This window comes from Delphinapterus leucas, chromosome 12 (assembly GCF_059928025.1).
Source record: "Delphinapterus leucas isolate spDelLeu-1000000601 "Yukka" chromosome 12, BTC_Dleu_Yukka2, whole genome shotgun sequence".
Lineage (NCBI taxonomy): Eukaryota > Metazoa > Chordata > Mammalia > Artiodactyla > Monodontidae > Delphinapterus > Delphinapterus leucas.
This window is the reverse complement of record NC_143140.1, coordinates 27,350,225-27,494,403: the sequence shown is the minus strand read 5'-3', so window position 1 is coordinate 27,494,403 and position 144,179 is coordinate 27,350,225. Positions and strand designations below refer to the sequence as shown.

General features: G+C 39.8%; 1 pseudogene; it reads left to right on the top strand.

Moving 5' to 3' along the window:
- Positions 1 to 38,536: 38,536 nt before the first annotated feature.
- LOC111163384 (small ribosomal subunit protein eS6 pseudogene) lies at positions 38,537 to 140,444 on the top strand (annotated as a pseudogene).
- The last annotated feature ends 3,735 nt before the right edge of the window (positions 140,445 to 144,179 follow it).

The following is a 144,179-nucleotide window of genomic DNA, read 5'->3' as shown; positions in this document are numbered from 1 at the left end:
TGGTACCTGAAAAATCATAGTGACAATTTTGGAAGCAGCTTGGTTCTGTAGAGCAGCTCACATTAACCCCTCCCAATAGTTGGGGCCTGTCTGTTCTGTGCTGCTATTCTTTTATCACATCTAAGCTCCAAAAGATGGATACAAGCTTAAATTCATACTACTTAAAAAAACAACACACTACTAGTGAAAATCAATTACTTCACTTTGTTTCCTTCATGTTGTGCTATATCAAACATCTATTCTTCTTCTAGAATAATTCATTTCTTTACTACTTCAGGCAAGGTGACAGAGAGACTTTAAGCCCAATTCTGGATTCTTTTGAATAGTACCACTGCTTCACTACAAAGCTGTGATGGGAGTCACAATCTGATATGGGACCATCTCTCTCTACATATGAGGGTGGCTGTGGTTATTCTTTTGTGCTGTTCCCTGATGGAAAAAAAACATTCACTTTTTACATTTTTACAGAATAAACAGATATAATGTGTGTTTAAAAAAATACGTGTATAGAGCGAGCGAGCCAGAGAGATACACACATTCTGTTGGTTCTGCTTCTCTGGAGAACCCTGAGTAACACACTGCCTCATACTGTTTGGGAGCCAGGCCAACATCAGGTTGGTAGACACTTCTGTATCACAAATCTGTGACTGCTGGGATCCTTCATGGGGCAAATTTTCTCTGAATCTCTTGACACAAGTGTCTCTAACAAAGAAGAGAGGGGTATTTTGGAAGCAGATACAGAACTTGGGAAAGCTGCTACTTTCCCTTGCAGCTCCTGCCCCTCGGGAGTTGTGCACCTGAGAACACAGGGTAAATGGGCACCTGTCTCATTCATTCCAGTATTTATTCAAATATTCACTGACCATCTACTCTATGCCCAGCTCTCTTCCAGATTCTCATTGGAGAATCAAAGTTGAACAAGATTGATGAGACTTCCACCATCACAAAACCTGCATTCTTGTTGGGAGAGAGGCGAATAAACATCGATACAATTTAATTTTGGATTGTGGCAAGTGTTTTGAGGGAGATGAGGGAAGCAGGGACAGAGTGAAGGAAGAAAGGGTCCTTTAGATAGAATGATCAAGGAAGGTGATTTTGAGGGGCTGACATTTAAACATAGGCTTGTCAATGACAAGTGCCTCTACTGATCAAGCGCTGCATGTGCTTTTTCAATTGAAAACAATTTAAGAAATGAAACAATGAGTCAATAGAGCCTAAATGTAAAAAATTTAAATAATACAGAAATAGACATAACTAAAGGCAACAGGCCCCCTGACCCCTCCCCACTCCACTCCCTTTCCATGGGTGCCCAGTGTAACCACCACGCACCCTGCAGACTTTTGTCCATGCTTTTCCATGCTTGTGGGATCTGGTTTTGCATATTAGTCTTCATTCCATCACATGCTTTTATTCCATTTAACAATATGTCTTCGAAATCTTTCCATGCGAATGCCTGTAAGTCTTTCTTTTTTTTTTCCCCCACTGGGAAAATAATTTGTTTTATAAGAAATTGTAAAACAAATGGAAAGAGCTAAACCTTCAGATCAACTGATGTGAGACAGACCACACTGTGCTTTTTCTCCAGTGTCACAGGCCTGAGAAGCTGGGGCTGAGGTATCCATGGAGAGTCCCTGAAGAGTCAAGAGGTAGGAAGAAAAGTGACAGTAAGGGAAAGCTCATCTTGAATTTGGGGATTTAATTCTAACAATGTTTCACAGAAACACAGATGGTCTTGGCCAGCATCTATCATAAAAAGAAACTTCCAAATACCCTAATCATTAGAGGTTGTTCTACATAACTATAAAGAGTAAAAGACATTTTTTTCTTGCTTTTTTTCAAAGGTTCAAGTGAAAAATTCTTAGATCAGGATTATTTGAAATACATTGCTCAAGTAATCGCCTCAGAGGCAGGAAATAATCATCTTTGAACAATGGTGGACTGCTTATTGTTTTTGAAAAAATCCCACAATGCCAGCTCTACTTGAACAAAAATTCCCCCTGGACTGGTGCCTAAAGTTGTTTTAAAATGCCCCCAAACATCTGCTCCCAAGCCTTCTCAATTCTGTTGGATAGATTTTACTAAGCTGTCTCAGAGCCTCAGCCTTGTTGTTGGGTATCTGGAGACTGGCGGTTTCAACAATGGTTGTTTTATATGCTTAACAACAAGGCTGGCATGTGATGGAACTCAGCCATGGAACCCCGTGAATACCAATAAAGAGTCAAACAAACAAATAAGCACAAATCTAACATTATAGTCTTCCAGCCTGGCTAAATAAGCATATGCATATACCAGCCTGGCCAAATAAGAGTTGCATATGCAACTCTCATAAAACTCTAAGGTTGGTGGTGGTGGTCTTTTTTTCACAGAAAAAGAAAATAAAGCTCAAAAAAGGTAAATAACATGTAATAAGACCATAGGCTAAGCAAGCAGCACCTGAGGTCTCTCTGACTCTAAAAAAACATGTTTTTATAGATTCTTCCACTCTGTCACAGGCATAGCTGGAAAACCATAGACTTTTCCTGAATCGGCAGGTCCATTTTGTGTTGGAAGGTTGTATTTTATATATCATTGGTCTTAAAACCGGGTAGGAAAATATCCTAATAGTAGGGTACTTTTAAAGGAATCATATTTTAAAAATCATATTTTTAAAAAAACACACATTTTAAAAGGAATCAATATTCAGACTTTGTCATCCACATATACTCTTATAATGTCGATTTGTGTGTAAAATTGTGTCTCCCAGAAGAAAACAGCTATATTACTGTGGTGCTTTGCACCCAGATGTAAAAATATTCAGGGCACCAAAAAAATGGAGCAATTCAAAAATTTGATGTCAGTAAAATTACTTTTCACAAAGGTACAAAGCTCTCACATCTATTTTATTAAGATTTGCTGTTATAATTATTGTTTCATGTTTAGTAACTACCAATACTTACAATGAGTTCAAATTGTTTTGAGAATTACATAATATCCATAATATCCAATTGTAATGACAATCCAATGAAAAATAAATTTTAAACACTAAAAAAACCCCATGTTTTTAAAACCATATTTAATTTTTAAATGTGTTTCATTCTTCACACACACACTTTCTCTTACTGAAGCCTACACACACTCATACACACTTAGGATTGTATTACTTAAAATACTATTTTAGATTTAAGAGTGAACACTGTATTATTAGTTGTTCCTTCCCACGTAATAAACTACCACACATTTAGCAGCCTAAAGCCACACATGTTTATTATCTCAGTTTCTGTGATCAGAAGTCTGAGCATGACTTAGCTGAGTCCTTGGCTTAAGGTCTTACAAGTCTGCAATCAGGGTGTCCACCAGGACTCGGTTCTCATCACAGACCCGAATGCAGAAAGATTCACGTTCAAGCTTCCTTGGATTATTGGCAAAATTAATTTCCTTATGGCTGTAGGATTCATGGCAGCTTGCCTCTTTAAAGCCCACAATGGAGAGAGAGAGAGAGATTCTAGAGCTTCAGGTTTGTTTTTGTTTTTTGCTGGTTGTTGGTCAGAGGCTGCCTTTAGTTCCCAGAGGCCACCCACAGTTCTTTGTCACGTGCTCTGCTCCACAGTTCACAACAGAGCCCTCTGCTTCTTCAAGGCCAGCGGAAGAGTAAGAGTACATCTGCTAGCAAGACAGTCTTAGGTAATGTAAGCGAATGACATCCCATCAACTTTGCTGTATTTCATTGGTTAGAAGCAAGTCACAGGTCTCACTCACATTCAAGGGGAGGAGAATCTATAAAATTGTGAATACCAGAGGGCAGAATCACTGGGATCACGTTAGGGTCTGTCCACCACAAACACTTTTCCAAGTCTTTAGACTGTGAGATACTGGGCCTGATGGTACTCCCTCCCTGCACCCCTTCCAAGAACCAATGGCAGAAGGAGTAGCTGTTGTGTGAACCCAGCTGAAAAGGTATCACATTTATATTAGTGCATGAATAGACAGATAGATCAATGGGACAGAACAGAAACTCCCCAAGTAGATTCAAGTGCAAGTGGAAATTGTGATTATGATAAAAGTGGCCTGCCTCTAACATTACTGGAATAACGATGACTTGTAAATTAAATGGTGTTGGGGCAACTGGATAGCAATTTGAAAAAAGATAAAATTAGATCCATACCAAAGTTCCCAATTAATTACAGTTCTAAATGTAAAAATACTATACAAGAATAGAAGAAAATATAGGTCAATTTCTTTATAGGCCAGGGAAAAGCCTTTATAGTGTTGATTCAAAATCCAGATATAGGTCTAAGGCCAGAGGAGGGAGATCAAGATGATGGAGTAAGAGGATGTGGAGTTCACCTTCCCCCATGAACACATCAGAAATACATCTACATGTGGAACAGTTTTCATGGAAAACTAACTGGAAACTGGGAGATGGACTCCTATATAATCAGGGCTGTAAGAAAGATACACATGTAATCAGGTAGGATGGGAAGGAAACCATCTGGTTGAGACCTGTGCCCCTGGGAGGGAACTAAGAGGAAAAGGGAGATCACACAGGCAGGCATTCACCCTGGGGAGTGAGGGGGTTGAGCCACACACTGGGCATCCCAGTCCTGGGGTACTACATGTAGAAGACCAGACCCCTTGGCTGCTTGGAGAATTGCCGGGACAGGTAGAAAGGCTGAAGCTTAGCCTCCACTCATAAGGAGTGCACTAGTGCTGGTTGCCTCTAGGCTGGGTGAAGAGAGGTCTGCCCTAGCAGCTGCCACCTCGCTGTGCTCCCTAGTCCGAGCTGAGTGAACAACCCATCCCTGCTACTCCATACTGGTGGATCTAGGGCTGCCAGGACCTGGGAAAAGACTCAACCTACAACCTAGGAATGCAGAAGCAACCTGGGGTCCCTGGGTGTAGTCCAGGTGGGGCAGTGGTGGCCATTGTTGGTGCTTACTCAAAAAGCATCCCAGAAACAGCCCAGACTTTTGATGGCAGCGTGGCTGCTGGAATCCCCACCACTGCCTCACTGTGTGCCCCAGCCCAGGCTGAGCAAAAGCTCCAGCCCCACCCACTCCATGCCACTGCCTAGCACTAGATCTGGGGCGACCACAACAGTGCAAAAGATGCAACTGTGGGCTGCATCTGAGCAGAGCCACAGACACCTACACAGGCAGTACATCGGACCTCTGTAAGCACATGAGCCCCACTTCCTTTAGCACTCCCCTCTTTTTGGGCAAAGGTCTCAGTGCGGGGAGAAAGAAAAACACACCATTAAAGAGAACAGAGCCAGCTTGAGCTGGACCCTCAGGGCTTCTGCTCCAGTAACTTGGGAGTAGACCCCACCCAGGACAGGGCAGTGATGGCCACTGAACAGAGAGGAAGTCCTGCCTCACGCCTAGAGCCAGCTCTAGCTCCTCCATCACCAGCTACAGCCCCTACCAAGGTGAGAGTGGTTACCACACCCTGAGGAAAAATGTGACTGGTGTCCATATCAAATCCAGCACTCCCACCAAAGGGACTGGGCAAATGCAGTCTACATAGTCCACATAAGAACACCGCTTCAAGACCACAATTCATATGTTTCATCTAAATTCATAGAGACAGAGAAAGTTAAGTAAAATGAAAAGGAAGAGGAACTACTGTTAATTGAAAGAGCAAGAGAAAACCCCTGAAAAAATAATGAAACAGAAATAAGCAATGTCAGACAAAGAATTCAAAACATTGGTAATAAAAATGCTAAGTGAATTAGTCTAAACACAGATCATTTTAACAAGGAACTAGGAAATATAAAGAAGACCCAATCAAAAATAGATAATTCAGGGCTTCCCTGGTGGCGCAGTGGTTGAAAGTCTGCCTGCCGATGCAGGGGACACAGGTTCGTGCCCCAGTCCGGGAAGATCCCACATGCCGCGGAGCGGCTGGGCCCATGAGCCATGGCCGTTGAGCCTGTGCGTCCGGAGCCTGTGCTCTGCAGCAGGAGAGGCCACAGCAGTGAGAGGCCCTCGAACCAGAAAAAAAAAAAAAAAAGATAATTCAATATGTGAGATAAAAAGCACTCTAGAAGCAATGAATAGTAGACTAAATGACACAGAAGAATTCATAAGTGATCTGAAAGATAGAATAATGGAAATCACCCAAACAGAACAGCAGACAGAAAGATAAAAAAAAAAAAAAATGAAAGCAGCATACAAGACCTATGGGATAACATTAAACGTGCCAAATTCACATTATAGAGGTTCCAGAAGGAGAAGAGACAGAGAAGAGGATTGAAAATGTATTTGAAGAAATTATGGCTGAAAACTTCCCCAACCCAAAGAAGGAAATAAATATCCAATTACAGGAAACACGGAGGGTCCCAAACAAGATGAACCCAAACAGACCCATGCCAAGACATATAATTAAAATGTCAAAAGTTAAACAGAGAATTCTAAAGGCAGCAAGAGAAAAACAAAGAGTCATTTACAAAGAAATCCCCATAAGGCTATCAGCTGATTTCTCCACAGAAACTTCACAGGCCAGAAGGGAGTGACATGATGTATTTAAAGTCCTGAAAGGGAAAAATGTGCAACCTAGGGTACTCTACCCGGCAAGATTATCATTTAGAACACAAGGAGAGATAAACAAGTTTTCAGACAAGTAAGAACTAAAAGAATTTATCAACACTAAACCTACTCTAAAAGAAATTTGAAGGGTCTTCTCTAAATGGAAAAGAAATAAAGATCTATAGGAGGGGGAAAATCCCAATAGGAAAGGCAATGTAAAGACTGAAGATCACGTAAATAAGCACTTTATCACTTCAATAGATTAAAAGACAAAAAAATTGTAAAGCAGCTATAACTACAATTAACCATAAAGGGATAAGTATGAAGATGTAAAATAAGACATCAAAAACATGAAATGTGGCAAGGGGGAGTAAAATATGTAAGTCTTTTAGAATGTGTTTGAACTTAAATGACTATCAGTTTAAATCAAGTAGATGTAATTATGTGTCAATATGTGTGAACTCCATGGTAACCACAAATCAAAACCTACAACAGATACACAAAAACCAAAAGGAACCCAAGCATACTACAAAACAAAATCATCAAACTGCAGAGGGAGAAACAAAAAGAAGGACTACAAAAAACAACTGGAAAACAAGGAATAAAATGGCAATAAGTACATACCCATCAATAATTATTAGAAATGTTAATTGACTAAAGGCTCTGATCAAAAGACAAAGAGTGTCTGATTGGATAAAAAAAACAAGACCCTTCAATATGTTGCCTATAAGAAACTCACTTTAGGGCAAAAGACACACACAGAGTGAAAGTGAGGAGATGGACTTTTGAACTTTGTAAATATTTTATGTGTTCAAAAATAATTGAAGAGCAATGGAAAAAGAAAATTGTAGAATTGAATGTAAATATAAACGCAGGTACATAATCAAACTGATAATATAGTGACACATACTCTATAATATTAAGGAACTTTTTTGCAGTTTTTTTTTTTTCCTAAGGAAAGAAAGAACTGCAAAGAAATCTTGACCTTTACTTAGAAGTTTTATTGCTAGCAGTAGTATGGATACAGTAATTCTGAAACTATTTTGTGTGTATGGCAGGATAGAACACATGATTAAACACACTGATGTAGGTGGAAACAAGAGTTCTCATTTGTAGAAGAAGGAAGATACAAATATGAAATAAGAGATGGTGAGAAAGAACTCAGGGGTGCTGGATTTGAGTTGGAAACATCAACGATAGGAACTCTTAAAACTGTTTTCTTAGTTTTGTTCACTAAAAAGGCCTAGAAGCAATGACACCTTAGTGTCAAGTAAACCTAGAGCCCAGACTGTGGTTTCTAAGTACAATTCTCCATTAAAAGTAACCAGTACTCCTTGGAGAAATGGATGATTCCAAATTGGTTGTAGAGAAAGCCCAAGATGAGCCCAGAACATCTTGTAACTTCAAATAGTTCAACGTATACATATGTGTGTGTATATATGCACACATACATACACGAATATGCATACTCGAGCGGAGGGGGAGAGAGATTTTGAGACAGAGTCAGAAGGCAAATAAATGTGGGACAATGTTAACAGTTGAAGAATCCAGAAGGATATACTCATGCTCATTGTACTAGTCTTTTAATTTTTCTGTAGATTTGACATTTATCAAAACAAAATATTGAAGTAATGGAAAATTTTCAAGTATAATAATTGAAAATTAGGGCAAAAGTTACTACATCCAGAACATAATTTGAAGATTGGCTGTTTGGGCATTTTGTAAGAGTCCTCTTGACATTTGGGAGTAATTTCAAGCATAGGAATGCATGATCTGTTAAAAAAAAAATTCAAAGGAAATCAGAGAAGACAGTAATGATAAACTTAGGAGAAAATTATGGAAGGGATATCAGAAAGTGGGTGAGCCAAAGGACTTCTAAACCAGACCAGTGTGACAAATCATCTTTGAACCCACTGGCAAGCTTTCTGGAGGCTTTTTCTGGGAGAACCAAACTTGGTTAAGTTCTCATACCTTCCACCTCCTTCTGACGGACTTATTCAAGTGTTTGTATGTAAAGAGGAAGGCTGAGAGGAAAAGCCTCCGGGATACTGCAAGGGGCAGCAGCAGGCTGGGGTAGCAGAGGAACAATTCTCCACAGGCTCATCTACATTTACAGGGTGGGGTTTTACTTCTGTACTACGACACTGGGCATAAAATAACCTATTCCAATTGATCTCACTACCAAGCATCTGTGAGAGAAGTTCCTTTTCTTTTCATGTACAGAACATTCCACTGTTTTCAAGGTGCTACCACATGTAGACCTGGACTCATTTGATCTTGATAACCAACATATCGAGTACCAGCAAGAGCAGATATTTTACATCTAGATTTTGTAGGTGACAAGCTGACAGAGAGGAGGCTTTGCTTAAGGTTCCATGATGGGTAAGTGCAGGTGGGAAAATAATCTGCATGGGGTGTATAGTCCCTCTCAATCGCTCTGTAGAAAATAAGCAGCGGTGCCAGCAAGAGATATTGTTTGCCCCAACAAGACTGCCAGGGAGGGGCTTCCCTGGTGGCACAGTGGTTGAGGGCCCGCCTGCCGATGCAGGGGACACGGGTTCGTGCCCCGGTCCGGGAAGATCCCACATGCCACAGAGCAGCTGGGCCCATGAGCCATGGCTGCTGAGCCTGCGCGTCCGGAGCCTGTGCTCCACAACGGGAGAGGCCACAACAGTGAGAGGCCCGCGTACCGCAAAAAAAAAAAAAAGACTGCCAGGGAAAACTGACTCTTTGCTGGACCTCCAGAAAGTGTAGGAAAATGTGGTGAAGTCGTAAGACACGGGCTCAGAGAAACTCCTGAAATCATACTTGCTATCAGAAAGCAGATAGTCTATTTGCTCTGGTTTATGTTGTGCCCATTTCCCAGATGGATGGAAAGGATGCTGTGCTGGCGCAATGGAATAGGGGATGTTCATTAGGGGATGCTCCCAAGATAATGGGGAAAAATTGAATGAACGAAATATGCTGCAGACCAAATTTGACTTCCATTAAATATCATTTATAAACCTTCTAAAAGAACAGAAAGTATTTACAGGAGCTTCAGATTCAGAAGAAATAAAAGAAAGTGACAAGCTTGTTTTCAATTTTTGTTGCACTTGCCTGCTACTGACTTGGCCATAGGGTACATATTTCATTTGGAGAGTTGTCTTTTTTATAGCACACAGGCTTTGTCACTACTTATGGTGACAGAAAGTGCCTCCTGGGTCTCTCTCATCCTCTGAGAAGGATCCCCAAACTTCCCCTTCCACAGGGTGGGCTCCCAGCTACCATGTGTCTATTCTGTGGCTCTCCCCTCAGACACGGTGGATGGGCTGGGTGAACAGCTGTCTATTGGTCACTTGAACTGAAGACCTGTGCACTGGTGAACTGTGGGGCCATCCTCTTGGTCTTGTACACACACACAAGAGAAGAAAGTCACAGAATAAAGTCAGTTGTCTTACTGAGGGGAGCAGAGCTAGCTATGATGAGAGGCAGACAATAGCCTGAATGAAAATGGAAATCTCCCAGGCTCTGCAAGCTTTACAATTCCCAGTTCTAGCCACTGTGGTGTCTGGCTATTCACATTATCTTGGACCTCCTTGAAATATCACTTGCTGGAGATTGCAGAAATGCCCATACTATTTTGCAGCTCCTCCCATCGGGAGGTGGATCTTTTCCCCATTTCTTGAATCCGGCTGAACTTATGAATTACTTTGACCAGTAGAACATGGCAGAAATGGAATTGTATGAGTTTTGATTCTGGGTCTCAAGAGCTGCTCTTTTAGGAACCCTGTGGCCACCAAGTGAGGACACCTTGTCTAGTATCCTGAATGGCCCACTTCAGTGCACTAGACGGCAGCCTGCCAATCCCCGTAAGTGTGTGAACACACTAGATCAGGCTTATAACTGACATGCCAGCTGTGTGCAGATACACAAGCTATCTCAGCAGAGACCAGCTGAGCTGGACCACACCAGAAAAATTACCCAGTCTCCAAAACTGAGTTAAATAAAGGGTGCTGTTTTATGTCATTAAGTTTTGAGGTTGTTATCCGGTAGTAGCTAACTGGTACACCCCTGTACCCTTCCAATAAACTCCTAACCTATTTTTCCCCCTCAGCTGTGTGCTTTTACATCTGTGTATGTTTTCACTTGCAAACCAAAGAATCTTGACCAAGAGAGAAATTGTATCAATAGAGAAGGCTACAGAACTACAGAGAGACTGTGGAACTGATTGGCTAAGGTACTCAGCGCAGCATGCAGAAAGAATTCCCTCATTTGCATTATGTTTTACTGAAGCAGTTAATTAAGCAAGGAACCCACCACAACACCAATGGAGGCCCATAAAATATTTTTATCCTTCCCTTTAATCCTTGTCCTCCTGTGAGATGCAATATATTCTGTGGTCTGGTAACCAATGCATGGTGTTGCCTTGAAGACTTTTGCTTCTTGTATCTTTTTCTAAGTTGGGGTGGTTTGTGGTTCTGACAGCTTTTTAATTTTTCCATCTAACCATTGAATTGCAGGATGGAAAAGAGCATTGTCCGACAAAATGGAGTCTGGTCTAGAGGGAAAATGGGCTAAGCTGGAAATCATTCATTTTGAGGATAGGGGCCCATTGATGACATTTTTGGTTTCAGTTGCTAGATATGACTGATTGGATTATCTCCCTTTAGGAGGAGAATGGGTGAGAGTGTGTAGTTCAATGTAAGCTGTGTTAATCACGTATGGCTGGGAGACCTCATATACGGAGACAGGTAGAGGTGTGTGTGTGTGTGTGTGTGTGTGTGTGTGTGTGTGTGTGTGTGTTTATGCATGCTAGCCAAAAGGAAGAACAGACAACTTTCGGGGGGAGTATCTCTACAACTTATATCCTCTTTTTTCCTGCATACTGTTCCCCTCCCAGTAAGACTAGATTCCCAGCAACAATGTTTGCAATTCCAGAACCTCACCGCCTGGCCATTGTTCATTGGACCAAGGGTACATACCTAACTACAGCTGGGCCAATCACTTTCTTCTAAAAATTTGGACCTGTGAGTGAGAGATGTTTACTGGTTTTCTTAGTTTTCTGAACCTGGACATCTGAGCTAGGGAGCTGCAGAATACCTACATTTCCCTACGTGCATGCAGAACACTGAGAGCCAATCTGGAGAGAGGAGAGGAGAGGAGGGAAGGAGAGAAAAGAGAGACATATACATACTGGGTTCTGGATAACTTCCTAGCAGCTAGCTGTGGCTCTGGGGTTCCACCATATATCCTAGCAACTTTTAATAAATTCCCTTCATGATTAAGCTAATTTGAAATGGGAATCTGTTATTTGTAATCAAGAAAGGCTCAAATAAGGAAAATTCACACCATGAAGAGGCAGTTATTTTAATTTCTTAACAATAATATGGAAGGATATTTGCCAATGCCTGGCTGTATCTAGTTTCTATTTTATTTTCTGGTAGTTATGCCAGTAGTCAATCTGGGGTCCAAAAATACAGCGTGCCACTTAGGTGACATTTTTATTTGCATTATTCCATTTATATTATTAGAAGAAAAACATTTTTCAATTTCACAGCGTATATTTATATCTATTGTTTTTTCTTCCAGTGAATTGAGTTTTGAATACATCCTTCATCAATCTATAATTCATTTTTGGAAAATGAGTATAAATATCAGTTAACACATAAACACATGTAAATGTAAACACAGTTTAAAATGTTATATCTGCTTCACAACTAGTGCTCCTCTAGCCTGTCTTTTTCCCTAGCGGTAATTCTTCCTGGAGTTCATAAATCAATATAGCTATAGTTATTCACACAGGAAATATACCACTAGTTTTACAAGTTGCATCATTTAAAGAAAAAATACTTATCAATTTAGATTTAATGTTGATGTGTGGAGGCTTTCAGAAGTCTACTTTGAAAGTAATGCTTTTTAAATTAATTTCTTACTTTGGAGCCTAGGCAAAAAAAAAATTAAAAGCTCTTCATGAGAAGAAAAACATAAATACTTCAAAGGCTGTGTTGGTGAAGTACGAAGTTAAGGGCTGATAAAGAGATTTTCAGGTTGGCTTAATCAGTGAAGACGATTAGTGCCCTCAGCACCCACCCCAGCAAAACAATTGGGAAGGAATAACCTATATTAGTGATCCTCAGTAACCAAGTTAATCCTTGAATTGGTTACTTTTGTCTGTGCTATCAACATCATGCAGCCCTTTAATTATGACAAAGATTCATTATGGAATTGGAAAGAAAGTTGATAATACTATTAAAGTTGTCATGATGAGGAAAGTTCTGCAATGAGCCATTAACTCTTCTCCCCAAACAAGTGCTGAAAAATCTGAGCACTGGATGGAGAAAAAGTCATGAATGGAGGAACCTTGCTGAGAATGGGTGCAGCTTGATTTCACCGTGGAAGAATAGGTTTGAAAAAATTCCCCCAACATCAACACTGTTATAGATTTGGGGTTTACCTTACACCTATGGGCACTTCATAGCATTCTAAACCTGAAAGGCATTTTATATTGAATCTGATCCAATTTACTTGTAAAGATGACAAAACTGAGGCCCAGAAAGGTTTGCTAATTGTCCCGTGGTTACAAAGATAATTCTGCAAACTTTGGAATCAATAACAAAGCAGCTCTCATTGTTTTTGAGGGCTTGCTATGCAGCAGGTACTGTGCTAAGAGCATTGTATACATTTTCTCATTTTGATTCTGACAATTTTGTTATCCCAATTTTGATTCTGATAATAGTTGTATTATCATTAGGGCATGATATTATTACTATCATTTTACAGATGAGGAAACTAAGGCGGAGGGTAGTAAGTACCTTGCTCAATGGCAGGCAGCCAAGAAGTGTCAGGGCTGTGTTGGAACTGCGATCGGACCCTTCCAAAGCCCCAGGCCCAGCACCTCCAATCACACCATCATTCTTCCATGCTCTCCATCTCTATCAGAATTTTATGAGGCCTTTATGGAGCAGTTCTACACTCACAGAAGAGCTTCTATTTTAATAACAGGCAATGTAGCTGTCTGAAAAAAGTTTTAATAATAAAATTTAAAAGGCAGCCTGGACTTGAATAGTATGACAATAAATACTAAGTAATGTGGACTTTTTCAAACAGGAGAGTGGGATTTTGTTATAATTCAAGGGAATGACCTGGCTCTTAATATTTGACAGTGACAAGGAATGTGAACATAATATTCTTATTTAGAAAGTGTTTTATTCACTGTACATTTAGGTATTAGACTAATCTCGGTGAAAAAATTCACGAGGCAGCTGTGTATTCATTGGCCATATGCCACGTTCTCTCCGAGCCAGACTTGATGAAATCTGATTCACATTTGGGAGAGACCAGCTGCCTGCCCAGCGCTCAGTAGTAACGGGAGCCCACTACCTGAGGGCATTCTGCAGGGGCATCTGGTTTAGTGGGAAGGTATATTTTACTTAAGAAAAGGAAAGCTGGGAAAGGGACCAAGTATTTCCTTTCCAATCACTTGTAATAATAGAAATTACAATAAAATGTATTTTAATTTTAATTGAATAAATACATTTAACAATACAGTTAATTAAATTTCTTATAATAAAAGATATTCAGTTACAAGTTATAACCTACAGTCCTAGCGGTAGGGGCTGGTCACTGCTAGCAACATAAAGCTATTTTGTGGGCCTCAGATCCCCCTCCAATGCTTTTGACAGAAATATTCAAATATGCGGACAGAAACCCTCTCAAAGCCTAATGCTTAAATCTGTGTCATTAAGGTGATGATATCGTTAACTGAGCACAGAAAAGAGAAGACCTAAGTTTGAATTTTTGGTTGGCAAACAAAGCCCTGAGTGAAAAAGGTCACTTACCTCTCCTGTGTTTCACTTTCCACCTTCAAACAACAGCGGCAGCAGGGGCACAATTAGCTAGCAGTTAGGAGGTGCCAGGCACTGTTCTAAGCACTTTTCACATATTAATGTATTTAACCCTTCATTTTCCTCATTGTAGAAGTAGGGAAGCTGAGGCGGAGGGAAGGTCATGTTAACTTTCCCGCAGTTACACAGTGAGTGATGGATACAAGATTCAGCTCCAGAATCTTCTTAACCACAACTCATAAAGTTATAAAGTATGAATTTATACTATCTTAATCACAACTCCTCTTCATCAGTTGAGGGTGTAAGATCTCTGGATTAGTGAGAATCCTTTCAAACACAAATGACAGAAATCCTCTTAAATTGGTTTATGCAAAAAAGGGAATGTTCGTGAGACTTTAATGTCCAGGGTAGATCCAGGAACAGCTGGATCCAGGAAGTCAAAGAGTTAAATCAAGACGCTTTCTCCATCTCTTCTTTTCACCATGTAAGGTGTTATCTTTAGGGGGCTTTCCCCTTAGGTCAGGTCCCAGCATTTCCAGGCATCGATCCTCACATCTACCCAGCCGATACAGATAAAAGGCTTTGGCGGCACCTGTAAACCTCTGAACTGAGTTTCACTGGTTCTGATTGGTTTGTTCTGGACCACGGGACATCCCTGAACCAATCACAGCAGCTAGAAGAGCAAGATGTTGCGATTGGTCTGGGTCACGTGTAACTCTTGGGAGTCAAGGGTGCATTCAGTTTGACCTGAGTGGGTCATGCAGACTGAGGAAAAAGAGGTGTGGTTCTTCAAGAAAAATCAGGGCACTATTACCAGAGAAAGGGGATGGATGCTGGGTAGGGAAAAAAGGACAGATGCCACTCCAATTAGATTGTTGCTTTGACAATTTCCAGCACTAAAAGCCTATAGATTGCTGCCAAAAGAGGGAAGGAAGGGAAAGAAAAGGCTGTGGTGTGTATGTAAGTCCTATCACAATTAAATTACCAAAACTCATTTCCCCTCTAGTGACGTCAAGAACTCCTTTGCTACAAACCGCTTACCAAAAGAGCTAGAATAACGACAAGATTTAAGTAAAAAATTTCATGCTATGTTATAGTATTAAATGTATATAATTTCACACTCTAATTTTATAGTATTAAAAAAGTGACAATCTAAAAATCCAGTGGTAATGATTGGTTAAATGTTATGATATATCCATACAATATATACTTATGAGAAGTGATGTTTTGTTTTGTTTTGTTTTTTGCGGTACGTGGGCCTCTCACAGCTGTGGCCTCTCCCGTTGCGGAGCGCACGCTCCGGACGCGCAGGCTCAGCGGCCATGGCTCACGGGCCCAGCCGCTCCGCGGCATGTGGGATCCTGCCGGACCGGGGCACGAACCCGTGTCCCCTGCATTGGCAGGTGGACTCTCAACCACTGAGCCACCAGGGAAGCCCAGAAGTGATGTTTTAAAAGAATATTTAGTTATATGTGAAACTATTAAAGATATAACGTCAATTGGAAAAAAGTTAATGGATACAAAAAACACATAGTATGCTTCTAATATTATTAAAAAAGAAACATCTGTTTTCTGTTTATATAGAGTAAAAGCACTGGGAGCAAAAATACATCAAAGTATCAACAGTGGCTATCTCTTGGTGGTGGGGTTTTGAATAATTTTAATTCTCTTCTGTACACTTTTCTGTATTTACATATTTTCTACAATGAACATGTAATACATTTATAAGCAGGGAGAAAAAACCACATAAGGTGGTTGAACAGGAGATTTTGAACTTGTACCTGCTAAATTGGAGTCAGTGTACAGTGAGAGATGAAGTGTACATAGCACAAGAGTTAAACATAAAGCACTCTTGGAGATAACTAGAAGTTCGTTATATTTGCCTACTTCAAAAGGCTCTTTTGCAAGTTCTTTCTCTAATAACTTTAAGGCTTGATCATATACTAGAAGAATATTTATCCAGGTGTGCCCAATTCTAAAGCACTTGATATAATGTCAGAAACCTCAGGTTAATTAGATAAAGATAATTCTTTCTATTACAAAAATACTAATTATGTTACACATGCATTGTGAACTTCCACTAGATATATGGAAACCCTTTCTGTGCATTTGAATTGTGGGTCAGCTTCCAAAAGTTCTATTTGCATCCACTTTTCAGGGCAGCATATCTAATATGCAAAGCCAGATAAGATTAAGCCATATAAAAGTGTAAAAATTGGGAGTAGCTGGATTTTATGCATAGATTTCAAATATAACTGATAAAAAAAAATCACATCTGTTTACTTGAACTGTCAACAAAGGACCAAGAAGCAGTAGCTGAAATATATAATCATTTTTATCATTGTCACCATCAGCATCACCATCAGCATCTCATTTCTTTAGGTTTCAGCATAGTTTTATGTACGCTATTACATTTTATCCTGGCAAGGCTGTTATTAGTATTGCTCTTATAAGAGAACTAAGGCATGAGACAAATAAATGGTTATTACAAGGGCATTCGCAGAGCAAGGTGTAGAATTCAGGTCACTTACTCCTTGATTTGCTGTTTTTATATCACCACCTATAATTTGGAAGTAGATTTTGAATGTTATAAAACTAATAAAACCTTTATTTTGCAAGGCTCTTTACATTTTACAAATTCCTTTTACATGTATTCTGATAGATTACATAGCTTCTAATTTCAGACTAAGAACAGTACTGTGAGGTAGTAATAGCAGCTGATACTGGCTTGAGTCTTTATCAAACAACTTTTCATATATCATCATATTGTGGTAGACAGCCTTAAAGGGGACCTCAGTGATCTGTTCCTCCTGGTACTCATGCCTCTGTGTAACTCCCTCCCCTGAGTATGGGCTGGAACTAGTGTCTTGTCTCTAACGAACAGAGTACAGCCCAAGTGATGGGATGTCACTTCTGAGATTAGGTTATAAAAAGACTGTGGCTTCCATCTTGGAATCTCTCCCTCTCAGCCCTAGCTCTGGGGAAAGCAAGCTGCAACACCTGGGAGAAGCAAGCTGTGTTGATAATAGCTCTATAGAGAGGTCCATGTGACAGTGAACCTAAGTCTCTGGCCAGCCAGTATCTGAGGCTTGTCAATAGCTACATGAGTGAGTCTGAAAGCTTATCTTCCCTCAGTTGCCCCTTGAGATGCCTGCACTCCTGGTTGACCCTTTGATTGCAGCCTTGTGAGAAATCTGAGCCAGAGGACCCAGCTAAACCATGCCCAGATTCCCGACCCACATAAACCCTGAAATAATGAAAATCTGTTGTTTTAAGCCATTAGGCTTTGGGGTAATTTGTTATGCAGCAATGGATAACTAATACATATTTTAAATTCCCATAGTAGCCCTATGAGGTAGTACTATTATGCCAGCCCTGTCTAACAAATGAAGACATTAAGGTTTAGAGAGGTAAGTAATTTTCCCCAAAGCAAGCAGTTAACAAGTGGCTGAGCTGGGATTTGAACCTGGCTCGCTGAACTCCAGAGCTTGAGTTCCATGCTGAATTGTCCCCTTGGAGGGAGACAAGATGCAGTTTGACTTAACACAGGTGATCATGTAAAGGATGAATTCCTACAGCACACACTGATTTGAGAAACTTCTCTAGAGGTGGCAGGGCAGGTATTATTGTCCAACGGTAATGATGACAAACCATGCAGCTCACAAGCCAGGAGGCTGGGATGTTAATCCAGGTTCTCTGACCTTAAGTCTTTGCTCCATGCATCCTCACCCTCAGATTCATGCTCATTTTTATTAAACCGGCAAACCATATGCTACTAATACCACATGTTTTAATATAATAACAGTAATGTGTAGCAATTGTATTAACAATAGTATGAACCATAAATTATTAATTAAATGCATGTCAGTGTTAAATGTGTCTGAGAAAGAGGCACTCAGTACACTAAGGCAATATGAGAGATTATCCAAAAATCAGTGGGACCTGGCTGGCCACCTTTTTGGTAAAGGTATAAATCACCATGGATGTGCTGGAGAATACCGCTCTATCTGTATCACAAGAGCACTGCCTCTGCTACCAAGCTGAAAACCAAGCAAGACTCGTGAGCTTGGAGATTTTTGTTTCCTCTAAAGTCATTTTCATGCCTTCTTGATAAGATGCTTCACTTATATGTAAGTTGCCAAATCCTGGGGTCAGCACATTTTGGCCCTCCAATGCCTTGGACATCAGGTGAGGCCTCAGGTGGCCTTAGAAACAGGCTTATCATGTCACAGAAAGGGTGAGGAGATTACACTGCTTTACTAGTTTAGAACCTATGAAATATGCTTGCCAATATGAATGTATCCTGTAAATTTATTTGCTAATTGCCAACTACTAATAAAATGTCATATTTAATACTTGATTTTTTTTAGACCATCTTTGTAAGGAACTAAATTAGGTTCAGAGGGACAGAATGATCAGAAAGTTAAAACAGTTCAAATGAAAACATAATGAAAGAGGAAACTCTGCTTCTTTCCTTGAATGTTTACTTAAATTATGCTGGACTATATGGTAGGGGAGTATTTATGGATTACTAAATGTCCACTTCTTCTGCCAGGTGACAAAAATTTCTTTGAGAAGCGCAGAGTTCAACATTAAAATCTGCACAATGAAATAAAGTTTTAAGAGGTAAGCTGCTTATCATCAAAAAGAGCACAAATAACAAATGTTGGCAAGGATATGAAGAAAAGGGAACCCTCATACATAATAAGTAGGAATGTAAATTGGTGCAGCCACTGTGGAAAACAGTATGAAGGTTTCTCAAAATACTGAAAATAGAACTACCTTATGACCCAGCAATTCCACTCCTGGGTATATATTTGAAAAATCAAAAACACTAATTTGAAAAGATACAGGTACCCCAATGTTCATAGCAGTATTATTTACAATTGCTAAGATATGGAAGCAACCTAACTGTTCGTCGGTAGATGAATGGATAAAGAAGACATGGTATAGGGACTTCCCTGGTGGTCCAGTGGTTAAGACTCTGCCTTCTAATGCAGAAGGCGTGGGTTTGATCCCTGGTCAGGGAACTAAGATCCCACATGTCGTGGGGTGTGGCCAAAAACTAAAAAAAAAAAAAAAAGAAGAAGATGTGGTGTGTGTGTGTGTGTGTACACACACACACACACACACACACACACACACACACACTGGAATACTACTCAGCCATAAAAAAGAACAAAATGTTGCCATTTGCAGCAACATAGATGGACTTGGAGGGCATTATGCTAAGTGAAATAAGTCAGACAGAGAAAGACAAATACTGTATGATATCATTTACATGTGGAATCTAAAAAATACAACAGACTAGTAAATATAACAAAAAAGAAGCAGATTCACAGATATAGAGAACAAACTAGTGGTTACCAGTGGGAGGGGCAGGGGCAGTATAAGAGTGGGGGAGTAGGAGGTACAAACTTTTGGGTATAATATAGGCTACAAGGATGTATTGTACAGCATGGAGAATATACCCAATATTTTGTAATAACTGTAAATGGAGTGTAACCTTTAAAAATTGTATAAAAATTTTAAAAGGGGGAAAACCAAAAAAGATGTAAGCTACTTAAGTAAGGATACTGTTCTTGTTCATTTATGGTAATACAGGAGAGAATTAGTTAGAGTGCCACATGGTGTGGTCAGAAACCATGGAGTGATAAATATTACAGAATTCGTGGAGATGAGTTTTGGAATGTGAAGTCCCTTCCGGTAGGGTCCTTTCCTTCAGCTTCTTCAGGTGAGGTGGGCTTTCATTTCCCATTCTTCTGGGACTCTGACAGAATCTTTTGACATTTCTCAGGCCTGTTTTCTCCCCAGTGATTTGCAAGCTTTGTAGATATCCCTACAATAATATTGTTGCCAATCAGGCAAGCTATTGGCTTTTGTATATTTTTGTATACTCATCTTCGTGAGTTCCTCCATTCTTTTTAATGGCACTTTTCATTTATTCACTTGAGTTTTCCTAGTAGATAATCACATCATCTATAAATAATAATACAGCTACCGCCTGACCAGTATTTATAACACCTCTTTTCTAGTCTTTTTTTTTTCTTTTTCTCTTTTCTTTTTTCTTTGCTCCCCTTCCTTCCTTCCACATTGATTAGAACATTTAGATGAAAGTTAAATAATGGTAGTATTAGCAGGCATCCTTGTCTTATTGTTATAGTGTTTTACCAGTAAGCATGATGTTGGCTATTGTTTGAGAAAGATGTTCTTACTGTGAAAAACTGTTCCTTACTGTTTCTAGTTTATTAATAAATTTATTTCTTCTACTTCCGGTTTACTAGTTTTTAAAAAAATTAGGAATATATATTGAATTTTGTAAACTTTTGGTAGCCTTTGAGATGAACACTGGCTCACTGATGTGATATTTTTGCTCATTTTAAAAGGAAGTTTGCTTTCCCCACAAAGAAGACTGTGGTAATAAAGTATTTGCAACATGACAGCAAAATGTTTTCTTGCTTAAAGATGACACACCTCTAATCTGGGTTGTAGTTCTTTGAGTTCCCTTATACGTTTTCTGTTTCTTTCGCTGTGACAAAAACATTTTCTTTTGTATGGCATGCTGACCCCGTGGCCACCCCCCTCACCCCCACCACCCACCCAGATCCGTGCTACCCAAAGTGTGGTGTGCAGACAAGCAGCACCAGCATCACTGGGAGATTGTGAGAAATGAAAATTCTTGCCCTCCCCACCCTACTGATTAGTAGCTTTGCAGGTGGGGCCCAGGCACCTGAGGTTTAACGTGCTTCCCAGGTGGTTCTTCTGCACACTGAGGTTTAAGAGGCATCACTACAGAGCATGCAGAAACCATGTGACTTTCTAGGTGCAGAGCAATGACAAATGCAATTCCACAATTCCGCCCTGGGACCCGTCTCTCTTCCTGCATGTACAGAGGGGGGATTTGTGAGTGGATCCAGAGTGTGGAGATGGAGTGGCTGGAGAAAGCAGCCCACAAGAGCATGCTCTGGGGCTGATCTGAGGCAAAGTTTAGTAATTAAAAGAGGAAAAATTCTTGCCGACAGGGTTCAGGGCAGTGGAACTCAGCCTGGATCCATCGCTGTTTATTTTGTACAAGACCAGCGCCACATCCTTCAACTAAACTTAGGTCAGGATTATTTCTACAACACCCCACACAGGAATAATAATGAAGATAGTGATTGTAATAATACCTCAGCTTCTTCACAGCCTATGTTACACTACCCTTTCTTTACTCCTCACAGTAGGTCTAGAAGGCAGGAATTGTCATTCTCATGTTAGAGATGGGACAACCAAGGCCCAGAGCGATCAAAGAACTTACTTTAGGTAATAAGGGAGGGGGAGGCGTCAGATTGCAATCAAGAAAAGCAAACTGGAGAACTGCAGTAAGAATGTTGGAGAAAATTAACACAGCGAAGGCCAAAAACTAATGACATTTTCTTAACAGACCGTGTTTCTTTCGTAATGATGCTTTTGCAGACACTAAAACCATTTTTGAAAGGAGACCAAACAGTGGGAGGAAAAGCAAATAGGACCCAGGAATGGAGCTCGGATGGATGCAGAGTATAATTCTGCCCTTTCTGGGTCACAGAAGTGTTGGGGAGAGGCCCTTGGTAGAAATTCACTAAATACAGTCGTGGGAAAGCTGGGAGCAGCAGCCCAGCATTAAAGGCAAAATGGAATGAATCATCAGGTCAGAGGCAGAGTTCCCAGCTCAGGGGCTGCTGCGTGTGGTGTGTGAGCAGGGGTTTCCCCAGCAGAATCTGCTCCAAGAGGTTCTTCAAACTGATAAGTATCATCCAGTCCCTTGTCAAAGATGTACAGCAAAAACCCCTTTACAGGATAGCATGTTACTGAGTTGAATAGGCAGAGATAGTAAGGAGAGGTTTTCATGAGCAGTTTTTCTATTATATTTCAGTCTTCATGCAGGTCCAGTTATAAAGGAGCAGTTACAGCAAAGTCTTTCTCAAGCGTTAAATACAGGCATCACCATTACAGGCATGCGCATGCACACACACACACACACACACAGTCCCTTTAGGATCATCTAAAAGGTTACTACTGAAGACAGTTGGCAGTATACCCTCCCCACCTTCTTAAGAGAAGTTCTGCATCAAGGGGTCACGTGTGTTTATAGGGGGTCTTGCCGCCCTTCTTCTTTGAGTGGTTTAAGTGATGTATTTACTTGCTGAAATGGTAGGGAGGAGAGATGAAAGGCAAATTGGCAAATTAGTTACAACACTTTGGAAGCTCTTCAGTGGCTTAGAAACCTGGGTATAATGAAAAAAGTCAATGCAGATCTCACAGTTAGAAGGAGCAGCCTGGAAAGTTATCTAGTTTAACCCTCTCTAGTTGGAGTCCATATAAAAAAATGTCCTGAGATGGACACAGAGACACGCTGCCCAGATCTCTCCTTCAAGAAAGGGCTTGTACATTTGCAGCAACATGGATGGACGTAGAGATCGTCATACTGAGTGAAGTAAGTCAGACAGAGAAAGACAAATATCATATGATATCGCTTATATGTGGAATCTAAAAAAAAAGGGTACAAATGAACTTATCTATGAAACAGAAATAGAGTCACAGATGTAGGAAACAAACTTATGGTTACCAGGGGGGAAAAGGGGGTAGGGATAAATTGGGAGATTGGGATTGACATATACACACTATGATATATGAAATAGGTGACTAATAAGGACCTACTGTACAGCACAGGGAACCCTTTTCAGTACTCTGTAATGGCCTATATGGGAAAAGAATCTAAAATAGAGGGGATATATGTACTTGTATAACTGATTCACTTCGCTGTACACCTGAAACTAACACAACATTATAAATCAACTATACGCCAATAAAATTTTTTTTTTAATTAAAAAAAAAAAAAAAGAAAGGGCTTGTAGCCAGGCCGCTGGGTTTGGGTCAGGACAGCCCTTTCAGGAATGTCCTCAGCTGCAGAGAGCTGGGTTGTGCCCTTCTCAGGGCAGCCACTTTCAGTTCCTGCCGGAGGAAAGGTTGGGAAGCCTGACCCTGTGGCCCAGCTTGGGACAACTCTGGTGGATCATTCTAGAATGCTCAGGCGCCCCCCGGAGGCCCACACTGCAGCTCAACTTCTCCCTCTGCCCAATCCTGCTTCCTCCCCTTCCTCTGGTGTGGTTCCCCTGGGCATTCCCTAATACACATCCGGTACCATAAATCCCATCTCAGAGTGTGTTTCTTGGAGAGCCTGACCTGTGACAGGTCCCCAGCAAAGCCAAGTACACAGCTCATTGGCGGTCTAACTGCATTTTCAGATAGTGCTTGTCTTTCGTGCAGTGCTGGCATCTGCCGCTCTGCACATTTTAACTGGGTCAGTCCCCCTGAACCAACCAGAACAAGACTAGGCTCTCTACATTCTACTTCCTTTATTTCCATCCTCTTGCCCTGAATTCTGTCTTGTAGTCTAAAAGGTAAAAAAAAAAGTTTTAGTTGATTCCTCATCATCTCCTTCTTTGTTTGGAATTGTGCCGCTGAAAGGAGGTAAAACTGAAGGGAAAGCAAATGATTCACAGGTCACCAGCTCAGGAAATACGAAGTAGTTCATGTTCCCTTTGAGGTTCCCATTATAATTTGGGGTGTGAGGGCTGCTGGGGCAGGAGGAAGGGTCATGGGGGGAGCCAGGGGACAGAGTGTTTGTGGCAGAAGCACAGATTGGGGCAATTCTTTTTTTTTTTTGGCCGTACCCCGCGTCACGTGGGAGTTCCCCAACCAGGGATCGCACCCACGCCCCCTGCATTGGAAGCGTGGAGTCTTAACCACTGGACCGCCAGGGAAGTCCCCAGTTTGGCAATTCTTTTAACCTTCTGAGAGCCAACAAATGCGTTTTTACTCATTCTCCTGTGTCCTCAGTCTTGGTGAAAGGAAACATTAGTCACCAGGTTTAGAAAGCTGGAAACAACCCAAATGCCCATCAACAGTAGAATAATTCATTAAACTGTGGCGCATTCATACAATGCAATGCGATTTCAACCACAGCAACAAATTACCAAGCTACTGGTATCACCATCCACAAGAATAAATCTCATGAATGTAAGATTGAGCCAAATCACAAAAGAGACCATTCTATGTGATTTATGTGTATATAAAGCTTAAAATAATCAGGGCTTCCCCGGTGGCACAGTGGCTGAGAGTCCGCCTGCCGATGCAGGGGACACAGGTTCGTGCCCCGGTCCGGGAGGATCCCACATGCCGCGGAGCGGCTGGGCCCGTGAGCCATGGCCGCTGAGCCTGCGCGTCCGGAGCCTGTGTTCCGCAACGGGAGAGGCCACAACAGTGAGAGGCCCGCGTACCGCAACAACAACAAAAAAAAAAATCTATGATGTTGGAAGGCAGGGAGTGGTTACATTTAGGGAGGAGGGTGAAGGAGTGATGGGGTGGGGACAGAAGAGATTTGTGTAGTGAAGAGGTTCTATTTCTCATCTTGGTGGTGGTTAGTTACCTGGTATGTTCACTTTGAGAAAGCTCACTGAGCTTAACACTTATGATTTGTACACTTTTTGTATGTATATTATTCTTAATAAATACATTTAAATACATTTACAAATTCTGTAATGATTCCCCCAGGCCTACAGAGTAAAGTCCCAAGTCATAGGATCCCCTCCATGACCAACATTCTTTTCAAACCTTCTCTCTAGCTATTCCCCTTGTGTGTGTCCACATGACTCACTCTGGATTTTTTGCAGCTTCCTGAAAAGGACAGCAGGTCCAGCAGCTGGATGACAAATGTAATTTTTAAATGAATGAATGAATTTTAGGGGTTGATAATACTTACCCTGCAGTGCTTCTGTGAGCATTAAATAAAAGAATACGTGTGCAGTTCTTAGCACAATTCCTGAAGCATTGCAGACACTCATCATACATTAGTTCCCTCCTCTTTTCCCCATTCCACCATATATGAATGCGCTTATGAAAACTCTGCACATTATTATAATACTATAGCTGAAGTCATTTTCTGGGAGGTATTGCCTATCAATCTCACTATTAGGCAGAGTTTACTCCCAAAAGACACTTTGGCTTGTCTTTGATTCCCAAGAATACAGATCTTGACACAAATTTGACTTTCTTGGGCAAGCTGTCCCAGCCAAACCCATACTTTCAAGTTTAAGTCAGATCCTTCCCAGATCCCTTGGAAACATCACCATATACCCATTATTTGATAAAGGGATAAAGAACGGCTGCAGATAAGGAAAGACATTTCTCAGGGTCTGGTTTTACTTTACTTGGGCATTTTCGGTAGATGGGGTTGTTAGAAGGATCTGAGAGCTTTAGAACTGCAAGCTGCTGCTGCTACTGGCTGCTATCTTTCAAAATATTACCTTCTTACTCCAAAAATGCTTTCTTTCTCAAGCCAGATTTCACAAAGACCTTCCATCTGGTCTGTACTGATAACTAGAATCTTGAGATGCTCATTCCTTACAACTTAAAATGATCCATATGTAGAAGGATTGGGTTTTACAGCTTCCTCCAAAGGATTTTGTCTTCCGAATCCTACAACGCACGTGTTGAGAACTGGTGACCAGGAGACAGCTCTAACAACAAACCTATTACAAGTGTTCTGGTTATGTGCATTTTTCAGAACTAAAAGCACTGAAATCTATTAGGACAAAGACCACAGTGATCAGGTAATCCACAGGGGATGAAACAAACAAACAAACAATAAACTAAAAATGAAAAATAAAATCAGAATCAAACTGTATCAGAAACAGAATTCTCAAAGATTTTGCCAATTTGTTGTGATTCAGGAATATGCCAACTGACTGAACGATCTCTGTAAATTCTGGTTCTCAGTTTCTTAATCCACAAAATGTGGAAACAAATACCAAATTATAAAAAGGTGATGGGATATTGATGAAAGTCCTTTCATTCCTAGGAAGATAGACTTTGGAAGGATGACTGGCCCCAAGCTTTAGAGGCCTCAGTACTAGTTTTAGAAAATGACTCAGGGAGGAGAAAACAGGAGAAGTCAGATGCTGTAAAGAGCCACTGCCCCATTTCCCCCCCTTTTCTCTTCCCTCTCCAGCCATCTACCCCTCTCCTCACCCATACAGCATACTTATCTTCAGTGTTTCCCTGCAATTAATGTTCATATAATTTCCCATGCGTAAAAATGTGGGAGGTGGAGCATAAAGAAGCATAAAGCATAAGATGCCCAGATTCACCTCTGCCATGAGATGGCCTTGATAAAATGTGGTATGAACAGTAAATCCTTATTTGGTTGAAATTCACCACTTGAGCAGCCTCGAGCTTATTTTCTCATGTAAATAAGCCTACGGAAACAGAGGGGAAGCCCTCTCTATATTAAAATATTAGACTTAAATCTTGTACTTTTAAAGGACAGTATAGAAATAAAGTTCCAAGAAAGACTACAGAAACATGAAAAAAATGACACGTGTATACGGGTGAGGCGTGGAAATCAGATGCTTGATTAGTGCGAAGATAACCTAGCAGGTCAGGGCCTGAGGTTTTCTGCAAAGGGATCTACTTTCGATTTGAAGCCTTGAGATCCTGGTGGTGGTGGTGATTGGAGGGTGGTTTTGTTTTTTTTTTTTTTTGCGGTACGCGGGCCTCTCACTGTTGTGGCCTCTCCCGTTGCGGAGCACAGGCTCCGGACGCGCAGGCTCCGCGGCCATGGCTCACGGGCCCAGCCGCTCCGCGGCATGTGGGATCTTCCCGGACCGGGGCACGAACCCGTGTCCCCTGCATCTGTAGGCGGACTCTCAACCACTGCGCCACCAGGGAAGCCCCTGGGGGGTGGTTTAATACGTCCATGGGGAGGTACTTGAGCCAGCTGGGGACAAGGTGCCACTAGAGACATGTTTCACTTCACTCTCCAGTAAGAATCTCATCAAACAGCAGGGAATGGAAACATATTGCAGTGTCATCTGGGCTAAAGATGTGTCCTGGATTTTTGTCTCTTCCTAGGTCCCATCTCTGAGAACCTTGGCTATTTTCCTCCAAAGAATAGAAATTTATTTACATGATTGATGCTGACCAGGCATCAATAAGAAGAAATGGGGAGCAGATGTTTCTGAATAGATACCAGAAAGGCTAACAAAAGTGATATCAGGGAGGGCTTCCCTGGTGGTGCAGTGGTTAAGAATCTGCCTGCCAATGCAGGGGACATGGGTTCCAGCTCTGGTCTGGGAAGATCCCACATGCCACGGAGGACCTAAGCCCATGTGCCACAACTACTGAGCCTGTGCTCTAGAGCCCGTGAGCCACAACTACTGAAGCCCATGCGCCACAACTACTGAAGCCCACGCCTCTAGAGCCCATGCTCCACAACAAGAGAAGCCACCACAATGAGAAGCCCGCACACCACAATGAAGAGTAGCCCCTGCTCACCGCAACTAGAGAAAGCCCGTGTGCAGCAGCGAAGACCCAGTGCAGCCAAAAATTAAATAAATGAATAAAATAAAATAAATTTAAAAAGTGATAGCAGGGAGAGTTGCAAAGGAGGTGATGGCTCATGTCTCAACATGTGCCTAAGGGCACGGTGTGCCAGGAGCACTGCTCTGGGAATATGCCCTGTGTAAAGTCACCATGGGCAGGAGAAGAGAAGAGAAGAAAACTTGAGTTTACTATGTTGATTTCCATGGAATTTTAAATTTGTCAGCTGGTGGACATAAATGGCCAATTTGAATACTTTTTACTATGAAAATAATCTATGAAGTCTTCATCCCTGGAAATCTTCCCGAAAGGAACAATGACCACCTAAAGGAATGTTTGGGCATGCATAAACCATGATTCTGAGAATCTGAGTCTCAGCTACATTATTTTTTTGAACTCTTTTCCAGCTCTTTCCAGCTCATCATGAGATCTGCAGCAACCCTTGGGCTTTGACAGCCCATATCGGGTGATGATGACATGATATTAAGTTGTATCAACAACGATGAATCAGGATGTGAATGAGCTTCTCTGTATAGCTCTCTAGTGATGAAATACCTAGCAGAAGTACTTCTCCCACTTCTATGCAGCAAAACGGTTAGTAGTGGAGGTACTATGCAATTTTAGAAATAAGCAACATACTTTGCTTTAAACATGATTACAGAAATTGAGCTGAGCCCCATTTAGGAGGCCTGCTTCATTTTCACAGTTCTGTGGTCTGGGGGCTAAATTTCTGAAGGGAGGAAAAAGGCAGGCAGGCAGGCATATTTTCTGCATTTGCTAAGCTGCCCTCAGACACTTCTACTCAGTTATTTGTTGAAGACAGGATCATCTCATTGAATTCAGCAGGTAAACAAGTACACCAGCAAGAGAAGAAAGGCTGGCTCCTAATCTCCTCTGTATTTCAAATATGTATTTCTAATATGTTCCCCATCGAAGAGACTGCACAGGCAACCAGACCCAGGCCCCTGCTTCCTGCCCCTTGAACAGGGTTAATTCAGGGAAGTCCCGGATTCACAAGACCACCCTGGGTGTTTAAGGTCATGCACATTGCACCTGAGTGTATAATTATGGCAAACATACATTGTGGAGCAATGTCAAGTTCAGATCTGAGCATATACTGCTTGGAGCTGGGAGTGAGAGAAAAATGGTAAGAGAACCCTGAATTATTTGGGGAAAAAAACCCTCCCCCAATCCATTTGACCATCTATTAGTCCCTCCCAGACTCTGGGAGATTTGGTGCAGGAAGCACGGAAGGACAATAAGGAAGGTTAGGAAGAAGCACCCTGGGAGGCTGACACCCTCTGCTTTATCCTTCTAACTCAAGGACAAGCAGGGTTAGGTTGAATACAAGGTCTTACCCCAAACTGGACGCAGATGGAAACACATAAAACTATATGATATTTTAATAACGCACAACCTTGATAGCCTGAGATAGAAGCAGGAACCACTTCCATTTAGCTTCAATTCCCTTTCATTTTCACTACGTAGGGGGCCAGTCTCTCACCTTGCAGTACTGGGTGGAAAATAGCTTAAGACTAAACTTCCCGTCTTCACTCGCATTTCCAAGCTTTATTTGGTAATTTAAGAAAACGAGTCAGCCCCGTCACCTCCCCACCTGGGTATTTTCTTTCTCAGGAGCGCATCACTGTTTTCTGACCGCTGGAGCAACCGTGCATTCCTTTCTAATCAAAGGTTTTTTCATCAGCGTTGGCTCTGCATTCCCCCTCGTCCTCCCGCGGTCCCCGCAGCATACCCGTCTCCTCCGGACTGCCACCCAAATTCCTTCCTCCAAGCACCCCTTTTCTACCTTTACTTAATTTTTACGCCGCCTCAAATCCTTCTGCAAGGAAGCCGTATAAAATTCTCAAAGCACAGTTCTACACAATGTCGACAGTTAGGTTCACACATCTGGGAGGCTGTTTGATCGAGAACCGTGTCCCGTGCTAAGAAGTCCAGAGGCAGGCACGGTGCCTGGGCGACCCCCGTAGTCGCCCTCCCCAGGCCCTAATCCCCGTCGCCTTTGAGCCTCAGACCGGGCAGAAATCCGCCAGCCCGAGCCCGAGCCTCTGCCTCGGGACGGGGTCAAGGGGAGGCCGAGGCCGTACCGGAAGGCGTGCGCTCCTCACCTGGTGGACGGTGCGCGCAGCCGCCGCGCACTGGGCAAACCCGGGCGTCCGGTGGTTCCAGAAGTCTCACTCCGAACCGCTCCTTTTCCTCTCGGGCTTTACCAAAGCGCCGCTTCTCACGGCACCCGGCTTCGCGGCGCTTCGAGCCCGGGCGCTGGCCCCTCGGGCGCCCTTTGCCCGCGCGGTGACCACGGGCTGCGGCGAGAAGGGGCCGGGAGCGCGGCGCGCAGGGCGGCAGGCGCTGCGTTCCGCCACGTCTGGGCGCCCCGACAGGAAGAGGAGGCGAGAGCGAGAGCGGGGAGGAGGAGACGGACCAGGAGAAGAGCGGGAGCGCGGGGCCGTCTGTTAAATCGACCGGTAGGTTGCAGCCGTCCAGGACACCCTTGAAAGGAGAAGGGGGTGGGTGGGATGAAGAGGTGGGGCGGGGTGCAGTGCGGGGGTGGTGGTGGACGAGAACAGGGGGCCGGAGCTCCGAGGTGCTTCAGGTCTTGCTTAGGCTGTAAAAGGGAAATTCTGGAGCTGACTGCGCCCCAGGGCTCCCAGTTGCCAACGCTAGAGGGCAGCGCTGCCCGCAATATAAACTTGGCCTAAGGGGAGGGGGGAGGAGTGGACGAGGGCCCTTCGCTGGCGGCGGGCCAGTGGCTGCTGGGAGAAGCAGACCCCGTTCCCCTCTCCTGTGGCCAACCTGGCTACGGGGGAGAGTGGGGCAGATTTGGACTTTGTCTCCTGCGGTTCCTCCAGGCAAACCCTCTGGAGGTGAATTATTCCTCAGCTTTCCTCAAGGGGAAAATTCCAGTCAACATCCACAGGATGTTTTATGGAGAGGGATGGGAAGAAGAGGGTAGGGAAGAAGCGGGGGGGGGGGGGGGGGCAAATTGGGGTGGAGAAAAGTTGGCAGGAGCTTCCGTGCTCTTCCGAGTGTTCTGAGTATCCACCTGTCGCGAGGCCAGAGAATTTAACTTGGGAGGGACTTTATAGAATCCTGGCCCGGCTGAAGGAGGCTTCCCGAGGGCTAGTGGATTACCAACTGTCTGGAACCTGGGTAGCTCTGAAACCTTGAGGCTTTATGTAGATTTATTCCATGATATTTCAGGGAAAAAATCAGATTATTTGAACCACAGCCCTGGCAGATGGGAGAGGAGACATGGGAGCCATAAAATGAAAGAGAAAATTTTACATAGACAATGTGATTTGCAGACAGCTTGATATAATCTTTGAGTTGAAAGGTCATTGGAACTTCTGCAGACAAACCATGTGGTTCCCCAAATACCTGCCTCACGCTTGCCTTTACTGTGTGTAGCCTCATGGCTAAATTGACGTGATTTTCTTCTAGTAGCTTGGCAATTCTAAAGCAAACAAAATCCTTCTTCAATTCAGAAAGCAAGCATGTGTACCCTTCTTCCTGCTTTCTGGAGTGCCTCTCAGGATCAGCAGGGACTGGGTGATGGGTATGAAGGAGAATTTCACTGAACCAGAGAAAGTTGGAAAAACAAAGTCCTGAATTGTACTTTGCTTCTGCTAATCCTTTGAAACTAAGAGAAAAGGCTTAAGCTGACTGACGCCTAACAGGAGGATGGAATGGAAGGATTTTTTTTTTCCACCAAAGAAAGGTGGTGTTTCCAAGTCATTGGAATTTTTTAAAAATTTTAAATTTTTTCCTCTATTTAAAATTTTTTATTGAATGAAATACTCTTTTTTAAAAATCTGATTTCATTTTATTTGTATTAAAATTTTTTATTTTAATACAATTTTAAAGGTTTACTTTCCATTTACAGTTATTATAAAATTATTGGCTATATTCCCTGTGTTGTACAATACGTCCTTGAGCCTATCTTACACCTAATAGTTTGTACTTCCTATTTCCCTACCCCAATATTGCCCCCTGCCATCACTGGTAACCACTAGTTTGTTCTCTATATTTGTGAGTCTGCTTTTTCTTTTGTTATATTCACTAGTTTTTTGTATTTTCAAGATTCCACATGTAAGTGATATCATATAGTATTTAGAAGGATTCTTTAAATTCTATAGTGCTTTACAATTTTCAGAAGTTTCACACATGTGATTTCATATAATCCCGTAATAACCCCCCTTTTCCATCTACCCTTATATTGCCCCTCCCCCTTCCCTCTCCCCACTGGTAACCACTAGTTTGTTCTCTTTATCTGTGATTCTGCTTCTTTTTTGTATTATTCATTAGTTTGTTGTATTTTTTAGATTCCACATATAAGTGATATCATACAGTATTTTCCTTTCTCTGTCTGACTTATTTCACTTAACATAATGTCCTCCAAATCCATCCGTGCAAATGACAAAATTTCATTCTTTTTTATGGCTGAGTGGTATTCCATTGTATATATATGCACCACATCTTCTTTATCCATTCATCTGTTGACACTTAGGTTGCTTCCATATCTTGGCAATTTTAAATAATGCTACTATGAACATTGGGGTGCATGTATCTTTTTGAATTAGTGTTTTTGTTTTTTTCAGATATACCCAGGAATGGCATTGCTGGGTCACATGGTAGTCCTGTTTTAAGTTTTTTTTGAGAAGACTCCATGCTGTTTTCCACAGTGGCTGTACCAATCCAAATCATCATTTTGAAATATGTTTGATGATAGAGGTGTTATGTAAAAATAAACAGAACAAGAATCATTCCTCATCATTAAAAAGAAACTCACAGAATCAAAGTTTTGTAGATATCCCAGGAGCAAGGACATGGTCATACTCTGGCAACTCTGGAGTCCTTCCAAGAGATGAAGGAGATTCTATTCTTTCCATTCTATTCTATTCTTTTTTAGGAAATTAGCTTATCTATTCTTTGGTTATTACAGTGTAGGCAACTATGGAAACATGTATCATACACTTGGGAACTCTGCTGAACATACCTCAGAACACCCCTGCTTTAGCAGATTTCAGCTTCTTGAAGTTCATGGTTATTCTCAAGCTATGAATGAACTTCTGGGATATATTTTACCAGTTTTAATGAAAGCCAACATCTGCTTAATTAGGAGCTGATAATTCAGCTGGTGGATTGCCCATTTGAATTTCCACAAGGTTCTATGAGTGCTTTAAGATTGTAGGTATATGTAAATCACATACTGATTTCACGTGGAGAGCTCCTTGTCAGTTTAAAAAATATCTATAAGGATTGAGTTGGAGCCCTGAGCACATGGCATAGCAAACTCATCAACTTTCGGTGTGAACTCAAAAGTCATTATGAAGGAATTAACTGATCAAATTTATTCATTCAAAAAATGTTGTTAAATGAGTACCATGTTCCAGACATGAGCCAGCTTCTGGGAATACAATAAAGAAAATATAGTTTATTCTCTCACAGAACTTAGCATCTGGTGGAAAGACTGATTCACAAACTGTAAGTCCAATCCAAAGTAATAGTTGGGCAAAAGGGGAAGTACAGGGAGGGGTGGGAATGCAAAGTGGGGGGAATCTAATCCAGCCTGAGTACCAGGGAGTATTAGCTGGACATGGGGGTGGTGGTTGGTAGTGGTGGGAAGTGGAAAAAATGATGAACAATGCGTTGCTTCCGAGGCATATCCCAGTCACATTTGTTAACTTTCCACGTGGATGCTGGACACTTACTTCAACATCTGAGGGAGCAAGCATGCACATTTTCCTACCAGAAGATGGCCTAGAAGCTTCTTAAGGTAGGGGACTGTGTATGACTTGTTCTTCCCAGCAGTAGTACGGAGAAAAGTCAAGACCCTAGTAGACATTTATCTGTAATTTCCTACCTCCACCGTGGAAGTAGGAATAAAGTGAGAAGGGAAGGAGTTATAATGGGGAGGAGCTCACAGTAAGTGAGCTCACAGAATCCTAGACGCTTTCCACATGATAGCCTACCAAACAATCCCAATAACCGTATGACATAGTTCTCATCTCTTTTACTGTTGATTTCAAAGAATGAGCTTCCGATTGCTTTCTAGATTTATGTTGTGACAAAAGCCAGAGGAGGAGTATGAGATGTCTACAGTTAGCTTCCTGTATTAGTCAGCTCTCAGTAAGTTCCGCTATGGTCACAAAGCATAACCCGCAAATCTCAGTGGTTTATTACAGCAAATGTTTGTATCTTGCCTGCAGTACATATTAGCTGTGGATTAGCAGGTTCACTCCACATGTTTGTCCTGGGACACAGGCTGATGGAGCCAGACCATTCTTAGGCGGAGGGAAGAGTCATGGCAGAACATCACAGTGCTTCTTAAAGATTTTGCTTAATTATAAGATTGATCATTTCTGCTCCCATTCCATTTGTTAAAGCAAGTCACATGACTGAGCCTGATGTCAACTGAATGAAAAGTATACTTCCTCCACTGGGAGGGATTCCAGGGAAGGGCTGTGTAGAGATGAGCCTAGGAGTGACAAATATTGTCCACCAAGTATTCAAATGACAAGTGTCCAGCAATGCTTTTGAATGAAAGCCTTTTCTCTTTAAAAATATTTATGTATTGACTTTATTGGCCAATGGTGTTCACCAAACTCAGGATATGGGGAGCAAAATAATAAATCTAGGTTGATTAACTTAATTGATTAGACTACGTCATCAGAGTCCCAATTTTACAGGAACAGTTGTCCTTGCACTAGGAAAAAGCTCCTTTCTCTGGCAACAGGCTGGCTCTTTCTCCACGTTAGCACACGTTAACACCTGTTCTCATGAAGAAGTAAGTAAGGCAGACTAGGTTGGTTAGAACAAACATAGCAGGGAACAAACCCTCAGCCTCTAGAGGTATTGACAGGGGCTCATGGTCAACCCTTCTTCATTGAAAGTGACCATGAGAAGCAGCTCACTCAGTGGTGAGTAGAAATAGGTTATTTTCAATAAATATTTCTTGCACACCTCCAACCTGGAAGTTTGAAATAATATATGTACGACCTGGTCCCTGCCCTCAAAGAGCTCAAAGTCAAGGCCGGGGAAGGTACTACCATGGATGACTTCATGGAAAAGCTGAAGGAGCAGAGAAGCCTAGGTGGAGGAATTGGGGCTCAGCTGGATTTGGAAAGATGTGCAGAGGACAACTAGGCTTTCTCAGTGTAGGGCTGATCTTTCTACCTCAGTGGCTCTCTTCTGGCCCTTGGGAAAAGGAGGCGCTCAAGGGTAAGTACATTGCTCGTGGTCATATAGGTGATATGTGCTGAGCTAAGGTTTGAACCCATGACTGCTCTAAGGCTTATTCTTTTTCATTCCATTGGAGTGTGTTCCAGAGGTGGGCTGATGGAGCTCCAAAGAAAGCTTGGTTATGGGAATGAGTGGGCTGTGGAACTCAGGCTCATGAAGCAAGGGATTCCTGTGGCAGTATTTGACTGTGAGGATGGGGGTCTGGGGGATAAGAGAGTACCTTAAAATGTGTTTATTATTATTTATTTTTATCAGTAATATTACTACTTTGTGTAGAGATTGACAACTTTCAAAGCACTTTGTCTTCAAAACTGAGCAATGTCAAATCATTTCTTTAAAGAGAAACAGGGTTTACAATATAACATATTAGGTGACAATAACACCTTCACTTTGTATTTATTTATTTAGTTTAATAGCTTGATTGAGGTATGATTTATACAACGTAGCGTTCACCCATTGTGAGTATACAGTTCAGTGGTTTTATTAGCTTTATGAAGTTGTGCAGCCATCACCACAGTCCAGTTGTAGAACATCTCCAGTGCCCTAAAACGTTCCTTCATGGCCGTTTACAGTCAATTTCCCTCCTCCCACCCCTGTCCTAGGCAGCCACTGAGCTGCTTTCTGTTTCTGTAAATTTGAAGATCAGCACATATGAATACACAATATTCTGTGTCTGACTTCTTTTACTTGGCACAATGTCTTTGGGTTCATCAGTATGTAGTATGTACCAGTAGTTCCTATCAGTTGCTGAATTGTTTTCCATTGTACAAATATGGCACATATTTTATTTTGTTTTAAATTTAATTTTTTATTTTATATTGGAGTATAGTTGATTTACCACGTTGTGTTAGTTTCAGGTGTACAGCAAAGTGATTCAGTTACACATATACATATATCCATTCTTTTTCAGATTCTTTTCCCATATAGGTTATTAGAGAATATTGAGTCGAGTTCCTTGTGCTATACAGTAGGAACTGTATATGATGATCTATATTATATATAGTAGTGTGTATATGTTAATCCCAAACTCCTAATTTACCCCTCCCCCCCAGCCACATTTCCCCTTTGGTAACCATAAATTTGTTTTTGAAGTCTGTGACTCTGTTTCTATTTTGCAAATAAGTTCATTTGTATCATTTTCTTTTAATATTCCACATATAAGTGATATCATATGATATTTGTCTTTCTCTGTCTGACTTACTTCACTTAGTATGATAATCTCTAGGTCCATCCAGGTTGCTGCAAATGGCATTATTTCATTCTTTTTTATGGCTGAGTAATATTCCATTGTATATATGTATCACATCTTCTTTATCCATTCCTCTGTCGATGGACATTTAGGTTGCTTCCATGTCCTGGCTATTGTAAATAGTGCTGCAATGAACATTGGGGTGCATGTATCTTTTTGAATTATGATTTTATCCAGATATATGCCCAGGAGTGGGATCATATGGTAGTTATGTTTTTAGTTTCTTAAGGAACCTCCATACTGTTCTCCATAGCAGTTGTATATGGCACATATTTTAAAGTCCAGTCACCAGTTGTTGAACATTTGTATGATTCCTTAACTTTAAATAGCACTTTTAAATTTACAAATCACTTTGATATACATTATCTCAGTTGACCTCATGAATCATAGGAAGAAGTCAAAGCAGGTTGTTATTCTCATTTTATAATGACAAGGATGATAATAATAGCTGACATTTATTGAGCTCTTACTATTTGCAGCACTGCTCTAAACATGCTATGTGTATTAACTCATTTAATCTTTGCAACAGCCTTATGGGGAAAGGGCCATTATTATCCTCGTCTTTTTTAAAAAAATATTTATTTGTTTATTTTTGGCTGCGTCAGGTCTTAGTTGTGGCATGCAAGATCTTTTGTTGCGGCATGCGGGCTTCTCTCTAGTTGTGGCATGCAGCCTCCAGAGTGCGTGGGCTCAGTAGTTGTGGTGTGTGGGCTCTGTAGTGGTGGTGCATGGGCTCAGTAGTTGCAGCGTGGGCTTAGTTGCCCCGCGGCATGTGGGATCCTAGTTCCCCGACCAGGGATCGAACCCGCGTCTCCTGCATTGGAAGACAGATTCTCAACCACTGGACCACCAGGGAAGTCCCTATTATCCTCATCTTTTAGATTGGTAGACTGGTTCAAAGAGGTTAAGTAATATTCCCAAATCTTTGTAGCCAGTAAGTGGCAAAACGGGGGTTTAAAACCAGGCAATCTGACACCAGTAGTGAGGCCTAGAGAAGTTAGGAGATGACTTGACTTACTCAAGGCCATTGCTAGTAAATGGAGGTGTTTCTCTCTCTCTCAACATGGGCATATTTGATATAAGTTTATTTATCAGATCCCAGAGAATTTTAGACAAAATTGGACACCTTGGACGTTAATATGTCTTTTTGTATGGATGATAATATGGCTGAGAAAAGAAAGAAAGATGTATATGTCCTGTTCCAAAATCGCATATCTGGTCAGAGGCAGGGCCTGGATTAGATTCCAGTTCTCCTGACTCCAGAGTTGGTACTTTTGTCATTAGCCTCTTCCTTAAAGATCAATACAAAGCCTGATGTGATGGAAACATTTAGGATCCTTGGAGACAGAAAGAGAATGAGCTTGTATTAAATAGGGGGATTCTGAAATGGGAAGTAAAAGCTGAAGGAGGCATAATTCTTTGAGTTTGGAGCACAAAGAATGCATGTCTGACAGGGCTTGAAACCTACTTTAGCAAATTCTTGAATTCACAGGTGACTGGGCCAGCATGAGAATTCCATGTGTGTCATGTATCTATCTATACAGAGAGAAGAGGCCACAGTCCTATCAGAAAGGGTTGGTGTTAAAAAATTTTTCTTTTAAATTTAGCTACAGCAGACTCTGGAAACTATTATCAACAAGTACTTCCCAAAGTGAGTCCTTGGAAAGAAAATAAATCGAGTTTCCCCTGAGAGCCCCTCTCAAAATTTCAGCTCTAGGAACTTCAAATATGTTAAATGTAGTGCCTTTCTCTCATCGAATGTTCAACTCATTCCTTTGTCCTCACGTTGTGTGTGAGGGTCCCTGGTGTTACAGCTTTATCTTTCATTAGATCCTCTTTAGGAGTATATTCTTCTTGAGCTTTCCAGATGGTATTCCCATTTTCTTTCGTTGTACTGTTTTGTTTTGTTTCATCTTCTCTACGTTACTCTCTTTGTTTTTGCTGTTGTTCTCTTTACTTAGCCTCCCTTGGGAGATGGTGCAAGCCTTCTCCTCAGGGCTGTGGTGCACGGTGGGGGAAAGTGTGCATGGTGGGGCACTGCCGGGGAGACAAAGTCTGCAGAGCTGCCTCTCAGACACCAGATTCTCCCTTCATCATGGCTTATTAGGCTTTTTGCTTTCCAGGCTCTAGAGGCACAAATTCAAGGCGGGATTTTTACTTCCCCATACTCTTTTATCAAGGACAGGCCTATCCAGAGATTTGAGTTATTCACAACAACTATGTTTGTTTTGGTTGTTTGTTTGTTTATTTTCTCTTCTTACAGGGGAAGTTCAGGAGCATTACACAGAGGAGGCAGAATGGAGGACGGCCTGGAAGGACTGATGAGTCAGATTGTACAGGTTTTGGGGAAGTCATATTCCAAGCAGAAGGTTGGTTTACAATAGCAAATGTGTGAATTCATTTGAGTCACAAGCTAAAGTGTTTAGAGAATAAAATAGCTCAGCGTGACTGGTCCTGGGTCTGTGTTTATGGGTCAGGGCTGGGGTAATGCTGTGGAAGTTAAGCCTGAAAGGAGGAAGAGCCCCGTCCACCACTGTAAGCGGTTTGAAGGACCTTAATCTGAATTAGATCATAGAAGGTCAAGACTGCAAGCAAGGAAAACCAGAGCTATTATAATAATTATGTGTGAAATTATAGTAATCTGGAAGAAGGTAGAGGTTGTGGATAGATACAGAGGTAGGGAAGTATTTGAGAGAGACTTAAAAGGAAAAGTCAATAGGATTTGGTAACCAGCTGGAGAGGAGAGGCAGGAGGGAAGAGGAATGTTGGAATTTTCACTTGTTTCTAGGCTGGGAGATGAAAACTATGGTATTAAAATGCAAAGGTGAAAAGAAAGTAAATAGACTAACCCCAAAGGCCATTTTTGGATACAGGTTATCTAGAGATCAGTCACAGACCTGCTGAGCAGACAGAATTGATTCAGTGGCTTCCTGAGGTTTGTGTCCTCCTCTTGTGCATAGTGTCTAATTGTTGGACCAGAGAGTAGCAGGTTTCTTCTTCATCAGAAAATTTCCACATACTGATTCCAATTCAATACTCTGATTAATTTAAAATTAATTTTACTAGTAAGAAAAGAAGTGGGCAGGGAATAGACAGGTTTGTGGGGAGAGGAGAAAACATGAGAGGAGGGGATTACATTCATTATGATTCTTATTTCTGAGGTGCTTCCCTGGTGCAGTGGTTTCTAACCCTGACTTTGCATCAGAATCATCTGGGGACATGTAAAAAAAAAATCAATAAAATCAAATTCTGCCCTAGATCTACTGAATCAAAATCTCTGAGGCTGTGGCTGAGAAATCTGTGTTTTTTGAAACTTCTCCAAATGATTCCTTAATGTGTTAAAAAGAAAACCAAAATATTGTTGGAGACTCAGATACAATGTATTTTCTTGAAGGTAATTTTGTCTTAGAACTGGTTTTCTCAAGCTGTTCATATTGTGCAACCCTCCTTTTACCCTGACATATATTCAGTGGTTGTCTAAGTCGTCTCAGGCTGCCATAACAAAATAACATAGACTGGGTGGCTTAAACAAAAGAAATTTATTTTCTCATAGTTCTGGAGGCTGGGAAGTCCAAGATCCATGTTCTAGCAGGGTTTGGTTTCTGGTGAGAGCCTTCTTCCTGGCTTGCAGACGGCCGTGCTTCTTTGTGTCCTCACATGGTGGAGAGAGAGAGAGAGATCTCTGGTGTCACTTCTCTTTTACAAGGATACCAGTTCTATGGGGTCAGAGCTTCATCCTTATGATTTCGTTTAACCTTAATTGCCTTCTTAGAGGCCCTTTTTCCAATACAGTCACATGAGGGGTTAGGGCTTCAACATATGAATTTTAGGGGGACACAGTTCAGTCCTTTGCAGTGGTCTACAAAGTCAGTCTCATTGTCAACAATAGTAACAGTAAGACACATACATATAGAATGTTTTCTAGCTTCTTTTCACTATAGTTTTTAACACTTTGCTTCCTTTCTCACTTTTTCAATTTGCAAAGCAAAACTTAAAAATCAGTGATAGCAAGAAATAAAGTTCTTTAGAAATGTCAAAGAGATACAGTCAGTTGTTTGATAGGACATATCAGAGTAGTCCTAGTGTCCAGAATATCAGAATAGTCCAATTATTTTGATGCTTGAACCACTTGCACAGAACAATATACTTTTATAATTTGTTCAGGGATTAAAATAATTATTTTGTTATTCAAGTAAAATTTTTAATTTTAAGTTAGCATATAATTAAAGATTGTTTTATAAATTTAATTTTAATGATAACAACCATAATATACATGTGGCAGGGTTGTGTTCTCCCTCCTCTTGTCTACTCCCATTTCTGGGGCTTGAAATATACCCAAGTACAAATAACCAAGAAAGCCCTTTTGAACGTACCTCAAAAGGTGCCGAAAAAAAGACAGAGGTTTTCTTTTGTTTTGTAGCACAATAGTAAAACGGGATATGTCAAAAAAAAGTCTGCTCGGCAATGTGAAAGTTCAGCCTGTCTTGTAGATAACCCAACCTGAGGTCAGACTCTAATAGGGGCTTTTCCCCCCACCCCATCTCACTCCACCTCCAGCCACATCTAGTGATCCAGAAGAGAAATCAGATGGGCAAAACCTGCTTTGAAAGTCGAGAAGAGAAAGGAACAGGCTTGGTTTGGGTGCAGTTGGGAAGCAAAAAGGTGTTAAAGGATCCTGAGGTTGAGGGAAGGGGAGAAGAATAAGAATGTAAAAAGAGATGGGTTGGAGAAAAGAATCAGAGGAGCTGGACTGAAGCTCTCCTCCTCCTGCTGTACCTGTGGAGAAGTTTTTCCATTAAGATCAGAAACAGCACAAGGATATCCCCTCTCTCCACTCCTTTTCAAAATTGTACCGGAAGTCCTTCCTAACACAATAAGACAAGAAAAGGAAATAAAAGATACATAGGTTGGGAAGGAAGAACTAAAAATTGTCTTTGTTTATAAATGACACAACTGTCTATATAGAAAATCCAACAGAATCAACCAAAAAAAGAAAAAAAAAAGCCCTACTGGAATAAGTAAGCAATTATAGCAAGGTTGTAGGATACAGGGTAATATACACAAGTCAGTCATTTTTCTATATACCAGCAATGAACAATGGAATTTGAAATTAAGAACACATAATAAATAAAGCAAAAATGCTATTTTGCTTTAGCATTCCCCAAAATAAAATACTTAGTTATAAATCTAACAAAACATTTACAAGATTTATATGAGGAAATCTATAAACCTTTTTTTTTTTTTTTTTTTTTTTTTTTGCTGTACGCGGGCCTCTCACTGTTGCGGCCCCTCCTGTTGCAGAGCGCAGGCTCTGGACGCGCAGGCTCAGCAGCCATGGCTCACGGGCCCAGCCACTCCACGGCATGTGGGATCTTCCCAGACCGGGGCATGAACCCATGTCCCCTGCATCGGCAGGCGGACTGTCAACCACTGTGCCACCAGGGAAGCCCCTATGGGAAGGTTTTTAATCACAGTTTCAATTTCTTTACTGTGATTGGTCTGTTCATATTTTGTATTTCTTCCTGGTTCAGTCTTGGAAGGTTATACCTTTTTAAGAATTTGTCCATTTCTTCCAGGTTGTCCATTTTATTGGCATAGAGTTGCTTGTAGTAGTCTCTTAGGATGCTTTGTATTTCTGCGGTGTCCGTTGTCACTTCTCCTTTTTCATTTATAATTTTATTGATTTGAGGCCTCTCCCTCTTTTTCTTGATGAGTCTTGCTAAAGGTTTGTCAATTTTGTTTATCTTCTTAAAGAGCCAGCTTTTAGTTTTATTGATCTTTGCTATTGTTTTCTTCATTTCTATTTCATTTATTTCTGCTCTGATCTTTATGATTTCTTTCCTTCTACTAACTTTGGGTTTTGTTTTTTCTTCTTTCTCTAGTTCCTTTAGGTGTAAGGTTAGATTGTTTATTTGAGATTTTTCTTGTTTCTTGAGGTAGGCTTATATAGCTATAAACTTCCCTCTTAGAACTGCTTTTGCTGCATCCTGTAGGTTTTGGATCATCATGTTTTCATTGTCATTTGCCTCTAGGTTTTTTTTGATCTCCTCTTTGACTTTCAGTGATCTCTTAGTTACTTAGTAACATATTGTTTAGCCTCCATGGGTTTGTGTTTTTTACATTTTTCCCCTGTAATTTATTTCTAATATCACACCATTGTGGTTGGAAAAGATGCTTGATATGATTTCAATTTTCTTAAATTTACTGAGGCTTGATTTGTGACCCAAGATGCGATCTATCCTGGAGAATATTCTTTGTGCACTTGAGAAGAAAGTGTAATCTGCTGGTTTTGGATGGACTGTCCTATACATATCAATTAAATCTATCTGGTCTATTGTGTCATTTAAAGCTTGTGTTTCCTTATTAATTTTCTGTCTGGATGATCTGTCCACTGGTGTAAGTGAGGTGTTAAAGTCCCCCACTATTATTTTGTTACTGTCGATTTCCTCTTTTATAGCTGTTAGCAGTTGCCTTATGTATTGAGGTACTCCTATGTTGGGTGCATATATTTTTATAAATGTTATATCTTCTTCTTGGGTTGATACCTTGATCATTATGTAGTGTCCCTCCTTGTCTCTTGTAACATTCTTTATTTTAAACTCTACTTTTTCTGATATAAGAATTGCTACTCCAGCTTTCTTTTGATTTCCTTTTGCATGTAATATCTTTTTCCATCCCCTGACTTTCAGTCTGTGTGTGTCCCTAGGTCTGAAGTGGGTCTCTTGTAGACAGCATATATACAGGTCTTGTTTTTGTATCCATTCAGCGAGCCTGTGTCTTTTGGTTGGGGCATTTAATCCATTCATGTTTAAGGTAATTATCTATATGTATGTTCCTGTTACCATTTTCTTAATTGTTTTGTGTTTGTTATTGTAGGTACTTTTCTTCTCTTGTGTTTCCCACTTAGAGAAGTTCCTTTAGCATTTGTTGTAGAGCTGGTTTGGTGGTGCTGTATTCTTTTAGCTTTTGCTTCTCTGTAAAGCTTTTGATTTCTCTGTTGAATCTGAATGAGATCCTTGCTGAGTAGAGTAATCTTGGTTGTAGCTTCTTCCCTTTCATCATTTTAAATATATTGTGCCACTCCCTTCTGGCTTGTAGAGTTTCTGCTGAGAAATCAGCTGTTAACGTTATGGGAGTTCCCTTTTATGTTGTCATTTTTTCCTTGTTGCTTTTAATAATTTTACTTTGTCTTTAATTTTTGTCAGTTTGATTATTATGTGTCTTGGCATGTTTTTCCTTGGGTTTATCCCACCTGGGGCTCTCTGCGCTTCATGGACTTGGGTGGCTATTTCCTTTCCCATGTTAGGGAAGTTTTCGACTAAAATCTCTTCAAATATTTTCTCGGGTCCTTTCTCTCTCTCTTCTCCTTCTGCACCCCTATAATGTGAATATTGGTGTGTCTAATGTGTCCCAGAGGTCTCTTAGGCTGTCTTCATTTCTTTTCATTCTTTTTTCTTTATTCTGTTCTGTGGCAGTGAATCCCATCATTCTGTCTTCCAGGCCACGTATCTGTTCTTCTTCCTCAGTTATTCTGTTATTGATTCGTTCTAGTGTATTTTTCATTTCAGTTACTGTATTGTTCATCTCTGTTGGTTTGTTCTTTAGTTCTTCTAGGTGTTTGTTCTTTAATTCTTCCAGGTCTTTGTTAAATATTTCTTGTATCTTCTCAGTCTTTGCCTGCATTCTTTTTCCGAGGTCTGGATCATCTTCACTATCATTACTCTGAATTCTTTTTATGGAAGATTGCCTATCTCCACTTCATTTAGTTGTTTTTCTGGGGTTTTATCTTGTTCCTTCATCTGGTACCTACTCCTCTGCCTTTTCACTTTGTCTATGTTTCTTTGAATGTGGTTTTCATTCCACAGGCTGCAGAATTATAGTTCTTCTTGCTTCTGCTCTCTACCCTCTGGTGGATGAGGCTATCTAAGAGGCTTGTGCAGGCTTCCTGATGGTAGGGACTGGTGGTGGGTAGAGCTGGTTGTTGCTCTGGTGGGCAGAGCTCAGTAAAACTTTAATGCACTTGTCTGCTGATGTGTGGGACTGGGTTCCCTCCCGGTTGGTTGTTTGGCCTGAGGCAACGCAGCACTGGAGCCTACCTAGCTCTTTGGTGGCGCTAATAGCAGACTCTGGGAGGGCTCATGCCAAGGAGTACTTCCCAGAACTTCTGCTTCCAGTGTCCTTGTCCTCACAGTGAGCCACAGCCACCCCCCGCCTCTGCAGGTGACCCTCCAACACTTGGAGGTAAGTCTGGATCAGTCTCCTATGGGGTCACTGCCCCTTCCTCTGGGTCCCATTGTGCACACTACTTTGTGTGTGCACTCCAAGAGTGGACTCTCTGTTTCCCCCAGTCCTGTCGAGGTCCTGCAATCAAATCCTGCTAGCCTTCAGTCTGATTCTCTGGGAATTTCTACTCCCGTTGACAGACCCCCAGTTTGGGAAGCTTGTCATGGGGCTCAGAACTTTCACTCCAGTGGGTGGACTTTTGTGGTATAATTGTTCTTCAGTTTGTGAGTCACCCACCCAACAGTTATGTGATTTATTTTTTCTACTTTTTTTTTTCTTTTTCCTTTTTTTTTTTTTAACATCTTTATTGGGGTATAATTGCTTTACAATGGTGTGTTAGTTTCTGCTTTATAACAAAGTGAATCAGTTATACATATACATATGTTCCCATATCTCTTCCCTCTTGCGTCTCCCTCCCTCCCACCCTCCCTATCCCACCCCTCCAGGCGGTCACAAAGCACCGAGCTGATCTCCCTGTGCTATGCGGCTGCTTCCCACTAGCTATCTCCCTTATGTTTGGTAGTGTATATATGTCCATGCCTCTCTCTCGCTTTGTCACAGCTCACCCTTCCCCCTCCCTATATCCTCAAGTCCATTCTCTAGTAGGTTTGTGTCTTTATTCCTGTCTTACCCCTAGGTTCTTCATGAAATTTTTTTTTCTTAAATTCCATATATATGTGTTAGCATACGGTATTTGTCTTTCTCTTTCTGACTTACTTCACTCTGTATGACAGACTCTAGGTCTATCCACCTCATTACAAATAGCTCAATTTCGTTTCTTTTTATGGCTGAGTAATATTCCATTGTATATATGTGCCACATCTTCATTATCCATTCATCCAATGATGGGCACTTAGGTTGTTTCCATCTCTGGGCTATTATAAATAGAGCTGTAATGAACACTTTGGTACATGACCCTTTTTGAATTATGGTTTTCTGAGGGTATATGCCCAGTAGTCGGATTGCTGGGTCATATGGTAGTTCTATTTGTAGTTTTTTAAGGAACCTCCATACTGTTCTCCATAGTGGCTGTACCAATTCACATTCCCACCAGCAGTGAAAGAGTGTTCCCTTTTCTCTACACCCTCTCCAGCATTTATAGTTTCTAGATTTTTTGATGATGGCCATTCTGACTGGTGTGAGATGACATCTCATTGTAGTTTTGATTTGCATTTCTCTAATGATTAATGATGTTGAGCATTCTTTCATGTATATGTTGGCAGTCTGTATATCTTCTTTGGAGAAATGTCTATTTAGGTCTTCTGCCCAATTTTGCATTGGGTTGTTTTTTTGTTATTGAGCTGCATGAGCTGCTTGTAAATTTTGGAAATTAATCCTTTGTCAGTAGCTTCATTTGCAAATATTTTCTCCCATTCTGAGGGTTGTCTATTGGTCTTGTTTATGGTTTCCTTTGCTGTGCAAAAGCTTTGAAGTTTCATTAGGTCCCATTTGTTTATTTTTGTTTTTATTTCCATTTCTCTAGGAGGTGGGTCAAAAAGGATCTAGCTGTGATTTATGTCATAGAGTGTTCTGCCTATGTTTTCCTCTAAGAGTTTGATAGTTTCTGGCCTTACATTTAGGTATTTAATCCATTTTGAGCTTATTTTTGTGTATGATGTTAGGGAGTGATCTAATCTCATACTTTTACATATACCTGTCCAGTTGTCCCAGCACCACTTATCGAAGAGGCTGTCCTTTCTCCACTGTACATTCCTGCCTCCTTTATCAAACATAAGGTGACCATATGTGCGTGGGTTTATCTCTGGGCTTCTATCCTGTTCCATTGATCTATGTTTCTGTTTTTGTGCCAGTACCATACTGTCTTGATTACTGTAGCTTTGTAGTATAGTCTGAAGTTCAGGAGCCTGATTCCTCCAGCTCTGCTTTTCGTTCTCAAGATTGCTTTGGCTATTCTGGGTCTTTTGTGTTTCCATACAAATTGTGAAATTTTTTGTTCTAGTTCTGTGAAAAATGCCAGTGGTAGTTTCATAGGGATTGCATTGAATCTGTAGATTGCTTTGGGTAGTGGAGTCTTTTTCACAATGTTGATTCTTCCAATCCAAGAACATGGTATATCTCTCCATCTATTTGTATCATCTTTAATTTCTTTCATCAGTGTCTTATAATTTTCTGCATACAGGTCTTTTGTCTCCTTAGGTAGGTTTATTCCTAGATATTTTATTCTTTTTGTTGCAGTGGTAAATGGGAGTGTTTTCTTGATTTCACTTTCAGATTTTTCATCATTAGTGTATAGGAATGCCAGAGATTACTGTGCATTAATTTTGTATCCTGCTACTTTACCAAATTCATTGACTAGCTCTAGTAGTTTTCTGGTAGCATCTTTAGGATTCTCTATGTATAGTATCATGTCATCTGCAAACAGTGACAGCTTTACTTCTTCTTTTCCGATTTGGATTCCTTTTATTTCCTTTTCTTCTCTGATTGCTATAGCTAAAACTTCCAAAACTATGTTGAATAAGAGTGGTGAGAGTGGGCAACCTTGTCTTTTTCCTGATCTTAGTGGAAATGCTTTCAGTTTTTCACCATTGAGGATGATGTTGGCTGTGGGTTTGTCATATATGGCCTTTATTATGTTGAGGAATGTTCCCTCTGTGCCTAGTTTTTGCTGGGTGTTTATCAAAAATGGGTGTTGAATTTTGTCAAAAGTTTTCTCTGCAGCTATTGGGATGATCATATGGTTTTTCTCCTTCAATTTGTTAATATGGTTTACCACATTGATTCATTTGCCTATATTGAAGAATCCTTGTATTCCTGGAATAAACCCCACTTGATCATGGTGTATGATCCTTTTAATGTGCTGTTGGATTCTGTTTGCTAGTATTTTGTTGAGGATTTTTGCATCTATGTTCATCAGTAATATTGGCCTGTAGTTTTCTTTCTTTGTGACATCCTTGTCTGGTTTGGTATCAAGGTGATGGTGGCCTTGTAGAATGAGTTTGGGAGTGTTCTTCCCTCTGCTCTATTTTGGAAGAGTTTGAGAAGGATAGGTGTTATCTCTTCTCTAAATGTTTGGTAGAATTCGCCTGTGAAGCCATCTGGTCCCTGGCTTTTGTTGGTTGGAAGATTTTTAATCACAGTCTCTATTTCAGTGCTTGTGATTGGTCTGTTCATACTTTCTATTTCTTCCTGATTCAGTCTTGGCAGGTTGTGCCTTTCTAAGAATTTGTCCATTTCTTCCAGGTTGTCCATTTTATTGGCATAGAGTTGCTTGTAGTAATCTCTCATGATCTTTTGTATTTCTGCAGTGTCAGTTGTTACTTCTCCTTTTTCATTTCTAATTCTATTGATTTGAGTCTTCTCCCTTTTTTTCTTGATGAGTCTGGCTAATGGTTTATCAATTTTGTTTATCTTCTCAAAGAACCAGCTTTTAGTTTTATTGATCTTTGCTATCATTTCCTTCATTTCTTTTTCATTTATTTCTTATCTGATCTTTATGATTTCTTTCCTTTTGCTAACTTTGGAGTTTTTTTGTTCTTCTTTCTCTAATTGCTTTAGGTGTAAGTTTAGGTTGTTTATTCGAGATGTTTCCTGTTTCTTAAGGTGGGCTTGTATTGCTATAAACTTCCCTCTTAGAACTGCTTTTGCTTCATCCCATAGGTTTTGGGTCGTCATGTCTCCATTGTCATTTGTTTCTAGGTATTTTTTTAATTTTCTCTTTGATTTCTTCAGTGATCACTTCGTTATTAAGTAGTGTATTGTTTAGCCTCCATGTGTTTGTATTTTTTACAGATCGTTTCCTGTAATTGATATCTAGTCTCATAGCATTGTGGTCGGAAAAGATACTTGATACAATTTCAATTTTCTTAAATTTACCAAGGCTTGATTTGTGACCCAAGATATGATCTGTCCTGGAGAATGTTCCATGAGCACTTGAGAAAAATGTTTATTCTGTTGTTTTTGGATGGAATATCCTATAAATATCAATTAAGTCCATCTTGTTTAATGTCTCATTTAAAGCTTGTGTTTCCTTATTTATTTTCATTTTGGATGATCTGTCCATTGGTGAAAATGGGGTGTTAAAAGTCCCCTACTATGAATGTGTTACTGTCGATTTCTCCTTTTATGGCTGTTAGTATTTGCCTTATGTATTGAGGTGCTCCTATGTTGGGTGCATAAATATTTACAATTGTTACATCTTCTTCTTGGATCGATCCCTTGATCATTATGTAGTGTCCTTCTTTGTCTCTTGTAATAGTTTTTATTTTAAAGTCTATTTTGTCTGATATAAGAATTGCTCCTCCAGCTTTCTTTTGATTTCCATTTGCAAGGAATATCTTTTTCCATCCCCTCACTTTCAGTCTGTATGTGTCCCTAGGTCTGAAGTGGGTGTCTTGTAGAGAGCATATATAGGGTCTTGTTTATGTATCCATTCAGCCAGTCTTTTTCTTTTGGTGGGAGCATTTAGTCCATTTACATTTAAGGTAATTATTGATATATATGTTCCTATTCCCATTTTCTTAATTTTTTGGGTTTGTTATTGTAAGTCTTTCCCTTCTCTTGTGTTTCTTGCCTAGAGAAGTTCCTTTAGCATTTGTTGTAAAGCTGGTTTAGTGGTGCTGCACTCCCTCAGCTTTTGCTTGTCTGTAAAAGTTTTAATTTCTCTATCAGATCTGAATGAGATCCTTGCTGGGTAGAGTAATCTTGTTTGCAGGTTTTTCTCCTTCATCACTTTAAATATGTCCTGCCAGTCCCTTCTGGCTTGCAGAGTTTCTGCTGAAAGATCAGCTGTTAACCTTATGGGGATTCCCTTGTGTGTTATTTGCTGTTTTTCCCTTGCTGCTTTTCATATGTTTTCTTTGCATTTAATTTTTGACCATTTGATTAATATGTGTCTTGGCATATTTCTCCTTGGATTTATCCTGTATGGGACTCTCTCTGTTTCCTGGACTTGATTAACTATTTCCTTTCCCATATTAGGGAAGTTTTCAACTATAATCTCTTCAAATATTTTCTCAGTCCCTTTCTTTTTCTCTTCTTCTCCTGGAACCTCTATAATTCGAATGTTGGTGCATTTAATGTTGTCCCAGAGGTCTCTGAGACTGTCCTCAGTTCTTTTCATTCTTTTTTCTTTATTCTGCTCTGCAGTAGTTATTTCCACTATTTTATCTTCCAGGTCACTTATCCGTTCTTCTGTCTCAGTTATTCTGCTATTGATCCCATCTAGAGTATTTTTCATTTCATTTGTTGTGTTGTTCATCGTTGTTTGTTTCATCTTTAGTTCTTCTAGGTCCTTGTTAAATGTTTCTTGCATTTTGTCTATTCTATTTCCAAGATTTTGGATCATCTTTACTATCATTATTCTGAATTCTTTTTAAGGTAGACTGCCTATTTCCTCTTCATTTGTTAGGTCTAGTGGGTTTTTATCTTGCTCCTTCTGCAGTGTGTTTTTCTGTCTTCTCATTTTGCTTATCTTACTGTGTTTGGGGTCTCCTTTTTGCAGGCTGCAGGCTAGTAGTTCCCATTGTTTTTGGTGTCTGTCCCCAGTGGTTGGTTCAGTGGGTTGTGTAGGCTTCCTGGTGGAGGGGACTAGTGCCTGTGTTCTGGTGGATGAGGCTGGATCTTTTCTCTCTGGTGGGCAGGTCCACATCTGTTGGTGTGTTTTGGTGTGTCTGTGGACTTATTATGATTTTAGACAGCCTCTCTGCTAATGGATGGTGTTGTGTTCCTGTTTTGCTAGTTGTTTGGCATAGGGTGTCCAGCACTGTAGCTTGCTGGTCGTTGAGTGAAGTTGGGTGCTGGTGTTGAGATGGAGATCTCTGGGAGATTTTCGCTGTTTCATATTATGTGGAGCTGGGAGGTTTCTTGTGGACCAATGTCCTGAAGTTGTCTCTCCCACCTCAGAGGCACAGCACTGACTCCTGGCTGTAGCACCAAGAGCCTTTCATCCACACGGCTCAGAATAAAAGTGAGAAAAAGTTGAGAGAAATAATTAGTAGAAGTAGGAAGAAAGAAAGGAAGGAAGGAAGGAAGAAAGAAAGAAGAAAAGAAGGAAAGAAGGAAAGAAAGAAAGGAAGGAGGGAGGGAGGGAGGAAGGAAGGAAGGAAGGAGGGAAGGAAGGAGGGAAGGAAGGAAAAAAGATAAAGTAAAATAAAATAGAGTAAAATATAATAAAGTTATTAAATTAAAAAATAATTATTAAGAAAAAAAATTAAAAAACGGACGGATAGGACCTTAGGACAAATGGTGGAAGCAAAGCTATACAGACAAAGTCTCACACAGGAGCATACACATACACACTCACAAAAAGAGGAAACGGGGAAAAAATCATAAATCTTCCTCTCAAAGTCCACCTCCTCAATTTGGGATGATTGGTTGTCTATTCAGGTATTCCACAGATGCAGGTACATCAAGTTGGTTGTGGAGCTTTAATCCGCTGCTTCTGAGGATGCTGGGAGAGATTTCCCTTTCTCTTCTTTGTTCTCACAACTCCCAGGGGCTCAGCTTTGGATTTGGCCCGTCCTCTGCGTTTAGGTCGATGGAGGGCGTCTGTTTTTCGCTCAGACAGGATGGGGTTAAAGAAGCAGCTGACTCGGGGACTCTGGCGCACTCAGGCCTGGGGGGAGGGAGGGGCACGGCGTGTGGGGCGGGCCTGCGGCGGCAGCGGCTAGCGTGACGTTGCACCAGCCTGAGGCCGCCGTGCGTTCTCCCGGGGAAGTTGTCCCTGGATCCTGGGAACCCGGCAGTGGCGGGCTGCACAGGCTCCCCGGAAAGGAAGTGTGGTTAGTGACCTGCGCTCGCACACAGGCTTCTTGGCGGTGGTAGCAGCAGCCTTACCGTCTCCTGCCCGTCTCTGGGGTCCGCGCTTTTAGCCGCGGCTCGCGCCCGTCTCTGGAGCTCCTTTAAGCAGCGCTCTTAATCCCCTCTCCTCGCGCACCAGGAAACAAAGAGGTAAGAAAAAGTCTCTTACCTCTTCGGCAGCTCCAGACCTTTTCCCGGACTTCCTCCCGGCTAGCCGTGGTACGCTAACCCCTTCAGGCTGTGTTCACGCCGCCAACCCCAGTCTTCTCCCTGCGCTCCGACCGAAGCCCGAGCCTCTATGGGATTTGATTTTATTGTGATTGTGCCTCTCCTACCGTTTCATTGCAGCTTCTCCTTGGTCTTTGGATGTGGGGTATATTTTTTGGTGAGTGCCAGTGTCTTCCTGTCGATGACTGTTCAGCAGTTAGTTGTGATACCTGTGCTCTTGCAAGAGGGAGTGAGTGCACGTCCTTCTACTCCACCATCTTGAACGAATCTCCTCGATATTTTATTTTTTAAACATTAGTTTTTGCTGGATTATAAACATTTTGATTGGAATTTGGTTAAAAGAATGCAAATTTTGTATATGACTGAAAGTAAAGACAGTTTAAAACTGTCTTGGGATATGGTGGCTCATTGTTCTCAGTTGAGTGAGAAAGCAACTGAATGACTGGTGGTGACAATACTTACCTGATATTCACCAATCATCATTCATATGCATTTGAGGGAGCTCAGAGTCGTTCAGACTGTGCTGTTTTCAAGTACAAAAATTTAAGTAAATATTTTGCTTATTGATTTTGGAAAAATAATGGAAACAGATAACATGGCTGTCCTTGAGGACATGAAGCCCCAGAACAACTGCATGCAAGGAGAAACGATGAGCCACTGAAATTTGTCAGTGTGATACTTGCAGGAAAACAGAGGCTTGGCATGCTGGGCGGCTGGAGACGCATCATCAGTCATGAGAAATAAATTCTCAGTTACTTAGTGCTCAGAGCAGGTAAAAGAATATCAATCAACGCAATTAATGCTTGCATCTAATTGTGTTCACCTCTTTACATGGATTTTGCTTTCATTTACCCTTCTCAAGGACACCCAGAACAAATTCTTATTATTTTTTATTATCTTCATTTTATAGATAAGGAAACTAAGGCCAAAGAGGTTAATACATTGCCCAAGGCTACATTGCTGGTAAAGAGGAGTCAATTCCAAAGCCAAGCACCATGACTCAAGGATATGGGCTTTGTACTTCCACACTGTCTATCTGTTACTCAGTGTGTAAATGGAACGTCAGATTTTTTTGAATTCATAATGTGTCCTGCAAAGGGCTTGGATCAAGATCCAGTTGTGTCACTTGGTGCAGGCTGGCACTCATGAGTGGAAGGTCAGCAGCTTTCACACATCTCTTGTGTCCTCAGCATTCTGTGCTTGGCCTGGGCATAGTGGCACTCATTTTGAGACTGTGCTCCCACAGGACAACTCCTCCTCCGTTTGCTCGACCTTTTAATGGGGGTAGAGTAAGAGTACCTAGTAAAACAGGAGACAGGCAGCTGTTTAAGGCATGTAATGTAGGGAAATGTTAGCTGCCCAGCACCTGGAGGCTGTGATGTCTCTGTCCCATGAGATGTCCAGTTCAGGTGCAGTCCCTCCAGCTGGGAAAAGGGGATGTAATTGGTCCCAACTAGCTCATTGCCTGTTGTATTTCCCAGAGTATTGTAACATGTTGTATTTCCCAGAGTATTGTAACAAAGTACCACACACTAGATGGCTTAAAACAACAGGAATCTATTCCCTCACAGTTCTTGAGACTACAAGTTCAAAATCAAGGTGTTGGCATGGTGATGCTTCATATGAAACTTTGGGTAGAATCCTTCCTTGCCTCTTCCTAGCTCCCTGATGGTGGCCAGCAATCCCTGGCATTCCTTGGCTTGTAGTTGCATCACTCCAATCTCTGCCTCTGTCATCACATGGCCTTCCCGCTGTGTGTCTGACTCTTCACATGGCATTTTTCTCTTCTTATAAGGACACTAGTCATGTTGGATTAGGGCCCACTCTAACGACCTTATCTTAACTGAATTACATCTGCAAAGATCCTATTTCTGAACAAAATCACATTACAGGAACAAGGGACTGGGACTTCAACATATCTTTTTGGGGGACACAAATCAATCCACAATATCTGGTAACCCAGTAAGAGCTCCTAGGTTTCTGTAATAGACGATCATCTTTATCTCCACATTACACAGTGTGTTAGCCCAAAGAGGAAAATTCCATAATTTAGAGAACATTATTTAAAAATCTTTTAAACTGAAAAGAAAATATCTAGTTAACTTCTGATTGATGGATATGCATTCCTTTTAGGAGTAGAAAGTATGATTTTGTGGAGGGAAAAAGATAATCGGAGCTTTCACCTTTTTTACAAGCTTACATCAAACTAGTCAAACGCCTGAGTACAGAAGGATTTTTATGTGTTTATGGGAACACAAACTCTGGAATTATGGAGTTAAAATTTTTATTCTCATTATAACCATGGACATTGATCTTGATGGTACCACTGAAAGTAGAAGTAGAATTCTTCCTTATTTTTAGAGCTTTTATCAAGTCTGCAGTGTGCAAGGTTTCCAACAGTACAAATAAGATGCTGTCTACCTTCAAATGACACTCACCCTTGTTTCCCTCCAGAGGTAGGAAAGTACCAGCAAAAACTATCTTTGCCCTTGGCAACATGTAATTTAAAAGAATGTACTGTACCAAACAGGAGAAAGGTAAACGATAAACAGAGTGAATGAGAGAGAGAAAGGCAAACTCTAGCAAAGAGCAATACTCCTGTTGCACTCATGTTAGGATAATTTATTCTGTTGCTTAGAGAGGCATTGATAATATATATTTTGGTTTCATTATTTTTTAATACTCTTTTTGCACTTGAATCCATCTTTGCTGCTAATCCCCTTTTAAAGCAAGACCTGACTTCTCTCTCTATGAGCTAGTTTTGTGAACAAGTAGATCAAATTTAAAATCTGGAGCTGACAGTTCAGAGGCTGAGATGACTACACTGATGTGGGGATGATGGTTGTTCACCAAGTCACCTGAGGGTACACCACATTTCAGGATCACATTGTTTAAAATGCAGAGAAATCCTTGGACATTGCCAGAGGGAGGTAACACAATCTGATGGATATAAATGAGACCAAAGGAAGACAACATTTTTTATCCTAGCTCGATTAAGGCTTGTAGAGAATGTACTATACAAATTGATGCAAAAAAATAAAAATCAAGGTTGCTTAGTACACCTAGGAGAGCTTCTGTTTTTGTATTTATTTAGGCAATTCCAACATATTTATAAATGGTCATGCATTTGCACAGATTTTAATCTACATCGGCGAGTCACAAATCTCACTCTTGATGCTCCTAGATGTTTTTTGTTTGTTTGTTTGTTTTTTGTTGTCTTTTTTTTGCGGTACGCGGGCCTCTCACTGTTGTGGCCTCTCCCCTTGCGGAGCAACAGGCTCCGGACGTGCAGGCTCAGCGGCCATGGCTCACGGGCCCGGCCGCTCCGCGGCACGTGGGATCCTCCCGGACCGGGGCACGAACCCGTGTCCACTGCATCGGCAGGCGGACTCTCAACCACTGCGCCACCAGGGAAGCCCGCTCCTAGATGTTTAACAGTGCTGACCTACCATCAAATAATGCTGACCTACTATCAAATAATGCTGACTTACTATGGTGGAGAGAAAAAAAGCAAGATTTTTAAAGTTCTCAATTGGCAAGGATAATGCATCATAGGCTACCTAAGTCCCCAGATTGGTTAGTCTTATTCTGTAGACATAAAGATGGAAGAGTTTTTCCAAATAGGCAGAGTTGACCTCATTTTCACAATGCCATTGCTGCCCGTGCTGGGGAGCACTAAAAGGACTTGCTGGTTTGACACGGATTCACTCCATTTTGCTTATTCACTGTCCTCAGTTGAACTTGTGCAGTTTTCTATGGGTCCTAGCTGACTCCATGAATTAGCTGTGGGCATTGCTATATAGCTGGTAGAAAAACAGTATTTGCAAACATCACTCATTGTTTTCTATGAACCCTTGTTACCTGCAGGACAATGTCCAAGTGTCTTAACTTTGCACTCAAGGCCATGTCCAAATGCATCTTTTCACCTGTGCCCGAAGCTTCAGCCAAACCAGTCCATTCTTCTTTGGACAGGCCCTGAGCCTTCTTTCCTCCAGTCCTTTGTATATGCTGCTTATTCTACTTGAAATAAGTCATAGTTAATTTAATTCTACCCATCCTTCAGGTTTCACTTCTTCATGAAGTCTGTAAGAGATAACCTTTCAATTTAGTCTTGTGATGATCTCACCGAGGGGGTTTACTCGAAAAAGGCAAAGCAGACTCTAATCGTGGCAGAGGGATCTTCTTTTGCATATTTTTTCCCCCTTACCTTGAAAAGAGTCAAAGACCAGCATTTAAGACTTTTGGCTCAAAAGGAACCAGGGATTTTGAGGTAACATTGTGTGGTCAGCAGGGCCCAGGTGGAAGAATGTCATGATTGAGTGAACTTGTCATAAGTCCATCCAATGGCAGCTAGAACTCCTGATCTAAGGAGGAAGAAAGCCAATAACAGATTTCCTCCCTTGCAGCACTTCTGATATAACTGCTTTAGAGTAAACACTTGAGCATCAAGCAGCTGGTTTTCCTCTGGAATATAGAAGTCAAAGAGGCAGGGACAGTTTTCATGGTCACAGTCCTGGGCTGATGCAGTGGCATCCATTTTCAAAGGAGGTAATATTCTGGCTCTCCTGTAGGGACATAATTCTAAATCCTGAGAGTTTCATCTTTTGGTTGTGGCTTTAGTGTTCTCTCCAACACTCTCTTTCAACTTCAAGGCTGATGTCTGGAGGACATTTGAAATAATGGCTCCAGTGGGAGGCTGAAACCTCAATCTTGTCATTGACAGAGGATGCACCTTCCATCTTAAATTTTGTTAAGGCTGCAGTTTTACAGACACCTCTTATTGCTGTTTTTGTTGAAAGTACAGAAGCATTGGTTGCTTTTGTACCTTGGAGGCTTGGAACCGTGGGTCTCTAATTAAACTTAGATTGAAGAACTCAGGCAGGGAACACTTCTTTCATTAAGGCAGTGTTTCCTTTTAATCTCAGTTTGCAGACTTGATAGCTCTGGTCTGAGTTTATTTCTCTCTGTTAGGTTTTTACTAAAAGTGACAAGAAAAAGCCAACACATGTATCATTATGAATATCTCAACCATATCACCTAACACTGGAGTCCATCAGCATTTGACTGTTTGGCTGCCCCATTATAAGGGTCATCAGCTTTCCAGCTGGCTTGCCTCCACTAAGCCTTGACATATTTTGGTTTAAGTTCCTAGAGGCACTCCACTCTCAGGTACTGGCTTCTGTATCACTAAGATTTTATTTGGCTGATTAAAAGAAAAATCCGAATAAATAGCTCAAGCAGTATAGAAGTTTATTTATCTTTCATGTAAAGAACTCTAGAGGCAGGCAGTCTGGGGCCAAAACACAGTCTCCTATTTTTCTGCTATGCCATCCTTTGCACTTAGATTCCAGCTTTTGAGGTTGCCTCATAGTCCAAAATGGCTGCTGGGGTTCCAGACATTTTGTTCAAATTTTACACAGAAATTGTACAGAGGAGAAAAGGGCAAAAGACCCCCCTCCTTGTTGAGTCTTCCTCCCTAGTAGTGGGTAGAGAATATAGTATTCTAGTTGACATACTGAGGTCTATAATTAAATCAGGATTCTGTTAGTAGAGAGAAGAAGATGGAATTTGGATAGACAACGATCTCACTGTCCTAACGATTTCTCTAGCATTTAACCATCTCATATGGCAAATACTAGAAATATTTTTAAGCCTTTGAAGGTACATCTTACAAATACAAAACAAAATGCCCAAAACTACTCCTGGCAAAATGATTTGTATTAGCAAAATGTTGAAAACGACCTAAATATCCACTCTTAGAGTAGTTGAATAGCCACAAAATGTAATAATTTGCCACCATGAAAATGACAAAAAATGATCTTTATGAAACTATATGGAATGATTTCCAGGATATATTGTTAAAGAAAGCAAGGTGCAAAAGAGGATATGTAGTGTACTACCTTTTGTGTAACAAAAAAGGAGAAATTAGAACACATACAAACACACACAGCTTGGTTTTTCAAAAAAGAAACACAGGAAAGACAAGCTAGAAACGAATGAAAGTGGTTATATAAGCAGGTAGGTGAGAATTGAGGAAGGGACAGGGCTGGGAACTAGACTTCCCTGAATAAACTTTTAAATAGTTTTGAATTTTGTGATGTAATATTCACGTAAATATTTTATATATTCAAAAATAAACAAGCAAAAAGGATGAAATAAGAAGCAAACACTAAAACTGAATACAAACACAAACAATCCTTACAGTGTATAAAGTTGATATCCTAACTACTACACAGAAAAAGGAATTAATTCAAGTAGGTGTACAATATAATGACTTGATATATATATATATATATTATGAAATGATCACCACAATAAGTCTAGTTAACATCCATCACCTCACCTAGTTACAAGATTTATTTCCTGTAATAAGAACTTTTAGGAAGTAATCATTTTTATTGTCTTTATTTGCTTTATTTTCAGTTGTTGTTTTTATTTACAATGATATGCTTATACTACTATATTCTTATTAATCAAGTTGAGAGATTACCTATTGACTTCCTGTTTTGATTGGTGAGGGTTTATCTCTTTTGGGACTCCCACCTCCTCTTCTCCAGTCTTCCCAATATGGATATAGTGCTACTCTAAGTGATCAAAAATCAATACTTATATGAATGTATTCATTTATTGTAGAGTGAAAATTTTTCAAAGTGCTCTTTTTTTCTTTTGCCCAATTTCCATTCACTTACATTTAATTTCTCTAAATGTTCTACCATATTTTGTATCTCATTTGTTTTCCTCCCCTTTTTTCCTTGAAGGCTTTGGAGTCAACTTCTTTGCTCTTGATCATTGGCCTGATTGTTCTCTAGACCTGCCATTTGGGGACTCTCCTTCACCACGTTTTTAGGTTGAATCCACCATTTTGGGTTTCCTTCCCTTTCTTTTTCTTGGTTAGTTCTATTATTTTGTTGGAGCATCTTGCCAAGCAGAATCCTTAGAAAAGATGCACCTAAGGAGAATTTATGAATTTACACAAATATCTTTCTTTTACCTCACACTTGACTGATAATTTTACAGAGGATTAATTTCTGAAAATCATTTTTCCTCATATTTGTGACAGTTTTGGTCTAATGTTCTCCAGATACAGGGTTATGAATGAGAAACTCCATGCCATTCTTATTTTTGGTAGATGACCTATATTTTCTCATTTGTATTATTCAAATTTAGTGGACAAAATTTCTAATGATGTGCCCTAGGTCTATTTTTAAAAATTCAGTGTATTGGATACTCAGTGGGAATTTTCAGTCTGATAACTTGTACTTGTTATCTCCGGGAATTTCTCTAGTATTATTTCTCTGATAATTTACATCTTCCAATTCTTCTTTTTCACCTCTGAAACTCCTGTTAGCTGATTGAACCAACTTCTAATTCTTGCTTTATGGATGCCATTTCTTTTGACTACCTTTGCGAAATTTAATCTACTGTCTCAGAGATCATAGTTTCTCTTGAACTTCTCAGTTTTCCTAGAGAAGGTGTCCTCTGGAGAATGGACATCTAGTTCCTGGGTTTTATATTTAGGGTGTGGAAGGCAAAGAAATAACTGAATGTTTCACATACGAAGTTTTAACCAAAGCCCCTGTTTCAGGCTAGTCCCTCAATTCTATGCCTCTGTTCTGTATCTTGCATCTCTAAGGATTGAGCATCCTCAGAACTTTATGAGGAAAATTGTCCCTCATCTAGTTTCTATCCCTTCTGTAAGCAATTTGCTTTATGGTTTTCTCCATCTTGATTAACTGATTACAGGAAGCTTCCAACTGCTTTACGTTTTTTTTTGTTTTTTTTTTAACATCTTTACTGGAGTATAATTGCTTTACGTTGTTGTGTTACTTTCTGCTGTATAACAAAGTGAATCAGCTATACGTATACATATATCTCCATATCCTCCCCCCTTGCGTCTCCCTCCCACCCTCCCTATCCCACCCCTCCAGGCAGTCACAAAGCACCGAGCTTATCTCCCTGTGCTATGCGGCTGCTTCCCACTAGCTATCTACCTTACGTTTAGTAGTGTATATATGTCAATGCCACTCTCTCACTTCGTCCCAGCCTACCCTTCCCCCTCCCTGTGTCCTCAAGTCCATTCTCTATGTGTGCGCCTTTATTCCTGTGCTGCCTCTAGGTTGTTCAGAACCATTTTATTTTTTTAAGATTCCATATATATGTGTTACCATATGGTATTTGTTTTTCGTTTTCTTACTTCACTCTGTATGACAGACTTTAGGTCCTTCCACCTCACTACAAATAACTCAATTTCGTTTCTTTTTATGGCTGAGTAATATCCATTGTATATATGTGCCACATCTTCTTTATCCATTCATCTGTCGATGGACACTTAGGTTGCTTCCATGTCCTGGCTATTGTAAATAGAGCTGCAATGAACATTGTGGTACATGACTCTTTTTGAATTAGGTTTTCTCAGGGTATATGCCCAGTAGTGGGATTGCTGGGTCATATGGTAGTTCTATTTGTAGTTTTTTAAGGAACCTCCATACTGTTCTCCATAGTGGCTGTACCAATTCACGTTCCCACCAGCAGTGCAAGAGTGTTCCCTTTTCTCCACCCCCTCTCCACCATTTATTGTTTGTAGATATTTTGATGATGGCCATTCTGACTGGTGTGAGATGACGTCTCATTGTCGTTTTGATTTGCATTTCTCTAATGATTAATGATGTTGAGCATTCTTTCATGTGTTTGTTGGCAGTCTGTATATCTTCTTTGGAGAAATGTCTATTTAGGTCTTCTGCCCAATTTTGCATTGGGTTGTTTGTTTATTTGTTATTGAGCTGCATGAGCTGCTTATAAATTTTGGAAATTAATCCTTTGTCAGTTGCTTCATTTGCAAATATTTTCTCCTATTCTGAGGGTTGTCTTTTGGTCTTGTTTATGGTTTCCTTTGCTGTGGAAAAGCTTTTAAGTTTCATTAGGTCCCATTTGTTTATTTTTGTTTTTATTTCCATTTCTCTAGGAGGTGGGTCAAAAAGGATCTTGCTGTGATTTATGTCATAGAGTGTTCTGCCTATGTTTTACTCTAAGAGTTTGATGGTGTCTGGCCTTACATTTAGGTATTTAATCCATTTTGAGCTTATTTTTATGTATGGTGTTATGGAGTGATCTAATCTCATACTTTTACATATACCTGTCCAGTTGTCCCAGCACCACTTATTGAAGAGGCTGTCCTTTCTCCACTGTACATTCCTGCCTCCTTTATCAAAGGTAAGGTGACCATATGTGCGTGGGTTTATCTCTGGGCTTCTATCCTGTTCCATTGACCTATCTTTCTGTTTTTGTGCCAGTACCATAGTGTCTTGATTTCTGTAGCTTTGCAGTATAGTCCGAAGTCAGGGAGCCTGATTCCTCCAGTTCTGTTTTTCGTTCTCAAGATTGCTTTGGCTATTCGGGGTCTTTTGTGTTTCCATACAAATTGTGAAATTTTTTGTTCTAGTTCTGTGAAAAATGCCAGTGGTAGTTTCATAGGGATTGCATTGAATCTGTAGATTGCTTTGGGTAGTAGAGTCTTTTTCACAATGTTGATTCTTCAAATCCAAGAACATGGTGTATCTCTCCATCTATTTGTATCAGCTTTAATTTCTTTCATCAGTGTCTTATAATTTTCTGCATACAGGTCTTTGGTCTCCTTAGGTAGGTTTATTCCTAGATATTTTATTCTTTTTGTTGCAATGGTAAATGGGAGTGTTTTCTTGATTTCACTTTCAGATTTTTCATCATTAGTGTATAGGAATGCAAGAGATTTCTGTGCATTAATTTTGTATCCTGCTACTTTACCAGATTCATTGATTAGCTCTAGTAGTTTTCTGGTAGCATCTTTAGGATTCTCTATGTATAATATCATGTCATCTGCAAACAGTGACAGCTTTACTTCTTCTTTTCCAATTTGGATTCCTTTTATTCCTTTTCTTCTCTGATTGCTGTGGCTAAAACTTCCAAAACTATGTTGAATAAGAGTGGTGAGAGTGGGCAACCTTGTCTTTTTCCTGATCTTAGTGGAAATGCTTTCAGTTTTTCACCATTGAGGACGATGTTGGCTGTGGGTTTGTCATATATGGCCTTTATTATGTTGAGGAACATTCCCTCTATGCCTACTTTCTGCAGGGTTTTTCTCATAAATCAGTGTTGAATTTTGTTGAAAGCTTTCTCTGCATCTATTGAGATGATCATATGGTTTTTCTCCTTCAGTTTGTTAATATGGTGTATCACGTTGATTGATTTGCATATATTGAAGAATCCTTGCATTCCTGGAATAAACCCCACTTGATCATGGTGTATGATCCTTTTAATGTGCTGTTGGATTCTGTTTGCTAGTATTTTGTTGAGGATTTTTGCATCTATGTTCATCAGTGATATTGGCCTGTAGTTTTCTTTCTTTGTGACATCCTTGTCTGGTTTTGGTATCAAGGTGATGGTGGCCTCGTAGAATGAGTTTGGGAGTGTTCTTCCCTCTGCTCTATTTTGGAAGAGTTTGAGAAGGATAGGTGTTATCTCTTCTCTAAATGTTTGATAGAATTCGCCTGTGAAGCCATCTGGTCCCTGGCTTTTGTTGGTTGGAAGATTTTTAATCACAGTTTCAATTTCAGTGCTTGTGATTGGTCTGTTCATACTTTCTATTTTTTCCTGATTCAGTCTTGGCAGGTTGTGCCTTTCTAAGAATTTGTCCATTTCTTCCAGGTTGTCCATTTTATTGGCATAGAGTTGCTTGTAGTAATCTCTCATGATCTTTTGTATTTCTGCAGTGTCAGTTGTTACTTCTCCTTTTTCATTTCTAATTCTATTGATTTGAGTCTTCTCCCTTTTTTTCTTGGGAGAAAAAGGCTAATGGTTTATCAATTTTGTTTATCTTCTCAAAGAACCAGCTTTTAGATTTATTGATCTTTGCTAGTGTTTCCTTCATTTCTTTTTCATTTATTTCTGATCTGATTTTTATGATTTCTTTCCTTCTGCTAACTTTGGGGTTTTTTTGTTCTTCTTTCTCTAATTGCTTTAGGTGCAAGGTTAGGTTGTTTATTCGAGATGTTTCCTGTTTCTTAATGTAGGATTGTATTGCTATAACTTCCCTCTTAGAACTGCTTTTGCTGCATCCCACAGGTTTTGGGTCGTCGTGTCTCCATTGTCATTTGTTTCTAGGTATTTTTTGATTTCCTCTTTGATTTTTTCAGTGATCACTTCATTATTAAGTATGTATTTTTTAGCCTCCATGTGTTTGTATTTTTTACAGATCTTTTCCTATAATTGATATCTAGTCTCATAGCATTGTGGTCGGAAAAGATACTTGATACAATTTCAATTTTCTTAAATTTACCAAGGCTTGATTTGTGACCCAAGATATGATCTGTCCTGGAGAATGTTCCATGAGCACTTGAGAAAAATGTTTATTCTGTTGTTTTTGGATGGAATATCCTATAAATATCAATTAAGTCCATCTTGTTTAATGTATCATTTAAAGCTTGTGTTTCCTTATTTATTTTCATTTTGGATGATCTGTCCATTGGTGAAAATGGGGTGTTAAAAGTCCCCTACTATGAATGTGTTACTGTCGATTTCTCCTTTTATGGCTGTTAGTATGTGCCTTATGTAATGAGGCGCTCCTATGTTGGGTGCATAAATATTTACAATTGTTATATCTTCTTCTTGGGTCGATCCCTTGATCATTATGTAGTGTCCTTCTTTGTATCTTCTAATAGGCTTTATTTTAAAGTCTACTTTGTCTGATATAAGAATTGCTACTCCAGCTTTCTTTTGGTTTCAATTTGCATGGAATATCTTTTTCCATCTCCTTACTTTCAGTCTGTATGTGTCTCTAGGTCTGAAGTGCGTCTCGTGCAGACAGCATATATATGGGTCTTGTTATTGTATCCATTCAGCCAATCTGTGTCTTTTGGTGGGAGCATTTAGTCCATTTACATTTAAGGTAATTATTGATATGTATGTTCCTATTTCCATTTTCTTAATTGTTTTGGGTTCTGTATTGTAGGTCTTTTCCTTCTCTTGTGTTTCTTGCCTAGAGAAGTTCCTTTAGCAGTTGTTTTAAAGCTGGTTTAGTGGTGCTGCACTCCCTCAGCTTTTGCTTGTCTGTAAAGGTTTTAATTTCTCCATCAAATCTGAATGAGATCCTTGCTGGGTAGAGTAATCTTGGTTGTAGGTTTTTCTCCTTCATCACTTTAAATATGTTCTGCCAGTCCCTTCTGGCTTGCAGAGTTTCTGCTGAAAGATCAGCTGTTAACCTTATGGGGATTCCCTTGTGTGTTATTTGTTGTTTTTCCCTTGCTGCTTTTCATATGTTTTCTTTGCATTTAATTTTTGACCATTTGATTAATATGTGTCTTGGCGTATTTCTCCTTGGATTTATCCTGTATGGGACTCTCTCTGTTTCCTGGACTTGATTAACTATTTCCTTTCCCATATTAAGGAAGTTTTCAACTATAATCTCTTCAAATATTTTCTCAGTCCCTTTCTTTTTCTCTTCTTCTCCAGGAACCCCTTATAATTTGAATGTTGGTGTGTTTAATGTTGTCCCAGAGGTCTCTGAGACTGTCCTCAGTTCTTTTCATTCTTTTTTCTTTATTCTGCTCTGCAGTAGTTATTTCCACTATTTTATCTTGCAGGTCACTTAACCGTTCTTCTGCCTCAGTTATTCTGCTATTGATCCCATCTAGAGTATTTTTCATTTCACTTATTGAGTTGTTCATCATTGTTTGTTTCATCTTTAGTTCTTCTAGGTCCTTGTTAAATGTTTCTTGTATGTTGTCTATTCTATTTCCAAGATTTTGGATCATCTTTACTATCATTATTCTGAATTCTTTTTCAGGTAGACTGCCTATTTCCTCTTTATTTGTTAGGTCTGGTGGGTTTTTATCTTGCTCCTTCATCTGCAGTGTGTTTTTCTGTCTTCTCATTTTGCTTATCTTACCGTGTTTGGGGTCTCCTTTTTGCAGGCTGCAGGTTCGTAGTTCCCGTTGTTTTTGGTGTCTGTCCTCAGTGGCTAAAGTTGGTTCAGTGGGTTGTGTAGCCTTCCTGGTGGAGGGGACTAGTGCCTGTGTTCTGGTGGATGAGGCTGGATCTTGTCTTTCTGGTGGATAGGTCTACGTCTGGTGGTGTGTTTTGGGGTGTTTGTGGACTTATTATGATTTTAGGCAGCGTCTCTGCTAATGGGTGGGGTTGTGTTCCTGTCTTGCTAGTTGTTTGGCATAGGGTGTCCAGTACTGTAGCTTGCTGGTCGTTGAGTGAAACTGGGTGCTGGTGTTGAGATGGAGATCTCTGGGAGATTTTCACCATTTGATATTATGTGGAGCTGGGAGGTCTCTTGTGGACCAGTGTCCTGAAGTTGTCTCTCCCACCTCAGAGGCACAGCACTGACTCCTGGCTGTAGCACCAAGAGCCTTTCATCCACACGGCTCAGAATAAAAGGGAGAAAAATTAGAAAGAAAGAGAAAAAGAAAGAAAGGAGGGAGAGAGGGAGGGAGGGAGGAAGGAGGGAAGGAAGGAAAGAAAGAAGATAAAATAAAGTAAGATAAAAAATAGTTATGAAAATAAACAATAATTATTAAGAAAAAAATTAAAAAGAAAAACAACACGGACGGATAGAATCCTAGGACAAATGGTGAAAGTAAAGCTATACAGACAAAATCTCACACAGAAGCATACACATACACACTCACAAAAAGAGGAAAAGGGGAAAAAATCATAAATCTTGCTGTCAAAGTCCACCTCCTCAATTTGGGATGATTCGTTGTCTCATCAAGTTGATTGTGGAGCTTTAATCCGCTGCTCCTGAGGCTGCTGGGAGAGATTTCCCTTTCTCTTCTTTGTTCTCACAGCTCCCAGGAGCTCAGTTTTGGATTTGGCCCCGCCTCTGCGTGTAGGTCGCTGGAGGGCGTCTCTTCGCTCAGACAGGACTGGGTTGAAGGAGCAGCTGCTTCCGGGACTCTGGCTGACTCAGGCCGTGGGGAGGGAGGGGCACGGAGGGCGGGGCGGGCCTGCGGCGGCAGCGGCTAGTGTGACGTTGCACCAGCCTGAGGCACGCTATGCGTTCTCCCGGGGAAGTTGTCCCTGGATCCTGGGACCCTGGCAGTGGCGGGCTGCACAGGCTCCCCGGAAGGGGGATGTGGATAGTGACCTGTGCTCGCACCCAGGCTTTTTGTTGGCGGCAGCAGCAGCCTTAGCGTCTCATGCCCGTCTCTGGGGTCCGCGCTTTTAGCCGCGGCTCACGCCCGTCTCTGGAGCTCCTTTAAGCAGCGCTCTTAATGCCCTCTCCTCGCGCACCAGGAAACAAAGAGGTAAGAAAAAGTCTCTTGCCTCTTCGGCAGGTCCAGACTTTTCCCCAGACTCCCTCCCGGCTAGCCTTGGCGCATAATTCCCTGCAGGCTGTGTTCATGCCGCCAACCCCAGTCCTCTCCCTGCGCTCCGCCCGAATCCCGAGCCTCAGCTCCCAGCCCCGCCCGCCCCGGCGGGTGAACAGACAAGCCTCCCGGGCTGGTGAGTGCAGACCGGCACCAATGCTTTGTGCGGGAATCTCCCCTCTTTGCCCTCCGCACCCTGTTGCTGTGCTCTCCTCCGCAGCTTCGAAGCTTTCCCCCTCCGCCACCCGCAGTCTCCGCCCGCGAAGGGCCTTCCTAGTGTGTTTCCACCTTCATAGCTCCCTCCCACCGGTGCAGGTCCCGTCCCTATCCTTTTGTCTCTGTTTTTTCTTTTGCCCTACCCAGGTACGTGGGGAGTTTCTTGCCTTTTGGGAGGTGTGAGGTCTTCTGCCAGTGTTCAGTAGGTGTTCTGTAGGAGTTGTTCCACGTGTAGATGTATTTCTGGTTTATCTGTGGGGAGGAAGGTGATCTCCGCGTCTTACTCTTCCGCCATCTTCCCCTCGTCCCTGGTAGTTCTATTTTTAGTTTTTTAAGGAACCTCCATACTGTTCTCCATGGTGGCTGTATCAATTTACATTCCCACCAACAGTGCAAGAGGGTTTTCTTTTCTCCACACCCTCTCCAGCATTTATTGTTTGTAGTTTTTTTTTTTTTTTTTTTTTGCGGTACACGGGCCTCTCACTGCTGGGGCCTCTCCCGTTGCGGAGCACAGGCTCCGGACGCGCAGGCTCAGCGGCCATGGCTCTCGGGACCAGCCGCTCCGCGGGATCCTCCCGGATTGGGGCACGAACCCGTGTTCCCTGCATCGGCAGGCGGACTCTCAACCATTGCGCCACCAGGGAAGCCCTGTTTGTAGATTTTTTGATGATGGCCATTCTGACTGGTGTGAGGTGATACCTCATTGTAGTTTTGATTTGCATTTCTCTAATGATTAGTGATGTTGAGCATCCTTTCATGTGTTTGTTGGCAATCTGTATGTCTTCTTTGGAGAAATGTCTGTTTAGGTCTTCTGCCCATTTTTGGATTGGCCAACTGCTTTACCTTTTTATTTCAGTCCACTTTTGTGTTTAGCCAGTTATTTTATTCCTTTACTAAAATTTTAATGGAATCTCATATTTATATTATATTCTAAGTTACAATCTCATACTGTTTTATTTATTTTGTTGCTCAGGTTGTTCCAGCTCTGGCCATTGGAAGCTCTTTCATGTTGGCTCCTGGGTCCAAGATCAGGAACTGGCTGTGCAAACGGCTCCAGGGATGTCATTACTTCTAGGCCATCTCTGCTGACAAATTTAGGTAATATATGTACGTGTACTAACCCACGTATACACACGTCTATAGTTGTTATTCTGTCTGTCCATTTGTATTTATATTAAGCTAAACATGAATTGATACTTACATCTCTGATTCTAATCCAGGACCACAGTGTTCATTCTAATTAGGGCAGTGTTTGAGTCATTAAACCCTTCGACTCAAAGCCCCTCTGCATTCTAAGAGAACACCAAAATTATTATTAACTAGCAGTTTGAAATGAATCATAAATCTATTTTATTACATGGTAGACTTATTAAGTATGTTTCCTTTTGTTAGTACTTGGTGAGCACAAAAATGTATGCCCATATTCTAGGATTCAGGGCATGTTGACTTATTTGCAATTATCATGCAAGTTCAGAGTTTACAGTTGTTTGCATTGTTAATTAAAGTGAGACACAGATTCTTATTCCCTTTGTTTAAGCAAGGAATATTGCAGTCATAGGTTTTAAAATCTTCTTGCTTTGGGGAGAAGAGGTGTATGCCAATCATTCTCTTCTGACTTTACAAAGAAAATTTACATGCATTTATACTTTACAGAACACAAGGATGTCAGTTAGTGTGACCAACTGTCTGGGTTTACCTGAGACTGAGCGTTTTCCTGGGAAGTGGGACTTTTCAGTGCTAAAACCAGGAAAGGCCTGGGCAAATAAGGAAGAGTTTGTTTAAATATTAACACCTGGAAAACAGGTGTTTTAAACAATCAATCACAATTATAGATTTTTTAGATGTTAGAGGTTACTTTTATAGGGCATAGCAATTATCTTCGAAGTTCAAATGTTTTACAAGATTTATATGTTAGAAATTACATTTGTAAGTTCAGTTTTAGGTCACAAAACTAAATCTGCTTCTCTGTAACTGCAGAGGAAGAGTCAATAATGTTTTCTCATTATCAGTTGAAATTTTTTTTTGTTAGAAATTGAAATGGCCTACAGTTTCAAGGCAAAATGCTGGAATTCCATTAGGAAACAATAGGGGAGAAAAAGCTGGTCTGAGAGGCTCAATCATGCGATGTAGAAAGAAAATGGGGCAGGTACCACCTGGCATCAATAACATCCCTTAATTCCATACAATTGGTTATGTATGTGATTGACTTCATTCTAATTCTGTGATGGACCCCGAACACCTAATTATGATCTTTCTTCTGAGATTACAACTTACATTTTGTGCCTGTTTAATAACATCTTTTTAGGGTCAAATCTCAGTAATAGTGACAAATATTGAAATATTGTATGTTAAAACATCTCTTCAAATGGTATTTTAATTTAAAAATCATTCCTTGTATCCATCTTGGACACAATAGTGAGGAAACCGTTGTGAATCATGGTGAAACAATTGTATCTCTTAAAAGTGTGGAGGAGGGACTAACCACTTCCCAGTGGTTAAGACTCTGGGCTTCCACTTCAGGGGGCACAGGGTTTGATCCCTGGTCAGGGAACTAAAGATCCCGCATGCTGCATGATGGAGCCAAAAAACAAAAGCAAAACTGTGTGTGTGTGTGTATGAGAAACAGGTGTGGCAAGACGCTGAAGGAGTTAAATGAGGGAATGGTGGCCCTGTCTTCTCTCTAGAAGTACAGGAGGATGGCACCAAGCCTCAGAGTCCTGATGAGCTGTTATGTATTCAGTTTCATGTGATATTCTGTTTTTAATGCCTTCTTATCCCAGAGTCTTTACTAAAGCCTTACTAAATGCTTCAGGTTGGTTTTTTTTTTTCCTTCTGTGCTGTTGTTTATTAAGGGTGGTCAATGCTTGATGCCAGCAAGGTGGTAGCAAGAATGCTCAAAGGAGAATCTTGAGGTAAGAGCTGGGGCTCCCGTCCCAGGAGGAGACTGCCCCTCAATCGCGAAGGTTGCAGGAGATGGCTGTTTATGCTTTAAAGGAAAGTAGGAAGCCATCAGTCCAGATTGACGTGGGTGAACGGCGTTGTTTTACTCACGTATATGAGCTCAAAAGAGATGTTCATATCTATTTCTAATACTGAATTTAAAAACAGAACCATTGAAAATAAAATTTGGTCTTCTGTTCCTACATAACTACAGTGTTCTTTAAAAAATATTCTTTAAAAAAATTCTTTTATACCAGCAACAATGAATGACATGTTTTGTGAAATTAGATTCATGCCAAACAGCCATTGTGATTAGAGAACAGCTTGGCTGTAATGACTCGGACCTAACCGTTCCATCTTCCCTGCCATACAGTATTTCATAAATGCTTCCTACCCAAGTCAAAGTATGGTAGATAACATTATGTGACTTCATTGCTAATTTCCTTAGACAAAATTTTCAAGGTTCTTGACAATAAGAATTAAATAAGACAAAGTTAAATACAATGGTAACAAATAGCTTGTACAAGTATGGTAAACACTTACACAAGGGGTAGGACGGGGACAAGTAAACACAATGAGGAAACGGTGGTAGAAGGCTTAAAATATGCTTGGTCTACATTACATCTCCCATTACATGGGAGATGAAAGAGCCCATGTACTTATCTTTCTTGACCATTGATTGTGATTATTTTGCCAGCATAAACTATGTCCCCTAACTCTCATGACACCACCTAGCACGCCATCTAACACAGGGTAGGTATCTAACACAGGGTAGGTGCTCAGCAGAAGGCTGGGAAAGATATTCCTCTGCTCCTGATCATGGGGAATCTAGACATCTGCTCTTCTAATTCTATCATGTTTTCACATCTTTCTTAATTGTAATTTGAAATGCAAATGCCAATGGATCCATACTTCTTACATATATATCTTCTTGTGAGGCTTGTCAGAAAAGATTACTAAGTCTATGTGAATGAGAAGAAATAGAAAAAGAATTATATTTCAAGCAAGACACTGATCTATATTTATTCTTTCATTAATTTTTATTTAACTATTGTCTTACTTCTTAAGTGACTGGTTTGTTTAGAACCACTTACAATCATTACTTGGAATGAATTTAGGGTACTTTAAATTTATTTAAGCAGTTTCTCTCTTATTAGTAAAGATTACTTCAATTAGATTTTAACTATGTGTCAAATAAAGATGGTAACATAGCAACCAGGTTTGGATATTTCCCAGACGTTGATAAACAGTGTCATGAGACCCAATCTCCAACTTCCGTGAAATAATAACAAATTAAGAACAAAAACCCTTTTAATTAATACTCAGTCATTTTATTAATTCATATGAGAGGCCATATATGCTTGTGATCTGATTTTCTGCAAGTGCTAATTACCTTATTCATTTGACATCTGTTTAATGCTAGATAAGGACTAGATAAGGCAGAGACTGGGAAGGGTCCCCTGTCTCTCGCCTCCCCTTCTTTTTTATTTAGTAAAAGAACCCCGAGTTTGACACATGTCTGCCCAGCTAGAGACTATGTTTCACAGACTCTCTTGCAGACAGATGTGGCTGGGCAGCTAAATTCTGGACTGTAAGATGAGAGGAGCAATGATGTAGGCAGCTTCTGGGTCCTGTCCCTTAAAAGGAAATTGCTTGCTTTCCATTTCTTTATTTTTTTTTTCTACTTTTTAAAGCTAGAATGTAGACATGATGCATGGTGACTAGGCTTCCAAAAGGAACACCCTAAGGAATGATGAGCCAACAAGATGGAAGGAATCTGGATGACTTTGTGGCACTATTATGGGAGAGAGAAAACAACTTTCATCTCCTTGAGGCACTTTTTAACCAGGGATTTTCCTATATCATAATTTATAAACCTAGGTACCAAATTGTATATGCCTTTGAAAACAATTTTAAATCAAAGTATAATTGATTTACAATATTGTGTTAGTTTCCAGTGTACAGCACAGTGATTCGGTTATACACACACACACACACACACACACATTCCTTTTCAGATTCTTTTCCCTTATGAGTTATTATAAAATACTGAGTATATTTCCCTGTGCTATACAGTAAATCCTTGTTGTTTATCTGTTTTATATATAGTAGTGTGTGTATTTTAACCCCAATTTCCCAATTTATCCCTTTCTCCCTCTCTTTCCCCTTTGGTAACCATAAGTTTGTTTTCTATGTCTGTGAGTCTATTTATGTCTTGTAAATAAGCTAATGTGTATTTTTTTTAATTCCACATATGAGTGATATCATATATTTGTCTTTCTCTGTCTGACTTCACTTAGGATGATAATCTCTAGGTCCATCCGTATTGCTGCAAATGGCAATATTTCATTCTTTCTCTCTGCCTTATCTAGTCCTTATCTAGAGTAATATTGCATTGTATATATGTACCACATCTTCTTTATCCATTCATCTGTTGATGGGCATTTAGGTGGCTTCCATGTCTTGGCTATTGCAAATAGTGCTGCAGTGAACATTAGGGTGCATGTATCTTCTTTTTTTTTTTTTTTTTTTTTTTGCGGTACGCGGGCCTCTCACTGTTGTGGCCTCTCCCATTGCGGAGAACAGGCTCCGGACGCGCAGGCTCAGTGGCCATGGCTCACGGGCCCAGCCGCTCCACGGCATGTGGGATCTGACCGGACCGGGGCACGAACCTGTGTCCTCTCATCGGCAGGCGGACTCTCAACCACTGTGCCACCAGGGAAGCCCAGGGTGCATGTATCTTAATGTCATTTTTTAATCTTGCCATTCCTATTTACATTTATATTACTTGATTACTATCTATCTCCACCACTAGGAGGCTTTAATCTCTATGAGGATAGGGAACATGTCAGTGGTATTTACTTCTGGATGCACTTTGCTTATAGAAGGAATTCAATGTATTTTTTTGAATGAATGCCTACAATGGGAGAAATGAATTGGTCGCACATGTGAATGGAGTTGAGGCAGAAAATTTTGAGAACTATTTGCTAACAGTTTTTGAGGTTTTTGTTTTAGAAGCACTATGACCCACAGACTAAAACTTGTAATAATATTTCCTGTATGAAAAAAAATCTAAGTTAATTGTTATTGGAGTTTGAGGCAGTTTCTGATCTTATTACAATTATATTATGATGCTTCCTATTTATAGTTTTTATGTTAATCACCTTTAGTAGAAGCTTTAGTATTTATTTGCTCAGTGAGGGAACTATTATATTAAACTGTATATTAAAAACACCATAGATTTTGAGACCCTGGTGACCTAAAAGGGAGTGTAACTTATAATCTTGGAGTAGTTCAGAGATGGGAAGAATGAGGCTTATTGTCTGATAATAACTAGCGATTCTATTTTTAAACTCTGACTTTCGAGAAGGAAAAGGGAGTATCTGAGGGAAGAGAATGTTGCTCTTTTGATCAAGTAAATTTATCTTGTTGAGGACTTTGAAAAATCATTAGCTTTGCAAAAATCTACTTAGCCTATAAACTTCCTGTAACATTTTATAAGAACCTTGGGGATTTGTTTGCTTGTTTGTTTGTCTTTTGCAGAAGAAGAGAAAAACTAAGTTTCACTCTGTGTGGCAAGCACTTTTTTTTGTTTTGTTTTGTTTTTTTGCGGTACGCGGGCCTCTCACTGTTGTGTCCTCTCCCGTTGCGGAGCACAGGCTCCGGACGCGCAGGCTCAGCGGCCATGGCTCATGGGCCCAGCCGCTCCGCGGCATGTGGGATCTTCCCGGACCGGGGCACGAACCCGTGTCCCCTGCATCGGCAGGCGGGCCCTCAACCACTGCGCCACCAGGGAAGCCCGGCAAGCACTTTTATATGCTGTTGATCATGTGGTCCTTAAGATGCTGGCATAATTCATTTCCAATGCAGAACAATATTTCAAATGCCTGGACTATCAGAATCAAGAACTCACATTTGACTTTCATTAAGAGTGAAGCAGGCACAGAATAGTAGATACTGAGTTCCACAGGAATTGATGTCTTTCTTTTTTTTAAAAAAAAATATTATTTATTTATACATTTATTTATTTAATTTTGGCTGCGTTGGGTCTTTGTTGTTGCATGCGGGCTTTCTCTAGTTGTGGTGAGCAGGGGCTACTCTTGATTGCGGTGCATGGGCTTCTCATAGCGGTGGCTTGTCTTTGTTGTGGAGCACAGACTCTAGGTACTCAGGCTTGAATAGTTGTGGCACACGGGGCTCAGTAGTTGTGGCTCGCAGGCTTAGTTCCTCTGTGGCATGTGGGATCTTCCCGGACCAGGGCTCGAACCCATGTCCCCTGCATTGGCAGGCGGATTCTTTACCATTGTGCCACCAGGGAAGTCTTAGGAATCGATGTCTTTCTTAAAGAACTTACGTTTGCTTCCTTCCATACATGAGATGGATAAATGATGAGGCTGAATTTAAGGACATTTGAGAATTCATGGCTATTAGCATTAAATGCCTTTAGTAGCAAGCCTGGTGTGTGTGTGTGTGTGTGTGTGTGTGTGTGTGTGTGTGTGTGTGTGTGTGTTTTGTGAATTATCTTTGTCCCTCCAGCCTCCTGCACACTGGAGCTGTCCTTCTCTGTCCCCAGAAAGGCTAGGTCCATCATGTCAGATGCAGCATGTTTTTCCTGGAAGGGGACGTCCCTTGTCTCACCCCTCCTTCGAGAAGTGTGGACACTGAGTTCCACTTCCATGGCAGAGGATGGACTGGCTTCAACTCTACACAGGTTCCTCCTGGGAATCACACTCCACTTCTCTCTCCCTAACCCCTGTCACATCTTAGCTCAATCTTCTAACCGGACACCAAGATTTGTCCATTTTATACCCTACTTATGCATAAATTTTACTTTTTCATTTGTCATTGCTATTTGGTCAAATTCTTTCATTTCTTGCCCGGATTAAGCAAAGAGCTCCTGACCGGCCTCCTTTATGAAAACCTTTTAGAAGCTCCTATTACCTACAGAATTAAATTCAAGTTTCTTAGCATGGCCTGTGAGGCCGTGTATGGTCTGGCCTCCGTTCACTTCCTCCAGTTAATGTCCTTCACACTTTTGGAAATAGGAGTACTAGGAGACTCATGTTTTTCTTTTTTTTGTTATTACTAGTGACAGTGTTCGCTTCGCAAGCCTAGTATTTTTTTTAATTGAAATATAGCTGATTTACAATGTCTTGTTAATTTCAGGTGTACAGCACAGTGAATCTTTTTCAGATTCTTTTCCCTTATAGGTTTCAGGTGTACAGCTTCAAATTCTTTTCCATTATAGGTTACTACAAAACATTGAGTATAGTTCCCTGTGCTATGTCCTTGTTGTTTGTCTATTTTATATATATTAGTGTGTGTATGTTAACCCCAGCCTCCTAATTTATCACCCCCTTCCCTTTGGTAACCGTAGTTTGTTTTCTATGTCTGTGAGACTCATGTTTTTCTGAAGCCGTCATGATGTTTCTGGCCTCCGAGCCTTATGCATCCTGTAAAACACTGGGCAAAGCATGAGAAGGGTTACTTCTCTGGGAAAGCGTGAGAATTGCAGGCTCAGCAGCTTTCCTCCTCCTTTGTAAAGTCCTGCACCTGCCACATGTCTGTTATAGCAATCATGATATCACATTGGGATGATTTGCTTCCTTTAGGTCTATGAGTTACCAAGTATACAATGCTGCTTTCCTCATGGTATAATGACTCTTGAGTGGTCCCTAGGAAAATGGAATGGCAGATAAGCAGAGCTTTTTAAAGTTCTTTTCTTAAAACTATATGCCTCAGATGGTGGATATATATCTTTTATGTCCTTATAAGCAGATTAGGTAACATGAAAATCATGATATGGTCCATAAGTGAGGAATTATTCCAGCTAAAGGCAGAGCTGATAACAAATATCTGACCACAATAAAATATCGTGATGGCCCAAGAATGTAGTATCTTTGATTTTGTAAGAGAACTGATGATCAGAGATTAAAATTAGGGTAATTTCAAATTAGACATTTATTTATGGAAATAAGGTAAAGAATAAAGAAACAAAGAGAATAAAGAAAATTGGCCATTAAAATCTCTTTAGAAAATATAATACTTCTTTTAACTTTGGAATTACAATTACAATATGGATGTTATTTAATATGAATGATAGAGAGATTTTTGTTGAATAAATTTGCCAGGAATATATTTAATTTATTATAAGTCATGGTAGTTTGAGCAAACTAGCAATCAATTAAGTTGGATAGAGATAAAATAAGAGACTTTAAATGCAAACAATAAAAGAATCACCAGAATCATCATTAGACAGTTTTATAGGCTTATAAGTATGAATGTGACAGATTCTCTTTTCAGAATTTGGACTAAATTATGCTAGACTTGGGAGAAGTTTTTAATATATAAAATGGCCCATTAGCTGTTAAAAACATGTTAAATTTTCCAATAAAATAGTATAATGGAATATCTTTGAAATTTGAAGATAATATATTTCAATTGCTTAAGAGTATCTAAATACATCAAAATTCTTTAATGTATCATTTATACTTATAGGTAATAACACATGCAAAATAAATGACATATACTTGAAAAAATTTAAATATTTTAGAGGGACAAAGTTGAATGGGCTAACTGAATTAGAATCATGATAAAAATACAATGTAACATTGTAAAGTTTAAAAGAAATGCCTTCCTCAAAAAGTTCAGCCTTAAATTATCGTTTGACCTGGCAATTTCACTCCCGGGTATATACTCAAAAGAACTAAAAACAGGTACTCAAACAAAGAGATGTAGCTGCATGTTCATAGCATCACTATTCATAACAGTCAAATGGTAGTAGTAGCCTGAGTGTCCATGAATGGATGAATGGATAAACAAATTGTGGGATATGCATACAATGGCATACTATGCAGCTTTAAAAAGGAAAGCAGTACTGATACATGCTAAACTGTGTGTGAATCTTGAAAACATTAGGCTACGTGAAAGAAGGCAGATGTAAAAGGCAACATGTTGTGTGATTCCATTCATACGAAATGTCCAAAATAAGTAAAGCCATAGAGACGGAATGCAGATTGGCTGTTGCCAGGGCCTGGGGAGCGGGGGTGGGAGGGGAAACACCTGCTTAATGGATATGGAGTTTTCTTTCGGGGTAATGAAAATGTTTTGGAACTTGAAAGATAGAGGTTGCATAACATTGTGAATGCACTAAATGCCGCTGAATTGTTCACTTTAAAATTGTTAATTTAATTTTATGTGAATTTCACCTACAAGGAAGGCATTTCCTAAGCAGTTCAAAACTTTTAAGTAGGAGCATAGTTAAAGGACATAAGAAACATACTTCGGGAAGAAATCTAAGTGACATTTTAAAGTTGCTGTGCTATTTTAGTAGCTCAACCACTGTTTTTCTACTTGTCCTAAGACTGTATTAGTCGACTTTTGACTAATGAAAGAACAGTTTTCTTCAGGACACTAGTATAGTAATAACCTCACTAGTGCTTTATGGTGAGTAATGAAGGGTGGGAAGTTAAATGCTTGTTCTTTTGATTGCTGCAGCCAGAGCTTGATGTCCTTTAACAACCTATGTTTGTAAATCACAGTCCTGCACAGCGGGCCATCTCACACCTGCTCTGTTGATGCAGGTTCCTTTCACCACTAGGCAGCATATACACTTTGGGCATGTAGGAAGATGCTCATAAAGAGAGACATGGGCAAGGATAAAGAGAGACGGGAGCCAAGCTTTTCTTTAATTGTATCAGTTACTTCCTCTTGGAGTGAAGCATAAATGTTGGGGAGAGAGTCCAGGAAACATGAGTGAGAAAAGAGTGGTTTTGCCATGAAGAGTTGTTTTCAAGAATTTTTTTTGTCTTTGATATTTCCAAGATTTCACTACAACTTGTCTAGGTATGGATTTTTTTCCCCTCTTACTTGGGATTCATAATATTTCTTCAATCTAATGATTCATACATTTCATAATTTCTAGAAAATTTTCAGCCATTGTTTCTTGGGATGGTGACTTGTCTCCATCCTTATACTTTATTCTTTAAGAGCTCCTGTATGTCCTCCATGTCTCTTAACCCCTATTTTATAGTTTTCATCTTCTCTCTGAGCCATCTTCTTGATATTCTTTGGCATACCAATCAGGTTCCTGTCTTAGGGCCTTTTCACTGATGTTTCCTCCATCTAGCATGATCTTCCTCCAGATATTCTTATGGATCATTCTCATGGATCATCACTTGCTTTAGGTATTTGCTCAAAAGTCATCTCAGAAATGATTTCTCTGAATCCTATCTAAAATGGCATCTACTTTCAGTCTCTAGCTAACTTCTCCCTTTCATTTTTGGTCAAAGACATACTATTACCTGACATGACCTTATACATTTCTTTCTGTTTATTTGATCTGTATAGCTTCTCCTCTATAGTGTAAGCTCAAAAAGGTCAGAAAAGGGACTTTTCTCTTTAGCTCTGTGAGATATCACCATTGCAAAGGACAGTGCCTGGAACATTTTAGCACTCAAATGGTCATTGAATGAATAAATCAATTTACTACATTCTTCAGTATTTTCTTAGCTCCATTTTCCAGTTCAATCATTTTCTCTTCATTTGTGTCCAGTATTCTAACTGCTTTTAAAAATATATATATTTTTTATGTTTTATAAAAATTTATTTATTTATTTTTGGCTGTGTTGGATCTTTGTTGCTGCACGCGGGCTTTCTCTAGTTGTGGTGAGCAGGGGCTACTCTTCATTGTGGCATGCAGGCTTCTCATTGTGGTGGCTTCTCTTTTTGTGGAGCACACCTCTAGGCGCATGGGCTTCAGTAGTTGTGGCATACAGGCTCAGTAGTTGTGGCTCGTGGGCTTAGTTGCTCCACTAAGCATGTGGGATCTTCCCGGACCAGGGCTCGAACCCGTGTACCGTTCATTGGCAGGCAGATTCTTAACCACTGCACAACCAGGGAAGTCCCTGATGTTTTTTTTTTTAACATCTTTATTGGAGTATAATTGCTTTACAGTGGTATGTTAGTTTCTGCTTTATAACAAAGTGAATCAGTTATACATAAACATATGTTCCCATATCTCTTCGCTCCTGCATCTCCCTCCCTCCCACCCTCCTTATCCCACTCCCCTAGGTGGTAACAGAGCACCGAGCTGATCTCCCTGTGCTATGTGGCTGCTTCCCACTACCTATCTGTTTTACATTTGGTAGTGTATGTATGTCCATGCCACTCTCTTACTTTGTCCCAGCTTCCCCTTCCCCTTCCCCGTATCCTCAAGTCCATTTTCTAGTAGGTCTGTGTCTTTATTCCCGTCTTGCCCCTAGGTTCTTCATGACCTTTTTTTTTTTTTAGATTCCATATATATGTGTTAGCATATGGTATTTTACTCTTCCTGACTTACTTCATTCTGTATGACAGACTCTAGGTCCATCCACCTCACTACAAATAACACAATTTCGTTTCTTTTTATGGCTGAGTAATATTCCATTGTATCTATATGCCACTTCTTCTTTATCCATTCATCTGTTGATGGACACTTAGGTTGCTTCCAAGTCCTGGCTATTGTAAATAGAGCTGCAGTGAACATTGTGGTACATGACTCTTTTTGAATTATGGTTTTCTCAGGGTATATGCCCAGTAGTGGGATTGCTGGGTCATATGGTAGTTCTATTTGTAGTGTTTTAAGGAACCTCCATACTGTTCTCCATAGTGGCTGTACCAATTCACGTTCCCACCAGCAGTGCAAGAGTGTTCCCTTTTCTCCACCCCCTCTCCACCATTTATTGTTTGTAGATATTTTGATGATGGCCATTCTGACTGGTGTGAGATGATATCTCATTGTAGTTTTGATTTGCATTTCTCTAATGATTAATGATGTTGAGCATTCTTTCATGTATATGTTGGCAATCTGTATTACTTCTCTGGAGAAATGTCTGTTTAGGTCTTCTGCCCATTTTTGGATTGGGTTGTTTGTTTTTTTGATATTGAGTTGCATGAGTGGCTTGTTAATTTTGGAGATTAATCCTCTGTCAGTAGCTTCATTTGCAAATACTTTCTCCCATTCTGAGGGTTGTCTTTTTGTCTTGTTTATGCTTTCCTTTGCTGTGCGAAAGCTTTTAAGTTTCATTAGGTCCCATTTGTTTATTTTTGTTTTTATTTCCATTTCTCTACGAGGTGGGTCAAAAAGGATCTTGCTGTGGTTTATATCATAGAGAGTTCTGCCTGTGTTTTCCTCTAAGAGTTTGATAGTGTCTGGTCTTACATTTAAGTCTTTAATCCATTTTGAGTTTATTTTTGTTTATGGTGTTAGGGAGTGTTCTACTTTCATTCTTTTACATGTAGCTGTCCAGTTTTCGTAGCACCACTTATTGAAGAGGCTGTCTGTCCTCCATTGTGTATTTTTGCCTCCTTTATCAAAAATAACATGACCATATGTGGTGGGTTTATCTCTGGGCTTTCTATCCTGTTCCATTGATCTCTATTTCTGTTTTTGTGCCAGTACCATATTGTCTTGATTACTGTAGCTTTGTAGTATAGTCTGAAGTCCAGGAGCCTGATTCCTCCAGCTCCATTTTTCTTTCTCAAGATTGCTTTGGTTATTCGGGGTCATTTGTGTTTCCATACAAATTGTGAAGTTTTTTGTTCTAGTTCTGTGAAAAATGCCAGTGGTAGTTTGATAGGGGTTGCATTGAATTGGTAGATTGTTTTGGGTAGTAGAGTCATTTTCACAATGTTGATTCTTCCAATCCAAGAACATGGTATATCTCTCCATTTATTTGTATCATCTTTAATTTCTTTCATCAGTGTCTTATAGCTTTCTGCATACAGGTCTTTTGTCTCCTTAGGTAGGTTTATTCCTAGATATTTTATTCTTTTTGTTGCAGTGGTAAATGGGAGTGTTTTCTTAATTTCACTTTCAAACTTTTCATCATTAGTGTTTAGGAATGCAAGAGATTTCTGTGCATTAATTTTGTATCCTGCTACTTTACCAGATTCATTGATTAGCTCTAGTAGTTTTCTGGTAGCATCTTTAGGATTCTCTCTGTATAGTATCATGTCATCTGCAAACAGTGACAGCTTTACTTCTTCTTTTCCAACTTGGATTCATTTTATTTCTGTTTCTTCTCTGATTGCTGTGGCGAAAACTTCCAAAACTATGTTGAATAATAATGGTGAGAGTGGGCAACCTTGTCTTGTTCCTGATCTTAGTGGAAATGGTTTCAGTTTTTCACTATTGAGGATGATGTTGGCTGTGGGTTTGTCATATATGGCCTTTATTATGTTGAGAAAAGTTCCCTCTATGCCTACTTTCTGGTGGGTTTTTATCATAAGTGAGTGTTGAATTTTGTCAAAAGCTTTCTCTGCATCTATTGAGATGATCATATGGTTTCTCTCCTTCAATTTGTTAATATTGTGTATCACATTGATTGATTTTTGTATATTGAAGAATCCTTGCATTCCTGGAATAAACCCCACTTGATCATGGTGTATGATCCTTTTAATGTGCTGTTGGATTCTGTTTGCTAGTATTTTCTTGAGAATTTTTGCCTCTATGTTCATCAGTGATATTGGCCTGTAGTTTTCTTTCTTTGTGACATCCTTGTCTGGTTTTGGTATCAGGGTGATGTTAGCCTCGTAGAATGAGTTTGGGAGTGTTCCTCCATCTGCTCTATTTTGGAAAAGTTTGAAAAGGATAGGTGTTAGCTCTTTTCTAAATGTTTGATAGAATTCACCTTTGAAGCCATCTGGTCCTGGGCTTTTGTTTGTTGGAAGATTTTTAATCACAGTCTCTATTTCAGTGCTTGTGATTGGTCTGTTCATATTTTCTGTTTCTTCCTGGTTCAGTCTCGGAAGGTTGTGCATTTCTAAGAATTTGTCCATTTCTTCCAAGTTGTCCATTTTATTGTCATAGAGTTGCTTGTGGTAATCTCTCACGATCCTTTGTATTTCTGCAGTGTCAGTTGTTACTTCTCCTTTTTCATTTCTAATTCTATTGATTTGAGTCTTCTCCCTTTTTTTCTTGATGAGTCTGGCTGTGGTTTATTAATTTTGTTTATCTTCTGAAAGAACCAGCTTTTAGTTTTATTGATCTTTACTATCATTTCCTACATTTCTTTTTCACTTATTTCTGATCTGATCTTTATGATTTGTTTCCATCTGCTAACTTTGGGGTTTTTTTTGTTCTTCTTTCTCTAATTGCTTTAGGTGTAAGATTAGGTTGTTTATTAGAGATGTTTCTTGTTTCTTAAGGTAGGATTGTATTGCTATAAACTTCCCTCTTAGAACTGCTTTTGCTGCATCCCATAGGTTTTGGGTTATAGTGTTTTCATTGTCATTTGTTTTTAGGTATATTTTGATTTCCTCTTTGATTTCTTTAGTGATCTCTTGGTTATTAAGTAATGTATTGTTTAGCCTCCATGTGTTTGTATTTTTTACAGATTTTTTCCTGTAATGATATCTAGTCTCATAATGTTGTGGTCAGAAAAGATACTTGATATGATTTCAATTTTCTTAAATTTACCAAGCCTTGATTTGTGACCCAAGATATGATCTATCCTGGAGAATTTTCCATGAGCACTTGAGAAAAATGTGTATTCTGTTGTTTTTGGATATAATGTCCTATAAGTATCAATTAAGTCCTTCTTGTTTAATGTATCATTTAAAGCTTGTGTTTCCTTATTGATTTTCATTTTGGATGATCTGTCCATAGGTGAAATTTGGGTGCTAAAGTCCCCTACTATGATTGTGTTACTGTCAATTTCCCCTTTTATGGCTGTTAGTATTTGCCTTATGTATTGAGGTGCTCCTATGTTGGGTGCATAAATATTTACAATTGTTATATCTTCTTCTTGGATCGATCCCTTGATCATTATACAGTGTGCCTCTTTGTCTCTTGTAATAGTCTTTGTTTTAACGTCTATTTTGTCTGGTATGAGAATTGCTACTCCAACTTTCTTTTGGTTTCCATTTGCATGGAATATCTTTTTCCATCCCCTCAATTTCAGTCTGTATATGTGCCTAGGTCTGAAGTGGGTCTCTCGTAGACAGCATATATATGGGTCTTGTTTTTTTATCCATTCAGCCAGTCTGTGTCTTTTGTTTGTAGTATTTAATCCATTTGCATTTAAGGTAATTATCGATATGTATGTTCCTATTCCCATTTTCTTAATTGTTTTGGGTTTGTTATTGTAGGTCTTTTCCTTCTATTGTGTTTCTTGTCTATAGAAGTTCCTTTAGCATTTGTTGTAAAGCTGGTTTAGTGGTGCTGAATTCTCTTAGCTTTTGCTTGTCTGTAAAGGTTTTAATTTCTCCATCAAATCTGAATGAGATCCTTGCTGGGTAGAGTAATCTTGGTTGCAGGTTTTTTTCCTGCATCACTTTAAACATGTCCTGCCACTCCCTTCGGGCTCTCAGAGTCTGCTGAAAGATCAGCTGTTAACCTTATGTGGATTCCCTTGTGTGTTATTTTTCCCTTGCTGCTTTTAATATTTTTTTCTTTGCAGTTAATTTTTGATAGTTTGATTAATATGTTTCTTACCGTGTTTTGCCTTGGATTTATCCTGTATGGGACTCTCCGTGCTTCCTGGACTTGATTAATTATTTACTTTCCCATATTAGGGAAGTTTTCAACTATAATCTCTTCAAATGTTTTTTCAGTCCCTCTCTTTATCTCTTCTTCTGGGACCCCTATAATTTGAATGTTGGTGCGCTTAATGTTGTCCCAGGTGTCTCTGAGGCTGTCCTCAATTCTTTTTATTCTTTTTTCTTTATTCTGCTCTGCAGTAATTTCCACTATTTTATCTTCCCGGTCACGTATCCGTTATTCTGCCTCAGTTATTCTGCTATTGATCCCATCTAGAGAATTTTCAATTTCATTTATTTTGTTGTTCATCACTGTTTGTTTGCTCTTTAGTTCTTCTAGGTCCTTGTTAAACGTTTGTTGTATTTTCTCCATTCTATTTCCAAGATTTTTGATCATCTTTACTGTCATTATTCTGAATTCTTTTTTAGGTAGACTGCCTATTTCCTCTTCATTTATTATGTCTGGTGGGTTTCTGCCTTGCTGCTTCATCTTATGTGTGTTTTTTTGTCTTCTCATTTTCCTTAACTTACTGTGTTTGGGGTCTCCTTTTTGCAGGCTGCAGGTTTGTAGTTCCTGTTGTTTTTGGTGTCTGTCCCCAGTGGTTGGTTCAGTGGGTTGTGTAGGCTTCTTGGTGGAGGGGACTAGTGCCTGTGTTCTGGTGGATGAGGCTGGATCTTGTCTTTCTGGTGGGCAGGTCCACGTCTGGTGGTGTGTTTTGAGGTGTTTGTGTCCTTCTTATGACTTTAGGCAGCTTCTCTGCTAATGGATGGGGTTGTGTTCCTGTCTTGCTAGTTGTTTGGCATAGGGTGTCCAGCACTGTAGATTGCTGGTCATTGAGTGGAGCTGGGTCTTGGCGTTGAGATGGAGATCTCTGGGAGATTTTCGCCGTTTGACAGTATGTAGAGCTGGGAGGTCTCTTGTGGACCAGTGTCCTGAACTTGGCTCTCCCACCTCAGAGGCACAGCCCTGACACCTGGATGGAGCAGCAAGAGCCTTTCATCCACACGGCTCATAATAAAAGGGAGAGAAAAAAGAAAGAAGAAGATAAAATAAAATAAAGTTATTAAAATAAAAAATAATATTAAGGAAAAAATTTTAAAAGATATTAAAAAAAAAAGAAACGGACAGACAGAATCTTAGGACAAATGGTAAAAGCAAAGCTCTACAGACAAAATCACACACAGAAGCATACACATACACACTCACAAAAAGAGGAAAAGGGGAAAAAATCATAAATCTTGCTCCCAAAGTCCACCTCCTCAATTTGGGATGATTGGTTGTCTATTCAGGTATTCCACAGATGCAGGGTGCATCAAGTTGATCGTGGAGCTTTAATCCGCTGCTTCTGAGGCTGCTGGGAGAGATTTCCCTTTTTCTTCTTTTTTCGCACAGTTCCCGGGGTTCAGCATTGGGTTTGGACCCACCTCTGAGTGTAAGTCGCCTGAGGGCGTTTGTTCTTCGCTCAGACAGGACGGGGTTAAAGGAGCAGCTGATTCATGGGCTCTGGGTCACTCAGGCTGGGGGGAGGGAGGGGTACGGGTGTGGGGCGAGTCTGCGGCGGCAGAGGCAGGCGTGATGTTGCACCAGCCTGAGGCGCGCCGTGCGTTCTCCCAGGGAAGTTGTCCGTGGATCCGGGACCCTGGCAGTGGCGGGCTGGACAGCTTCCCAGGACGGGAGGTGTGAAGAGTGACCTGTGCTCGCACACAGGCTTCTTAGTGGCGGCAGCAGCAGCCTTAGCGTATCATGCCCGTCTCTGGGGTCCGTGCTGATATCTGCAGCTCACGCCCGTCTCTGGCGCTCCTTTAAGTGGCGCTCTGAATCCCCTCTCCTCACGCACCAGGAAACTAAGGGGCAAGAAAAAGTCTCTTGCCTCTTCGGTAGCTCCAGACTTTTTCCCAGACTCCCTCCCAGCTAGCTGTGGCACACTAGCCCCTTCAGGCGGTGTTCACACCGCCAACCCCAGTCCTCTCCCTGCGCTCCGAGCGAAGCACGAGCCTCAACTCCCAGCCCCTGCCCACCCCGGCACGTGAACAGACAAGCCTCTCGGGCTGGTGAGTGCAGGTTGACACCGATCCTCTGTGCGGGAATCTCTCAGCTTTGCCCCCCGCACCCCTGTTGTTGTGGTCTCCTCCGTGGCTCCGAAGCTTTCCCCCTCTGCCACCCGCAGTCTCTGCCCGCGAAGGGCCTTCCTAGTGTGTGGAAACCTTTCCTCCTTCACAGCCTCCTCCCACTGGTGCAGGTCCCATCCCTATTCTTTTGTCTCTGTTTATTCTTTTTTCTTTTGCCCTACCCAGGTTCGTGGGGGGAGTTTCTTGCCTTTTGGGAGGTCTGAGATCTTCTGTCAGCGTTCAGTAGGTGTTCTGTAGGAGTTGTTGATTACCATGTATCAGAAAGCAGAAGAGTTACCACAAGGAAATACTGAATTAGCATAACTGTAGAGTGTTGAGAAAGGAGTTATAGATTACCCTATTTCAAAATTGATGACAGTCTCAACTTAGTTTTGGCACCAATTCTTGCTCATAATTATCTACAAGGGAAAAAAAAGTCAAAATATATGTAAAATAAATGGTTATTTAAAAAAACTAAAAATTTAATTTGTATTTATAAATTATAAATAAAAACAAAATATTATATACTAGATTATATTCTATATAACAATTATAAATACAAATATATTTATAATATTTATAATTAAAAAATTATATCTGCCTTGGGTTTCTAACAAATGTTATTGGACTGAGTGATCTCAAGCCGTATATTTTCACCAGGAAAGACCTTTCTTTGCTTTAGGATTATGTAATTTTCTTCTGTTGTTTGAGTCTGAATGGTGGGGGTTTTTTTTGTTTTGTTTTGTTTTCTTTTTGCGGTACGCGGGCCTCTCACTGTTGTGGCCTCTCCCGTTGCGGAGCACAGGCTCCGGATGCGCAGGCTCAGCGGCCATGGCTCACGGGCGCAGCCGCTCCACGGCATGTGGGATCTTCCCGGACCGGGGCACGAACCCGTGTCCCCTGCATCGGCAGGCGGACTCTCAACCACTGCACCACCAGGCAAGCCCCTGAATGGTGTTTTTGAGTGCAAAAAGTGGATTGAATTTGGAGGATTGAATTGAATCTGAAATATCCGCCTATCATATATGTGTTTGCATAATGGACATATAAATTATAAATATTGAGAACTAACATAAAGAGGTAATTTAAGAAACAACAGATTATGCTATACAAATTACGAGTTTTTTTTTTTTTCTGGGAAGCTAAAGGTTTTGTTAACTCTTTTTTCCCTTTGTGTCTCCTTTTTTAGCAGAAATAAGTGATCTTTATCATCTAACAGCTCTGTGAGGGTTATAGTTTTAAAAGTATGATTTGTGCAAATATAATAATATATTGTTCAGGGTTCTGGAGAAAGTAAATATCAAATAAATAATTAAAATACTCAACTGATTATAAAATTATGTTTGAAAAATATTGTTCTCTGATCAAAAGAATTGACTTTGTATAAATATGATTACTTAAGAGTTTAATTTTTGGTATGAATTTAAAGTATACTTTGAATGGATACTTCTGGTTTTTAAGCCCTATTTTCTCTTTCTTAAGATTTTACTTTGAAAAATATTTACTTCTGGTTTTTAAGCCCTATTTTCTCTTTCTTAAGATTTTACTTTGAAAAATATTCGAGCTTATAGAAGAATTGCAGAAATATTATAAGGAACTCCTTATGTTTTTTACACATACAATACATATCTCTATTATTATTTTTATTTTTGCTGAATCATTTAAGAGTCAGTTTATGTATTTTGCTGATCCAGGTTTAAATCTAGGATTGTGTGTTGTATGATATTTAGTTTTCTCCTTTATCTCATTTAGTTTGGAACAGCCTTTTTGGACTTTCATGACATTGATATTTTTGAAGAGGTACAGGTCAGTTGTTTTGTAAAATGTTAATTTGGGTGTTTATGATGTTTCTTCATGATTACATTCAAGTTACACATGATGTCATTTTGTGCCATTTACTGGTGATATTAACTTCATAAACTTGGTTAAGGTTGTTTCCACCAGCTTTCTCCTTTTTAAGTTACCATTTCTGCAATTATTAAATGATCTGTGAAGAGAATCCCTTGAAACTGTAAATATTTTGTCCTAATTACCCTTTTGCCCAATGCATTTTACCATCTACTAATTGTTCTTGCCTGAGTCACTTATTATGATGATGATTACATAATGGTGATTTTGTAATTCTATAATTTTTTTATATTTACTATAAGAAAGAGCTTTTCCTCCTGTATTAGTTTGCTAAAGCTGCTGTAACAAAGTACCATAAACTGAGTGACACAAACAACAGAAATTTATTGTCTCACAGTTGTGACGGCTAGAAGTCTGAGATCATGGTGTCAGTAGGGTTAGTTCCTTCTGAGGGCTATGAGGGAAGGATGTATTCCAGGCTTCTCTTTGGCTTGTAGATGACTGTCTTCTCTCTATGTCTCTACATTTTTTTCTCTCTATGCATGTCTTTACGTCCAAATATCCCCTTTGCATAAGAACACTAGTCATTGTGGATTAATGCCCACTCTAATGACTTCACTTTCACTTGATTACCTCTGCAAAAACCCTGTCTCCAAATAGGAGCATACTCTGAGATACTGGGGGTTAGGACGTATGATTTTTTTGGGGTGATGGGACACAGTTCAACTCATAACACCTCCCCTCTTCCCCTTTATTTATTTAGCATTAGTATGGACTCATGATTTTTTCTAAATTCAGTTGAGTAATAATCCATTTCTGTCATTATTAATTTTAATGCTCAGATTATCCCAGATTCAGCCTAGGGATACTTCTTTGGTCTAGTTCCTGACTTCTTCTGGCATATGGCCCTCTCATTTTTTCAGCACTTCCCTACTATCTGATCCAAGATTTTCTAGGTTCATCTTGTACTTTCCCTGCTCTAGTTCTGAAATCAGCTGTTTCTCCAGGGACCCCTGATTCTTTTTAGGGGAAAGCCCCATTTTCTTTCATTCAGACTTGGTTAGAAAACATAATGGGAGTTTGAGATTACAAGCACTAAGTAGCACGTCGCTGAGAAATGTTTGTTTTGTGGATGTTGACTTATAACCTGGAGACTAAAAACACTTGTTAAGGAGAACTGCCTCTGTTAAAGTGCTTGTTATAGAAAATTTGTGTACTTGTTCACATACATTTCTAAACTGTATTCTTCGCAATGTATTGATTTCTCCCATTATAAAATTACTATGATCTCTCAGTCTATCTCTAATTAACCGGTATATAAATTACTGTATAGATTCTCTTAAAATTAAACACATAGTTTAAGTGTTTATTTTTTGTAAACATTTATTTTACCCAAAATAATAAGAAACTGTAAGAGATCAACTTTACATCCCCATTTGCTGTGACTCTGCACCCGTATTGACCCTTATATCTGTCCTCACTGTCTCAGAGGAACACATGTCCTTCCCTAGGGTAAGTCCATTTACTTGAGGATTCCAGCAAAATGTGGCTCAAGCGATGGTCCTGGGACTTCAAACTGGATGAGGAGGGGCTAAAAATAATGAGAAAGTAGTGATGGTAGGCTGTGCTTATAGTGCTTATAGGCTGGCCTTGACCTCTCTTCAGAGCCATAGACCCTTATGTCTAACTGGCTCAATCTCTGTATGTCCAAATCTGAGCTCTTTGTCTTCTACTCCAAGCCTTGTTCTTTTCTTTTATTCCCCAGTTTGTGACTCTGCAAGGCATTCCTCTGCCTACATCTAACAAATTATCAAGTCTGGGAGATTTCAACTCCTACAATCTTGAGTCTTTCCACTTCTCTTTATTACCACGACAAATGCTAATTCAACTCAATGTTATCTTTCACCTAGAATACCTCAAGCCTCCCAAGTGCTTCTTACTACCCTTTAATCTGTCTATGCCCAGCACTGCCACTAGAGGGCGCTTTCTACAATGTAAATCTGATCACGTAGGAAGTCGAAAAGTGATGGCTTCCATTGCCTTATGAATCGTCCTATGGCTTACAAGGTCCTTCATGACAGTCTCTGCTAATTGGTCCAAGTTTCTCTTTACTCCTTACTTCCTTGCACTTTATCTTCCAGCCCTACTAAAATTAATTCAGTTCATTTAATAAAGCAGTGCACTCTCTTCTAAGCCTATCTATTTAGTAATAAATGAATGAATACATACCATTTGTCTTTACTGATTGATAAATACATTGTACTTTATTCTCATGTGGGAAAATTTGTTTAAATTTACTTATTTTTTTATACAAAAATGTTAACAGAAATTTAATTCTTAATAGCCTCAAACCAGGAACAATCCAAATATACAAAAACAGTTGAGTGCATAAACAGATTATATTGTATTTCTACAATAGAATGATACTCAGCAATGCAAAGACATGAACTACTGATACATTAAACAACCTGGATAAATCTCAAAAAGATGCTGCTTGAAGGAAGCCAGACCAAAAGCATACATACCATATGATTCTTTTTATATGAAAATCTGGAAGGGACAATTCACATATACAGTGATAGAAAGAGGATCAATGGTTGCTGGGAGTTGGAGTAGGGTTGGAAATGGACTGGGAAAGGGCAAAAAAGACACCTTTTGAGGGGTAATGAAAATATCCTATATCTTGATTGTAATGAGACTTACACAGGTGTATACATTTATCAAAGCCTATTGAATAGTATAGTTAAAATATGTGCCTCTAATTATATGTATTTTATACACCAGTGAAATCATTTTTTAAAATAGATCTTTATTGGAGTATAATTGCTTCACAATACTGTGTTAGTTTCTGTTGTACACCAAAGTGAATCAGCCATATGCACACATATGTGCCCATATCCCCTCCCTCTTGAGCCTCCCTCCCATCCTCCCTTTCCCACCACTCTAGGTCATTGCAAAGCACCGACCTGATCTCCCTGTGCCATGCTGCTGCTTCCCACTAGGTAACTATTTTACATTCGGTAGTGTATATATGTCGATGCTACTCTCGCTTCACCCCAGCTTCCCCTCCCACCCCGTGTCCTCAAGTCCATTCTCAATGTCTACATCTTTATTCCTGCCCTTCAAATAGGTTCATCAGTACCACTTTTATTTTTCTTTGGTTCCATATATATGTGTTAGCATATGGTATATGTTTTTCTTTTTCTGACTTACTTCACTCTGTATGACAGACTCTAGGTCCATCCACCACACTACAAGTAACTCAATTTCGTTTCTTTTAATGGCTGACTAATATTCCATTGTATGTATGTGCCACATCTTCTTTATCCATTCATCTGTCAATGAACACTTAGGTTGCTTCCATGTCCTGGCTATTGAAAATAGTGCTGCAATGAACACTGTGGTGCATGTCTCTTTTTGAATTATGGTTTTCTCAGGGTATATGCCCAGTAGTGGGAAGGCTGGGTCATATGGTAGTTCTATTTTTAGTTTTTTTGGGAACCTCCATACTTTTTTCCATAGTGGTTGTATCAATTTACATTCCCACCAACAGTGCAGGAGGGTTCCATTTTCACCACACCCTTTCCAACATTTATTGTTTCTAGATTTTTTGATAATGGCCATTCTGACCAGCCTGAGGTGATATCTCATTGTAGTTTTGATTTGCATTTCTCTAATAATTAGTGATGTTGAGCATCTTTTCATGTGCCTCTTGGCCATCTGTATGTCTTCCTTGTTGAAATGTCTATTTAGGTCTTCCACCCATTTTTTAACTGGATTGTTTGTTTTTTTGATATTGAGTTCCATGAACTATTTGTGTATTTTGGAGATTAATCCTTTGTTGTTTCATTTGCAAATATTTTCTCCCATTCTGAGGGTTGTCTTTTTGTCTTGTTTATGGTTTCCTTTGCTGTGCAAAAAGAGTTTAATTAAGTCCCATTTGTTTATTTTTGTTTTTATTTCCATTACTCTAGGAGGTGGGTCAAAAAAGATCTTGCTGTGGTTTATGTCAAAGAGTGTTTTTCCTATGTTTTCCTCTAAGAGTTTTATAGTGTCTGGTCTTACACTTAGGTCTTTAATCCATTTGGATTTTTTTGTGTGTATCGTGTTGGGTAGTGTTCTAATTTCATTCTTTTACATGTAGCTATCCAGTTTTCCTAGCACCACTTATTGAAGAGGCTGTCTTTTCTCCATTGTATAGTCTTGCCTCCTTTGTTGTAAATTAGGTGTCCATACGTGCATGGGTTTATCTCTGGGCATTCTATCCTGTTCCATTGATCTCTATTTCTGTTTTTGTGCCAGTACCATATTGTCTTGATTACTGTAGCTTTGTAGTATAGTCTGAAGTCCGGGAGCCTGATTCCTCCAGCTCCATTTTTCTTTCTCAAGATTGCTTTGGTTATTCGGGGTCATTTGTGTTTCCATATGAATTGTGAAATTTTTTGTTCTAGTTCTGTGAAAAATGCCAGTGGTAGTTTGATAGGGATTGCATTGAATCTGTAGATTGCTTTGGGTAGTATAGCCATTTTCACAATATTGATTCTTCCAATCCAAGAACATGGTATATTTCTCTATCTGTTTATGTCAACTTTGATTTCTTTCATCAGTGTTTTATAGTTTTCTGAGTACAAGTCTTTTGCCTCCTTAGGTAGTTTTATTCCTAGGTATTTTATTCTTTATGTTGCAATGGTAAATGGGAGTGTTTCCTTAATTTCTCTTTCTGATTTTTCATTGTTGGTGTATAGGAATGCCAGAGATTTTTGTGCATTAATTTTGTATTCTGCAACCTTACCAAATTCATTGATTAGTTCTAGTAGTTTTCTGGTGGCATCTTTAGGATTTTCTATGTATAGTATCATGTCATCTGCAAATCTGTGGCACTTTTAGTTTTTCTTTTCCAATTTGATTCCTTTTATTTCTTTTTCTTCTCTGATTGTCGTGGCTAGGACTTCCAAAACTGTGTTGAATAAGAGTGGCGAGAGTGGACATCCTTGTCTTGTTCCTGACCTTAGTGGAAATGCTTTCTGTTTTTCACCACTGAGTATGATGCTTGCTGTGGGTTTGTAGTGTATGACCTTTATTATGTTGAGGTAGGTTCCCTCTATGCCCATTTTTCTGGAGAGTTTTTATCATAAATGGGTGTTGAATTTTGTCAAAAGCTTTTTCTGCATCTACTGAGATGATTGTATGGTTTTTATTCCTTAATTTGTTAATGTGGTGTATCACATTGACTGATTTGTGTATACCGAAGAATCCTTGCATCCCTATGATAAATCCCACTTAATCATGGTGTATGATCCTTGTAATGGTTGTTGGATTCTGTTTGCTAGTATTTTGTTCAAGACTTTTGCATCTGTGTTCATCAGTGATATTGGTCTATAATTTTCTTTTTTTTTGTGGTATCTTTTTCTGGTTTTGGTATCAGGGTGATGGTGGCTTTGTAGAATGAATTTAGGAGTGTCCCTCCCTCTGCAATTTTTTGGAAGAGTTTGAGAAGGATTGGTGTTAGCTCTTCTCTAAATGTTTGATAGAATTCACCTGTGAAGCTATCTGATTCTGGACTTTTGTTTGTTGGAAGATTTTTAATTAGTGTTTCAAGTTCATTACTTGTGATAGGTCTGTTTATATTTTCTAATTCTTCCTGGTTCAGTCTTGGAGAATTGTACCTTTCCAAGATTTTGTTCATTTCTTCATGGTTGTTCATTTTATTGGCATATAGTTGTTTGTAGTAGTCACTTATAATCCTTTGTATTTTCTGTGGTGCCAGTTGTGATTTCCCCTTTTTCATTTCTAATTTTATTGATTTGCATCATCTCCCTTTTTTTTCTTGATGAGTCTGGCTAAGGATTTATCAATTTTGTTTATCTTCTCAAAGAACCAGCTTTTTGTTTTATTGATCTTTGCTACTGTTTCTTTGTTTCTATTTATTTCTTCTCTGATCTTTATGATTTATTTCCTTCTACTGATTTTGGGTTATCTTTGTTCTTCTTTCTTGAGTTGTTTTAAGTGTAGGGTTAGATTGTTTACTTGAGATTTTTCTTGTTTCTTGAGATGAGATTGAATTGCAATAAACTTTCCTCTTAGAACTGCTTTTGCTGCATCCCATAGGTTTTGGGTCGTCATGTTTTCATTTTCATTTGTTTCTATGTACTTTTTTATTTCTTCTTTGATTTCTTCAGTGATCTCTTGGTTATTTAGTAGTGCACTATTTAACCTCCATGTATTTGGGGTTTTTACAATTTTTTTCCTGTAATTGATTTCCAGTCTCATAGCAATGTGAGATGCTTGATACGATTTCAATTCTCTTGAATTTTCCGAGGCTTGTTTTGTGACCCAAGATGTGATCTATCCTGGAGAGTGTTCTGTGTGCACTTGAGAAGAAAGTGTATTCTGCCACTTTTGGATGGAATGTTCTGTAAATATCAATTAAATCTATCTGGTCTATTGTGTGATTTAAAGCTTGTGTTTCCTTATTTATTTTCATTTTGGATGATCTGTCTATTGGTGTAAGTGGGGTGTTAAAGTCCCCTACTCATATTGTGTTACTGTTGATTTCTCCTTTCATGGCTGTTAGCACTTGCCTTATGTATTGAGGTGCTCCTGTGTTGGGTGCATAAACATTTATAATTGTTATATCTTCTTCTTTGATTGATCCTTTGATCATTATGTAGTGTCCCTCCTTATCTCTTGTAACAGTCTTTATCTTAAAGTCTATTTTACTTGATACAAATATTGCTACTCCAGCTTTCTTTTGATTTCCATTTGCATGGAATATCTTTTTCCATCCCTTTACTTTCAGTCTGTTTGTGTCCCTACTTCTGAAGTGGGTCTTTGGTTGACAGCATATATATGGGACTTGTTTTATATCAATTTAGCAAGCCTGTGTCTTTTCATTGGGACATTTAATCTATTTACATTCAAGGTTATTATCGATATGTATGTTCCTATTACCATTTTCTTAATTGTTTTGTATTTGTTCTTGTGGGTCTTTTTCTTCTCTTGTGTTTCCTGCCTAGAGAAGTTTCTTTCACATTTGTTGTAAAGCTGGTTTGGTGGTGCTGAATTCTCTTAGCTTTTGCTCGTCTGAAAAGCTTTTGATTTATCTGTCAAATCTGAATGAGCTCCTTGTTGGGTAGAGTAATCTTGGTTGTAGGTTTTTCTCTTTCATCACTTTAAGTATATCCAGCCACTTCCTTCTGGCCTGCAGAGTTTCTGCTGAAAAATCAGTTGATAACCTTAGGGGAATTCCTTTGTATGTTATTTTTTGACTTTCCCTGGCTGCTTTTAATATATTTTCTTTGAACTTAATTTTTGTTAGTTTGATTAATATGTGTCTTTGTGTGTTTTTCCTAGGGTTTATCCTGTATGGGACTCTCTGTACTTCCTGGACTTGGGTGACTATTTCCTTTCCCATGTTAGGGAAGTTTTCAACTATAATCTCTTCAAATATTTTCTCAGTCCCTTTCTTTTTCTCTTCTTCTGGGACCCCTATAATTTGAATGTTGGTGCATTTAGTGTTGTCCCAGAGGTCTCTGAGATTGTCTTCAATTCTTTTCATTGTTTTTTCTTTATTCTGCTCCTTGGCAGTTATTTCCACCATATTATCTTCCGCCTCACTTATTCTTTCTTCTGCCTCAGTTATTCTGTTATTGATTCCTTCTAGTGTATTTTTCATTTCAGTTATTGTGTTGTTCATCTCTGTTTGTTTGTTCTTTAGTTCTTCTAGATCTTTGTTAAACATTTCATGTATTTTCTCAATCCATGCCTCCATTCTGTTTCCAAGATTCTGGATCATTTTTACGATCATTACTCTGAATTGTTTTTCAGGTAGATTGCCTATTTCCTCTTCATTTATTTGGTCTTGTAGGTTTTTACCTTGCTCCTTCATCTGTGACATATTTTTTTGTTGTCTCTTTTTTTTTGAGTGGGATTGTGTTCCTGACTTACTGGCTGTTTGGCCTGAGGATTCCAACACTGGAGTTTGTAGGCTGTTTGATAGAGCTGGGTCTTGGTGCTGAGATGAGGACCTTTGTGAGACCTCCCTCCAGTGAATATTCCTTGGGGTCTGAGGTTCTCTGTTAATCCTGTGGTTTGCACTTGGAGCTCCCACTGCAGGAGCTTTGGCCTGACCCCCCAGCTTGTGAACCAAGATCCTGCAAGCCGTGTGTGGTGGCCAAAAAAGAAAAAAAGAGAGAACAATAACAAAGTAAAAAATAAAATTAGACTAGGATACTAACAGATATGTTAGAGAGAAATAAAAATAAAAATATAGATGAATCCACAACCAGAAGGTACAATAGTACCACAATAGTAAAAAAGAGAAGGGAGAAGAAAAAATAGAAAAGTGGGGAAAGGCCTTGGCTGTGGAGGGCAGGTCCTAAGCAAGGGCGAGGTTTGAGTGGTGGGTGGGACCAATGCTCAGGACCCACAGGGCTGGAAAAGGCCCTGAGGGCTGTGGGGGGTTGGGGCTTAGGCTGAACCGAACAGAAGGGGCCCAGGCGTGCCCCCCACCCCTGATCTCAGAGGGTGGGGGACCTCACCTGGGAGCCCAGCAGGCTTCCTGTGCTTGAGTGGGCAGGGCAAATGCCCTCCTCTCAGAGGGCCCCACCTGCCTGCCTCTCCTCATCTCCCTGGACTCAGGGGCGCTGATCCTGTCTGACCTCCACTTCTCCTCTCCCCTCAGTACCCCCGTGTCCTACTGGTTCACTTGTGGTTCCTCTCGTCTCCTTGGGCATCAGTGTCCCCCACCAATGGCCAGCAGTTGCCCTAGTTGTGGGGAGGTGCTAACTCGGGCGTCTTCCCGCACCGCCATCTTGACTCCACCCCCTACATTTACTTATAATATGTGTATGATAATGTAAGACTCATGCATATTTCCTTTAAAAATGTGTACTCCTTGGAATGTACCTACATTCAGAGTTCTGGGAACTAAAGGTCAGATAGCCAAATAACCTCCAAATAAAGTAGTTTGATTAGGTCATTCTGACTTATAAAAAAAATTTTTGTTGAAATATAGTTGATTTACCACGTTGTGTTAATTTTTGCTGTACAGCAAATTGACTCAGTTGTTATACATATATATATTCTTTTCTATTCTGGTTTATCACAGGATATTGAATATAGTTCCCTGTGCTATACAGTAGGACCTTGTTGTTTATCCATCCTATATATACTAGTTTGTATTTGCTAATCCCAAGTCCAACTCCTTCCCTCTCCCCACCCCCTGCCCTGCTTCTTGGCAACCACAAGTCTTCTCTCTTCATCTGTGAGTCTGTTTCTGCTTTGTAGAAATGTTTATTTGTGTCATATTTTAGATTCCATATATAAGTGATATCATATGGTATTTGTGTTTTTCGTTCTGACTTACTTTGCTTAGTATGACAATCTCTAGATCCATCTGTGTTGCTGCAGATGGCATTATTTCATTCTTTTTTATGGCTGAGTAATATTCCATTTTATGTGTGTATGTGTGTATATATATATATATATAATATTCACACACACACACCACATCTTCCTTATCCATTCATCTGTTGATGGACATTTAGGTTGTTTCCATGTCTTGGCTATTGTAAATAGTGCTGCTGTGAACACAGGGGTGCATGTATCTTTTCAAATTATAGTTTTGTCTGGGTATTTGCCCAGGAGTGGGATAGCTGGGTCATATGGCAACTCTATTTTTATTTTTTTGAGGAACCTCCGTACTGTTTTCCATAGTGACTGTACCAACTTACATTCCCACAGGCAGTGTAGGAGGGTTCCCTTTTCCCTCTCCAACATTTATTATTTGTAGACTTTTTGATGATGGCCATTCTGACCAGTGTGAGTTGGTACTACTCCTTGTAGTTTTGATTTGCATTTCTCTAGTAATTAGCGATGATGAGCATCTTTTCATGTGCCTGTTGGCCATCTGTGTATCTTCTTTGGAGAAATGTTTATTTAGGTCTTCTCATTTTTTGATGGGGTTGTTTGGTTTTTTCTGATTGAGTTGTATGAGCTGTTTGTATATTTTGGAAAGTAAGCCCTTGTCGGTTACATCATTTGCAAATATTTTCTCCCTGTCCATAGGTTGTTTTTTCATTTTGTTTATGGTTTCCTTTGCTGCACAGGAGCTTGTCAGTTTGATTAGGTCCCATTTGTTTATTTTTGCTTTGATTTCTATTGCCTTGGGGGACTGACCTAAGAAGACATTGGTATGGTCATTCTGGTGGGAGGATTGATATGACATTTATGCTCTCACTTCTCCAACCTGCCAGATATGGCTAATCAACCATGGCACTCTTTTTTAAAGAGCTCAGACTCAAGCTAACAAGCCTCATTAGCACTCCAGGAAGCCACTGCCAGTAGGAGGGGCTCCTAAGATGAAACCTCTTAGCCATTTGCATGTTTAGGTATGTAAGAAATTTTGCACTGAGGATTTGAGGGTAAATGAGCCCAGGGAAGTGAATTTTTACTTGAATTTGATCTCTGTCTCATTTTTTCCAATGAGAACATGATAATTTGCTGCATATATATATATATACGTGTATGTATATATATTCAACCTTAGAGGAATCCCAGTCCAGATCTCTTTAAACAGGGTATGCATACCCCTGAGGGGGCTTGAAGACTTTCTAGGGGTACACGGCTTCGGCAACTTTAAGGAGATCATTTTGTAGATATTCAGTTTCCATGTGTCGCTTGCTCAAGCTGATGTGTCTGAGACCCACTCCTGCAGTCAGGTTTTGTCTTTCCTTCCTTCCTTTTCACACTTGACTGCCTCCTACTGTGCAAAAGAAATGTGCACCCATCTGAATCTTATGAGGCATTTCCCAGGCTGCAAAAAAACTTAGGGGCGCTGAACAGAGGGATGTTTGAAATGTAGAGCTCCTGAATGACAGCCCCTGGGTTTGGTTAAAAAAAGAAAGAGTGAGAGAAAATTAAAAAAAAAAAAAAAAGGCAAAGAGCAATGCTTGATTTCATCGAGGACATAAGCTCATGAAAAGCCTCTGTGCCCACCTGTCTCAGTCTACACATGTTAGAAATAGGATTCAGAAATAAAAGGGTTTCTGTGGAACACATAGTGACATTTTTACTTAAATTGAAAAATGAAGCTGGACTTTTTATGACAAAAAATTAGTGATTTGACTAATTGGTTTGACAATTAGGACTGGCTTTGGCAAAGAGGTTTTATCAATTGCATATACGTTTTGTTAATTGAATGGGCTAAATCTGCAACTCAAAGTATATTTTAAAATATATGTAAATCTCACACATAATATGCAATATACAAGAAATTGTATCTTTGTAACTAGTACATTTGAGATAAGAATTTAGGTTCAACTTAAAAATATATAAGGAGAGATATAATTTTTCAAAATTGTGTTACCAAGTAAGTTGACAATATTTTAGGTAGATTGGAAAGCAAAGCTTCAAGTTTAATATCCTATAATAATTTTAAAACAACAAAATTATCCTTTGAATAATAGGGCTTGAGCATTTTCAGAGACCATAAAGACTCCTTCAACTTAACAAAAAGAAAACTAGGGTGCAGAAAAGTCCATGAATAGCCCACACTAAGTTCAGGGGAGGCCTCACCTGTTTCTCCTAATTTGTCAGAGTACTGCCTATTACATTCCTTATAAAAGGCCTATAAAATGGCATTGGCATTTCACATTTCACAAATGATGATACAAGGGAGCATGAATATACTATAAAGAGCAGGGAGCACACATGCATACAGCTCTACTGTGTCGTAAATTTAGTCTAATGATAAAATATGTTTGATAAACATTAATTGAGCATTTAATTAACACTTTTTTTCTTACCTTCTTAACATTTAGAAGGGCTTTCAGAAATTAGTTTTATAGTGCAGTTCTTTTAAAATGTCATCTAGGGAGCCTTGGATCAATTTTTCTTTTTCTTTCAATAATTTTCCCTTTGGCAAATAAAGGCATTCCAAGCTGTTAGAAATGTCATTAGTTTACCAATTAGCCATCATAATACCTTGTAGAAAAAAGAGCCCTAGTCTCAGGAAATAGGTGTCCTGGACCCTAGTCTTACATCTATTGCTAATTTGTTGTGTGACCTTAAGCCTCAGTGTGTGTGTGTGTGTGTGTGTGTGTGTGTGTGAGATTAGTTGTCAGGGTGTTGAATAGGTTTCACTCTGAGGACCAACTCTAATTGCTGACAATTTCTTAGAGTTTTGCATAGGAAATGATCCTAGGGCTGCTTCTGGCATTTGTGGGAAAGAGTGCTAGGATGGTTTTAGAATATCTATTATGGGCATCAGTGAGGGATGTTACATATTTATCAACCAAGTGATAAAAAGAGTTATGTTGTCAGGATTTAGTTTTCTGGCACACGGGGAATGTATATGTGTTTCTTCCTTCTAAATAGAGGTTAATTAAACAAAATAAAAAGTCAAGAGCAATCATATTCCTTTAATTACTGTTGGAGAGGTATCCATTAAGAGTTTTCGAAAATAACTGGCAAGATCACCTCATCATTGCCTTAGATTTACAGCTCACAAGAGATCTACTGAGGAGAATTAGAAATGCATTTATAGGCATTTGAAGGAAGGCCAATGAAGCTGTCATTTGGGGGACAATTCAGTTGTAAGTAGAGCCTCCTAGGAAAAGCATCTTGATTGAGTCACTATTTCTATTGTTTGTCCCATTCCCTTGCAGGTCTAAGAATAAGATTTGTGTGGTTAAACCAGAGATGACTGTCTCTTGATGACAGACTGCTGTTACATTCACATGCATCTCATGTATAACAACATTATAGTCAGTTTATGCTGGGACCCATTATATTCAGTTTATTCAGACCTTTTGTGAATCTCTTATCCAAGATATGTACTTCCGATACCAAAGTATCTGGGAAGTGAGCTTAGTACTGATCAGAAGATGAGCATGAAATTATCTTCATGCTCATGAAGTGGAAGTAGAGTGTGTTGAAGAAGCATTAAAAAGGTTCAAATGGTATACTGGACACTTGGCTTAAAGGGCAATGTACTATAATCAGTAGGGGACTTTTCCTTTTTTTCTTAGAATGTCGTATAGCACATCTACGTGACTGCCTATGGTTTAAATCATATTCCTGTGAGTCGTCATTTTTGTGTTTGTGGAACTTGAGGAGGATAACATCAGGGCTGAAAAAGTCGGTGATGCCCTGATTCATCTGGAGACTGTACTGTAGCTAGTGGGTGGGCGCTGTGTGACACAGAATTCCAAGAATTTCCACATGAAGAGAAGATAATAAAGGCGATCTTCAAGTATAAACATTCCAAAATGGAAGCAATAGACTTGTATGCTAGTCTGTTTCCTTCTTTTCTCCTTTTTATGGGATGTGAAATATTATGGTAAATGGGAGGCTGAACTGGGACTGTGTAATGTGTAGGGGTTGTTATCTGTGTAAATTCATCAAAGGTGGGTCTTTGGGTCTGTAGCTGAGATGCTCCATTGCACACTGTGCTTGGCAGACTCCTAGGAACCCATGTTGAAACAGGGAACCAAAACGATGGAGTAACAGCGGGCTAGGATTCTGAAATCCCTTGTGGTATTGGCTGCTGATTGCTCTTTATTAGCCATTCTCCCCTTTATTTTTAGTAACAGCATCCCTCTCCAGCCAGTTTTGGAGCAACAGGTGGTTCCCCAGCTAGAGAACACATGTGAGTCAAGGTGTGGCCATGTAAATAAGTTTAAGCCAATGGGATGTGAGCAGAGATGTGTGTAATTTCTAGTTCATCTCCTTAGAGAGCACCTCTTTGCCTTGGGTGGTCTCTTCCCCCTTGTCTGCTGGCTGTGAAATGGTGACAACTGGAACAACCTGGAAGGCATGTGTCACCAGTGGCACAGCCACCCTGCAAGCTCTAGACTGCCTGTGGGAAAGTAGTGAACTTCATTCTTATTATAAGCCACTCTGTTTGGGGGCCTTTTGTGACAGTGGCTAACTAATACAGAAAATGGTATCCAGAAGTGAGGTCCTACATGAAAATAACTAAAACGATGCTCAGTGGTCTGGCAGTGGGTTGCAGGACAACAGAAACTGCAGGTTCTCGTGCTGCTGACTATAGGCTGTTGAAAAATATTTGGTAAAATTTAGCCTACAATAGCTTGAAAGATGACGCACTTACTGAGTCTGTTGGTCTAGGTTAACTACATGGAAAAACTCATGTAGTTTGATGTTTATCGGCTTTTTCTTGGTGGTTTACAAAGGAGAGATGAAAGCAGACAGGATTAGCCCATTTTGGAAGCAGAGATGGAAAGAAATATAAATCTGCTAAAGGAAAGTCCCTCTGCCTATGTAACCTGCAGATTAAATTTGGGGATTCACAGGGTTGGAAAAGTCAATTCTTCTGTAGCAAACTTCTGAAGATAAAACTGTCCATTCAGTACTTTTCTCACAAACCTGTTAAGACACCACATCCAGACCAGGGAGCAACTCAGAGGCAAGGACCTGATTAAGAGCACTGCTTTCCTTCCCAAGCTAACTGTTTCAAGTGGCCTCAGGGTAACAGTCGTGAAACTGAGGAAATACAGCGAGCAGTAAATAAAGGGAAGAGTCACTCAGCTTAAGAACTGTGCCCTAAGGAGAACTTTAGGAATGGTTATCGTACTTGGAACGTGGAGGAAGCAAGCGCACAAGAGCCTATCACAATTTTGAGGGAATTGTTCTGCCAAAGAAACCACAAGTCTGGCCTTCAAAAGCTTATGATTTTTCTAAAGCAGCCCTCCCTACCTCCCGAACCTGTACCAGCAGAAAGCTGGAGTATTTGCCAGTGACCACTTCTCTGGCTATGGGGCCACCATGATGGCGAGTGAGGGAAAACCATCCAGAGAGCAATGCCAGTGACCACAGAGAATACCTGACAAGGGGTTGTCTCCTGATGAACAGAACCACGTTCCAACCAAGAGAATTTCCATCCTTCCAGGACAGGGGGGTCTCCATAAATCCCACCCAGCAGGGTTCATCATTGCCGAGGACCATTCACTGCTGTGTGTGTGCCATCCTTTTATGACTAGGAGACGTTATGGCAGCTGTCCTGCTCCGTCTCTGCTGTTGCCTGTGAGTACATACGTGTGTGTGTGTGCACGCGTGTGCGGGATTGAGAGGAGGGGAGAGAGAGAGAGACTAATGTATTAGTCTGCAGGTCACTGAAAAGTCCTGATGGAAATGACTTACACCACTCAGAGACCCAGGGCTTTGAGCTGGAGGAAATGCAAAGGACTCGGGGAGGGTGGGAGTGTGTTCCATATGTGCAAGAAGACTGTGCATGAATACTTGGATGGCCAGAGGGTTGGACTATGACAGAGACTAATAACTTCCTCCTAGTATCCTTTCTGTGCTTCTTTTAAGGAAGAAAGCCCCCCCACCCAGCTAGGAATGGCACTTCCTTATCTCCCTTGCAGCAAATTACTGACCGATTGGCTGTGAGCAGAAGGTATATGGATGATTCCCATGTCATCTTCTTCAAGGTCAATTCACATGTCCTAGACACCTTTTTTTGTCCTGATTCTGACTGGGGAATGATGAGAACTGAGGCAACGTTGGAGCCCTAGTAGGGGATGGTAGGGGGGCTCCACCAGGCCTGGATGGGTCACATCCAGCCTGCTGTGAGAGAGTAAGCAACTTCGATGGGGTTGTTGTGTTTGAGGCATTTTCTCTCATATTCCTAAGTTACCCTGGTGTGCTAGTGGTAGTAATAACAGAATGGCTTGCTGGGATGTTTCTACTAAGCCCTGAGGAAGTATGATAACATGTTACCAGACCCCCAATGGAGAATCTCTCTCTAGAGATGGGGTTGTTTGTTGTTTGTATTGAACAGTGTTAGAGAAACAGTGACATGGTTTGTTTTTCAAAATCTTATATATTTAGCTTGAGTACCTTTTTTTCTGGTGAGATTGTCATTAGATGTGTTTGTATAACTAATTATATTCTAATAGGACTGGAAGATGTTCTGTACAATCCCAATACATATTTATATAATTAGTTCAACCTCCAGCATTCTTGGAGAACCTCACTGTAAGAGGATAAATTAATGAATCAGTATGAGATGGCCTTTAATAGACAACAACTACAACAAAATATGGAACGAGGTCTGCCAAACAATGGATGCTGTGTGAATTCTACAATAAGAGTATCACTCACATAAGGCTATAGAAATTAATTTTACCTATCATTTTACACTGGGAATAAATTGAGAATGTATACCTAGTTAATGTTCTTTTTTAGAATAAATTTCAGTTTTATACCACTGAGGCTGAAAATAGAATCCAGTTCCCTCGGACGCCTATAGGATGACCCACTGCCACATTTCATATTGGGAGAGAGACACTCAAGACAGTTGTCAGAGTCTACTATTCTAACTTAGCCCAAATTGTGGGGATCTAATTCGTAGTGTGGTTTTAGTGAGGCAACGATCTGTGATAGTTATTATTAACTGATTTGAGGTGTTTGGCATCAAAATATATGACACATGTAAGGAAGCTTGTTTGTGTATGGATGAGGCATGGTGGGGTAATACACATTCCTATACCCACAAACACATTGATATTCCTAAGACCAGACTCTACTAGACAGACATCATAGGTGTACTAACAAATGGATTAATCATATTTGTAAGAATGGACCCTAAAATGTACTATCAAGCTGGCACTCCAGGATGCTTTGGGATAGGCCAATAATGATATGTGCATGGGGAGGAGATACAACAAAATATCAAAATAAAAATATTTTTCTTGTTATTAAGAAGATTTTCCAGCCTGAATAACTGATTTCCAAGAGCTTGGATTTATAAGTATCATCAGTAGGGGAGCTCTGAATATTGGATATGAGGCCACGCGATTTAAAATGACCATGATCTGCTTTTTATATACAGAGGTCACCGTGGCATCTGACCCGCCGCCCACAGAGAACGCCCACTGAATTGCGGTCTGAGTGACTGCATTGGTCGCGTTAGTCCGACCAGCTCCCTTCTGTCTGCCTCTGATGATGGGGACACGTCAGCTGCTAGGAGCTGAAAGGAAGCCCACGGGGTTTGGTGTTAGGTTTGGACATTTAGTGTTGGGTTTATAAACTCAGGTTCTAACCCACTGAGTTAACATCTCAGTCCAGACACTAAGTAATTATTATGCATTGGAATCTGGCACATAGTGTTTTTATGTAGAAAAATCTAGTATATTTGGGAAGTCAAGCTTAATTGGAATATATCACTTTGTTTATAGCTCTGCTCTGACATCTTTCAAAGTAATTTAAAGACAGAAAAAGTAAACTTTTACTTTAAACACTTTTCTGTGGTGGGTAGCTTATTTATTTTAATGCCCAGAAATTTAGAAAGGTCATTTAAACAGGGAGTAGGAGAGTCTCTTTCATTTTCTTTATTCTAGGTCATTGGCATTCAAATGTTCTCAGTGCTCCTGTAAAAACAGAGAACAGGAACTTCTCTTCCTTACTCCAGTTTTTCTTTCCACTTTCTAACTTTTGGTGAACTCTGGCTGGATCTGAGGTGTGCTGATGGGGTTTTGCGTACGGCTGTTTCAAGGACAGAGTCAGTTAAATGGTCTGCAATGGACAAAGCTTTTCTTATGTTACATTGTTAAATATAATACACCTGCAAATAATGTTTTTACGTGAAGTTTCTGTTATTGTTTATTTGTAACAGATAGTGGTCTACATAAAACTTCTAGGCTTATAGCTCTTACAGGCTAACAGTGTGAATAACTAAATTGTGACAGTTCAGGCTTTCTGCCAAAATGTGTGAGAAGGAGCCAGAAAGAATGCTAGAGATGCTGAACTTAATGTTTTCCTTTCCCTTGACACCTTTGCTGTCAGGAGCTGCCTTGGCTTTGGTAGTGAGTTTATCCTATATCCATGTAACTATGGAAACTGATGTAGGAGTAAGGGAGTACAGTGATGGAGCAATGGGAGCCATGGGGCTCTTTTGGCCACTGTTTAAGTTAACATTTACAGGGTCAGGGCTTGCCTGGTGGCACAGTGGTTGGGAATCCACCTGCCAATGCAGGGGACATGGTTTCGAGCCCTGGTCTGGGAAGATCCCACATGCTGCGAGCAACTAAGCCCATGCACCACAACTACTGAGCCTGTCGCTCTAAAGCCCGCAAGCTACAGCTACTGAGCCCGCATGCCACAACTACTGAAGCCCACGCGCCTAGAGCCCATGCTCCGCAACAAGAGAAGCCACCACAATGAGAAGCCTGTGCACTGCAATGAAGAGTAACCTCCACCTGCCACAACAGAGAGAGCCCACGCGCAGCAACAAAGACGAAATGCAGCCAAAAAAATAAATTAATTAATTTAAAAAAATTTTGAAAATATATACAGTGTCATAGAATTTATAAATGCACAAGATCCCAGAGATTATTACATCTTTCACTTTTTTGGTTGGGTTAAGTTGAACTCGTGTCACACCCTGCTGGTGGTGCTTTACTAGTCCCAGTGTTTCAAAAAAGATAGGAGCAGTACTGGGTCACAATCTGGTCATGTGACCTTAGAACTTTAAGCCCTGCTCTCTCTCCTGGCGTCTGGTTTATCATCTCTATGTGAAATTAAGGAAATACTCCCATTTACCATTGCAACAAAAAGAATAAAATACCTAGGAATAAACCTACCTAAGGAGACAAAAGACCTGTATGAAGAAAACTATAAGACACTGATGAAAGAAATTAAAGATGATACAAACAGATGGAGTGATATACCATGTTCTTGGATTGGAAGAATCAACACTGTGAAAATGATTATACTACCCAAAGCAATCTGCAGATTCAATGCAATCCCTGTCAAACTACCAATGCATTTTTCACAGAATTAGAACAAAAAATTTCACAATTTGTATGGAAACACAAAAGACCCCGAATAGCCAAAGCAATCTTGAGAAAGAAAAATGGAGCTGGAGGAATCAGGCTCCCGGACTTCAGACTATACTACAAAGCTACAGTAATCAAGACAGTATGATACTGGCACAAAAACAGAAATATAGGTCAATGGAACAGGATAGAAAGCCCAGAGATAAACCCACACACATATGGTCACCTTATTTTTGATAAAGGAGGCAAGAATATACAATGGAGAAAAGACAGCCTCTTCAATAAGTGGTGCTGGGAAAACTGGACAGCTACATGTAAAAGAATGAAATTAGAACACTCCCTAACACCTTACACAAAAATAACTCAAAATGGATTAAAGACCTAAATGTAAGGCCAGACACTATAAAACTCTTAGAGGGAAACAGGCAGAACACTGTATGACATAAACCACAGCAAGATCCTTTTTTTTTTTTTTTTTTTTTTTTTGCAGTACGTGGGCCTCTCGCTGTTGTGGCCTCTCCCATTATGGAGCACAGGCTCCGGACACACAGGCTCAGCAGCCATGGCTCACGGACCCAGCTCCTCCGCGGCATGTGGGATCATCCCGGACCGGGGCGTGAACCCGTGTCCCCTGCATCGGCAGGCAGACTCTCAACCACTGCGCCACCAGTGAAGCCCGCAAGATCCTTTTTGACCCACCTCCTAGAGAAATGGAAATAAAAACAAAAATAAACAAATGGGGCTTAATGAAACTTAAAAGCTTTTGCATAACAAAGGAAATCATAAAAAAGATGAAAAGACAACCCTCAGAATGGGAGAAAATATTTTCAAATGAAGCAACTGACAAAGGATTAATTTCCAAAATTTACAAGCAGCTCATGCAAGCTCAATATCAAAAAAACAAACAACCCAATCCAAAAATGGGCAGAAGACCTAAATAGATATTTCTCCAAAGAAGATATACAGATTGCCAACAAACACATGAAAGGATGCTCAACATCACTAATCATTAGAGAAATGCAACTCAAAACTACACTGAAGTATCACCTCACACCAGTCAGAATGGCCATCATCAAAAAATCTACAAACAATAAATGCTGGAGAGAGTGTGGAGAAAAGGGAACACTCTTGCACTGTTGGTGGGAATGTGTATTGATACAGCTACTTATGGAGAACAGTATGGATGTTCCTTAAAAAGCTAAAAATAGAACTACCATACCCAGCAATCCCATTACTGGGCATATACCCTGAGAAAACCATAATTCAAAAAGAGTCATGTACCACAATGTTCATTGCAGCTCTATTTACAATAGCCAGGACATGGAAGCAACCTAAGTGTCCATCGGCAGATGAATGGATAAAGAAGATGTGGCACATATATACAATGGAATATTGCTCAGCCATAAAAAGAAACGAAAATGAGTTATTTGTAGTGAGGTGGATGGACCTAGAGTCTGTCATACAGAGTGAAGTAAGTCAGAAAGAGAAAAACAAATACTGTATGTTAACACATGTATATGGAATCTAAAAAAAAAAAATGTTCTGAAGAACCTAGGGGCAGGACAGGAATAAAGATGCAGACATAGAGAATGGACTTGAGGACACGGGGTGGGGGGAATGGTAAGCTGGGACGCAGTGAGAGAGTAGCATGGACTTATATACACTACCAAATGTGAAATAGATAGCTAGTGGGAAGCAGCTGCGTAGCACAGGGAGATCAGCTCGGTGCTTTGTGACCACCTAGAGGAGTGGGATAGGGAGGGTGGGAGGGAGAGGCAAGAGGGAGGAGATATGGGAACATGTGTATATGTATAGCTGATTCACTTTGTTATAAAGTAGAAACTAACACACCATTGTAAAGCAATTATACTCCAATAAAGATGTTTAAAAAAAAAAAAGAGTACTTGTTCTTAAGTAGAGGGCTGGGTTGGAGGCAGGTTTAGGGAGACCCGTTGGGAGTCATTTGTAATAATTCAGGGCAGAAGGAGTGAAGGAATAAAACTGGCCTGAACTATTCCTATCGGGATAAAGAAGAAGCTGTGGGTATACGAGCCAGTGTGGAGAAAGAATTGACAAAATGTACTGATTAGCTAGGGGCTGTGGGAAGAAGAGGGAAGAGATGAAGTTGGCTGTAAGAATTCTAGAAAGGATGACTAGGAGGTACTGTACCATTCAGACCTTTGAGAGAAGACGTTTAGAACATTCATGACGAGTAGTAAATAGAAACCAGATTTCAGGGTTAAGAGCACATGGCTAAGACATTCAGGCAATGAGTATAGACAACTCTTTCTTTTTTTGAGGGGGAGAGAAAATATTTGACAGTCATTTACCTGACAAGGGACTTGTTTCCATTATATATATATATATATATATATATATATATATATTTATATTATATATATTTTAAGAATAAAGATATTTATTTTGGGGGGAGTGGGAATTTTATTTATTTTTAACATCTTTATTGGAGTATAATTGCTTTACAATGGTGTGTTAGTTTCTGCTTTATAACAAAGTGAATCAGCTATACATATACTTATATCCCCATATCTCCTTTTAAGAGCTTGATGTCAAAGAAAACATAACATGGAAGAGTAATGTAAAGGGGGAATGCAATGGGGATGAGTCTTCGTTTGCTTCTGGTTTATTTTTATTTCTTCCTTAGAGTTAAGGGAGACTTCCATCCCATGGGAAGGGAACAGATGAAGATGAAGGGGAATGAATAAGACAAGGAATATGGGAAGGAATGGGACCCCAGGTGGAAGAGTCCACCTTGGAAAAGAAGGGATTCTTACCCTCTGCGGAGGGTTCCCTCAGAAATATATTCATTGACACAACATTGTAAATCAACTGTACTCCAGTAAAGAAAATTTAATTAAAAAAATATATTCACTGAGAAAGGGTGGGATTTGGAGAGAAATTTCCATGGAAGGAACTGAAGGAGATCAGGTCATTGGCTAAGGTAGAAGCCAAGCACGGGCCTGGAGATTTTCATAGAATGGAAATGATTCTGAAAAACTATGGGGAAAAGATGGGCTAAGATTGACAATGAAAAAAAAAAAAGAGATATGCAAGAGCTTTGATGCTTATCTTATTTAATGAGAGGAGCACATATTCCAATTTTGAGTCAGATGTAAAATTAGATCCATATGCTATACAAATGCTTTACTTTTATAAACCTAATACTAGTTGTTGAAGACATCTTTCATTGGCAGCAGCAAAGGAAGATATAAATCTTCATTAAAGTAAGGTGTTAACTAAGTTCTCCTTAAAATTCTTGCTTGGATGAGGGATGCAGAAAAAAGAGTGTCTTCTATGTCTGTCTCAGCAAGTGATCACAAAGAGCCCTTCCATTTGTCCAGTGCTTTTCAGTTTAGAAAATATATTCGCTCATATAACCTCACATGCTAAAAGGATAGGAAGGGATAACAAATCTTGAATATAAGTCACACTGGAAAAACATTTCCAAAGAAGGAGAAGAATCTCTTCATACTGAGACTAGAAGTGAACTGCCATTTCTAGGAAGGGAGTGTAGGAAAGAGCCTTAATATTCAAGATCAGCTCAGAGTTCTTCTAAGACCTTTATAAAGAAGCCTTCTCTGGGTTAGGCACATATTCTTGGAGTTTGATACTTTGCCAGTAAATATAATATTTCCTTCTCCTTAAATTTATGTAAGCGGCTCAGAAGCCTTTGGGCTTCTTGAAATTTCAGTTAGGGTTTTCAGATAGTATAGGAATAATTATTTCTTAAGCAGCTTTGAGCTTTTTTCCAGGAATGGTGATGAATTTTTGTAGATTAGGCCAAACTTCTGTGTACACATTTTGAAACATCTGTTTAGCATTTAGGGCAGGCGATTGGTCCTTAGGTCAAGGCAGGATCACTAATCCCTCATAGGGTTCTGAAGGATTGGCTTTGGCCTTGACACTGTTGTAAACATCTGAGTTAACATCACTGTGGCGGGCTCCTTAGGGCCTTCTACCCTAGTTTATCATGCTACTCTTTCACATTTGAAACTTGGGAATGTGGCTTCTTGGATTTTTCATATGTGGAAGTATTGTTTATAATAATCACTTTATGTTTTATATCCTTTACAGTTTTATACACTCCATTTGCTCCTCACAAATCCCTATGAACTGTGCAGGGCAGGGCAATGCTATTTTTTTTTTCAACAAGAAAATAAAGCTACAGTGAAGATGATTTGCCCAAAGCCTCAGTGCCAGTCAGTGTGGAAGTGAGGATTTGAACCTACATCCTCTGACATTTGCTTTTAACTCTTTAATCTGATACTTTGATGCCTGTTTATCACGGGACTTGATTCCAGAGATGACTAATCTTATTTATATCAGATGGGACCATATACAATTTCCATTCTTCTGTGTGTAAAATGGTTGGCTATTGGCAATATCATGTGTTTCTACCCCATATAGGTAGCCAAGTCCTGTGTGGAGATAGTGTAGCCTTTGGAGTCAGGCTAACCTAGGCTAGAAGCCCCGTTCTGCTCCATGTCAGAATTGTTACCTCTACAACATTATTTAACCTCGCTAAGCCTTTGCTTCTTCATCTTAGAAACGCTTGACAGTGCTACCTACTTTAGAGGTCCTTATGACGATCACACAGCACAGTGTTTGCAAAAACCCTGTCTCAGTACATGGTATATTCTAAATATGTCACCGCAAATATTATTTTCAATATGGGTTAACAAATAGTACTAAAAGCAAACAAGGGTTCAAGAGGAGAAATAAAATGGGCGTTTTCAGCATTTACAGTATGTTTAGCATTGTAGTTTGAGATAAGAAATAATTTGTCATTCTTTTTAAATACTGTGTGTGCTGTCTTTTAATTCATAGATTATTTGGGGCTGTGTGGGAGGAGAGGAGCATTATCGATCGTTTTACTTTTCTTCCTTTTCTTATTTTCTATAATAAACAAATTGTGCTTTTATAATAGGTATGAAGTTATAAAATAAAAATTGGTTTAAGCATTAAATGATAAAATATCAAGAATGTGAAAAAGGAGCAACTTCCTAAAAAAGGCAATAGCTTTTAAAGGTGAGAAACATGATTTCGTGTTTCTCCATTCTTTTTTTAAAAAAAATTAATTAGGGGCTTCCCTGGTGGCGCAGTGGTTGAGAGTCCACCTGCCGATGCAGGGGACACGGGTTCGTGCCCCCCTCTGGGAAGATCCCACGTGCCGCCGAGAAGCTGGGCCCGTGAGCCATGGCCGCTAAGCCTGCACGTCCGGAGCCTGTGCTCCGCAACGGGAGAGGCCACAACAGTGAGAGGCCCGCGTACCGCAAAAAAAAAAAAAAAAAATTAATTAATCTGTGGCTGCGTTGGGTCTTTGTTGCTGTGCGCGGGCTTTCTCTAGTTGCGGCAAGCGGGGGCTACTCTTCCTTGCGGTGCACGGGCTTCTCATTGCTTCTCCTGTTGCGGAGCACGGGCCCTAGGTGTGTGGGCTTCGGTAGTTGTGGCTTGTGGGCTTAGTTGCTCCATAGCATGTGGGATCTCCCGGGACCAGAGATCAAACCTGTCCCCTGCATTGGCAGGTGGATTCTTAACCACTGCACCACCAGGGAAGTCCCCATCAATAGCTTTTAGATGAACAGAAGTATTTGATGTTAAAAGCAAAATACATATACCTCTTCCTTCTACTCACTTGCACTCATTTGCTCATTTACACATTACTCATTCATTCAACAAATTACATTTAACTGTTCACTATGTTTCATGATCTGGGAGGGGATGAAAAGATGGAATTCTTAATTCATTACTGGTTATTGATGATTTATCTTTTTATCAGGGTGTGGAAACACCAAGGAAGACTTCCCCATCTTAGGCAGCCTGATGTGTATACTCTCTATTCATACGTGAGCTCACTGAAATGGATCAGGGCATACAAACTCAGCTTCAGAAAAATAGTAGATTATGCCTATCATACACTCAATGGCAACGAATAGACTATAGAGATAAGTAGTCTACTTGCCGTCAAAAATCTTACAAAAGGCGCTAAGAATACATAATAACTGTCATTAAAATTAGCTCTATACTAAAAAAACAAAAACAAAAAAACAGCCCTATCTAATAATCAAGAGAATTCACACAAGGAAGGATAAAATAGGGTTATAAGTTTTTATGAAAAGAATGTTTACCCTGGGATAGAGAAACCCATACCTGAAATTTAAGGAGCCCTTTAACTGATCAGCAGCTACTAACCTGCTATGAGTTGTGCACTGCACTTGGCACAGGGCCAAAGAATGTATTTCTCCTTCCATCATGGAAGTCAAAGGAAAGGCAGTTCCTGGTCTTAAGAATTTTAAGAGTTAGTTCAAGGGCATTGGCACTGATCAGTTTATTTTTTTTAATATTGTGATCAGAAAAAAATGCATATTTTCAGATGGTCCCTGCAATGTAACAGGCAGCTGAGTCTGAATCCTGTTTCTGTCCTAATTAGTTGTATGATCTTCGGCAGGTCACTGAGCAATTCTGAGCTTCAGTATTCTCATCTATTAATTAGACACCATGGTTCCTTAGACTTAGGATGGTTGTGAAGATTAAGTAAAGCAAGATAGGGAGTGGGCTGAGGACAGTATCCAGGACGCAGAAGAGATTCAAAAATGTTATGCCTTCCATTCAAACAATATTTGATGAATGGAATATGTAGTTTTCCAAGACTTGCCATGATTTTAATTCTACTTTTAATTATTTCTTAGAATCAAAATTTTTTCTTCTGTGGAAATATATAACCAAGTTCATATAAAAATCAAATGGGTAATATAATTTAATTTCTTAAATTTATTTTTTTTTCATCTGGCATTTTAGAAAAATGTCTCTTTTTTTTTTTAAATAGAGGTAGTGTTGCATGTTTGCGAACATTTCCACGTGACATAGGGAGATATCATTACCAACTGATCCTTCAGTCAACAAATATGTATTGAGTACCTGCTCTGCGCACCAGCCCAATTCTGGGACTGTGTACATAGCCATGAAGAAGACGGACACGGTCCCTGCTCTTTTGACGCTCACAGTGTGGTAAAATACAAGGAGAGGATGCTGTGATAGGTAGTAACAGGGAGTACAGCTCTATACTGGGTAGGGAGGGGAGTCCTCCCTTAGGAGGGGACATGTAGTTAAGGCTGAAGGAAGAGAGAGAGCGGCTATGAGTGAATAGTGGAGAACAGTAAGCCAAATGCCCTAAGGTCGAAAAGTATGTACTTGAAAATGATAAAGGTCAGTGTGGTTAGAGCTCAGGAATTTTGGGAAGAGTGGCTTGAAACATCAAAGGGCTAGCCACGGAACCAGTCATGCAAGGCCTGGTAGATCATGGCAAGGGGTATGGATTTAACTTTTAGAGCATAGGGAAGCCATTGATGGAAAGTCAAAATTGTAAAAGATCTGGCCCCTGGGTTGTAATTTAGGCGAGATGGTCATGGACAAAGTTGGTGGGACGAGAAGTACAGAGAAGCAAATAGATTAGTCTTCTTTTTTGCAGATAGAAAGTTTAGGGTTTTGTTTTGTTTTTTCCTTTTTTCTTTTTCTTTGCGTGGAATGGATGTGTGAGATAAAGAAGATAGATGAAGCTAGGATGACTTGCAAGATTCTGGCTTGAATAATTGGGTAGTTAGTGGTACTATTTACTAAAATGGGGAAAAAGATGGAGAAGACGTAGGATAATTTTGTTTTACTTTGGTGGTGGAAAGATGAAGAATTCTGTTTTGAACGTCTTAAGTTTGAGATGCTTGTAAGACATTCAGGTAGAGACATTAAGCAGACAACTAGATCAGACCATATCACTCACTTCTTGAAACCCTCCACTGGCTTCCCATCTCAGTTAGAATAAAATCTAAATTTCTTATAATGGCCGGCGAGGTCTTGTTTTGGCTTCTGCTTACTGATCTGATCCCATCTTCCTCCTTTCTTCTCCTCACTCACTGCTTCAGGCACATTTGTCTTCTTACTCTTTGTGGAAACTCCCCAGGTCATTCCTGCCTCAGGGCCTTTGCACTCACCCTACTTTCTGCCTGAAAATCTCTTCCCACAAATCTTCACCTGTCTCCTACCCCTACTCCATTCAGCTCTGTGATCAAATTTCAACTCAGAGCTTCTTCTCTGGCCCCTCTACCTAGAATGGTTCCCACCTTCAACTTTAACACTCTCTCCCTGGATCCTGATTAATTTTTCTCCCTAGCAGTTATTGCTTCTAACACATAAATATTTCACTTGTTTATTGTCTTTATGGCCTGTTTCCTCACTAGAAGATAAGCTTTGTGGAAGCAGGGCCTTTGTTCAGCTCGCCACCATATCCCCAGACCCAGGTTAATACCTTATACATCACGGGTACTCAGTAACTCAATAAATATTGAGTGGATGAAGGGCTCTTCAAATCAGAGGGCAAAGGAGTGGTTGAGTCTAGAATATACCTTTGGGAGCCATTAGCATGTAGGTGGTGTGTAAAACTCTGGGAGTGACTGAGATGATCTGGGGGAGAGGATGAGGTATGCAGAGAAGATGGCCAAGACGTAGTGCTAAGTCTTTTAGAGGTTGAATCGAGGCTGAAAGAGGATGAAGGGTGATATCGGAGGAGACTGGAAGATCTTCAAGGAAACCAAAGGAGCTTAGAGACATGATTCCCAAAAGTGAGTGCTATTAGAAAGCAGAAGCACCTAGAGACTGTCATACAGAGTGAAGTAAGCCAGAAAGAGAAAAATATCGTATATTAATGCATATATATGGAATCTAGAAAAATGGTACAGATGAACTGGTTTGCAAGGCAGAAATAGAGACACAGATGTAGAGAGCAAACATATGGACACCAAGGGGGGAAATTGGGTGGGGGTGGTGGTGGTGGTAGGATGAACTGGGAGATTGGGATTGACATATATACACTAATATGTATAAAATAGGTAATTAATAAGAACCTGCTGTATAAAAAAAAAATAAAATTCAAAAATAAAATAAAATAAAACACATTAAAAAAAAAAGAAAGCAGAAGCAATCTCTTGTTTTATCTTTTCTCCCACAAAGTAATTTTTCAGCTATCACATGATGGCTCAAAGTTAATTTCTTCATGTAACTTAAAACTTAGCCATATTGAGACTATGCATTATAAGCTGAAAGTACTAAGTAATTAATCTGCTATTGTGTAGCACAATTACAATCCTTTCGTCAATCTTTTTTGCCTATTACTCTTTATTGAAATTTATACTTAGAATAAATGTTATACTTAGAAATACTTTCATTCTTAAATTGCTTCATAAGGTTATTTTTGTTCCCAACTGCCTGTCCTTTCATCTTTGTATGGATATCACAATATAGTTGTAATCAGAGCTGGGTAGAGTGGGGTGGGTGGATGGGTGAAATGAAGGAGCATCAGGATAGGTGGGCTATTAAAGGAATTATAGTTGACCCTCTGTATCCGTGGTTATGCATCCATGGATTCAACCAACCATGGACTGAAAATATTAAAAAAAAAAAAATTGGAAATCTCCAAAAAGTAAAACTTGAATTTGCCATGTGCTGGCTACTATTTACATTGTATTTACAACTGTTACATAGCGTTTACATTGTATTTGGTATTATAGTAAACTAGAGATGATTTAAAGTATACAGGAGGATGCCTGTAGGGATATGCAAATAATGCGCCATTTTATATGAGGGACTTGGACGTTGGTATCCTTAGGGGTCCTGGAACCAATCCCCCACTGAAGCTGAGGGCCGAGGGCTGCCTGTAGAATTATCCTCACTTATATACCAGTGTCTTTAAAGTTACAAATATACTACAAAGAGATCATAAAAGTTGCTTGAAAAATTGTGGGATGGATATTAATATTTCGTCTGCTCAACTAATATAGATTTAATAAATCAACTTATCAGGCTGTGTGCTACTTAAACAAAGCTAAGTTTGATTTGATTTTCTATAACGTTATCAGAAAATTAATTCTACTTCATTGTGGATGTTGCCAAATAATTTCCTTGGTTTTGAACTACTTCAGGGAGGTCTTAAATAAATGGAGCCAAACACGCATTTTCATAGTTGATTTTATCTGTCCTCTAATATCCTGACTTATTTTATTATTTAGAAATGTACTGGAAGCCTCAGTCACCTTGACCACTGGTAAAATCCATGTTATTTTCTTCTCTCAGAGGAAATTTTCCTTTCAATTTAGGTACCGTGTAGTGTTTCAGCACTGCTCTCTTGGGCCATGAAGAAAATACTGCACTCTCTAGTATTACAGAAAATCATATACAATTACGGAAGGCAGCCTTTGCTTGAAGTTATTTCTTACTGGCCCAGGCAGTGTTTATCATTGCATATGGAATATTTTAATTTTAGATAAAATGCTAAAACCATTTTTTATTAGCTTTAAAGTATCAGCAAAATGATTTCTCTTATAATTATTGTTTCTGATACAGGTAGGACAAAGTGTTCTGAATTTGTACCTTCATGTTAATTTCAGTTTGAAAATGTAAGAAGTGAAGGCTTAGAAATCTGTCTTGTCATCATTTATGGACACTAATCTCTCTCTCTCTCTGTCTTCCTCCCTACTTTGCTCTCTCTCCTCTTTCTTCTTCTCTTCTGTTTCACAAAGATTTAAAGCGGCATGCAAAGATATAAAGAATAAGTTAAAATAAATATAAGAGCAGTAAGAAATAGGAGGCAATGGAAAATATAAAGGATAGGGAAGTAGAAGGGAATTAGGAATGAGGTTAAGTGCCCAAATTCTCGCCACAAAATCACATGTACTTGTTAGAGGCAGGCTGTGAGTGGAAACTAAGACTTCTAACTGGCAATATGAGGAAGGAGAAATATGCCAGTCACCTAGAATAATCAGCGTTATTCCTACAGTGAGACCAGAAAGACTATTTTCTAGCCTTGACCCTCATAGAGGAAACACTATGTAGCATAACAAACAAAGTCTTTACCAACATTCTTGATGATTAACGGTAGGGATCATTTTCATGTGGGCTTATGGTATTAAGCCAAAGTGCAACTTAGTAAAAACAATTCAGGTTCACAGGGATGGGAGAGTGGAAGGGGTACTTAACCGTATAATGTGGTCAAAGTGAAATACTCCCTAATGATCTACTGTAATTTGGATTATATAATATTTAGATGAATGGTAAGTTTCATATCCTTGAAGACACTAATTTTTAAGCTACAGGTTGCATCTGTTAGAGGATAATAAAATTAATTCAGTGAGCGGCAACCAACATTTAAAAAGGGGGAAAAAAGTAGAAGAGTACAAAATAGAAAAATCAGTGTGTCTTGAGAAACGTTTCATGATTTCTTTCAAATGGGTGTACTGGGTCATGATGCAAAATGAATTTCTTACTGTGAGTCTAGTTCAAAGATTTGAAAAACCCTATATTGAGGCAATTCTCATAAACTGTCTTCCTTGCCTAATTATGCGGAGGGTACTGCTTGGCAGTAACTGTAAGATGATATCCCTGGGCAACACCTTGAGGACGCATTTCTGAGTTCAGCCATCAGCTGCGGGATGGAGTGTGGGTGCAGCGGTGGGAGAGTAGGGGAGTAGCTCTGGCCTACATTTGGAAAAGAGAAATCACTGACAAGCCCTCCACCCTGCGGCATGACAGTAAACCAAGACACTTCACACCAGGGGAGCAAGAGGAAGGTCTGCAAAACTAAATTCACAGCTTAGCGTGCGGCCTCATCTATAACCTAGTTAAACACTGAGAGTCACCCATCCAAAATAATAATTTAGGTCCTTTTTACAGGTGATAAGTAGACTGCAGGTCTCATAATAAGTAATAAGTTGACTGCATAATTGTGATAAAATCACAGAATAACCTCTAGACAGGCACCCTTTGTTTCCACAAGGTAAGTCTCCCTGATGCTAAAGATTATTTCAACTCTTTATAATTTGATTAATTTCATCAGCTATTATTTAAAAATTCAACCTATGTCACTCTCACAAACTTCAAAAGTAATTTCCTGTGTGTTGAAGTGAAACCATTAGAAATGTCTCAGAAAATATGACTTCATACGTGATAATTCCTACTTTCCATTTGCCCCATAATTAAACCCATGAGGAATCACATAAAGGGAGGTTATAACACTGCCTGTCTTATAAGTTATTCTAGTTTTTTAAAAAGATTTACTTGGAAATAAGTCAGATAGAGAAAGACAAATACTGTATGATATCACTTAGGGAATATCTTGGGAATCTAAAAAGTACAACAAACTAATGAATATAACAAAAAAGAAACAGACTCACAGAGAGAACAAACTAGTGGTTACCAGTGGGGAGAGGGAAGGGGGGAAGGGCAATACAGGGGTAGGGGATTAAGAGGTACAAACTATTAGATATAAAATAAGCTACAAGGATATATTGTACAACATGGGGAATATAGCAAATATTTTATAATAACTATAAATGGAGTATAACCTTTAAAAATTGTGAATCACTATATTGTACACCTGTAATTTATATAATGCTATGTATCAGCTATACTTCAATAAAAAAATGAGCCTAAAAAATAAAAAGTAAAAAAAAATACTTGGGTATTGTGAATTGTCTTTTCTTTTTTAAAAACTTTTATTGGAGTATAGTTGATTTACAATGTTGTGTTAGTTTCAGGTGTACAGCAAAGTGATTCAGTTATACATACATATATATCTATTCTCTTTCAGATTCTTTTCCCATTTAGGTTATTACAGAATACTGAGTAGAGTTCCCTGTGCTATATAGTAGATCCTTGTTGGTTATCGATTTTATATGTAGTAGTGTGTGTATGTTAACCCCAAGCTCCTGATTTATCCCTCCCCGCCCCCCCACCTCTCCCCTTTGGTAACCATAAGTTTGTTTTCAAAGTCTGTGAGTCTGTTTCTGTGAATTGTTTTTTCACTGGCCTTGTCTTATCCACCATCTGTAGGCTTCCTGAGGTCAGTGACAATATTATGTAAATCAGGTGAGTTTACTAATATGTAATTTCTACACAATGAAATTCACCCTTTTCGTATGTACAGTTCTAATGAATTTTGACAAATGTATATACAGTGTTGTGTAAGCACCATGGAAATCAAGGTATAGAACTTTTCCATCCCCACAGAAAGGTTCCTTATGTCCCTTTCTCGTCATTCCTCTTTGACCCTCAGCCCTTGAAACCACTGGTCTGCTTTGGTCCATATTATAGTTTTACCTCTTTCAAAATGTCATTTAAATGGAACCATATAATATGTAGTGTTTCGAGTCTCATTCATTTTGTTACATGTACTGGCAGTTCCTTCTTAATGCTGAGCTGTGTTCTATAAGCGACTTATTTATCCATTCACCCACTGATGGACATTTATGTATTTTCCAGTTTTTAGTGATAATCGCTAAAGCTACTGTAAACATTTATCTACAGATGTTTGTGTGGACCTATGGCTTCATTTCTCTTAGGCAAATGCCTAGCTGGGTTGCTGGGTTACATAGTGAATGTATATTTAACTTTATAAGAGCCAAGCTTTTCTTGGCTACAGTCATTCATCACTCATTGTTGGCCAAGGATCAATGCTGATATGGAAAAGAATTGGATACATGTGAATGAAAAACCACCAGCCAGCCATTAATCCCAATGAAATTATTACCAGAAAACACAGGAAAATTGACTGAAATGGCTCAAAGGGAGCAGAAGACAAGCTAGAGAAACAACTGAAAGTGTGCTTAATACATAAATTAGAAAATGAGGGACTTCCCTGGTGGCGTAGTGGTTAAGAATCCACCTGCCAATACAGGGGACAGGTTTGATCTCTGGTCCAGGAAGATCCCACATGCCGTAGAGCCCATGCACCACAGCTACTAAGCCTGCACTCTACAGCCCGTGAGCCACAACTATGGAACCCGAGTGCCACAACTACTGAAGCCCGCACACCTAGAGCCCGTGCTCCACAAGAAGAGAAGCCACCGCAATGAGAAGCCTGCACACCACAATGAAGAATAGAGCCCGTGCTCCACAAGAAGAGAAGCCACCGCAATGAGAAGCCTGCACACCACAATGAAGAATAGCCCACGCTCGCTGCGACTAGAGAAAGCCTATGTGCAGCAATGAACACCCAATGCTGCCAAAAATAAATAAATTTATTTTTTAAAAATGAGTGTCTAGAGAAGTAAGGATTAGGTATGCTTACAAATCATGCAGAGTGCTTGCTTTTATCATCTTCCTACTTTGAACTAGAAAAATAATTATATTTCTAAAGATGCTGGCTTCAGCTTAAAAGAGTTGAATTTACGTGCAAGTAACATAAAAGTGACTTAGATTATTTCTTTTGAAAATGCAATCTAAAAAATCAATTTTGTATTTATTGCGATAAGTTTTAGCCACTTCAACAGAGACACCTCAACAAATGCTGTCAGACTGAAATGCTCTCTGATCGTCAAGTGCTCCAATGTATTGCCATAAATAAGAAACCAGCCACAATACGAAATTCACATTTTAATCAGTCTCTCTGTCTGAATTTCCAATGTGTCTTTCCCTGTGATTTTGTATCCGTAAAATCTCAATTAATTATTTTGACTGAGGCTCAAAACACCATCCATTCAGTGAAGAGCCATTTTATGTCTTTAGTATTTATTTATTTATTTAACATCTTTATTGCAGTGTAATTGCTATACAGTGTTGTATTAGTTTCTGCTGTATAACAAAGTGAATCAGCTATATGTATACATATATCCCCATATCACCTCCCTCTTGCATATCCCTCCCACCCTCCCTACCCCACCCCTCTAGGTGGTCACAAAGCATGGAGCTAATCTCCCTGTGCTATGCAGCTGCTTCCCACTAGCTATCTGTTTTACATATGGTAGTATATATATGTCAGCTCTGCTTTCTCACTTCGTCCCAGTTTACCATTCCCCCTCCCTGTGTCCTCAAGTCCATTCTCTACGGCTGCATCTTTATTCCTGTCCCACCCCTAAGTTCTTCAGAACCATTTTTTTCTTAAGATTCCATATATGTGTGTTAGCATACGGTATTTGTTTTTCTCTTTCTGACTTACTTCACTCTGTATGACAGACTCTAGGTCCAACCACCTCACTACAAATAACTCAATTTCGTTTCTTTTTATGGCTGAGCAATATTCCATTGTGTATATGTGCCACATCTTCTTTATCCATTCATCTGTCGATGGACACTTAGGTTGCTTCCATATCCTGGCTATTGTAAATAGTGCTTCAATGAACATTGCAGCACATGACTCCTTTTGAATTACGGTTTTCTCAGGGTATATGCCCAGTAGTGGGATTGCTGGGTCACATGGTAGTTCTATTTTTAGTTTTTTAAGGAGCCTCCATACTGTTCTCCATAGTGGCTGTTTCAATTTACATTCCCACCAACAGTGCAAAAGGGTTCCCTTTTCTCCACATCCTCACCAGCATTTATGGTTTGTAGATTTTTTGATGATGGCCATTCTAACTGGTGTGAGATGATACCTCATTGTAGTTTTGATTTGCATTTCCCTAATGATTAGTGATGTTAAACATCCTTTCATGTGTTTGTTGGCAATCTGTATATCTTCTTTGGAGAAGTGTCTGTTTAGGTCTTCTGCCCATTTTTGGATTGGGTTGTTTGTTTTTTTTGAAATTGAGCTGCATGTGCTGCTTGTATATTTTGGAGATTAATCCTTTGTCAGTTGCTTCGTTTGCAAGTATTTTCTCCCATTCTGAGGGTTGTCTTTTCGTCGTGTTTATGGTTTCCTTTACTGTGCAAAAGCTTTTAAGTTTCATTAGTTCCCATTGGTTTATTTTTGTTTTTATTTCCATTTCTCTAGGAGGTGCGTCAAAAAGGATCTTGCTGTGATTTATCTCATAGAGTGTTCTGCCTATGTTTCCCTCTAAGAGTTTTATTGTGTCTGGCCTTACATTTAGGTCTTTAATCCATTTTGAGTTTATTTTGGGGTATGGCGTTAGGGAGTGTTCTAATTTCATTCTTTTACATGTACCTGTCCAGTTTTCCCAGCACCACTTATTGAAGAGGCTGTCTTTTCTCCTTTGTATTCTCTTGCCTCCTTTATCAAAGGTAAGGTGACCATATGTGCGTGGGTTTATCTCTGGGCTTTCTATCCAGTTCCATTGATCTATATTTCTGTTTTTGTGCCAGTACCATACTGTCTTGATTACTGTAGCTTTGTAGTATAGTCTGAAGTCTGGGAGCCTGATTGATCCAGCTCTGTTTCTCTTTCTCAAGGTTGCTTTGGCTATTCAGGGTCATTTGTGTTTCCATACAAATTGTGAAACTTTTTGTTCTAGTTCTGTGAAAAATGCTATTGGGAGTATGATAGGGATTGCATTGAATCTGTAGATTGCTTTGGGTAGTATAGTCATTTTCACAATGTTGATTCTTCCAAACCAAGAACATGGTATATATCTACATCTGTTTGTATCGTCTTTAATCAGTGTCTTATAGTTTTCTGCATACAGGTCTTTTGTCTCCTTTGGTAGGTTTATTCCTAGGTTATTTAATTCTTTTTGTTGCAGTGCTAAACGGGAGTGTTTCCTTAATTTCTCTTTCAGATTTTTCATCATTAGTGTATAGTAATGCAAGAGATTTCTGTGAATTAATTTTGTATCCTATTTTATCAAATTCATTGATTAGCTCTAGTAGTTTTCTGGTAGCATCTTTAGTATTCACTATGTATAGTATCATGTCATCTGCAAACAGTGACAGTTTTACTTCTTTTCTGATTTGGATTCCTTTTATTTCTTTTTCCTCTTTGATTGCTGTGGCTAAAACTTCCAAAACTGTGTTGAATAATGGTGGTGAGAGTGGGCAACCTTGTCTTTTTCCTGATCTTAGAGGAAATGTTTTCAGTTTTTCACCATTGAGAATGATGTTGGCTGTGGGTTTGTCATGTATGGGTTTTATTATGTTGAGGTAGGTTCACTTGATACCTACTTTCTGAAGAGTTTGTTTTTTTTTTTTATCATAAATGGGTGTTGAATTTTGTGGAAAGCTTTTTTCTGCGTCTATTGAGATTGTCATATGGTTTTTCTCCTTCAATTTTTTAACATGGTGTATCACATTGATTGATTTTCATAAATTGAAGAATCCTTGCATTCCTGGGATAAACCCCTCTTTATCATGGTGTAAGATCCTTTTAATGTGCTGTTGGATTTTGTTTGTTAGTATTTCGTTGAGGATTTTTGCCTCTATGTTCATCAGTGATATTGGCCTGTATTTTTCTTTTTTTGTGACATCTTTGTCTGGTTTTGGTATCAGGGTGATGGTGGCCTCATAGAATGAGTTTGGGAGTGTTCCTCCCTCTGCTATATTTTGGAAGAGTTTGAGAAGGATAGGAGTTAGCTCTTCTCTAAATGTTTGATAGAATTTGCCTGTGAAGCCATATGGTCCTGGGCTTTTGTTTGTTGGAAGATTTTTAATCACAGTTACAATTTCAGTGCTTGTGATTGGTCTGTTTATATTTTCTATTTCTTCCTGGTTCAGTCTCGGAAGGTTGTGCTTTTCTAAGAATTTGTCCATTTCTTCCAGGTTGTCCATTTTATTGACATATAGTTCCTTGTAGTAATCTCTCACGATCCTTTGTATTTCTGCAGTGTCAGTTGTTACTTCTCCGTTTTCATGTCTAATTCTGTTGGCTTGAGTCTTCTCCCTTTTTTTCTTGATGAGTCTGGCTAGTGGTTTATCAATTTTGTTTATGTTCTCAAAGCACCAGCTTATAGTTTTACTGACCTTTGCTATCGTTTCATTCATTTCTTTTTCATATATTTCTGATCTGATCTTTATGATTTCTTTCCTTCTGCTAACTTTGGGGTTTTTTTGTTTTTCTTTGTCTAATTGCTTTAGGTATAAGGTTAGGTTGTTTATTTGAGATGTTTCTTGTTTCTTGAGGTAGGATTGTATTGCTATAAACTTCCCTCTTGGAACAGCTTTGCTGCATCCCGTGGGTTTTGGGTCATTGTGTTTTCATTGTCATTTGTTTCTAGGTATTCTTTTATTTACTCTTTGATTTCTTCAGTGATCTCTTGGTTATTTAGTAGTGTATTGCTTAGCCTCCATGTGTTTGTAGTTTTTACAGTTGTTTTCCTGTAATTGATACCTAGTCTCATAGCATTGTGGTCAGAAAAGATACTGGATATGATTTCAGCTTTCTTAAATTTACCAAGGCTTGATTTGTGACCCAAGATATGATCTATCCTGGAGAATGTTCCATGAGCACTTGAGAACAAAGTGTATTCTGTTGTTGGATGGAATGTCCTATAAATATCGATTAAGTCCATCTTGTTTAATGTGTCATTTAAAGCTCGTGTTTCCTTATTTATTTTCATTTTGGATTGTCCATTGGTGAAGGTGGGGTGCTAAAGTCCCCTACTATTATTGTGTTACTGTTGACTTCCCCTTTTATTGCTCTTAGCATTTGCCTTATGTATTGAGAGGTGCTCCTAGTTGGGCGCGTAAACATTTACAATTGTTATATCTTCTTCTTGGATCGATCGCTTGATCATTTTGTAGTTTCCTTCTTTGACTCTTGTAATAGTCTTTATTTTGAAGTCTATTTTCCTGATATGGGAATTGCCACTCCAACTTTCTTTTGATTTCCATTTTCATGGAATATCTTTTTCCATCCCCTCATTTTCAGTCTGTATGTGTCCCTAGGTCTGAAGTAGGTCTCTTGTAGATAGCATATATATAGGTCTTATTTTTGTATCCATTCAGCCAGTCTATGTCTTTTGGTTGGAGCATTAATCCATTTGCATTTAAGGTAATTATCAATATGTATATTCCTATTACCATTTTCTTAATTGTTTTGGGTTTGTTATTGTTGGTCTTTTCCTTCTCTTGTGTTTCCTGCCTAGAGAAGTTCTTTTAGCATTTGCTGTAAAGCTGGTTTGGTGTTGCTGAATTCTCTTAACTTCTGCTTGTCTGTAAAGGTTTTAATTTCTCTGTCAAATCTGAATGAGATCCTTGCTGGGTAGAGTAGTCTTGGTTGAAGATTTTTCCCTTTCATCACTTTAAATATGTCCTGCCACTCCCTTCTGGCTTGCAGAGTTTCTGCTGAAAGATCAGCTGTTAAGCTTATGGGGATTCCCTTGTGTGTTATTTGTTGCCTTTCCCTTGCTGCTTTTAATATTTTTTCTTTGTATTTAATTTTTGATAGTTTGATTAATATGTGTCTTGGCATGTTTCTCCTTGGATTTATCCTTTATGGGACTCTGCATTTCCTGGACTTGGTTGACTATTTCCTGTCCCATGTTAGGGAAGTTTTCAACTGTAATCCTTTCAAATATTTTCTCAGTCCCTTTCTTTTTCTCTTCTTCTTCTGGGACCCATATAATTTGAATGTTGGTGCACTTAATGTTGTCCCAGAGGTCTCTGAGGCTGTCCTCAATTCTTTTAATTCTTTTTTGTTTACTCTGTTCTGTGGTAGTTATTTCCACTATTTTATCTTCTAGGCCACTTATCCTTTTTTCTGCCTCAGTTATTCTCCTTTTGATTCCTTCTAGGGAGTTTTTAATTTCATTTATTGTGTTGTTCATCATTGTTTGTTTGCTCTTTAGTTCTTCTACGTCCTTGTTAAACGTTTCTTGTATTTTCTCCATTCTATTTCCATGATTTTGGATCATCTTCACTATCATTACTCTGAATTTTTTTCAGGTAGACTACCTGTTTTCTCTTCATTTGTTTGGTCTGGCGGGTTTCTATCTTGCTCCTTCATCTGCTGTGTGTTTTTCTGTCTTCTCATTTTGCTTATCTTACTGTGTTTGGGGTCTCCTTTTTTCAGGCTGCAGGCTTGTAGTTCCCATTGTTTTTGGTGTCTGCCCCCGTGGGTGAGGTTGGTTCAGTGGCTTGTGTAGGCTTCCTGGTTGGGGGGACTGGTGCCTGTGTTCTGGTGGGTGGGGCTGGATGTTGTCTTTCTGGTGGGCAGGGCCATGTCCGGTCATGTGTTTTGGGGTGTCTGTGAACTTAGTATGATTTTAGGCAGCCTCTCTGCTAATGGGTGGGGTTGTGTTCCTTTTCTGGTAATTGTTTGGCATGGAGCATCCGGCACTGGAGCTTGCTGGCTGTTGGGTGGACCTGGGTCTTAGTGCTGAGATGGAGATCTCTGGGAGAGCTCTTACTGAGTGATATTACGTGGGGCCCAGAGGTCTCTGGTGTTCCAATATCCTGAACTCGGCTCTCCCACCTCAGAGACTCAGGCCTGACACCAGACTGGAGCACCAGGACCCTGTCAGTCACATGGCTCAGAAGAAAAGGGAGAAAAAAAGAAAGCAAAATAATAATAAATTTAAAATATTATTAAAAGAAAATAATAATTAAAAAAAGAGAGCAGCCAAACCAATAAATAAATCCACCAATGAAAAGAAGCGCTAAAAACCAAACTAAGATAAACATAAAAATCAGAAACAAATCAGTCACAGACAGCAAACCCCAAGTCTACAATTGATTCCAAAGTCCACCACCTCAATTTGGGATGATTCCTTGTCTATTCAGGTATTCCACAGATGCAGGGTACATCAGTTGATTGTGGAGCTTTAATCCACTGCTCCTGAGGCTGGTGGGAGAGATTTCCCTTTCTCTTCTTTGTTCTCACAGCTCCTGGGGTTCAGCTTTGGATTTGGCCCTGCCTCTGCGTGTAGGTCACCTGAGGGCGTCTGTTCTTCGCTTAGACAGGACGGGGTTAAAGGAGCCGCTGATTAGGGGGCTCTGGCTCACTCAGGCCGGGGGGAGCGAGGGGTACGGATGTGGGGCGAGCCTGCGGCGGCCGAGGCCGGCATGACATTGCACCAACCTGAGGTGCACCGTGTGTTCTCCCGGGGAAGCTGTCCCCGGATCATGGGACCCTTCCAGAAGGCGAGGTGTGGATAGTGACCTGTGCTCGCACACAGGCTTCTTGTTTGCTGCAGCAGGAGCGTTAGCGTCTCACGCCCGTCTCTGGGGCCCGAGCTGATAGCCGCGCTCACGCCCATCTCTGGAGCTCATTTAGGCAGAGCTTTGCCTTCTGTGGGCAGACCAGGAAGGATCCCCTCTCCTCATGCACCCTGAAACAACGGTCTCTTGCCTTCTAGGCAGGTCCAAACTTTTCCTGAACTCCCTCCTGGCTACCTGTGGTGCACTAGCCCCCTTCAGGCTGTGTTCACGCAGCCAACCCCAGTCCTCTCCCTGGGATCTGATCTCCGAAGCCCGAGCCTCAGCTCCCAGCCCCCATCCGCCCTGGCGGGTGAGCATAAAAGCCTCTCAGGCTGGTGAGTGCTGGTTGGCACCAGTCCCCTGTGCGGGAGTCTGTCTGCTTTGCCCTCTGCACCCCTCTTGCTGCACTCTCCTTCATGGCTCCAAAGCTTCCCCCCCACTCACCCCCCTTCTCTGTCAGTGAAGGGCCTTCCTAGCGTGTGGAAACTTTTCCTTCTTCACAGCTCCCTCCCAGAGGTGCAGGTCCTGTCCCTATTCTTTTGTCTCTTTTTTTTTCTTTTTTCTTTTACCCTACTCAGGTATGTGGGGATTTTCTTGCCTTTTAGAAAGTCTGAGGTCTTCTGCCAGCATTCAGTAGGTGTTCTGTAGGAGTTGTTCCCCATGAAGATGTATTTTTGATGTATTTGTGGGGAGGAAGGTGATCTCCACATCTTATTCCTCTGCCATCTTGAAGGTCCCTCTATGTCTTTAGTGTTTAGATGAATTCTTCCAAATGAGTTAATGGTCAGAATCCAATTTGAAGAAGTGTTGTTTATTGAAGGAATTAGAATTCATAAGTGCAAAGATTATGTGACTGATAATTAGCTTTATTTTCCACAATCAATGTGTTGTGGGGATTTACTCACACAAAAAGCTATCCTGGTTTTTCTGTTTTTAAACTTTTTGAAATAATAATGTGTTTTCCAAATCATCCACTGAAAGTACACTGTAGATTATGCACTTATTTGTGGCCACTGGTTTTTGCAAGACAGATTCCAGGATCATGGAAGAGGAGGTCAGGTCACACTTGGAAGACAGTAGTATCTTATCATACACAGAGTCACCAAATGGTACTTAGCCAGGCCAGCAGCATTGCTGGCGCATCATTAATGTTACCAGACATTTTTCTCCTTCTGAGGTCTCATACACAGTAGGACCATTTGTAGGTTTGGTGGTTACACAAAGGCCTATTGGAATATATACCTTGACACTGCCTGTTGTAGTTCCTCTGGCTGGTTGATGCCTGAATTTCATTATTTCCCATGTGTATAGTTTTGACTGAGGCTTTCACTCCGATTAAGAACTGTGAGAAGCAACATTGTCTCTTACATTTGTCTTTTACACTCTAGTATGAAAGAGGGGCTGAAGAATAGGTCCAACTAGATAGGACCCAGGGAAACTGTAAGAGGAAAGGGAAATGCTTTAGGTTGGGAAAACACAGTTCATGGTCTAGAACCCAAATGAACTAGGTTTTACCTTGGAAATATGAACCACTGTGCTTGCTAACTCACAATCCGCCTAGATTTGGGGCTCAGCCACACTTGCAATCAGCACTTGCCCTGGAGCTCCCCAGGGGAGAAATGATAGTGTCTCGGACCAGAGTGATAGCAGTATCTAGGAGAAAAACAGCTAGATTGAATAAAGACAGGATTTGCTAATTGACTATTGGTGTGTGGGTGGGGAAAAGAAAAGGCATAAGACAAAGATGAGGCAACAAGTAGTGCAATGGGAGGCAAACCAGGGGAGCATCACATTTGGGGAAAAGAGCGAGAGGTGTGTTTTGATGAGATTGGTTCTGAGATGCCTATTAGATAAGGAAATATGTCAAGGGGGCAATTGATACATAAGTCAAAAGGTCAGAGAATAGTTTGGTGGCAGATATGTAAACTTTCAGCGCATGAATGTTATGTATTCATCTGGGGGGTTTGGAGAGAAGCAGAGAGAGAGAGAAAAAAAAAGAGAGAGAGAGACTTAGTTATGAGAAGGAAAAAACTCTGGAAAAAGCAGTGAGGAACCCTTCCATTTAGTGTAAAGGCAGAAGAGGAAGAACCAGAGTTCAGATGGAGAAAGAAGATCCAGGCAGAGGGTTGAAGAGGACTTTTCAATGAGTTAAGAGGAAAACCAGGGAAGTACATTGTCAGGAAAACAAGGGAAAGAGTATTTCAGGTCAGGAGTGCTTAAGTATATCAGATGCTACTGAGAGGAGGAGTAGAGAACTGGCCACTAGATTTGGCACTGTGGTAGCGCTGATAACTCTGACAGACAACCTGTAGGTTCATAGGGTCAGAAGATAGAGTGTAGGGGATGGAGGAGGGAACAGGTGCTGAGAAGTGGACACTTTCGAGAGGTTCTCTACTGTGAAGTAGAGAAATGGAGATGAAGTAAAGTCTTGGGCCAATGGTGAAGGTTTGCTTCCTTTCTTTTAAAAATACGCACTGGAACATGTTTTTAGGCCGATGGACACAGCTGGGTAGAAATAGAGACTTGATGATATGGGAGAGAGAAGGGATGATGACAGAGTGAAGATCTCGAGAAGGCCAGAGAGACAGGATCCACCAAAACAAGGTTTGAACTTGAGTAGGAGGAAAGACACATTTTCTATTTCAAGGAGGGGGAAGGAGTAGAAAATGGGCGCTGATGCAGGAAGGTTTATAGATTTGGTGATAGAAGATGAGTGATTTCCTGTTTGATGACTCCCATTTGCTCCATGAAACATGAAGTGAGGTAACCAAATGAGGGGAATGGGGGAAACTTGAGGAGTGAGGAAAAGGTATAAAACAATCCTCCCAGAGAGCAGAAAAGCAATGGGGAAATGCAGTCAGATTGCTGGTGTTTCGAGGGCAACTGGGGTTTGTGGTCGTGAGTGTTATGTGAAAAATCAGTCGACTTTCCAGTGTGATTTTCTGCATTAATGTTCAGCTGTTTAGTTATCCATGTCAAATGGTGACATCAACCAGGGATCTCATTTTCTACTGGTACTTACATTTAGGGAGAGAGGGGTAAAGAAGATGGGCTGATGGTGAAAAAATGGTGGGGTCCGTGGAATGGAGGTCTTAATAAGGTTCAAGACTTTTGTCAGTGGGGTATTGAACAAGTGAGCTAGAATGCTTGCAAGTGATGACTGGAGAACGAAATCCTTGAAATTGAGATTTTGTTGGTGGAGCCATTTCTGCTGATAAAACATAGGGCCTAGGATATAACCACAGTGTGGGTGCCTGGGGTGGAATGGGGCAACGTACATTAGAGATGGTGGCATTAAACAAACTAGAGACCCAAGTGGGTAATCTTGTGAAAGTTGATGTCATTATGTGACGAATGGCCATAGTTTCATGGAGAGGAAGAGCATACATAAAGAAAGGGGGACGGCAAAGGACTAGCAGATGACAACGAACAGGAGAAAAATGAGGTGGTGTATCCAGGCGGTCTGCACATGCAGGGAGAAGAGCAAGCGCTCTCTGCTCACCTCTTCCTCTCCCCCTCACCCGCAGAGAATGAAATTCACTCTTTAACTCTTATAAGGGCCTACAAGGCTCTGCACGCTCCGGCCTCCTCGTCGACCTCTCCTATCTTTTCTAGTATATTTCTGAATATTACCCACATTCCAGCCGCAATGGCCTTCTTTCTTACCTTGAGAGGCCAAACTCTTCTATCTCAGGGCCTCTGTATGTACTACTTCCTGTGCTTTAGACTCTTTTCACATGAACGGCCCTCTCTCAGCCTTGGCTTATATATCATTTCTCTTCCTTGACCTCATACATTTAGATGTTCCCTCTTGTAGTGCTATTCTTCTGCTTTGGGGTACTTATCAGAATTTGAAAGTATACATTTAATAATTGGTTTACTTTTTAATTATTTATGTTAGCTCCATGAAAAGAGAGAATTGTACTTACAGTAACTGGTAGGCAGCTCAGCAGAGGAGTGCAACCTAGTGGACTAGGTGTGCAGGCTCTGGGGTTAGCTGGCCTGAATTCAAATCCCAGCTCTACCAATACTATTTATGTCATCTTGGGAAGATTACTTCACCTCTCTGTGCCTTTATCATTTTCTACCCAATCTGTAAGAGAGAGAAAATATATTTGTCTCCTGCTGTCAGTGTGAGGGTTAGAAATAATACATACAGTTGGAATACCTACCACAGAGTAAGTGCTCAATACTTTTTTGCTAAAGGATACTGTAAATTAACATTCATTGATTCAACTTTCTATTGTGATTTCCATTTGTTATAGAAAACTTCTTTTAATCGTTCAAACATATCCTCTCCAAGTAATGAAACCTTTCTAATGCTCAGTTTCTTCAACTATAAAATGAGGAAACTGGGCATTGTGATCTCTTTTTTTTTTTTCCAGTTATAAAATATTCAATTATATGACTGTACAATAGGTTTTGTTTTTCTCCTTTGACTTGTCATAAAAGCAGTCATCCTCAATTACTTAAAACAGTGAGGGTTTTTCTTTGTTTTCTTGTTTGTTTGTTCTAATAAGAGTTGGAGGACAGTGGAATCGTCTAGGAAGTTTTTAATGTTACAGATACCTTTGGCTCTGATTCTGGCTCAAGTGGGGAGAGAGTGTTGTAGTTTAAAAATCTCCCCAGCTACATCAAATCTCCACCTCCAGCTTCCCCCACTGATCACCTTCTGTGACCTGTCCTATTGAGAACCATTGCTTTAACAAATATTATGAAAGAAGAGATGTTTAGCATTACTGCATGTGTATGAGCCAAACATTACAGGTTTTCGTTTTTGGATAACATGATGACTACAACCATGTACCACTGATTTTCCCCAGTGGAAATTGTTATTTATGTCTCTGTTCCAAAAATGATTCTGTTCGTGGCTCTGTGCAACTACATCTCCCCAGTCCTTAAAACTTCTGTATCAACTAGCATTTTATCATCACAAATCTCTCTAAAAATACACTATAATAATGATGTGAAAGGATTGTAGTCACTTGAATTTTCTTGTAGCCTATTTCAGTGAAGATCTATTTAGATTTTAAAAGGCATTATTATATCTTTGAAATATGTTGCAATCAAATCCCAATGAAAAAAATCACAACAAATCTGGTTTTCCAGTATAACATTTTGGATAAATGTATCATTCTACTTGTCTGCTTTGCTTCAACTCTTTTCACTTTACCTCCCAACCAAATAAAGGAAAGGCGAAGGCAGATTTACAAATAACAGGGACATAGGAGTTGGGTCAGGTGTGGGATGTTTGACCTTAGTAACCACCAAGCTTTGGTGCCTGGAAAGTCCAAGGTGGATTTTTGGCTTTCTTGATGGTGGAAACTGATTTATTGGCTTAGGTGGTAACACTGACCTAGCTCACCTCACGGCACTTCATATGCCTTGGATAGATATCCCCTGAGGCCCTTGCTCTCTGCACCTGCAGTGAGGGAAATTTCTACAGCTTGAGGAGTCCTACTCTACAAAAACCACATAAAGAGAAACATTCAATAGAAAACTCTGAAACCTAGTCTTACCTCTCTTTCATATTCTTCTTAGCATCTTAAATTTTTCAGGTATAATCAATTTTGCTGTGTGAAATTTCCATGTCAATCAGCACCTGCCCCCAAAAGCTTTCCAGATCATTTCTAATTTATACCTGCCAAAGCCCAGCTCCTGTTTTGCAAGGGGTTTGGGTAGGAAAACTTTTATCTGGGTTGAGGAATCTTTTTGCAAATTCTTGTCTACATTTGCTGTTGCAGATGTAACTGAAGCTCTAATCAGCTCATTATGTCAACATTCTCTTAACAAAATACCTCCCAGTGTTTCTGATATCACTGAACATCTGAAATAGAAAAACATAGTTTCTGTGAAACTTTGAATGGAAAAAAAGTTTGTTCTTTAGTGCTGAAAAAACTCAGGCAATTTATTTTATGCAGGCTTAGTGAGAACATTTCAGAAGAGAACTTGGAAAATTCTGGCACCAAGAAAGGTTTGTTTCACTTTGTGTTTAGGAGAGTAAAGTCTAACTGCCTTTTAGCTCCAAAACACAGAAGCTTGAGAGAATTGCTTCTCCATTCCAGACGTCTTCTCTGAACTTGAAAAAAATTCAATATTTTGTGAAGATTAAGACCAGAGCATACAAGTGTGAAAGCATTAACCTCCCAGGAACCCTAGAGGGAGCTCCCACTTTTGAGTGTGGGTTGCAAGCACACTTTAAAAAAAGTTTTTACTTTTATTTATCTATTGATTTTAATTTATTTTTTATTGAAGCATACTTGACTTACAATGTTGTGTTAGTTTTTAGTGTACAGCAAAGTGCTTCAGATATACACATATATATATGTATACTCTTTTTCATATTCTTTTCCATTATGGCTTATTACAGGATATTGAATATAGTTCCTTGTGCTAGGATCTTGCTGTTTATCCATTGTATATATAATAGTTTGCATCTGCTAATCTCAAACTCCCAATCCATCCCTCCCCCACCCCCTCGCCCTTGGCACCCACAAGTCTGTTCTCTATGTCTGTGTGTCTGTTTTGTAAATAAGTTCCATACGGTATTTGTCTTTCTCTTTCTGACTTACTTCACTTAGTATGATAATCTCTAGGTACATCCGTGTTGCTGCAAATGGCATGATTTCATTCTTTTTTATGGCTGAGTAGTATTCCAGTGTGTGTGTGTGTGTGTGTGTGTGTGTGTGTGTGTGTATCACACATCATCTTTACCTGTTCACCTGTCAGTGGGCATTTAAGTGGCTTACATGTCTTGGCTATTGTAAATAGGGGTTATAAGCACACTTTGATTCAATTCCACAATGTTTAATATGTGCCTACTAAGTGCAAGACAGTGTGGGAAATAAGTGTGAATGAGTATTCTGGGAGTTCACAGTCTAATGGGGAGGCTGAGATTTATGCACATGATTTAAGTTAGGGAGACCATGAATGATGTGTTAGGGATATACAGGAGAGGCTCTGGCACATGGGAAGGGGCTAGGAAATCTTAGGAAGCTTCTTGAGCTGAGCCTGGAAAGATGTGGCTGGCATAGTGGTTTCTGAAATGCTTTCTGTTTCCTATTAAGCATCACATACCCTTGGAAATAAACTAACTAACATTTAATCATTCATTTACTCATTCAAAAATATTGAGGACTCACTGTGGGCCAGTTACTGGACCTTCCTAGATTTACTCAATATTTATTCATTCAATACATATTATTTGAGCACCTATGACAATCCAGTCACTGTTCTAGACTCTTCTGCCTAGGACTGTAATCTCTTCCTAGGACTATAATCTGAAGATGGTCAGCTGCTGGAACCAGCTTATGACCATGGAGTCCAATTCATTCTCCCAATACTTCACAACCAATGCAATGTTGTTTACCTTACTACCATGACTGGATTTTTTTCCAAAGCAGGGACCATTTTAAATTTAATTGATATCATAGTTTGGGATAAAAATGATGGATGAGGAGACAAACTTGAGTTCTAGTCCTGGATTCACTACTTATTATCTTCTCCATCTTGAACAAGTCAGCTTCTCCCTGTCTGTTCTGCACCTTTAAGATGAGAATAATAATTTTGACGTTTTAATATTAGAGTGGGTAGTTACGAGGATTGAATAAGAAAAGGTACCTGAAGGCTCCTCATCAGCTATGAATCCATATAAAAATGGAATATTTTATTGATTAGCAACTTGCTTGGCACAGAAGGTACTAGACATTTGCAAAATACTTGATGACAATGAGGAAGACGATGGGAAATGCTTGTTGCTGTTGAAAACTATCAATACACCCAACAAATGATATTGGAAATGGGTCCATAATGGACTGAGTTGTGTTCCCCCCAAAACTCATAAGTCGAAGCCCTAGCTCCGGTGATTATATTAGGAGATATGGCCTTTAAAAGGTAATTAAGGTTAATTGAGGCCGTAAGGATGGAGCCCTAATCCAGTTTGACTGGTGTCCTTACAAGGAGAGGAAATATACCAGGAGTGCTTGTACACAGAGGAAAGGCCATGTGAAGACACAGCAAGAAGGCAGCCATCTGCCAGCAAAGGAGAGAGACCTCGTGGGAAAGCAACTCAGCCAGCACCTTGTTCTTCTACTTCCAGCCTCCAGAACTTTGAGAAAATAAATTTCTGTTGTTTAAGCCACCCAGTCTGTGGTATTTTATTATAGCAGCCCTTACAAACTAATACAGGATCCTTATATAAACTCGCCATTTTTTTCACTTTGTTAATGGTTTATGCACACCACAACTAAAATCATCATTAGAAGACAGAAACTGTGGAATAAGGCTCACCTGGAGTTTTAGAACTGAGTCACTTAAAAACAGTAACAACAGATTCAGCGGATTACCAGATATTTAACTGCTATAAATCTGAGAAAGAAGTTGTGATATTCCACCTGATATAATTGTTCTTTGTTGAAATGTCAACTGTAGGATTTTGAATTATACTCAGCCAATTTTACACCAACTAATGCACATCTGTTAAGATGCACAGATGTGTGATTTGCAAAAATTTATATCTATCTATCTATCTATCTCCTAGTAGAAGGGTCAGATGTTAGAATAATGCCCATCAAAGAAATGAAATGCCAGAAGTCTGCAATTCTTTACTGGGCTCATTTCTTATCCAGTAGGGATTATATTTATATATGCTTTGGTATCTTGTTTTCATTCAGTGTGGGAAGTTTTTCATTTGCAACATATATGTCCCTGCCTTCTTCAAATCCCCAAATATATGAAGTGAGAAATACTACTTGTTTTATTTTTGTATTTCATGTATCTACACTATAATTTTATTTTTGGTTCTTTTTTTTTTAATTAAACAAGGTTTATTAATTCATGGCTAAAATGATAACTAGTCTTCAGAATGAATCACTTGGTACTAAAATGTAGGTTTTAGAGTACATATATTTCAGTTTTTATTCTCTGATAACCATAAAGCATTATTTTATGCATATACATATGTTAGCTAGTTTTCATTTGTTAAAACTAGCTAACATTTTAATCTGATAATGACTCAAGTGGAGGGTTATTCTGAAGATTTGGCAGAACAAATGTATCCTTAACAAAGAAGTGGAATGATTTGAAAGTTCAGAAACTGATGTAGTAATTAATGTGGGACTAACCACACCATCTTTTGGTTACCAAATTGGTGTAACCAAATAGTTGATAGCAATAGATGAATAGATGCTTTGGACAAATTATGCAGTATAGTAATAATACAGTGAACAAAGAGGACCCATTCCAGTAATGTACTTCTTGGTCAGAAGCTTTGTTACCAGAAGAAGAAATAAAGCAGGAAAGTTAGCCATACATTCATGATAGAGAAGTGATGGGGGTGGGGATGGGGTAGGACAAAAGTTACCCAAAAGCATTAACACTGATGTGACTAATTTAGCACGTTTAACCTTGAGAGCGGTTCCTTGTTAATCTATGAACAGACCAGTCATCATTTATTGTCTGCTTAATACTACTCATCCTCACGCTGATCCTTGGTCTAGTCTCTTGCCCCTCAAAGCATGGTCCGCAGACTAGCAACCTGAGTCTTATTAGGCTTATTAGAAGTGCTGACAGGGAGATCAGCTCGGTGCTTTGTGACCGCCTAGAGGGGTGGGATAGGGAGGGTGGGAGGGAGGGAGACGCAAGAGGGAAGAGATATGGGAACATGTGTATATGTATAACTGATTCACTTTGTTATAAAGCAGAAACTAACACACCATTGTAAAGCAATTATACCCCAATAAAGAGGTAAAAAAAAAAAAAAGAAGCGCTGAATTTAGCTGCACCTCAGAGTGCAGACGTACTGAATCAGGATCTGCATTTTACCAATATCCTAGGTGATTTACTCACACATTAAAGTTGGAGAACACAGTTCCTCTCTACTTTTAAGTATGTAAGAATCACCTGAATATCTTATTAACATGGAGATTGTAGATTCTGATTTAGTAGGTGTGGGGTAGAGCCTGAGATTCTGTGTTTCTAACAAGCTCCTGGATGACACCAACGCTGAGGGGGACCACGCTTGGGCTAATCAGGATTAGAGCAGTGGTTCCCAGACTTCTCTGATGATAAAGTCACCCAGAGAACCTATTAAAAATGCAAAATTCTAGGTATATTACCAGAACCATTGAATTAGAATGCTCTGGGGAGTGACCTGGGGAAAGGTTTTGACTTTTAGTTTTTTTATTTTTTTAATACTTTAGGTAATTATCATAAGACGTTTGGGAAACCCTTGTAGGCCAGTCCTTGTATTTTGTACACACCATCTAATGCCTCAAAATAGGACACACTCACCAATTACTCAATGACTAGGGTTGCATAAACACTTCTATTTGAATGTTCAGTGAATTCCTGGACATATTTGTTTTCCTCAAAATGATTTTACCTAGCAGGGGAAGATAATTTTACAAAAACATTTACTTTACTGTAGCTTTCTTTGTTTTGTGGTGTCTCTCCAGGAATGTAAGAGAGGATGGAAAGAAAAGAAGACTCCACATAGTTAAAACACGTTCTCCACCTTGGAGGTGAATCATCATCCTGCCATTCTCTCCATCATCTTTCACAGCTTCTTAGGGTGGGGTTTTGCTCTGGCCTTTCTCACCATGTTTTCCTGAACGTAGAACCTTTCCCAGGGACCTCAAGTCAGGCTGGCCAGCCAGAAGCAAGTCTTTCTGGAGGCCACTGGTCATTCTTTGGTTGGTGCCTGCCTCCCCCAGGGCAAGGCTCCAGGAGTATGGCGGACTCTCCTAAACTCTGAAGGCTTATTCTTGTAGCCTCCAGTGCCTTGCAATATATTTTGACCTAATTATTATAAGAATTATAAAGAAAATCATTTTTAGATAATTTATTGATGCATTTCTTGACTGTTTCATTTCCCAAATCCCATTTTCTTGCATTGTTCTCTTTACTTGGAATGGCTTTTCTTCCTTCATTTATCTGAAAGCTACACATCTTTCACTGTTAGCTTTAGTCTCCATCACTCATGAGCTTCTCTTGGAAGTTCCATCTCTTATCAGTTCTCTGTTCCTTAATTACTACAGTACTAACATTCATACACAGGAAGGTATATGGGTAAGGTAATAAGAGAAGGAACATGTTTCAGAGTCAGAAGATCTGGATTTCAATTCCATCTCTGCCACTTACTAGTTTTATGGCTTTGGGCAAGGGATTTAACATCTCTGAGTTTCATATGAAAATGGGAATTATAATATGTACTAGTGTTTACAGGGGACTCATGAGATCACATTTGTAAGGAAGCTTGCACAGCGTATGAGACACTGCAGGGATCCAGTAGTTCATAGGTCTTGTTATTATTACTATTACTACCATGTATTACAATTTAACTGCTCCCTGTGTATAAGTTTTTACCTGCTTTAAAAATAACCAAAGACAAATAATATTTGACTCTGTTTTTGAATTCCTTTTGGTTCTCAAAATGGTGCAGGTCTTTGGACAAAGGTTTAAAAGGTCCCACTTGAAGATAAAATGTGAAACCCAACAATAAATTAAAGAAGTTCTGCCCCCAGAGTTAGGAGCCAACACAGACACAGACACAAAACACAGGATACCAGCTGCAGCAGCATTTTCCAAATGATGCTCTGTAGAATCCTATAGATTCTATAAGATGATCTTGGGAAATGCATAAACTGAAAAAAAATCCTTGAGTTGAAATTAGTTTAAGAAACATTGCTACCTACAGCCTCTTCTTAACTAATGACTAATATTAAAGCCTTGCTGTTAAGAAATCTGTTGAACTTAGTTTAACCAAGTGTTTTCCAAATGGTTTGACTGTGAAACACTTTCTTTTTTTCGCGCTTAACACCTATGCACAGTAGACCTTTGACTGGTGTAAGAACCATTATCGTGACCTTCAGAGATAGCTGTCTGACTGATCTTTGTTCTATTTTCAGCAGCTCTGTGTTCAGCAAAGTACTACTCTAGGCTGTGTTAACCTAGAGAGGGCAGGGGTGTGCCTATGCCTCCATACACTATTCTATACCTTATTTCTTTGTGATATTTTGTTTTGGTGAGTTGCACCTGGCTCAGATGAGGTCATCCCCAGCACACATCTAGACTGCTCCATTAGCAGAACTGTTTCAGCCATGTGTATATAAACACACATATAAAGCTTATATTTAAGCTTGATTTGGAGGAGGGCAATTGAGTTTCACTTACCGTATTGTTCAAGTGGTGAGAATTGGGTTTCTATGCGACTACAGCTTCATCTGGTCAAGAAAATATTGCTGATATTATTAATGCATCTCCTTATTAGGAGAATTTATTCTCTTAATAGGCTTTATTCTCTATCCTTTAGATAAGTAAAACTTGTTTGTGATGTCTGTGCCTGGTCTATCACTCTAAACCTACTCTTGGTATTTGTCAATGTAGGGGTCATTATTATCCAATAAATACCGGAAATATTTTCCCAGGAGTAACCCAATCCTCCATTTTGATTTGGAAGCAGTTTATATCTTTCTGTGCTTTTAAGAAGCTATCATTGTCAAATGTAAAAAAAAACACCGCATTTTAAACTTAGAAATTACATTACAAAATTATGGTCTCAACCAACGGTCATTAAACTAACATGCCCGATTAATTGTGCTGTCACTAAGTTACTTATCCAAAGTAAGATGTGCTTGATCTCACACCTGATTATGTTAGTTATACTTTTTATCACACTTTCATAATTTAATTAGATATTACATATCCAATGACAAGAGTGAGGAAGATTGTTGTTGAATGCTTTGTATAAAAACTAGTTAAAAAGTAAACTGTCAAAAAAAACCCCTCAAAATTAAGTTGCCAGCTCTTTTTCGTGGTGCCTCGGAGGCGGTCGGCCGCTTCAGAAAGAAGCTGAACATCTCTTTCCCGGCCACTGGCTGCCAGAAACTCATTGAAGTGGACGATGAACGAAAACTTGTACCTTTTATGAGAAGCGTATGGCCACAGAAGTTGCTGCTGACGCTCTGGGTGAAGAATGGAAGGGTTATGTGGTCCCAATCAGTGGTGGGAATGACAAACAGGGTTTCCCCATGAAGCAGCGTGTCTTGACCCATGGCCGAGTCCGCCTGCTACTGAGTAAGGGGCATTCCTGTTACAGACCAAGGAGGACTGGAGAAAGAAAGCGCAAATCTGTACGGGGTTGCATTGTGGATGCCAATCTGAGCGTTCTCAATTTGGTCATTGTAAATGGGAGAAGGATATTCCTGGACTCACTGGGGCCCCAAAGAGCTAGGAGAATCCGCAAACTTTTCAGTCTCTCTAAAGAAGATGATGTCCGCCAGTATGTTGTGAGAAAGCCCCTAAACAAAGAAGGTAAGAAACCTAGGACCAAAACACCCAAGATTCAGCGTCTTGTTACTCCACGTGTTCTGCAACACAAACATCGGCGAATTGCTCTGAAGAAACAGCGTACTAAGAAAAATAAGGAAGAGGCTGCAGGATATGCTACACTTTTGGCCAAGAGAATGAAGGAGGCCAAAGAAAAACACCAGGAACAGATTGCCAAGAGACGGAGGCTGTCCTCTCTGAGAGCTTCTACTTCTAAGTCTGAGTCCAGTCAAAAATGAGATGTTCTAAGGGTAACAAATAAATAAGATCAGACATCAAAAAAAAAAAAAAAAAAGTTGCCAAAATACTATTGCTGTAAAATTAGGTGTGGGTAAAACAATTATAAAAGTTGGGAGAGGGAGGGTCATAAACATCTGGAAGTGCCTTTAAATTCTTGGTTCACTTAAAAGACATTAAAACTGGACATCATAGATAATGTATTAGCAATTATAAAAAAACAACAGAGAACTCCAATCCATGAATCCATATGGTAATGAAAAGTTTGATTCTAAAGCAAATCTTGGTGAATGGATGTGTTCTTATGCTTTTAGTCAAAATAAATTATGTATGGTATACAAGTTTTATTACGTATTGTTGGTCCAGTCCTGTTATACTGGATAAGAGGCTTCTGTTGTACGAACACGGTGATAAATGAAGCTTCAGATTTCCCCCTGTCATTTCAGCTCTCCTCCCTCACCCAGCTGTAATGTGAACACACTGAAAGCCACAGAACCCTGTGCTCCTTTTAACTGAAGTTGCTGCATCCACCTTTTGGCTCATTTCTGCTCTACAGTCTATATGCAAAGTGTAAAAGATGACAAGTAGGCTTTCCCCTTGCTTCTGGATCTCTCAGCTATTACAGCCATTGCCTTACTCTCTCTGAATTCCTGAAGTCCAGACATTTGCCTGTCTGAATCCCAGAAACCCAGTTTGCCTTTTTTAGCACTTCATTCCCTTCTTTAAACTGGTGACTTGCTTTGGTAGCGGACAGCTCAGATTCTCTCACCTTTGCTTCACCTCCTGACTCATAGGTCTCTCACCTGTCCTGCCTATGCTTTCCATGGCCTCATACATCTCCGAGTTGAGCTTATGGTTGATGGTCCCTTGTCTTGGTCTTCACCTGGCAGTGTCTTCATCTTTGAGTTTTTAATTTCCTAACTGGATAGTGAAGTGATTTTGCCCTTTTTACTAGGTGTTTCAGCAGAGGCAGAAGGCTGGAACTTAACTGGGATGGCAGCTATTCTTTTCATGTATTGCTCCCAGTTCTGTTCTTTGTTATTTTGAGCTGATAAAGGATAAAGCTGGAGGGACTCATCTCTTGTAATTATGTAGATTGTTCACAGGCATCTATAGTAACTGTCCACCACATGATCTCAAGCTAGCTCTGGATAATTAATTATTAATTGTATATATCTTGATCATGGTTTTGGCTTTTAGGAACCAAGGCTAGGAGTTCAATCCAACCGTGGAAGGTTGGTGGATTTTGCCAATAAACAGATAAAGAGGAGCGAGGTGGGGTGGCGGTGGTAGTGGTGGCAGTGAATGGCTGTTCCTTATTGTAAAGATAAACTATATTCTTAGGTCATGGTAGAGAGTAAACTCAATGAAGTTATGAATACAGAGGCTGAAAGGGAATAAGAAAATAACGCTTTTGCTTAGAATACTTTGTAGGACAAATAATACTTTGTTTAGAGTTTAAAGTTTAAAGAAGGAACTAGAGTAGTTTAAAACATTTTTTTAGTCATTTAAAAAACTGAAGTATAGTTGATTTACAATGGTGTGTTAGTTTCAGGTGTACAGCAAAGTAATTCAGTTATATATACATACATATATGTGTATATATATATATATATTCTTTTTCAGAATCTTTTTCTTTATATGTTATTACAAGATATTGAATATAGTTCCCTGTGCTACACAGTAGGTCCTTATTGTTTACCTGTGTTATATATAGTAGTATGTATCTGTTACTCCCAAACTCCTAATTTATCCCTCCTCTCCCTTTCCCCTTTGGTAACCATAAGTTTGTTAAAACATATTTTAGACTTAATATTATTAAAGGAACAGAATGAGAATGAGAACATACATCACCCTGTAGTTCTGTTCCTCACACCTCTCTCCCCAAATACCCTTGGGTGATGCTGAATCAGGGCTGTCCAGTGACATAGCAAATAACAATCCACATGAACAAGTACAAAGGTCAATATGACTACACCAATTATTAACCCAGACTGAATCTCCAATCTAACCATTTATTTCCAAATGGACTTGTAGATGTTATTACATGGTTTTATAGCTCATTCAATATTGAGACGTCTACTTCTGTTTGGAATTTATCTGTTAGATTTAGATAGCACATGTGTTGGAAGTATTAATAAATGTGACTCAATCTTAACTAAAAAATAGTCTACAGTGATTCTACTTCTAGTATCTTTCAGTTCTTGATTAGCAAGGCAAAAGCTTAGGGGTATGATTCAGTGATACAGAAGACAAACAGAGTATATTGCATACTATGCAAAAAACCCCAACAAACCAAACAAACCCTAGTATCCTGGGTATAGGTACAGGAATAATTTCCACAATAGAAAAAGACATAGTATCTTTAGGTAAAGTAATACTGGTAGTGTAGGCTTCTTCTACACAGTAGGGTATGATAACTGTCCAGATATCTTTAGCAAAAAGACACCATCGCATGCCATTCAGCCAATAGCTAAAAGCAAAAGATCCAGAAATAATAAAGAATCTTATTGGTACTAGTAGACCATTTGTGACTGTTTCTGCTTGATACAATGAGGGATGATAATTCAAACAAAAGGGATGTAAATGAATTTGCATGGTGTATACTAGCAGTAACAGTAATTTAAATTACCTTCATTTATGGATACATTGATTGTTAAGATGCGAAGATTTCAAAGCACACGTCAAAGATTCCTTCATTGACATATGCAAAATGTTGTACATTGTACATTTTCTTCCACTTAATAAGCCATGTTACAAGATCAATTTGGAACCCGCTTGCTGTGCTAAAAATATATGATAAAAACACAGTTCCAGGGCTTCCCTGGTGGCGCAGTGGTTGAGAGTCCGCCTGCCAATGCAGGGGACACGGGTTCGTGCCCCGGTCCGGGAAGATCACACATGCCGCGGAGCGGCTGGGCCCGTGAGCCATGGCTGCTGAGCCTGCGCCTCCGGAGCCTGTGCTACGCAACGGGAGAGGCCACAACAGTGAGAGGCCCGCGTACTGAAAAACAAAACAAAAACAAACAAACAAAAAAAAACATAGTTCCAGAGATCTCAGCAGAATGTAGATTTTTTGACAGAAAAGGTACGATAACGTTGAGGCATGTCTCGGGGTTCTCATGAGGTCTGCTTCACACTTCCAAACAGAAGCTTCCTGTCCTAAACAGGTGATTGCCTGAAAACACTTTAAGAAGGTCCCTTCCGGGTTATATTAGCATCAGACTATGTGCACTAACTCCTATGAAGTTACGTTTACATAATCATGTATAAGGCAGTGATTCAGCTCTGAGCAAGCACTCTGGATCTTTGTTATATAGCATTTTTAATACAAGGCAGCCATACACCTGTGCCATAGCCTTGCCTTATCTCTGGATGACAATCTGAACCAAGTATCTCCTCTCATTAAACCTCTCTACTCCAACCACTTCATTGTCTCTTCAAGCAATGCCTGTATAACTGATGTACTGAATGAGCCGGGAGCAGGAAACTGAGGCGCTAAAGCAATTTTTTATCTTTGTTTTCAGCCCCTTTAAACTTGGTCTCAGACTTTGTTCTTCCACACTCCTGGAGAAAAAATTCTAGGCAAGTCCTAGATTTTTTTGAGACTCTGAAATAAAGAACAGTATCATTTTGGTGATTAAAATGTCCAGTTGAGTGTAATAGACAAAACTCCAATCCTCACTTGATCGATATGTCCTCTTCTCCCCTAGCCTGGGCCTGATTCACTCTGGGAGCCTGTAAGGGGGTGGGTGGGTGGGGATGTGATTGGCTTCTTTCTCCTCACCGCCACTTCCTTTCTTCCATTGTTAGATAAGGTTTCTAACCTGTGTCAGCTTGCACCAAGGGGGAGAGGAAATTAACAAAAGGCATGGTTTAGACATTTTAGGTAAGGTTGTAAGGCTCTAATGTTGCCCTGGTTTCTTCTGGGTGTGATGGAGGCACTTTAGCTAACTCTTTCCCCAGTTGGGGGTGTGTTTTTGTGTGTGATCTACTTTCTAGGGACCTCTGATTATAGTGACATTGTTGTAGTCAATGCCTACTTATATATCTATCTCTCTCTCTATATATATATATATATCTCCCTAGCTTAACCACGTGATTTTTTGGACTACCCCAAACAAATGATCTCTGTTGGATCCCTTCATCTTTTCAGGCAGAGGGAGATACCTTTTAAAATAAATAAAGGTACCTGACTTCTCCCCCATAGGTCCCTTTGGCCCTGAGACATCTCAGGCATCCTTTCCCCATCATCAGAGGAAGTAAACCTCACTCCCATATACGTTCTCTTGTTCCTTAGTACCAGATGGGTGGTTCCAGATACAGCCTTGCTCTTAATTTCCTACTGGTAAGAGTCATTCTTCATCCCCCTCAAGTGCCAGGGAACACGAAACGAGTTCTCTCAGTGGTTCTTCCAAAGTCTCTCTCACCTGGCCTAAAATAACGAGGAAAGG